Source organism: Tachysurus vachellii, chromosome 10, assembly GCF_030014155.1.
Source record: "Tachysurus vachellii isolate PV-2020 chromosome 10, HZAU_Pvac_v1, whole genome shotgun sequence".
Taxonomy (NCBI): domain Eukaryota; kingdom Metazoa; phylum Chordata; class Actinopteri; order Siluriformes; family Bagridae; genus Tachysurus; species Tachysurus vachellii.
The window spans coordinates 13,704,237-13,847,571 of NC_083469.1; the positions used below are offsets into that span (position 1 = coordinate 13,704,237).

The following is a 143,335-nucleotide window of genomic DNA, read 5'->3' on the forward strand; positions in this document are numbered from 1 at the left end:
GTTCAAGTGTGAAATTCTTCACATTATTTCTTGACTACCATTACCAAACATTTGTCTGCTTCAATGTTTCTGCCAGTTGGATATCCATAATTGCCAGTGGTATTTTGATTGAGTTTTAATTTCTTCATTTGTTTATTCTATTTTTGATTGCGTCTCTGGATTGGACCTTCAGCAATAATCGTCATGGTTCAGCTAGAATTCCCACATATGTTGCATATTTTTGTAAATAAGCATAATGAAAGAAATTGAATGTGTTTATTTTCATAATATTTTACTATTTCTTGTTTTTACGAGACAAGGTTGTTAAAAATCAAGTTTCTTTAGCTACATTAATAAATTATAATAATGTGGCCTTAATAATGTGGTAAAGCAGCTTAGGAAGCAGGTCTGATAATTAAGAGGACCCAGCATTAGAACAATATTAAACAATATAACAGAGTGAGGGACACAAGCAGTAGTGTTTTATGCATTATTGACTCTGAGGTTTAGCATATAGAAAAGGTTTCATAGTTTGTAGCACAGTAAATGTGTCACTTTCTCTACATACACTAAAGACAGATATATGGGTTACAAAACTAGATCACAAACAAAAAGTCACTCTCATTTAAAAGGCTTTATTAATTGAACCATTGCAGCTAATCTTGTAATAATTTTGTAAATAATCTTGTACATTTCAATAAATATTTCACATTTGAATGGGAAGGAATGCACCCTACTGAAAATATTTGTCTAGAGTAAGTTTTTCACAGTTAATTATTATAGAATTATGATCAAATGTACATAATTATAGTTAATGACACATTAGTAACTGCATTCTTAGCTGATTCTGACCTTTGGTGGTGTGGATATTACTTTCTCACTCACTCACTCATTTTCTACCGCTTATCCGAACTACCTCGGGTCACGGGGAGCCTGTGCCTATCTCAGGCGTCATCGGGCATCAAGGGCAGGATACACCCTGGACGGAGTGCCAACCCATCACAGGGCACACACACACTCTCATTCACTCACACACTACAGACAATTTTCCAGAGATGCCAATCAACCTACCATGCATGTCTTTGGACCGGGGGAGGAAACCGGAGTACCCAGAGGAAACCCCCGAGGCACGGGGAGAACATGCAAACTCCACACACACAAGGCGGAGGCGGGAATCGAACCCCCAACCATGGAGGTGTGAGACGAACGTGCTAAACACTAAGCCACCGTGCCCCGATATTACTTTCTGTTCCTTTAAATGCTTAAGGGAAGGAAAGCAATTCCTGATTAAACTCTTTTCTTTGCCTAGAGACAGCTCTGTGCCTGATTTGCAGGATTCATTGTGACAGGCAGTCCCAGCACAATTCTGTGCCACACAAACTGTGTGTGTGTTTGCGTGTGTCTGTGCATGCATGTGTGTGTGTTCATGATGGTGTTTTATCTTTTTGGATACAGTGTCCACTTACTTAAATTAATTCTCTCTCCCGAAGCACTGATGTTTGTCCAAAAGATTTACTCTTTCGCCTCATCTAAGCAATCAGAGACAGAGATTGAAACATGGATAAACAGCTCTGGCAGCATAAGTCAGTTCATACTTAGCACTTACTCTAATGCATTTATTTTTGCCTGTTTTTTCATTGCTGTGTTAGTCAAAATTTAGTTTGATAAATCTTGATTTTTAACATTTTTTTTACTGATATGAATTTAAACCACATTTGAACCAATCTATGGAACATTTGGGCCAGATAACATTTGGACCGGCACAAGTGAAAGATGAAACAATATTTTTTTGTTAATCTAGGCCAGATGAGTTCTGTTTTGGAGAGCAGTTAAATGGATTTGTTCTGGTATTATGCACAAAGACACTGAGTCTACTCTGATATATGGATCTGGAGAGGATGTAGCACTACATGTGGCCTAATTCTGGTACAATGAACATCTGTTGTAACAACCAGTCAGATTATGTGTACCTCTAATTATACAATACAGGTCAATCTCAGACACCTAAAACATCTCTGTGCACCAACAGATATTCACTACTACCTGAAGATGAGAAAACAATGAGGATGAAATTAAACGACCCACTACTACATCTCCAGAACATCACATTCTCATTTTACACTTCTGTCCTCTGAAGTCAGCAACAAGACCATTTTTAGAAACAAGAAAAAAACACTATTATAATATTTACACCTGCATTCAGTGTAGTGAAATTATTTTCTTAGCACACCCCAGCTTGTTTAGAAGCTGAAGTGAGAGTGAAGTGTTTTTGTGGTATGCCTCTGAAACAGGGATATACTAGGGCCTTGCTCAAAAGCCTTACAATGTCCAACTAGCAATTATAGGATTTGAAATCAAAACCTTACCTAATTACAAAGTCAAAACCTTAACCACTGAGCCTCTATTGGCGACTATTGTCATTATACATGCACACAACACAACTTGGTGACTCTCTCTTAAGCAGTAACATATCAAAATAAAAAAAATTACATTATGTACACAGGTTTGAGCAGTAATAACTAACAATAAATATGTAAGCATGTCATAGTCTGTTAAGTAGGGGGATTTGGCCAGGTCTACATGTGTGTGCCAGAAGGGGATTAATGGAGGCCACACCCTGTGTATCACTTGCCAGATGGTAGAGGATCAAATAGGCAGTATCCAGGGCGTATTATGTCTCTGGAGGTTCTTCTACCCTTCTTCTTCACTTGGCTAGGCATAGACACTTTCCAGGTTTATGAAGTCTGTTATGATGCTTGCTCACTGAATACAGTCATATGGTGAGAGAGGATACTTTCAATGGCTCATTGGTAAAAGCTCAGCAAAAGTTGTTCAGGAAGTTGGTTTCAGGTAAAAGGTATTAGGGGTCTATGACATCTCTTTTGTTATGTAGACTTCAAGGATTTTGGAGCACATAGGATGAGGACATGGAGGTTGCTGGTCTGTCTACTTAGTCCTTAGTCCCTCTCCTTCCTTATAGTGATCTCCTTTTGTTTTGGGGTGTCAAGGACTGGGTTGTTGTGTTTGTACCATTTGGCAAGGTGTTCCACTTCATCCCTGTAGTTTCATCACCATCTGAAATAAGTCTTACGATAATGGAGTTTCAGCTATTTTAATTATGGTATTGGAGGTGCGGATGAAGGTGAAATCATGAAAGAGTGAAGAGTACTGGGCTCAACACACAACCCTGAGGGGTTTCTGTCTCCAGGACTATAGTGGAGGCAGTTTGATTTTTCTTCGTGAGAAAGTCCATGATCCATGATTGCCCAGACCTAGATTGCCCAGTTTGTTTGTTTCAAAATCGGTCCAGGCACACCATCTTTCAGCATTGTGAATCTCACCTGGTGTCACTGTTGAACCAGTGTCTGCTACATAGTGGTGCACACTGAGCATTAAATCAGGCAAAAAAGTAGTTCAGGGCCTTGGGAAGCTTGGTGTCATTACTGGGCTGCATCATGTAGGTCTTGTAGTTTGTTGGTGTTTTAAATCTATTCTACATGTAGAGTATATTTTAGAGAACAAAAGACATATGTTTGTGTTTGTGCAAAGGGAACTATGCTGGGTTCACTTCATAGGAAACATGTTCTGACAGTCCCATGTTTGAAAATGGTGTGGCATTAAATGCCTCTGACATATTTGAGGAGATTTTGTCCAGAAAAATACTCTCTCTCATTGGTAAGATCACATTTTAATTAAATTTAGGCTTAAACAATTTAAGGTCTGTGTCTTTGAAGTCCCCAACCAGAATAACAAATCTGTCCAAGTTTGCTGCCGGCTGTTTGCTAATGAAATACACATAGCTTGTTTAGCATCAATCTAGCATAAGCTTGCTGAAGTACATTATTAGTGTTGCGTATTCCCTCAGAAGAAAGTACAGCCTGAACCTTAGTACTAAAAACTGGGGAATCCAGGGAGCAATATTTGAGCAACACACAACCCTCCTCTTTTGCTCTTCAGAGAATCCTATGCACTATCCACTTTGTAAATAGAATAACTAGCTAACTCAATAGCAATATTAAAGCCATATAAGCTGCACCTTACCTGAAAAAGCTTAATGAAGATAAAGTTCCACATATGACAATTTAAATCAGCAATTTAAGACAGTGAAAACATGGATCATTGTCAAGGAGATTGAAACATATTTAGCAGCGTGTGTGTACATTTTCTTATTTCTGTGTGTCTCTGCTAAGGAATGCTGCCAAAAAGATTCTTGAATCTGACAGGAATGTTTTACAGCTAATTTCTTAACTTTCTGGTGGTTAGTATTGCTGTGGCGTTGCTATAGCAGAGAAGTTAAACGATTGCTGCTGCATGTGAAAAAAGAACTGCGGCTCTGACATTGTCAGTGTATTGTCCATCATGGTTACATTATTAATGCTCTTTGATGCAGAAGCAATAGGCTTTGCTTTTTATGACAATGTCTGTTACACAAAATAGAACAAAGGGTGTTCCTTGTATTTTCAAGCCGGAAATTTCTCCTAAATGCTCTGCATACTGATGGGGGAATTTGTGATCTAACCCTTTAAATGACTTCTATGCTTCTTTTTAGTACAGTAGGAATTCTTTTGAATTATCTATTGTGCACATTACTAAATGCAACACACTGTTTTTAAGACATTTGTTTATTTATAATCTAGCTTTTTTTATCTTTATCCATATTATAACCAAAACAGATTGCCTTATGAAGAGACTCATTATGCCGATACAATGTAGTTGGCATTATATCAAACAGTTTCAAGTATTCTCGTTTAGCTGGAAATGAGGATCAGAAGCTCTCAAGGCATGACAGAAGAAAAGAACCAGAAATATGTGGTTGCCATAGAAACCATAACTGCACCTAATCACCACTGCAGCTTATTGAATATAAATATAGATAAATATGAGTGAAAATCAATCTTAATGACCATAAGTGACAGTATAATAACAAACATTTTTAAATCCTGCACTGTAATGCTGCCAATTATTAAACACAGATTGTATTTGTGAACACCATGTGAACATTATGTGCATCATCTGTATTCAGCCGCATAGAGTGTCGTTTATTGGCGACTCTTTATTCACTGTAAGGATGGAATGCAGAAACCTAATTTATAGGTACATTTTACCTGCAAGCAATTAACTGACTGAAGTGTATCTGCTGAATGTGGAAATGGCTCAACCTGGAATTACAGATGACCAGATATTATTTGGGTGGTGGATCGTTCCCAGTTACATAGCAACAGATGGGCTGTAATTGTATCTGTAATTGTATAACTACAAAGTGACCTCTGTGACTAGTGCTGATAAAATGGACACAGAGTTAAAATTAGAGCTTATATACCACCCTAACAGATACAATATGTTTTTCTTATATGCAAGGAAAAAGTGTCTTATGACTAAAAGCTCTTAAGTAATCCTCTTAATAAATAATAGTAAGACAGCTTTTTGTCTTTTGCACGTCTTTCTATAGTGTAAATTCCATTCAGTTGCTACTTACATTTACTTACTTTCAACAGTAGTTAAATCAGCGGAATATGTAGGAAAGTGCATTTTCACTAAGTGCATCTGGTGAAGGTAGCATCTGGAGATGTAATGTCATGACAGCTTTCTGCACTGTTCCTGCAGGTTGAAATTATGTGGTACATCCTGCCTCTTCAGAACATGACTCTCATCTTAGTAATTAGGTTTGCTTTTCAGAGCTGTAAGAGCCATACTTTAGTTGGGTGCTGTTCATTATTTCTATGACGCTGGACTGAATACTCAACATAGTGCATCTTAAAATATGTGTGTGTGTGTGTGTGTGTGTGTGTGTGTGTTGGTGTGTTTTGTCTCCATCAGCACTCAAATCTTTACCTGATGTTGCTGTCGCCACAGCAACATACTGCTGGTTTCACTGATTTATTCATTCCTGATGTTCTGCCTATGGCAAAGAAAAAACAAAGATGAGTACCAAAAATAGAAATAGGAAAAAGATGTTCAGATGTTCAGGCTATAGTTCTGAAGCTTTTAATAAACCACAAAGATATCACAATGACCCTGGGAACAAAGGCCAAAATTCTTTTGGCAAAACAAGATAATAGCTGCCATTTGCTGTCTCTCTTACACAATCTTTTATTATCTCTCTTACATTAAACATGCTACTGATATACAAATAGCTCAATCCTGTACTAAAGTTATACAGAGATTCTAAAACATATTATTGATGTCAGATATTTACTTTGTAATCTGTTTCTAGAAACATCTTGACATGTTTTCCAAATTCTTTACACCATTTTATAACAGCTTGATATCATGCTAAGTACCATTACCATTTATTACCATTACCATTTAGTACCATTATTACCATATCATTTAGTACAAGAAAAAAATCCTTTTTAAACACTAACCATGTAACATTGTTGTTCCATCTGCTCTGTTTCTTCTTCTTGCCTGTTGATCTGATGTTCCTGTTAGATTTTGAGTAGCCTGGGTAGACACAAGCTGTCAAGGCTTCTCTGAGATGTTTTTTCATCTTTCCAGGCTCAGTGACGGACGACACCTTATTAGCCTTATGGTGCAGCGTTCATAATGTTTTAGTTTTCTTGGTTTCTAGTGGGTATTTATTTAAGTAGAGTATTAGAACAGAAGATACTATCTCTTAATTGGAATAAGCAATCCTTAAATGAGACTAATACAGTTACAATAATAAGCTACAGTGTTTTATAATATAGCAACCAAATACAACGCAATATAGCAACACCAATGAAGCAGCTTCCTCTAACAATCTAGACTGGAGAGATATTCTAATAAATATTTTCTTAACTTGGATCAGAATTGGATCTTTCAGATAAATGAACCTGCCTTGAAGTTTAATCTTCACCACTGCTTAGGGAAAGCAAGCTAAGCCTGGGGGAACTTTGGGTATGAGATAGATCCAAAAGGTTAGACAGTGGTGGACAGTGATTTATACGTTTGAACAAACTATCAAGAATCAGAGAACAAAGTAAAAAGTTAGCTTTCAATATAGTTTTGAGTATTCTATCTCATATAACACTAGGAGAAATTAAGCTGACTGCAAAACAATTGTTTAAAACATACAGCTGGTTTTAGACCAAAATGATATATTAGTATATAGGGCCTTTGTTTCCTTTCCAGTACAGCATCAGTTCATCTTGGGAATGACAGATACGAGTCCTGCACAGTGGCTAGATGGATTTTGAGGCATTCTTCTTACAGAAGAGTGGCCAGGTCACTATGTGATACTGGTAGAGGAAAAGGTTTCCTGACTTGCTCCTTCAAAGCACCCCAAAGTGGCTCAATAATCTTCAGATCTTGTGACTGTGCAGGCCTTGGGAAATGTTCAATTTTATGTTCTTGAAACCACTCTGACACGGTGGCTTAGTGGTTAGCACGTTCGCCTCACACCTCCAGGGTCAGGGTTCAATTCCCGCCTCCGCCTTGTGTGTGTGGAGTTTGCATGTTCTCCCCGTGCCTCGGGGGTTTCCTCCAGGTACTCTGGTTTCCTCCCCTGGTCCAAAGACATGCATGGTAGGTTGATTGGCATCTCTGGAAAATTGTCCGTAGTGTGTGAGTGCGTGAGTGAATGAGTGTGTGGGTTGGCACTCCGTCCGGGGTGTATCCTGCTTTGATGCCCGATGACAGGCTCGAGGTATCCGAGGTAGTTCGGATAAGCGGTAGAAAATGAGTGAGTGAGTGAGAGAAACCACTTAATCATACCTGATTAAGTAATCAGGTATGATTATGGATGACCATAATCATCCTGATACATGGCACCACCTTCAGGGTACAAAAACTGAATACTCAACATAGTGCATCTTAAAATATGTGTGTGTGTGTAACCTCTGGATATACACAGTGAAATTAGACAAAGTTTCTCCAGGACCATGGTGATACATAAACCAAAGACAGAGCAAAGGACTTAAGTAAGTTAGTCCTAGCCACATAAAGTGCATCTGTGGAATCTGATGTAAACAGTGCAAGACAAAAGACAAAAAGACAAGCAGTGCAGGACAAGAATGGTTCATTAGTCTTGGAGTGACACGCCCATCTAGCACAAGTTGTGGTACTATGGAATGATATTGCAGCCTAAAACAACACTGATCCATCCCCGTGCTTCACTCAGGGCATGCAATAGCCCAGGTGGTAAGATTCTTTGGGGCTTTTCCACACCATGACTCCATGAGGGAAAGACAGTGATAAGACAGTGGGAAAGACAGTGAATGGGATTTGACTTTTTAATCATTTATACTTTACACCTTCAGATACTGTATAAATCATCTACTGTTTTATAAATGATCTAACCCAACAGTGGAAGCAAACCACTCTCAATGATCTCTCAGTGATATTGTTATAAATCTAATAATTCCTAGACTACTTGACAGAAGTACCACTCCACCTCATTAAAAACAGATTTTGTCCCAATGAGTGTGATAACTGAGAAGCCTGTTCACTGATTCTGGTTCACTGGTAATGTTGTTGTAACTGAACAAGGCCTGAATTATGTTTTAGGAATAAAAATATTCTCTGCCAACTGGAAAAAGGCCAGCTTTGTTCAAAAGCACTTACATGATTATAGCTTTTCTTTAATTAATACATCACTATACTTATAACCAAACTAAACATTTGTCCATCCACTATCATATGCAGTCATTGGCTTCATGAAATTCAGCATGTACCTGGTGATCCTCAAGATCTTCTCTAGGTGTACAGTGGAGAGCAGCCTAACCTGCTGCATTGCATGTGGTTTGGTAACTGAACTACCGAGGACAGGAAATCTTTAGCGCGAGTGATCATGACAGCCAAGAGAATCATAGTGACGGATCTCCTGTCACTACAGGACATCTACACCAGGTGAAACTGCAGATGGGGCTAAAAGTGTAATCAGGGACCCCACTCACCCTACCCACTCACTGTTCACACTTTTGATGTCTGGTAAATGGTACAGCTGCATTACAGCCAGAACATCGAGAATCAGGGACAGTCTGTATTCCCAGGCTTTCAGCCTCATTAACAACAGCCACCCACTACCATTTCCACCCACATATTTCCCTCACATGGCATTTATTGCACAATATCTCATGCAAATACCTTTATTCAGAACATTACACCTCTGGTACAAACACATAGATTACAAACACTGTTTTGTATACCACTGTTTTTTCATTCACATTTCTTCTTCCACACGGTCATCCTGCACTATATCTAAACAGTCGTTTAGCACTTCTTATACTTTTATACAGATCTTTTTTTATGGTACTGTTTATTTTCTACAGCACATGTGAAGAGCCTGCAAACTAACAATCTCATTGTGCAAAGAACCTAGCACATAAGACAAAGTCCTTGAACCTTGAATATGACCCACTGTACTACTAATCATACAGAACATTTGGACAAATCTGTTTCACAGAAGATAATAGAAAAATAGTCATTGTTGTAAGTTATTTATATCATTATAAAACATTTTTACTTTCTTATGAAATACACAGATTTAAATTGTCACCTTTTTTCTAAACATTCTTTTGGTGAATGAAAAAAGCCACAATGTTCTAAACCTAGATTGATGCCTAAATTAATTGCACAACACTATATGCTTAGCTATTCAACAGCTTTTTCTTAAACCAAAGTATATATCTTGAGAATCAATGATGTAATGGTGTGTTTAAAAAATATCCAACATGTAGACTCAAGTAGGGTGAGAATCCTGAAATGTTTACAATAAAATAAATGACTGCATTGAAATAACTTACAGAAAATACATTAAATACCAGCTCTGATAAACCCAGGAAAGAAGGAAAATTCAATCTTTTTGGTACAAATATACATGTGAGGATATGACCCTAGGCTCAAAACTAATAGCTATTATACAGTTGAGTATGTGTATAGGGGTACGTGTGTGTGTTTGTGGGGAAAGCAAAGAAGCAAGATTGTTTTGTTCCTGCTGTTTCCACATATAGTTTTTTTTATTAATTTAGACTAAAGAGCAAGTGTGACAGGACAGTTTTATTAGAAATCCAGTAAATAATTGTAGGATATTATGAATAACAAGCATAAATAGCAGAACATCACAAAAAGGCTGTCTCCATACACCACAAGCCAGAGATTTAACAGCCAAAACTTTTAATTTCTGCACTACATGAAATTGAAGACTTGACACAACACACTCTTGTAGAATAAGCTACAGTGACTCTGATTCTCTGTACCTTGGTAGATTTTTGATAAAGAAATGCATCTGCTATAATAATTCCACTGCAGGGGAGTTTATCATTCATAACTGGACAAAGGCCCTGTTATAATTGAGCAGGGTTTCTTTACACCAAGCCTGGAAAGCCGCTTCAATTTACTTTATAGTCTGAACCATTCACGAATCCAAACACAGTGGATTCAACTGATGTGTTAATTACTAAACCAGTTATTTGTTAAATTAGAAGTGTAAGGAGAATTTAATTTGTGCACTGTTTGTGTTTACAACATAAAACACATTAAAAGTCAGATTAAGAAAACTCCCACAGATGTTACTTGGCTGACATAGAAGTGATCGTTGGTGCATGTGTGTGAGAAAGCTCTTAGGCAGCACTGGATACTGCCAGCTTCTTCAGGTGATCCATAAACACCTGCAAGCTCACGTCATCTGTTAGAATGGGCGCACCAGACTCCTGCAAACAGAAAAGTAAGTATTTATTTATGAAGAAGCAAAAAAGGCACTCAAGTAATGAGCAATTAATTAAAACACACAAATTTTTTTTGCATGGTTCAAATATAAAAAGTGCATACACGTGTGTATTAATTACGTAACATTGCCAGTTTAACCTTTATGTAAGCTTTAAATACAGATTAAGAACAATTATTTAATTATTACACTAAAGGCAAAAATGTAAAGAAAAAAAGCAAGCAATGTCACTAAATATTTAAGTTACATGTGTATTCTTATGCACTAGGAACAATATTAAACTTACTACAAATATATTCACCCTACAAGTTGTATGATAGTATACATAACCCTACTTTGGAAAAACTCACATTGTGACTTACCTGGCCCCAGGCATACATGTTGTTATGGGTCTGAGAGGGATTGACTTTAGACAGTAAGAACCGTGCCTGATGGGGGGAAAAAAACTATTATAAAGCAAACAAACAAAAAAGCATTGTGCTGCAGGTTTTGATTCCATGGTCCATGATTTCAATTTGAGCCCTGGAGTACAATAAACAAGGGCAGTACTATAGAACAGTGTAGGACAGTGACTGATCTGTTACATTCTCGACTGATTAAAAGGAACCATTAAGATGATCTTTACAATTACAAACTCACTATAAACTCCTACAGAACTAGTTCTATAGAGCCATCATCAATATTCAGGTCATGCTTGAGCTTTATCGGCATAAGAAAATTGCCTTTTAATTCGTATACGGTTGCATGTATGTTCCTAGTAGTGGGAACCACTTAATTTACAAAAGAGAAGATGACTACACTTCTTTACCTGGCTGCCTCCATGTTCAGTGTCAATGTAACGAGGCATGGGGAAGCGTGTGTGCAAGATCTCCTGAGCATCGTCTACTGGAGCTTGTAAGAGGTGCCGGAAGTTCTCGTACTCGGGCATGTCCTGGTAACCAGCTTTCCTCCACTGAGCCACTGTCTGCATGGAAAAAGAAAACACTGTTATATGTAGTACTTTTAAGTAACACACAATGTAGCTTTGATTATGATCAGAATTTCTTAAGATTTTAGGTTTCTTTAGTAGTTAAAGTAGAAACAGTTAGATTAGCAAATAAATACACTATATTGCCAAAAATCTGTACGGTTCAATATGGACTTGGCCCACCCTTTGCAGCTATAACAGCTTCAACTCTTCCGGTATGGCTTTCCCAAGGTAACTGCAAAACCCAGACTCGTCCATCGGATTACAGACAGAGAAGCATGATTCCTCACTCCAGAGACTAGAGTTCAGTGGCAGTGTGCTGTACACCACTGCATTTGACACTTTGCATTTCACTTGGTAATGCAAGGCTTGGATCCAGCTGCTCAGTCATGGAAACCCATTAAAGAATGAAGCTCTATTTGCACTGTTATGAAGCTATTATCTATTATGAAGCTCTATTTGCACTGTTCTTGAGCTAATCTGAGGTCCACACAAAGTTTAGAGGTCTGTAGCTACCGACTCTGTAGAAAGCTGGCAACTTCTGCACTGACCCCACTGATTTTACGTGGCCTACCACTTTGTGGCTGAGTTTTACACACAAGTAACATGCTTGAATTCACTGAGCTCCTGAGAGCGACCCATTATTTTACAAATGTTTGTAAAAACAGTTTGTTAGGTGCTTAATTTTATACGTGGCCATGGAAGTGATTGGAAAGCCTGAATTTAATGATTTGAAGGGGTGTCCCAAAACTTTTGGCAATATACTGAATCTTGTGTGAATTATCACACATGCTGTAATATATAATACACCATTTACTCAGAATTAAAGATTGTGCTTACCTCTCCATGGTATATGAGGATCTGGAAGAATGTGTCCATCAGGAGGATTCGGTCTGGCAGAATGCTGCTGCTGTCCAACAGCACCGGCTACGAAAGATTTTACCAAAGTATAAATGGTTTTATTTTTATTTCGTATAGTCATGGTACAGATGTAGGCTGCTTTGTGCATGTTCTTTTAATATATGCCAAGTAAGACAATAAAATTTCATTTTTATTTATCTTGACAGCATTATTTTTCAAAACAGTGTTGCCCCATATTGCATCTCCTAACTTCTAGCTATGCACACCACAGCTGGACAGATGCCAAACACACAACGCACCTCAGTATTACTGGCAATGTTTTAAAACCTTGTGCAACACTGTGGATCCCTCAACCTGCCGTGAAAATTATACACTTTGGCAGGAAGAGGAACCAGAGATAGCAATTATTTTCTCTCTCCCTCCCTGTCCCTATCCCGATCTCTCTCTCTCGCTCTTGCGCTCTCTCTCTCTCTCTCTCTCTCTCTCTCTCACACACACACGAACAAAATCTCCAACTAAATTTTTAAAATAGATATAATCACCTATACACAGATACACCAAATGAGTGATAAGAAAATTCACAGAAGATAATACATATTTGGCAATGGAAAACATCCTGCTTGCTAGGATGTGATAAACACTAGGCAATAATCTGTTGGGTCATGGGAATTAAGGTTTATGATCACTATGACAGTGCATATCTGAGGCACTACCTCGTATTAGAATATGTAATGGATTATAGTGGCTACAAAAGAGAAGAGCAAGAAAAGACTAAATCACCAATTTACTCCATCCCTTATTTAGCTACTACATTATGTGTATATTACATTATGTATGAGGCACAATATGTATAAGGCACACAAGAATAAATAACTACATGAATACCTCTGGGGGGCCATTGAAGGAGTAGGCATACAGAATTGGCTGAATCATGATGAGCGACTGAGTGAGATCCTGTCTCATGAAATGATGTCTGTAGTAGGAGCTCTCATCAGGACTGTTGTTGAATACTTGTAGGAATGGAGACCTCCTCAGATGGAACATAAACTGTTAATACAAAAAAGAAATGTCAGAATGAAACGTCAGCAGACCACAAGCCAGACCTGGGCTAGAAATCACAAAGGGAGAGTCAGAGGTTTCATTCTTACCTGAGGATACAAAGAGAAGGTCTCAGAGAAACGAAATGAGGTCGGATCATCTTTGTGGTAATCCCCAAATTTCTGACACTGAAACAAAACAGTAACAGAGGATTTCAAAATAGCTGGGGAAAAATATGGATAAGAGTAAAATCTATTTCTAATTCTTTTGAAGTTTTCTGATTCATGGGCTGTCTAATTTGACTCTTCTCACCAGACGGATAAGTTGCCGATCCAGCCAGCGCAGGACATCTGGTCCCTCTTCTGATTCAGCTCTACAGACAGCCAGGCGGGCCATAAGGATGGCAGAAGCCTCCTGATCAAATGACGCAGAAATGTTCTGAATCTGCGTCTGAGCATCCGCCCAGCTGAGAAAGACAAGGAGAAATCACATCATTGACCTTTGTACACTTATCAATATAAGCCACACTGAGTTACATACAAGGGTCTAAACATTTAATAAGTAAATAAATGTGGATGCTGAGACAGGAAGATCAATGATCACAAGCCCTTTGTCCCAAGATACCTTTCAGAGCTGCAATACCCTACTGCTAAAAGTAAAACTAACAAACTAAGCAACAGTGGCAAAGAATAACCTCGGTTTACTATATCTGTAGCTTAACTGCCTGAAATTAACAAATACTAAGAATGGGGTTGCAAAATTCTGGGAATTTTCAAGGCTGGAAACTTTCCATGGGAATTAACAGAAATGTATGGAAATAAACCGGGAATTTTTTTTTAAAAAAATGCAGAGTTGCCTATAACAATGAACTTAAATGTAGTGGAAAAAAATCTTGCAGCATAATTTTGTTTAAAACAGCAAGATTTAATGCCATTTAAGTTGAATTTGTACCCTGCATTCCTCGGTCACTGCACACTGCTTACTGGAGGGCCATTGAGGCCACACGTACTGCATGTACTTGCATTCTTCCATAACATGCACAGTAACACTTTATTTTAGGGTCATTTAACTAGTTGCTTATTAGCATGAATATTAATAGAATATTGGCTATTTATTCATACTTATTAAGCACATATTAATGACTTATTCTGCATTACCTTATACTACATTCTTAATTGTACCCAATACCTAAACTTAATAACTACCTTAATAACTCTTAATAAGCAGTAAATTAGTAGTGTTACCACATGCACAGATAATTTGATGACCCTCCCTCACAAAGACTCCCCCGTGAATTTAAAAAGAAATCCTTCATATAACACTTAAGGGGTGGAGGGGTGGGGGTTCTAATAAGCTTGAGAAAAAATGTTTTGATTGGGACTTTTTTAGAAGGGCAAGGGATGCTTTCATTTTACAGCAATCATAGGGAAATATGTTTATTACAATTATTAAGTTTATGATGTTTATTACAAGCATAATGTTTATTATGCTTTTGTGTTACTCAATGAAAGAATCAATTAAAGTTCTACTTACAATTAAATCAGTCAAGACCTCATTTTTTAAATTTGTATTACCTTGCATGCATGTCTGCTTATGACCAAAAAAAATGTTTATTTATGTTTGTATATGATATAGTTTATATGCATTTCAATATATTTCCAAATAATTCCTGTAAATTTCCATAAATTCTGTTAAAGTTTCCAATTTGGAATATTTCCAAAATTCCCCAGATTAAGTTCTTGTGGAAAGTTTCCGGAAATTTACCGGAAACTTTCCGCCCCTTTGCAACCACAACTAAGAAAAAGGAACTAACTTCCTGGCGACAGTGGTGACTCTGATGCGTCTCTGCCCACTGGAGTGCTGGTATTGCGTCATGTACTGTATGGCACCTCGACCTCCCTGGGGGATTGGAGCATTGTGCTGCAAAACAAGATAAAAACACTTTTTCAAACAACCCATTCAACAACATGACCTTGTTACCAGGTGTGATCTACAGTATAGCCTATTCATACATACAAAACAATCAGGTCATGTTATACTGCAAATTGACTACATTACATTAGTAGTCAATACGCTAAATATCATATAACTGGTTTAAATAAATCACTCCATGGTGACCCCACAACAAAGGACGGATGTAAATATAAAAAGGCACATGGCAACTTCTTTTTGATCACTGACTCACTTATCCCTTCACTGCTATTAGCATGACACTCAACATAGAAAAACAAATCAGTGGCAGTAATCTGGAGGCCTACTCTCAGCAATGCTAGAAGCAAAGTTTAGATTAAATACATGGCAAACTCCCAATGTCTCGATTACTCCACTGTACTGGTACCGCAACACTGCCAATGTTTTAGTGTGCTGTTGATGATTAGCCAACAAACAGAAATTACATCTTAAACCGCTTTAGAGTCATGATTATTGCCAATTACCTTAACAACACTTGTGTGCAGGAAGGCTCATAAACTTGCCAGTCAGTAGATACAGCAGAAAGAGGATATTAAATCTGGAGCTTCTTGTTTACAGAACAACCTAACTCCAATCACTTGTAACAGCCTGTGTCCACTGAAGCAGTCTTCTTTAAATGTTGAAAACTTGGTGTTGTTCACATAATTTTGCCAGGTAAAGTGGGTTTGTTTGCAGTGATCGAGACAACAGGTAGAGAAGGAAGGCTAAGCTGACACTCCCCAGAGATTAGCATGCTGAGAACATTAATGACTGCATTGGATCATCCAATCATGAGGCACAGCATGAAGTCCACACCTGCATAAAAGCCAGAATCACTCTCTGGAGCTTTGACGCTGTATGGGATAATTTGATTGTTTGGAGATGTTGAAGACAATGGCTGGGATTCACTGCTGTGCATCTGAGCTTTTCAGACATCTATGTGAATTCAACAAGAGGGAGTCACTTCTATTTTAGCAGAATGCAGTGGATAGAGGTGGCATATGCAGGACTGATGATTTGTTCCAGTTTGTGCTCAGTGTGTGGGAACACCGTACTACTGCTCCTGCTGCTGTCTGACAGGAACCTGCAGACTGAGACATGGACCCTGACGCTCAGTTTCAGCCTGAGTGATCTGGCACTTGGCCTCTCCACCATCCCGTTCGGAGCCCATAACAGCCTGTTCCAGCCACAGGGATATGCCAGCTCAAGTGCTCTGTGCCAAGGCAGTGCTTTTCTTTTCCTGCTGCTCCAGTTGGCATCAGTCCACTCACTTACCTGGGCTACCATTGACAAGTTCACAGAGATCTGCTTTCCTCTTAAATATCCACGAATCTTCAATGCCCGGAGAACCAGAGTGATCCTCACCATCATTTGGATTTATTCACTCTTGAACGCCTCTCTGCCATTGCTGGGCTTTGGAAATTACAGCTACAGCAGCAGCAGGTTTCTCTGTGCTCCCAGCTTTGAGCCTGCCAACACTGGCTTTAATATGTTCTTCATAGTAGTGGGAATCATCCTGCCCATTCTAGCAATGTGCTGCATGTACGGCTACATTGTGTACATAGCCAGGAATCAAGTACGACGAGGGACATTTGTTTGCAACGAACACCATTGTTTTTATGTTCCTGCCAATAATTATTTCAAGAGCTCCATTGTCATGGTGACAACCACAGGTAAGTTGCACAAGAGCCAAGACACGATTAAGGGAAAATGATTACTTATTGGTGGAGATTGATCATTGCCTCAATGGTAATAAACAACCTTAATGATTAACTGAGTCACATGATCTGTGTATATCAATAGTGTGTCTGCTCATTTGCTGGCTGCCGTACATCACCATCTGCTTCCATGAGACTCTGACAGGAAGCGAGAGCCCTCAACCCGCCTCTGCTATAGCCACCTGGCTCATGCTCTTCACCTCCACGCTCAACCCGTGGACCAGCTCTATGTCCCAGACGTAAGCAATAGAATCACTTAAACCTGATCTGGTAACAGATCATTTAATTTTGTCTGTAATATAACAGTGTGGGTGGGTTAATGAAGACTTCAGTGGGGTGAAGGCCATGTTTTTGCTTTTCAGTGGCTTTTCTAGAATGTCTCATTTATGCTAGGTTCATATGTGATAATGTAGGTTATCACTTTGCTTGACAAGTTCAATCATGTCTGGTCGTGCTACTGCCTTGCTATGAACTGTGTGAAATTAGCTAGAAAATAAACTTAACCAGGGGTCACTGAACCATTACTGTGCACAGGCTTAGTCAATTATAGCCAAATATAAAAAAAGTTACACAAAGACGCTGCTTAACATTCTTTAATGACAGACGTCTGAATAAATATGTGGGTGGTTAATCGTGACTTTGTTCCTTTTAGGAGGTACAAAGTCGCTCTGCGCAGGAGTGTAAACAGAATACGCCGGCGTGGACAGAAGAACTCCATCTCCAGAAGTACAGAAATGTACAGAGAGAGCAGAGAGAGTCACAACTGTCCCTCCTCAGTGTCCAGTGCACCTCAAGTACTACAAAAAGCACACACTGACCATGCAAATGAGCCCAAAGGGAGCTGAGCATGCTTTTCTTACCTCTGGCTGCTGTATGAATGCAAGACCATACAAACAATGTGCTGCAGAAAATAAATAAATTAACACCTTTTCATGGGAAGCACAGAAACTAACTGGGCTTTTGAGATGTCAAGCACAAACATGCAGATTTAATTGCCTGAGCTATAATATGAACAGTAACTTCTGAAAATTGTACCAAGAGAAATGTGCTTCTCCAAAACAAACATGAAGCTTTTGATTTGACTATATTTATTATAATTTATTTAAAATTGTATTTTAATTTAAGGTGTTGTGTGTTCAAATGAATTGAAAGAGCTTTTGATTTGACTGTTCAAAATGACTTTTTTAATTTGTATATAAAATCTACAGATAGATAGATAGATAGATAGATAGATAGATAGAGAGAGAGAGAGAGAGAGAGAGAGAGAGAGAGAGAGAGAGAGAGAGAGAGAGAGAGAGAGAGAGGGGTGGGGGGCTGTATATATAAAAGTATAAATATATTTTGAGCAAGAATTAATGCTAACTGGAAGCTCGAAAGATAGAAAGATGTACCACCTGAATGAAATGATGTAATGACTGTATGTGGATTGGCACATTATCATCAAACCTAAACAGTTTTATACGATTTTCAAAGAATTACTATGGTGCCACACTGTACTGAAATACAAAAGGAAGACTTTTTTGGTTTTGTGGTCATAAAAAGTAGACTCTGGGATGCATGATTTTGTAGACTTACTATATTGCAAAACAATAAATATGAATATCAAATGAGTCAATTTCAAAGTGAATCTCGAGCAAATATTGTTCCTTGATCAGATCTGCCCTCTTGTGGACGAACCCAACACATGTAATGACAAATTACCACGCTGTCTTCAAATTTCTCATAGCATCTCATTTTACACATGTACTCGGAGGCATCTAATTACAGATGTAGTTCTGACTCCAACTTATCATGAGTACGCTGTCATTTCTTAATGTCAACTTGAAGGAAAATAAGAATGTTACCTGATTGACAACTTCAAAGTAAACTGCCAGCGTTGTGTTGGGGTCCAAACCACAGATCTTCCACTGACAGGTACCACCTGTTCCTATTTCCTGAAATAAGTGACCAGAGGTCAGAAATGATTTCACACACACACAAAAAATATCATTATTTATATATATTGTGTGTATACATAATAAACACACACACACACACACACACACACACACACACACACACGAGACTAAATTCCAACTCACATTTTCTGACACACAAGGTCCCTTGGCGTTCAGAGAGACACATGGTCCAATTGCTCCGGATATCTTAATTTCTCTTGATGTCTGGAATACGAATGTTTGTTAGGCACGCTGATGATGTCTATAAGATATGGAAAAAATTTTTAAATGATTAACTACCTTAATTTCTAGAGATCCTGCAAAGGCCATTTTAAAAGATCCTTGCACATCCTTATTGAAAACCCTCTGGAAGGTTTGCTTGAACAGTGAGGTGTTGAAGGAGTCTGCCATCACCATATAACCCCTGCATCAAAAGAATGATTCATACATTTTCATAAAACACACATAACACCATGAAGCACTTCATGACCAAGTAGATTTTAGGGATTAAATTCACATCATGACCATTTGTAATATAGGTAACTGTGACAAATTTCATTTGGAAAATTTAAAACCTCTGTAAAATTTCACCAAATTACTGCACGTTATAACAGACATTCAGTCCAATCATAAAAGTTATATGCTGTACTCTCACCCTGTGTAGTTAGTGCAACATTTCATCTCTGCCAATCCTGTCTGGTCCAGGGCACAGGCATAAATGTCAATGATGTGACCATTGGCTGATGCTCGGTTTGCCAAGGCTTCATAGTGCTACATGGATATAACGGCATGTTAAGCTCTCATTTCCGTGTCATCCACAGGAGAGTCAGAATTTTGTCTACACCAACAAGGCTAATATCTTTCAAATGACAACAAAGCTACAGCTCTTTGTCGTTCCCAAATGCTGATAAAGGTAACTCACTTTTGTGGCTTTTTTCATGAATTTTGCATTGTCCTTCTCTATGTCATGCCAGGAGCGAATTGGTGTCTTCAGCTCATCTCCAACCACCATGCCTGGGCCCTGGGTGGCTGGGCCACCAATAAAGGTCATTATTCGAGCCCCTGTATTGGGGAAGGTGCACTATAACAAGATAAAAGTTAACAAAAAAAAAAGTAGTCATACATACAGATGTCAAAAACAGTTAATTATAATGAATAATTTGACATTTAAATATTTAACATTAATCATGGTCAATTTCAAACACATGCCTCTAAACTCCAAGGATTGTTCAAGATTCTGGTGTTTGAAAATATTTCAAGGTGTTGTCTCATGGCTGACCCTGCACTCTGACCCCAGTTAAAAAAATATTACCACTATACTACAATGTATGTGTGACAAATTAAAGCTTATCTATAATCGAATGTAAGCTTTTCAACACATCAGCTGGTTCTGTCAGTTTATATACATACTGTACACACACACACGATAATGTATATTGTGACAATATATTACAATACAGCCATCACCCTATTATTATACCCTAGATGATGTGAATAGCACAAACAGCCACAATTACATGCTACAGAATGACACTTACCTCTAACAGTCCAACAGCAATAGATAGCGCTACTCCTAATGATCTGAGGGGCCGTTTACCCTGGGTGACAGGCCAGGGGTCTTTCTGCAGCTCTCCCAGAAGATCAGTCAAGTTCATGTCAATATTCTGCACTGGCTGTAAGAATCTGAGCAAAACAGCTATATGTAATTTTACACCATACATCTACACAACCCCAAAATGATTCCTTGATTTATGTGACACTTAGATAAAATAATGAATATTTTCCACCCCATCACAAATTTGATACCTGTTAGAAGTTGGAGCCTGAGGTTGTTGAGGTCCACGGCCAGCTTGAGATGCAGTTTGTTTGCTCAGACCAAGCATCTCCTGCACACAATATGATTCAGAAAACCATTCCACCAGAGATCTCTAAACCCTAAATCTAAAACTGATGACCTGTATTGTTGATTAAATAATATTCCAGAGTTTCTATTCTCCAGTCCAGGTATTCTGAAACTGGTATTCAGTGATAGAGTTAGTGGTTTAGATGAATTAAGATACAATAAATACTCTATAAGTAAGAATAAATTGAGATACATTTCTAAAACTAATATTAAAAAAACTAATATAAAAATAGTAGAAGCATTTACCTGTAGCTGTTTGGCACTGAGGTCTTTGGTTCCTCTGAAAACATAGCTTTTGGAGATGCCCTCACAGCCCAGCTCATGCACCTGCACCATCCGTCCGAATGTGATGAGACCCACTAAGGCTGTGGGGGGCAGCAGACTCAGAGACATCTGTAGAGATTCCTTCAGAGCCTGCAAGTCCTCATCTTCCATACACGTGTCAACCACATACAGAAAGTTCAGGGGCATCTGAGGACCTCTCTATGAATACAAGATTGGGAAATGTGGCTAAATTCTATTTAAAGGCTTTCAGAATTTATGCCTTACATCTTTTCTTGTACACCTAAATCATATTCTGTGTGAAATGGCTGTTAAACCCAAAGTTAAGGATCTAATTCATTGATATGAAACAGTATGAAAATATTTTCACAAACAATTTCCTATTTTGAGGGTTGGCATCATGCGATGTCAGGGACGTCAACCTATTCAGGGAGCTAAGCTTATTTAACTCACATGCTGTCAAAACAACATTGTGTTTGTCTAAAATACAAGAGACAATCATACAGTAGTAAAAGAATGTTAGTAGTGAAAGTCTAAAATGTATGCCAATAAAAGGGCTGTCAGCTCTGCCATGTGGTAAGGTGTGGCTCGCCAGTGACGCAAATAACGTTTGTACAAAGTAGCATGACAATAGGAGTAAAGCCTCCTAATGTTGCTATTTAAAAAGCAAATGACCCCAGTAGACACGTCAGTCTGAAAATAATTTAGAAAAGGCAGCGCACAGGAGTCGTCACCACTAGCCTTGTGATATGCATGGTATGTTAGAAATTTATTGACATCCAAAATATAAACAAAGTTGCCAGGCACTGTTTACTTAAGAGACATTTTTTCGTACGCAATTCATCCACAATGAAATTAACTGTCCATGATTACAAAATCATGATCATGAATAGTTAAATCTAGCAAAAGATAGTAGTTCTATCAGACACCCCAACCTGGTTAAACACATGCCTGCTTTTAAATGAATAAATGCATTAGTTATGTGTCAAGAAGACAAATTTACCTGGACTACATATTCAATGGTGGAGAACTGCGGAAGCAATTCAGCTGGTTGGTTCACCTCTGATATTCCAGCATAGGTTGGCGGAAACTAGAAAGCATTTACATTAAAAATGTCAAGTTGATCAACAGCTGCCTCCCAAATTTAAACCAACTATTCAATAACTGCTCATTATCAAAGCCCTTACCTGGTTTCTTTGATAACAGAAATTGCAGGCCCACAGTTTTGCTCTGTAATCCACTTGGCTAAGTGAGAGAGAAGACATTTTTAAAAAAATGAATTATTGTATTTGAATAATACAATATTATATATTGTTTACAATATACATTGTTATAATATACATTGTTATATATATATATATATATATATATATAAATATAAAAAATAAAGCAATAACAATGTATATTAGAAATGTATTCCTCTTGCTAAACTTTTTTTTTAGGGTTGAACATTAGCATCTTGCCTTCCAATGAACTATATTATATGATCAATGCTGATATTCATTGTTTTTTGGTTAGAAAAAGCAAAACTGCAGCTTTTATTATTACTATTTGTCTTACAATGTATTATGTACCACAAGACTGCCTGTATAATTATAGCATTTTTAACACAGACAATGCAGTGTCATATGAGAGTTTATGTTACTCTGTGTCTCTGGTATGTGATGATACATGATACATGGTACAGGGTGAATCCGTGGCACTTTTATTTGTCCATATCAGGAAACCTTATGAATGTTTAAAGGCAACCAGTATCTGGTGAACAGGTTTCAACGTGACATAGTAGTTCATTAAGTAGTTATTGAGGACAACTTCTAACTCACCATAGCGGATTGAGTACAGCTCGGCAGGTGGCACGGCTACATAACACCGGCTCATATTGTATAGGTGGGAGATCCGGACGCTCTTTCAGTGGGGTAAAGAGAGAGGCCACAGGTACTACCATGCGCGTGGCCTCTAGTCTACTGGAGGGCCAAACGTTCCAGCTGAAACGTACACCATCTCGGTCTTCGTTCTGCTGAATGAACTCAGGAAAAGTTGTCATTGCACCCTATGGGATCTGTGTGCTGTGAAGAAAGTGTACATAAAAATAAATAGAGCTGTAAACAGTACTGATAACACTAAAGCTAGAAATATATACACACACACACACACACACACACACATATACGTATATATAAACACATAGATGACAGCATAACAGCAGCTATTCACATATGTGAAGCCTAATCTAATGTGTGATGAAGGTGTGCTGAAAAACAGAGCGCTTATCTACACTGCCACATAACATGAACTGGACTTCCGGTTACTTTCAGAACTTTCAACTCTGAGGCAACATCATGTTAGATATTTAAACCTCCAAAAGATGATTTTCACAGTTATAATCACGTTATAATCCACAAAACCAACAGACTTTCAGAAATCAGTCAGTACTATCAGACAAATCGATCGTTGTAAATATTAACAGACTGAATCTGAGGATCCTAGTTGTAGTTTAAATCCGGGTCATTCATTAGAAACCCCAACGCTGCTAACTTGCTGCTAACTTGCTACGTTATCGACGTTAACATCGATACACAGCTAAACACAATATAAAACATCTCATTTAGAAAGCAGCCCGACATCAAGTTGATATTTAATAATAAAGGAAAAAGAATATAGATGTACTGAGTAACAAAAACGCCGTCAAATATGTTGCCACATCAGTAGGAGCTTCGGCTAACGAGACAGAACCGGATTATGTGAAACAGAACCGATAAATAACTACAGAGTACTTTTACTAATAACAACATGTATCATTAGGGACTAAATTAGACTTAGTCAACGTCCATGGACTACACTGAAGCGATGTTTATTATATTAAGTAGTGAACTTACCTAGAAGCGGTTTGTCTGAGGCGCTCGGCTCGGCCGGACTGTACTAACGCGCTGACGTATCAAACATGGCTGAAGGGGCGCTGCCACGTCATTAGAGAACTGCAGAGGAGGAGCTACAGCTGCCTGCCTCACGAGCATCACGTGTTAACCCCTTCATTCCCCAGCGCCATTACAACGCTTATCAGAATCAGAATCAAAATCAGATTTATTGGCCAAGTGTGTTCACACACACAAGGAATTTAGTTCCAGCAGTTTGTGACTCTCAAAGGTACAGACATAAATAACACAATACTATACAAGAAAACAATGCAGACGATGAGATACAATATAGACAGAATGAGTATAAAATATGGATATAGAATGAATAAAATATATAAAATATGGATATGGAATATGATCAGTAAGGTACATAAAGTGTGGGAGGGCAAATAACAATATTGTGCAATATGATTTTTGTGCAATATATAGCAGCAGTAGTGTGTGTAATATATACAGATGATTTAATGTAGTACTTATGATATGAAGCAGTGAATATAATTATGGTGAGTTGTTGATCAGGATGATTATCTAATAGACTCTAGACTCTGCTATGCTAAAGAGGAGATGCCAACTCCATGTGGTCTTTGGGGACAACAGTCTCCTCATTAATACATTTGTCAGACTGTATATTTATAATCACATCCTGATGAGGATGAGGTGGATGAGGATGAGGAGGATGAGGATGTCACCCAAAAAAAAGGAGGTTCCCCTTTGAGTCTGGTTCCTCTCAAGGTTTCTTCCTTTACCATTTAAGGGAGTTTTTTTTTCTCCCCACAGTCACCCGAGTCACCTCAGACTTGCTCATTGGGGATAAACACAAACACATTTAAATATATCTAATATTGATCTTGAATTTTGTATTATATTAATCTTTGTATTAATCTTTATAGGGGGGCACGGTGGCTTAGTGGTTACCACGTTTGCCTCACACCTCCAGGGTTGGGGGTTCAATTCCCTTCTCCGCCTTGTGTGTGTGGAGTTTGCATGTTCTCCCCGTGCCTCGGGGGTTTCCTCCGGGTACTCCGGTTTCCTCCCCCGGTCCAAAGACATTCATGGTAGGTTGATTGGCATCTCTGGAAAATTGTCCGTAGTGTGTGATTGCGTGAGTGAATGAGAGTGTGTGTGTTTGTGCCCCCAGCGATGGGTTGGCACTCCGTCCATGGTGTATCCTGCCTTGATGCCCAATGATGCCTGAGATAGGCACAGGCTCCCCGTGACCCGAGAATACTTCGGATAAGCGGTAGAAAATGAACGAATGAATTATTCTTTAATAACCTTTTGTTCTATGTTTATGTTCTGTAAAGCTGCTTTGAGACATTGTCAATCGTAAAAAGTGCTATACAAATAAACACCCAGAACTGGACACCAATCTTAAGAGGTGCACCATGTACACATATACTTTGAATAACTTTGTCTGGATGCAATGGCATGCCAAGGGGTGGGATATATTAGGCAGCAAGCGAACAGTCAGTTCTTGAAGAAAAGCTACTATAGCACAAATCTGGCTGTGATAGAAAGGCATCATGGAAGCATTATTTCTAATAAGAAAGGATAAGGGTGTGTATAAAAGATACTAACTTACAGTAACGTCTTTCTAGAGAATTTTTCTAAATGTCCATTACATTGTCCAGACAGCAAGTCTTTATATCAACTCTCTACAATGACTGCACTTCAAGTGACCAAACTGTTAAACTCCTGAAATTTGCAGAAGATACTACACTCATCGGTCTCATCCAAGATGGCGAGGAGTCTGTATACCGGCAGGAGGTGGAGCGGCTGGTGTTATGGTGCAGTCAGAGCAGTCTAGAGATAAACACCCTCAATACTGTGGAGTTGATAGTGGACTTTAGGAAAGACCCCTCAACACTACTCCCCCTCACAATATCCAACAGCCCGGTGTCATCTGTGGAGGCCTTCAAGTTTCTGGGCACTACCATTTTCCAAGACCTGAAATGGGAGTGCAACATAAACTCCATCATCAAAAAGGCCCAGCAGAGGATGTTCTTTCTACGTCAATTAAGGAAGTATGGTCTGCCACAGGAGCTGTTGATGCTGTTCTACACTGCAGTCATTGAATCTGTCCTGTGCATATCCATCACCATCTGGTTTGGTGCAGCAATAAAACAGGACAGAAACAGACTGCAAAGCACAGTAAAAACAACAGAAAAAATAATTGGTTCCCCTCTGCCCACTCCCCAGGACTTGTACGACACAAGAACCAGAAACCGGACAGGAAAAATCACCACTGACCCTTCACACCCTGGACACCACCTCTTTCAGCTCCTCCCTTCTGGTAGGCGCTACAGAACTTTGCTTACTAAAACTGCCAGACACAGGAACATTTTCTTTCCCCAGGCAGTCACCCTGATCAACAACTCACCATAATTATATTCACTGCTTCATATCTAGAAGTACTGCAACATCAGGACTGTCAGTCATCAAATCATGTGTGTGTGTGTGTATATGTACATATAATTTTTTATATATATATATATATATATATATATATATATATATATATATATATATATATAAATAAAAAACACACACTACTGCTGCTATATATTGTACAAAAAGCATAATATTGCACAATATTGTTATTTGCACTCCCACATTTTATGTACATAACTGATCAGTCATGTTCTATATTCATATTTAATACTCATTTTGTCTATATTGTATCTCATCGTCTGCATTGTCTTGTATAGTTTGTATAGTATAGTGTTATGTCTGTACTTTTGAGAGTCACAAACAAAAGCTGGAACCAAATTCCTTGTGTGTATCAATCAGCACACTTGGCCAATAAACCTGATTCTGATCAAATTGAGATGCATAAAAAGGACAAAAAAATTATAATCTATTAAAATGTTGCTATATAAATTTATTGTATTAAGACAAAATATTGTCACAGACATGTCTGACACTACAGTTCTTTTGTCTCATATACAAAGCCAAAGTTCTTCTAGGGCAATTCCAGGAAAAGGGGACAATAAACCATGATCTCTTACTCCCCCACACTGTAAACATCTTAATCACAAAAGGAGGAACAAAATCACAAAATCTATTTTCCATGAGTTTCAATGAGATTTATACATAACAACAGCAGCAATTACTAGCATGTTTTAAAAAGGATGAATGTGTATAGTGTGGTACTCAAGTAGCCAGATCCAACTCTTTAAATATTTCACCTTTCTGTTCAGTCTAAAAAAGAGACAACTATATAATGTTATTTAAAACTGAAATACCACAATTATTTAACTCAGCAAAACAAAAATTATATACTTATTACAGGATTTTGGCTTTAAATGTAGTCAAACTTTTTAAAACTACTTAGATTTCACTTATCAAACTTTAAAGTGAAACAGTTTGATTAGTGAATGCTTTCTTCAGAAAATCTCAGCTTTATAAATACTCAAGTCTCTGAATATTTTACATGGTTTAATAAATGACTTATCACAGGCAAAAAAGAATACCTTCCTCTACTTAGGGGTTACGTCTTTAAAATCCATCAGAATGTTTTCCATATTTTATTTAAGTCTGAAACATTCACATATTGTTGAATCCCATCATTCCTTTCATGTTGCCAGCAGCCCCTTGCTGAAACTGCCTCATCATTGACTGAAGACCAGCCATGCCACCTATAAAAAACATCAACACAAAAACATTTATCACCCAAAGGCAAGTACAACACATAACTAAAAAAAAAAAAAAAAACCAAATTATATATATATAAATATAAAATATATATTTATATGTACTGAAATGTTAATGATCTTTCAGAGACAAATGCCCTTAATCATACCCATATGGTGCAGCACTCTGGGATCCATCATCTTTGCCATCTGTTGGTTCAGTTTGGCCATCTGAGATGGGTTAACATTCTTGGACATGTCTCCTCCTGTAAACCAAACAACACATTTGCAAAACATCCATAACTTGTGAGCAGGTTGCTAACAAAATCACTTGTGTGAATGTAAGAAATAATGTACCTTTAAATAAGCCTTTTATTCCACCCATTTTCTTGACCATTTGGGCAAACTTTGTATACTGGGTTAGCAGCTCCTGCACATCTCTGGTGGCTACACCTGCACCCCGTGCCACCCTCTGAACACGATTCGGCTGCTTACTAAACAATTTCGCACCATCTTTGTTGTCCAGTTCTGCAACAAATGACCAATTATTTAATTTTTAATTAATTTTTTAACACTGCACTGTTTATGTCTCAAATCAGATTCATCAGAAGGTTGATCAACTTTGTAAAACAGCAAGCTCCGAGTAGGAAATCAGGAGGGGGGAAGAAGAAGAAAAAAAAAAAAAAAAAAACAACATACCTTGGTCATTCATACTGTCCATTATGGTCATGAGTTTCTTTAACCTGGCCATAGACTCCTGTTCATTGCCTTTACTCATGAAGTCTGTTCCAAAACCTGGGATCATACCCTAAGTGTAACAGGAAAACAATGATGTGTTAAGCTTCAGAGAAATTAAGCAAATATTGTCAAATTTATTTTGTGATCATATGTAGTTTGTATTCACTTTACCATGATTTGTCCAAAAGGTCCCATCTTCATGATGTTCTGGAACTGCTCATACATGTCCCTGAGCGTAAACTGACCTATGAGTAGAGTGAACAGTAATCAAAAAAATTAGCCTTGCAGCAAACAATACAATTAACTTATTCACAGTGACTTATTCTAAACTGTGAATCCTAGTGTCATTATATATTACAAAATTTAAATCTTACCATGTTTAAGTTTGTCAATTAGCTCCTCATTATCATCAAGTTTGAGCTCATTGACTTTATCTATCAGTCCCTCAATGTCTCCCATCCCTGTAAAGCCAAGAACAAAGCAATGTGAAATAAAAGAACAAAAACGTCAACTGAAATAAAACAGGGGGAAGAGGGACTACAAAAACATACCAAGCAGTTTGCTTATGAAAGGTTGAGTTTTGAAGGGCTCAAAATCATCAATGTGCTCTCCTGTGCCGATGAATATGATAGGACTCTTTGTGGCAGCAACTCTAGACATATACAATTTAGTGCAAAAATTAGGTTTTGAGTTATAAAGTCATGATGATCTTTGTGTTGCTTAAACCAATTGTAAACCAACTGTAGCTATGTACTTACGCACTGAGAGCTCCACCACCTTTAGCATGGCCATCCAGCTTTGTAACAATGACAGATGCTACATCTACCTTGTCTTTGAAGGCCTTAGCCTGAGCCTCACAAGCCTGACCAATGGACGCATCCATTACGTACACAATGTTGTCGGGTTGCTGTAGAAATCACAACAGCAGGAAACAATGCTTTAATTGTTAATACCAACAAACTTTGATTTGTTCAACACAAACAGATTGCATCAAATACTTACCACAGCATTTGAAACCTGCAACATTTCTTCAAACAGTGAATCTTCTTGCTTATGTCGACCGCTGGTGTCAACAATGATGATTTCAAAGTTTTCTGACTTGAATTTTTCGACTCCCTCAGAAGCTATTATGACTGGATCCATTTCCGTGTAACTGTTAATTCACAGAAGTCTATCTAGTAAAACATTCATGTTTGTTGTTCTGAATCATGCATGTTATAAAAAACATAGTCAAAAAGCACTACCTTCCATAAAAGGGAATTCTAGCTTTTGTTGCATTTTGCTTAAGCTGATCAAAGGCACCTAATGAGGGGGGAAAAAACACATTTTACATTCATTTACATTAATTTCACTCTGCTCTACAATTAAAGTGAAAAACAGCAAACCTCACCTGCTCTAAAAGTGTCCGCACAGATCAAGCATGTTTTCCATCCTTTTCTTTGGTAGTAATATGCCAACTAAGTAGTTATAATATTTAAAAAAAAAATCACAATTACAAACAAGCCAGTTGCTATTCAAATTCAACTTAAGGTTTAATGGTATAAATCTGTCATAAGTACAGCCATACATTTAAGAAACTATTGGACTGGTATTTAAAAAGCATACATTAGCAAAAGTTTACCTAATCACATGCATTTAAGGGCATTACAGCACTAACTTACCTTAGTACATGTTGTGGTTTTTCCACTCCCCTGAAGGCCAACGAACATGATGATGTTGTTCTTTCCTTTTGTAGGTGTCCATGATTTTACACCAGGGTCCACCAGCTATAGAAAAGAAAAGGTTAGTTTTCTGTCTAAAAAAAAGTTGTAGTTTAAATACAAATCAGACTGTAATTAAAACTAGTGGAGTAGTGCAAAATGTTGATGCAATTAATAAATAATTTTATTACAAGATAACATCATTGTTATTCTCAAACATGCTTGGTCAGAAGGTGGTGATAAGTGAATTAAAAAAAAGTTATTATTTAACAAACTAAAATATCATAAAAAAGACAATTATTTAACATTTATGAAATGAGTCTCCTGTGTCAGCTTGTTGCAAAGCTCTGACAACTATTACAGCTTTGTGTTTTTGTGTCTGACTAACTTCAAAAGACAGAGAAGAGAAGCTGGTGAGGTGACAACTATATATAACCGAATAACTTATGATAATTGTTGCCAAAATGCTGTGGTATAAGCGGGGTACATAATAATCAGCTATGTGGTGTTAATGGTCCTTCACATCACACTACCCCAATGTTGATAATTTTCCTGTAACAGCACATCCTATAGTGTTTTTTTAATGAGTTACATTATTATACCACTGTGCAATAAGAGCACACAAACCTTGACAAGCTCCTTGAAAACAGCATGCTGTATCATTCGCCGCTTATTCAGCCCAGAGGCCATTTCCTCAAGGTCAATGGCGGCCCTAAAAAGAGTTTAAAATCATTCACTGAAGAAAGCAGACACTTCATAATTTAAAAAATATTTTCGGTGCCGGCACAAGTGGCAGCCTGTCCAGTAACTCTGTCAGTGTCTTGAATTTCCTCCAGCATCAATAATGCATCTCTATCTATCTATATCGATATAAAGTAGAAACTATAGGTATAAAGTGTATCTATGAATTTATCTATACTTACTTGACATTTTCTCTGAGCTGTTTCACCAGTTTGATGTTCACATCGGCTTCTAGCAGGGCAGCACAGACCTCTTTTAGCATAGCATTTAAAACCTGTGGAAAATAAAAATACTCTAAGCAAGACACAAACAGCCTCTCAGTAGAGCCGTTTAATAAGTCTGTTGTCGTCACATACACAAATACAGGAAAGTGTAGTTCTTTTCTTCACATATTTTTAAGAAGCTCGTAGAAACGCTGTGTGTGCACAGAACATGGCTGTGGTGTGCGGTACCTCTTCGTTGATGATGGTGGCATTGCTGAGGGAGCGCAGTGCCGCTGTTATCTTCCTCCCCAAGTCAGCTAACACCATGTTTGCAGTTTAAATAGGGAAGCGGTCTACAACAGGACAAAGTGTGTTAATTGCATGCACGTCTTTAGCGTTTGTAGCTATATTGTCGTAGTAATGCCATTTCCCCCCATACCCGTTAGGAGAACGGGAGCTCTTCAGGAAGGTGGGGGATTTTCCCCACAGGACTTAAACCGCTCACTGAATATTCTCTTTCAGGCGACACAGGAACCAAGGACCCGGTCAAGAAGACGAAGCAGTGGTAGTAAGTTCCAATCTGTAATCAAACAAACCCAAACATGATAAACATAATCATGATATTAGCGGATATAATTATGATCATTGCTTGAAACCGAGATCAGTATGTGGCTCCATTCAGGCTTTTTGGAAACAGTAAAAAATTATTTGTGTTCTTTCCTGTTGTTTGTGTTCTTTCCTTTCCTGTAAACCAGCATTTTAACCACAAAAACAGCCAAATCACAAAACACTCATGTGAGAAACTACTTATTAACACCTTTCTTTTTTAGATGATCTGCTAGAAACTGTACTGAAAGCAGCACATTCAGTAAATCCGAGGTTTTGTGTAAATACACAATCACAAGCCACAAACCAACACCAACTAGTTAGATGTGTGTTTTACAGCTTTAGCTCGACGCGATCACCGAAAACACAAACTAACCCAATCTCTTATGAACAGACTATCATCAGTACAACTACAGGTGTGTTACTAAACCATATAAACCGCGTTCCTGTGAAATATTTCACTCTGAATCTTCTTACCTTCGACACAGCTGTTCAAAGGAAAGCAGATAAACGTCATCTCACCCAAAAACTCCCATAAAACCTTTCTTCTTCCGGGTTACACACCGGATGTCGTCATATTTGTGTTGTTGAGGTCTGGAACAAGAATTGGTGGCGTTATAACTGATCCAGAATCAGCATAAAGTAATAATAATATATATAATATATATAATAGTAAATATAGTAAATATGTATAATATGGTGTAATATATATATATATAGTGTAGTATTATATATAATACACTCATACTTCATATGTAGCATTTATGCACTGTATTCTAATTATATATATATATATATATATATATATATATATATATATATATATATATATATATATATATATATGTGTGTGTGTGTTTATTTATTTGTTTGTTTGTTTTTGTTTCCAAGATGTCTTACAATCCAAGATGTTAACAAGGCTAAATTACAGGGCAGGAAGCACCTTATAAATAAGACGAACTGAGGTTAATACCTACATTTTGGATTGGATTTCAACCACAGAATCAAAACTTCAGAATCAAAAAGTGATTTAAAATGAATTTCAGCGACGCTAAAAATAATATACTACAAATCCTGAGCAGAACAAACTCTCAGGATCTAAATAAACTCATCAGATGGATGAAGCATTCAGGTGATTCATTTATCTTCTATCTAACAATGTTACAATAAACGTGTTATTTACATTGCATGGAAAGTGTGTTGAGTTTTAAATACATGGATTTAGACTTTTGTTGACATTTATTATTTATATTAGATTAGGTATAATCTTTGGATTTCTTTTTATTTACTTATTTTTTTAGCTTCTCATAACTTTTATACATTTGCATGTATTTGGGATGTTTTTTTAGCCAGTTATTTATTTCTTTATAATCTTTATGTAATCTTTTAGATGATCTTGATAATTACTTGGTTGACAATCAAAGAGCTATACTCCAAAGTATTGCAGATGATCTGAGGTGTTCTCTTCCCTTGGAGGCAATGTTTCCTTCAGAGTCCATGGCCATTCAGAAGGTTTGCAGTTTCTTTCTTTTGGTTTTGTGTTATTATTATTTTAACCTCATTCCTGGCACCTTCGTAAACTCCACTTTGTCCTGCAGACTCAACAGAACCCCAAACCTACTATGCACGTGGATGCATTTTTGTACGATGAGGAAACTGTAGATGGTCTCTGTGAAGATGGCAAAATGAGTCGCAACTTCTGTCTCGATTGTGGATCACGTAATACAGCTTCTATGGGTAATTTTAGCCATTCCTACATTTGCATGTATTCATTTAGAATACACTTTTAGCCAAGGCAACATAGAAATGAAGAAATACAAGCACTTTAAAGCTGGATGCGATCTTTTTTATGCAAGTTACAACATGTTGTAATTTCCCATGTCATGCAGAGTTTATCTCACATTCGTTCTCAATCTCGGAGCTCCAGTTCTTGTTTCTTCATGTTCTCCCAGACCTTTCAGGAAAGTTGGTAGTGGATGTGGGTTCCAGGCTTGGAGCAGTGCTCTATGGGGTAAGGTCATTTTCAGATGAATGGTTCTGAGGCAATAGGCAGGAGTTATTCAAGGTTATCAATCAATATGGTTTTAGTCACAGAACTGTGAGAGAGACCGTGGTGTCTTTAAGTAAATAGGCTCTCAACTGTTTAGTTGTTTGTTTGTAGTGTATCAATTTTCATTATAATTCTAAGTCAGTTTTTGTCTGCCAAGTGAATAAAGGTAAATAAGTAAATCATGTATACAAGCAGATTAATTACATGATATAATTATTGGTTAATTCATTAAGACTATCCCCTTAAAATCTTTTTGTCACACATTCACTACAGCACAAATTTTTGCATCCCAACTCTTTAGGAAGTTGGTGTCAGATCACAGGATATAAAGAATTGAGCGCAGATTTGAAAAGGCTGTTAAGATTTGACCAAAATGGCATTTATTACCATGTCACAGTGTATAATGTTCATGAGTGTTCAGTGCCTGACAACTGAGCATGTGTCACTGTAAGAATCTGATAGACCAGAAACTATTGCTAGAGTCTTTACTGTATGTGGCAACTGGATCTTTTTCCTGGGGGTTGGTACTTAATAATAGAGGCACTATGCACCCTGTACTAGTTATATTTTATGTAATTTGCTTAGTATAATTATGCCATTTCTACTTGCTTTTCTGAGTTCTAAACCTGTTTCCTCATAGGGCTACCTCTACAGTGCAGCATCGCATCTCTTTGGTGTAGAAATATGTGAAGAGTTTGTCAAGCTTCAGACAATGACCATTGAGAAATATGGTTTCAGTGACAGAGTTCAGGTACAGAATTGTAGTGTTTCAAACTGTAGCGTTAGTGATACAGATGATATGTACTGATTATAAATTCTGTGTTATCCACAGGTGATTCACGCAGATATATGCTCTCAGGCAGTTTTGTTGAAAAATGCAGATGTGCTAATAATGAACAATGTGTTTGAGTACTTTATGGAGCCCAAAGACCAAGTAAGGCAAGTCAGATTGGTATTAAAGCTCTGGATGGGCCTATTTATGATCCAGTAACAAACTGTATGTACAGAAAATAAATAAGAACAGTTTTGCATGATGTATATTTGTAAATGTCAGTGGTATTCTTGCATTATATTGAAAATGACAAAATTTCTTGTTTTTCTCTTCTGCAGAGCATGGCAGTTCATTAGCCAAAATTTCTTAAAAAAAGGTGCATTGTTGGTTACAGTTCCAAGCATCGAAGAAGCTCTAATGTCACTGCAAGAAACAAACGTAAGCACTGAGGCAAATTGCCGTATTTATTCTCCTCATTCACCATACACACTACCAGAAATTTGTACTTTTCTCTTAAATGAACTACGGCCTAAAAAATCTAAACCAAAATATATTTGTTATTGAAGTGAGACCTTACAGACCTCTGTAACTGGTTACTTTTTACAGCAGCTTTTATGTACAGTGAATTAAAATGCACTAATATTATCAAAACACAATACAAGTAAAAATTCACACTTTTTATAAATGAATCCTATTACAATGAAGGTTTAAAACATATTTTCCTTTTCTGTTTCAGGGAGCACCAGCAATTGGCCATTGGTTGCAAGAAGTACCTCTTGATTATAGTGTTTATCCACAAAATGACATAGACCCAGATTCTCTCAAGCAAATACACCTTTACACAGTAATTTGACATGGGTCCACAGAATGACAGAATTTTACAAATGATCATTCAAAATAGATGTACAAGTATAAAAATCAGTTTTAACAAGATTAGTGCAGTATAGCTCATGAGCTTTGCACAGATAAAGCTGGCAAAGCAGTGAAGGGGTTCGTTTCGATACCACACACCTCCATGAACTCAGGTTGGCTAGAGTTATAGTCTGTGTGGGGTTTCTGTGTATGTTCTCTTCATGTCCAAGTTTCTTTTAAGTTCTCTGGTTTCCTCCCACATCCTAAAAATGCTAGTAGATTGACTGCCTATCTAAATTATCTAAAGTTAGGAGGAATAAATTAAGTAGTGAATAAATGAACAGATAATGGAGAAACGTAATCTTTTCTAAAGGAGATTTGATAGGAAATTTTCTTTTACTGTATTGTCACATTCATTCATTTGTCTGTAGTAACCACTTTACGGTCAAGGTCATGGTTGATCTGGTCATGGTGTCCATCAGGACTACTCACTGTATTCATTTTGTACCAAAAGTTTGTACCATACACATTATGGATTTACACACCAAAGTACTTTCACTGTTTGATCAAAAGTTCTTATACAGCCACAAGAACATTCCTCATGTCACGCACAAATGTTGAAGATAAGACCTGGGGCAGTGGGTTCAGTGGTTTTGACGATAGGGCTCTGTGCTGGTCGCACACGTTCTCCCGCTCCAACCTTGGCAAACCATGTCTTTATGAGCATCTCTTTTGTGACGACGAGGAGTGTCATGTTGGAACAGGTTTGGGCCTCTTATTTACAGTGAAGGGATCTTGTAAAGCTACAACATACAAAATTATTCTATACAATTGAGTGCTTCCATCTTTGTGGCTACATTTTGGGGGACGAACCATACAGGGTGACGAACGGGTGTCCGCGTACCTGAGGCCATACAATGTTTTTTTTATACAGTATGCATTTTTCTGACTATTTGTTTTTTCTTTCTAATGATTCCTTTCTTGCTTACTTGCCAATAAAAAGCTCTTTCTGATTCTGATTCTGATTCTGATGATCTAGGAAAGTTTTGATGGCTCACATTGGTTTAATGTTTATTTAAGACATTTTATGAAGCTATTAATTAATTAATTAATTAACATCAAAAACAGTAACATCTAAATATATTAACATATATTTTCTTAAAAACAAATAAATCTGTCCAAATACACAAAGGACATAAAAGATTAATCGTGACGTAAAACGTTGGCGGCGGACGGAGGAGTGGCAGCACGTCGAACCAATAGAATATCAGAACTTGTAAAGCCCCGCCCACAGCGTTTCCTTGTCGACAACCAAAGTAGAAGGGATCAAAACTTGTCAGCACGCGCATCCCGCTCGGAGAATTGGGGCAAGCCCCGAGTTCTGCCTTTATTTCTTGGAGAGGATTAATTCTGTCCTGTTCTCTATAACCGGTAAATGTATTTCTGAGTATTTTCGTTGTTTGTAGTTTTCTATAATTTACTTTCTGCTGGTAAATAAGAGTTAAAACAGCCGCTCATTGAGAGAGAGCCTGCGCGTGCGGGCTGACTGTAACGTCACCGGGAAGCGTGTCTGATTAACAAAGGCTGCGTTTCCTCTTGAAATCTAGCGCCTTTTTAAGCTGTTGGAGGTTTAAAGATCGTTTAAGGATATTAAAGAGTTTTATTTGTCGCCTCCGAACTTGAAATGACATCTTTTTCACTTTCTTTTTTTCTCCTTTTTAAAATAAATTAATAAAAAAGTCTAGGACACCCGTCAGCGGCATCAACGGAAAAGACGCCGAGATAAAGAAAGATGCCTCTTCTTCATAAGAAGCCGTTCGTCAGACAGAAACCTCCAGCTGATCTCAAGCCGGACGAAGAAGTGTTTCTTTGTAAAGTCACTCAGGAAATATTCAGGACGTACGAGTGAGTGATATCCGTTGTATTGTCAACCCATTTTTGAAGTTGTTGTGATGGTAACCGAGTTAGCACACCGTGCTAGCTAACTACATCAAACTGTTTACGAAGTCGCGCTACACAGTGACGTCCTCGAAAGTTTTGCTCTCGACTAAAGTACCACCGTTTGTTATTTCTCCTTCAACGTATACTTTTGTTTCATTGATCGTTTGTCTCGTTTCCTGATATAAACCCTGTTTTTAATCAGGAATCCGTCTCTGATTAGAGGTGTTGTGTACTGAAGTGGCAGGTGTAAGTCGTCTGAATACATTTACTAGCCTTAGCTAATAGCTAGGTTAGTCATCCGCACCTCGCCTAGGCCGATGTGAACTAGCTAACTTAGTGTTTAAAACAGCTTCGAGAAAGTTATTTCTACGTCTAGAGTTCGGTTTAATTCATGTTTTTGTGTTGGTTTGCCAATGTAGTTAAAGAAGAGCGTCCTTTTGTTGATATTCAGGTGTTGTTAACTTCTGACTGCTCACGGGATGTTTAGCTAGAAACGTGGTAGCAGCTATTGTTGGAAAACATGCCTGTGTGTGACTTTCCCTCTTCTCAGCCTCCTACCGTTTATAGTTACTATTAATAGTTAATAACCGTGTTTAGTGTAAATAAATAACTAAGAATTGCTGTTATTAAAGAGTTAGTCTAATTGCTTTGTTAGCTAGTGGTGTATGTTTCATTACTAATACACTGCTTTATTTAATGGTTTAGCAGAAACGCATACACTCCTTGGTTGTTTTATCATGTACCTCTACCATATAGATATACTTTGCAGATAGTCGTTTGTTGCACACCATGTCTCACCACCTTCATCCTGTTCATCAATAGAAAGTGGACCATCACAAGACCACAGCCTCCATCTCCTGAGTTAATATGGTCTGTGGTTACAAGACAAGTTCCCAACCCTGAACCTGGTGTAGTGGTTTACTCTAAACCCAATATACCTGGTTCAGAGTCTGTGGTCTTGGTCAAAATTGTAAAATAATGTGAAAGCACCACTGTGAAACAAAACACAACCAAGTCGGTCTGTTTATAGCCAGGATCGGATAAATAATGACATTAAAATGTAGCTGTTGTCACCGTTAGTTTCTTAGCCAGACTGTTGTAAGCAGGACATTTAAAACAGTTTGAACTTTAATTTTTTGTTAAATACCCCTGACTGATATGGGTTTCACCATTGAAGTTAATATATTTTATATAGTTATATACTGTTGTATGAATTCCTGACCTTCTATTTTATTAACCTGCTGGTTTTGATGGTAGTTGCTGACAACATATTTTGGTGAAATGCTCTTTCCACAGTGAATTTTTTGAAAGAACCATACTATGTAACAGTCTGGTGTGGAGTTGTGCATTGACTGGCAAACCTGGTCTAACCTACCAGGAGGCCTTGGAAAGTGAGAAGAAGGCCAAGCTTAATCTGAAGAGCTTTCCCAAAGCTTTACTCTTGCCTCTCTTGCACCTTACTGCTCTCACCCAACGCACACGGCTTCGTGAGATATGCGACGACGTCTGTGCTTTCATCAAAGAGCGTTTCTTTCCAGGGGAGATAGTTGACATAAGTCGCTCTGGTGGAAGGTAATGTACTGAATACTTATTTATAATTTCAGTATAAGATGTATTACTGAGACCTTGGATCTTATGCCACAAGATTCAGCCCACAAGTGTTTTTTTTTTTTTTTTGTTTGTTTGTTTGTTTTTTCCAGTGTGAATGTAGTGTTTGTAATCAGCAAGTTTTACATAGATGGCCTCCACATCTTATCACATTAGTTATCATATATTTTCCTTGCATATTTGAGAATAAACAAGGAATAAGTGCTGTAATGACCATGGTATTATGGCTGTGTTTGAAGTCAGTGATGTTTGTGCAATTTGTAGAATAAAAAGCATTTTAAATTAGCAAGTGATTAACATTTCTCAAACGTTTTCAAGGAAAAGAAATGAAAGATGGTGTTAAGCAGTAAAGAGTGACCGAGCATTAAGCCTAGCCTTTTCTTTTATAATTAGTGAGGATCAGAAAGCTTTGTGCTGTTCTGTGAGAAGATCTGAGACAGCCATCGCAAGACGAACTTGTCAGTTAGGTATAGCAGTAGTGTGTGGGTGGAGCCAAGAGTGGCATTCTTAGCTCCACCCACACACAAATCCGCCCAGTGCAAGAAGGTGTCCCAAATGTCACACATTAGGCCTGCACCATGAGCTACATGTGCATCTTTTCCTGTGTAGTGTTGACTGGTTCTAGACAAGGGGAGAAACCATTCTGACAGAATTTCCACAGTGATAACGTTTAAGCCTGGAACATTTTTAAACAGTGCTCAGTATGTTTTTTGACATGTTTAGCTAATCATGCATGAATGTGACAAAATGATGTGGGTAGTGTAGTGAAAATAACACTTGGGTCGAAAAAGTCAAAAGTCGATAAAATAAGAGTAATTAAAAACATATATATTTGTAACAAGACTTGTAACAATGTCTTGTAGAACTGATATGTAATTCTTGTGTACATAGTTTGGTTTTACTGTGCATGATGTTCATTTAATGGGTGAATGCTTGGGGTCTAAATTCTTATAGATCACTAATACAAATGATTGATCTTTAAGCTGTCAGTATTGATTGAATGATTTAGCTATATTGAATATTAGCTGGTTTCTCTGTTCCCTTGAATTGAATAGGTTTAATGCGAACAACAACTCAGAAAACAGGCAAATAATGTCAGCATGGACCTAATGAATCGTCACTGGCAAGTTCAGGAATAGAAAGTTCAGTGGTTGTATGTATGTGTGTGTTGAGGCATGTGATTGCAAATGTGCTCACGTCATTGTTGATTGCATTATTCTCTATTCTTGCCGCTTCATTATACTTATTCATGTTCCACAGACAACCTTGCCAGATCTTGGAGGTCATTCCACCTCATTCCAACGGGACAGTTAATGGTCATGCCAAGCATTGTACAGAGGATGACTCCATTATCATCAGTGACAGTGATGATGAAATTATTTTCACGTCACCCATGTCCCCCAAAACAACACCCAGCAGGTAAGTTCCTGCTAGTGCCTATGTTATACAACCGTACCATTTTTTTTATTTTTTATTTTTTTTTTATTTTGCTGGATTGTAAATCTCATCCTGTTTTCTAAAGCAGGAAGTGGAAGGCCATCAACCCATCCATGTTTATGTATAAGGTTCAACCTCTCAGTCCAGAGTCTAGTGAATCCATTATTGTGAAATCGTCACAGATTGTGTAAGTTTACTCATTTATCTAATGTACTGTCATTATGGGGTTAAGTTGTTAAATGCTATGTTCTAGATACAGGTTTCTAATGTAAAATCTCAAATTTATTTTTGAGACTTTAGTTTCAACATTTTATATATATATATATATATATATATATATATATATATATATATATATATATATATATATATATATATATATAAACACACACGCAGTGCCCTCCACAATTATTGGCACCCCTGATGTTAATACTTTGTACAACCCCCTTTTGCCAACAAGACAGCACTTAATATCCTCCTATAGCATTTCACAAGATTAGAGAACACAGAGAGAGGGCTCTTTGACCATTCTTCTTTGCACAATCTTTCTAGATCATCCAGTGTCCTGGGTCCTCTCTTATGCACTCTCCTCTTTAGCTTGCCCCACAGGTTTTCAATTTTGTTGAGGTCTGGGGACTAAGATGGCCATGGGAGGACCTTGAGTTTGTGACTGCTGAACCATTTTTGTGTATATTTTTCCACATGTTTTGCATCATTATATTACTGAAAGACCCAATGACAACCCATCTTCAGCTTTCTGGCAGAGGCCATCAGGTTTTTATTTAAAATGTCCTTGTAGTTCAAAGTGTTCATAATGCCATGCACCCTAACAAGGTTCCCAGGGCCTTTAGAAGACAAACAGGCCCACAGCATCACAGATCCTCCACCATACTTCACGGTGGGCATGAGGTGCTTTTTGGCATACTCATCTTTTGTTTTACGCCAGACCCACTTAGTGTTTGTTGCCAAAAAGAGAGCGTCAGACTAGAATATAATCAGTCTAGATTTAACAGAAGTTTAAATTAAACTCTGATGTATATTTGATTATGAACAAACCCAAATGTTTTATAGTACAACTTCTCAAGTTTTTTACAAGCACATGAAATAACCATGAAACTATTCACTAGGGATTTAAATTAATCTTACATTGTTGAGCACATTTGTGTTGTCCTTTGCTTTTATGTATGACGTTTTAATTAAAACTAGTTTTGCTAATGATTTGTATTTTAGTTAAATTTTACTAAAATTTAATTTTTTTATTGGCTTGCTGCTGTAGTCGAAAGAAGAATGTGTTCACACGAGACAGACTGAAACTCCTCCTTAAACAACACTGTGAACCAGTAAATGGGGCCATCAGACTCAAAGTAAGCAAATTATTCATGATTTTAAAGCTTTTCTGATTTAATTTAACCTCATCCTCTGTGTTCTGAACAAATAAATGTGCCATATAAATTAGATTGTTTCTTTTTTATTGTAGCCATCAACCATTGCAACATATAAACTGTCAGAACAAAGTTTCTCCCACTTCTTCCCCGATGAAGCCCCGGTTTTTGACTTTAGTCCTCCTGGAAGGACCAAAGGTCGACCCAACAGTAATGCATCTCCTGTGCAGGTGTGTGCAGCTATGGCTCGGTTCTGCAGATCGTTCACCCCACTCCGAGCTTGATCTGTTGTGCTGTTATTCTTTACACATTACATTGAACAAGAGGAGCTCTTAAGGCTTTGTTAGCCTGGAAATTCCAGATGTTTTTGCTGAAGTTGCCTTTATCTTTCAGGGTACAAATGCAATGCGAGCTGCAGAAGAAAAACTGAAACTCCTGCAACACAAAGAAGAGATGATGACAACATGTAAGACATAATATTAAATAGATTGAACTTATTTTTTAAAAATGTCATTAAATGTGTCCTCCATATTTGCACGTTTTCAATTATTAAGCACATGAAAAGACAAAAATGAAGAGAGAGAGAGAAGATTTGTTGGAAGCTAAGAGGAAGGAGAAGGAGGACAAAGAAAGAAGGAAAGAGGAAATTAAGAAAATGCTTGAGGAAGAAAAACAGAAAAGGAAAGAGGAGAAAGAACGAATGAAGATTGAGAGAGAACGGGTGAGTTGAAAACCAAACCACTTCTGAATTGACATCTTTGTCCTTCATGTAATATTGAAAGGTGTAAAGGAAGGTTTTGTGCTGTAATGGCAGTTCTGTATTTCATTCACCTTTCTCAGGAGCGAGAAAAGTTAAAGGAGGAGAAGAAGAAATATGCTGAGCGACTGAAGTTGTGGAGTAAGCCCCGAGAAGACATGGAGTGTGATGACCTCAAGGTAAGAGTGCCTTTGTGCTCAAGTATTTGCATGTCATCACGAGTTTGTGGGAAAGCCACCAATACATTTATTTATTTATTTGTTTAAACCTGTGTGTGTAGGAGCTTCCAACGCCAGTGCCAGTGAAGACGCGTTTGCCTCCAGAGCTTTTTGGAGATGCACTGATGGTGCTGGAATTTCTGAAGGCATTTGGAGAGCTCTTTGACCTGAATGATGAATTTCCTGAAGGCATCACGTTAGGTGTGAAGAATAGTGATGCATATATATAGGCAGCATGTAGCAATCATAATAAATAACAGTTTCAACATCTGTGCTATAAGCTCATCATTGGAAATGTTTCTTTTTTGTTGTTTTCTGACAGAGATTCTAGAGGAGGCTCTTATAAGCTGTGATCCTGAGGGGCCACTCTGCGAGCTGCTGTTCTTTTTCTTGTCTGCCATTTTCCAGGCCCAGGATGAAGAGCAAGAGGAGGTAGCTAAAGAGCAAGTGGCCGAGGCTGATGCAAAAGGTTAGAACTTTTTTTTAAACTGCCATGGAACTAAATAACAATCTTTTTTTTAGATATCTAAATACTTGGGGCAAATCCTTTGTGAATGGAGGTAACTGTTTATATTATGAATGAGACGATGGATAAGAAGGATTAAAAATTCTCAAGAGGGTAAACTAGGAGTTGTGGGATCAAGTGAATTCATTTCAGTGGTGTGCCAGATAAAACTATATTATTATTATTTATAATATCATAATATAGACATAAAGGGTTTCTCAGTAATAAACATAGTTACTGGCTATTGAACAGGTTTAATATGTTCGTGTTTTTATTTATTTTGTAAGATCTGAGTGAGGCGCTGGATGATGATGCTGACCCCACACAGTCTGCTATTAGTGCTGTGGCCTCACTGGCTGCTGCTTGGCCTCAGCTCCATCAAGGTGAGAAGCAGAACTATTTGCATTCAGTGCTGTGCTGAATTTCCATGTTGAAATACTGTGCTTTTTGCATTTCTGGCAGTACAGTTAACATTTATCTATGCTGTGATACAGCAACTTGTCTAGCAGGTTTTTAATCATATCTATATTTGTATTACTTTCTTAACCACATACTTCTGCATATATGATGAAGCATATCACTTGAAGCCTTTTCTAATTTGCTAGAATGGAATTTTCAAGCATACAAGTTCATCCGAACTTTTCTGATAGTAATTTTTGGGAGCTCTTGCAGAACACCAACTTGCTAAATAAAATGCCACCATTGCAAGATTATTGTTTGAACTGAAATGCAAGCACTTGACAAAGTGCTGGTGCATTGAGCCAATTAGTGTGGGATTGTAGCTCTCTCGAGTACTTGAAAACTGTTTTCACATAAGCAGCATTATTTCATAATGGGTCCAAGAACAGTAAAATGGGTCTGTGATCATCTGAGCATGACGCTTTGACCCTAGCTGCAGAAAGGGCAACAAACAGCAGTTTTATATTTCCCCCCCTCCTTTCTTCGTCTACGCTGTGCACTACAATGTGAAACCAACAGCAAATTGTTAGCAGTTACACATGCCCTTGGAGTGCATAAAGTTGCACTCTAAGGCATGAATGTTGTCTATGTAAAAGGTTCTTAAAGCCCATATCATTATATGACTACAAAATAAATTATGGTTAAGTAAAATAGTTGTTGTGCAGCTGATTTATTGGTCATCGTACATATTGTTTTAATGTTATTTTATATGTTGATTTCCCACACACAAAAGGTACCAAATTTGATTTAAAATTCTTACTCATGGTCACAGTTTAATGACTATATATTGACTTTATACCTCCCCAAAATCACACTCTACACAGGCTGCAGTCTAAAACAACTGGATCTGGACAGCTGTACTCTCTCTGAGATTCTGAGGCTGCACATCTTGGCCTCAGGGGCAGAGTGTAATTACACCAACGCAAAATTCCGCTACCAGAAACAAGGGGGCTTTGGCTCGACTGATGATCCTTGTGTGGAGCTGCGCCTCTCTGCCCCCAGCCTGCTCAAGAAGCTGTCCTGCACTGCTGTTTATGATTTGCTGCCGGGTATGTGTAAAAAAAATCTCAAAATATAATGGGACAAACCATACAGTTTTACTCAAAATAGAAATAAATAAATTTACATTTGTGGCATTTGTTAGATAGGCTTATCATGTGCAAGGTATAATTTTGAGTTTTCATATTCTGGAGTTGCTACATCTAATTAAATGAGGCACTCCTATTAAAAACGTTAACTATACAGGTACTGCTATTTTAGTGGACATTACACAGGTTCAAGTGTATAGCAGAATTAAAAGGTTACTGCTGAGGTAATAATAGGTTCTGACTACATGACAATTTTGGCCATTGAACATTTTAAGCCTTAATATTATTAACCTCTATAACTATTAGTTGTGTTTAATAAAGTGTAAGTAAGTGTCAGCAAGTGTAGACAGTGTTACACTATGGTATTCCTGCACCACACACTGGCATGTCTGTCATTGCTCTGCTGAGGATGGCTGTGTGTTACTAGCAGAGACGTAGATATAGGTTGAGAACTGGAAGATGCACTTCTTGAAGTGTTTTTTAGCCATGGTTTAAGTTATGCATCAATGCTTGTAGCTGTTATAGTTGCAATTATAAGAAATTAAACTGAGCTGAGCTACTGAATACTCTCCCTTTTCAGATTATAGTTGTTATAGATCAGTATAAATAAGTATTTTTGCATTAAGTTTGAGTGGGCTGCATTTGATGTCTGCTAATTTATCACAATATTGAACAGGTGAGAAGTTGAAGCTTCTGCATGCTCTGTGTGGGAAGCTGCTGACTCTGATCTCCACTCGAGACTTTATTGAGGATTGTGCTGATGAGCAACGAGCTGCCAAGATGGAGCTCCGTGAACTCAAAGCTGAACAGCACCGCAGAGAGAGGGAGGAAGCTGCTAACAGGTACTGCCAATTACAGCATTTCACAACAAATGCATCAAACATGCATTAGGCAGAAACCTTTATGAAACTTGCTTTTCTTGTACCGACAGAGTTCGTAAAAGAAAGGAGGAAAAGCTAAGAGAGCAGGAACAGAAACTTAAAGAGAAACACGAAAAACTCAAAGAAGAGGAAGTGAGAAATGGCACTCATGCAGCAGGGTAAGAAGCATAATCAAGTCACCAACCAGGACCACGATTTGAATCAACATGAAAAGAGCAGCTGATTTAATTCCTTACTTGTTCCTTACAGAGATGAGATGGACACTAGTACAGAGAGTCAGGAAGGTCATGCAGACCAGACAGAGGATGAAGGGGAGCTTATACAGCATGGCAAATCTAACAAAGGTTTATACACTTTTTTTTATTATTATTACATAGGATGTGAGCCACTTTTTTTTTTTTTAAATTACATTGTATATTCACTCAAAAGAAAGCCTTGCGCCATAGCCCACGTGGACGAATCCTGTTTATCAGGTATTGCACATCTTGTGTCTCTTCTGTCACCAGAGAAGGCATAAGACATGCAATCCACCATTTACTAATTCCATCAAGGCCACTGAATTGACTGACCTCTAAAACATTACTCAGTTTTCCATTTTTATTGTTTAAGTAAGTGAGTCTATTGTCTATTATATTTGGTTAGAATAGGTAGATAACTTTGTATTAATAGTATTTGGATGCTTAAGCATTAAAAAAAAAACTTTTGTTGGAATTTAAAGCTTACATTGTTAAACATTGTTACATTTAAATATTTCACACCCAGCTAATGGCAGCACTCCAAAAGGGAAGCAAGCAAGTGAGGAAGAGTTGAAAATTGGCCCCAGCCCAGAGGAGCTACAACAACAGCAACTGAAGGAGAAGGAGTTATTAGAGCGCATTCACAAAGCTGCAATGTGTACATATATTCTGCCACTGGGCCGTGACCGCTTTTATCGCCGTTACTGGCTTTTCCCCTCAGCTGGAGCACTTTTTGTGGAGGATGATTTTTTTGGCCTGACTGAGGACATGCTGGTGCCTCGACCTATCCTGGAGACTAAAACAGAAGATCTCTCTACCCAAAGTCCTGTGAAGACTGAAGAGCACAGGTCATACCAGAGCACTTTGATCCCAGTGAACCGGCCCAATCAGTGGGCCTTTTACTGCACAACTGCTGAGCTGCAGCAACTGATTGAGGCACTGAATTCTCGTGGACATAGGGAGAGCGCACTTAAAGAGACTCTGGTGCAGGAGAAAGAGCGCATCAATCAGCTGCTCAGCAGTACTGCTGTAGAGCGATACCACCACTCAGGTACTTTAAAATTAAAAACTTGAGTGTTGATAGAAATACTGTGATGTCAACATTTAACAACAAGATGACTTGGTAAAAAGTTATTATAATAATTCCAAATGAACAAAAACATAACTAGTACTACTAGTGGTCTTGTACAATGGAGTAGGCAATATAGGAATGGAAAGGAATGTTTTCCTGGATGAACTGAATTCTGGTATGATGACAAGCAAATGAAAATAATTAATAGTGGCTTTTATTGCATTTTTTTGTGGGATTGTAACAAACAGTAAATGGTTAATAATAGTTTGTCTTTCTGTGTGATGCAGCTTTACCGGTCTCAAGTATAAAATGACAACTGAATTGCTGCTTACATGGATTTGATAGATTTGTGGTGTAATTCTGCAGATAAATCACCATCAGAGACCAAAGGGAGCACTGTGAAGTTGAAAAACGGCTCATCTCCACTCGAAAGCACTGTACCCGCTGAGCGCCGCATGGAGAATCGTCTCAGGGATCTGCTGCTGGACATTGAGGACCGTATCTATCAGGGAACTCTGGGATCAATAAAGGTATGGTGGCCTGCAGTGTCTCTGTTTAGATTTAATGTTATTTTCTGCCCTAATTTAAAAAGAAAAAATCTGTCTGGATTGGTTTACACTGAAACATGGATATGTATGCATTGCACACTATCTAATTGCTGATGTATGAATACAGTTTTTGTGTTTAATTATCATTGTATGTGAACAATGTTTTCAGTTCTGCTCTTTTGCTGTGAATTATCAGGTGATTGAAAGAGGTGCATTGAGAGCAGCACTGGAAAGCGGAAACTATGGTCTGCTGGTTTCTGAGGGCAAGGATACTTGTCTAGTCAATGGTGAGGAGGAGGCCATGGAGATGGAGGAGAATCATGTCCGAGTCAAAGACAGGTAACTGTGACTGGAATATATCAGAGTACATACAACTTCCTGTTCACTGTGAAATAAAATAACCCAAAACTTGACATCCTTTGATCTTGCTGCTCAGGTTGCAGGAATTGAAGAGTGAGAGCCAGAGTGCATCATCCACCAATGCTAGCACACCTCAGCCTGTAAACAACAATGTGCATTACCTTGCATGGGCCCTTGCTCAGATAGAGCAGGGTATTGAGCGAAAATTTCTTAAAGCTCCACTGGGTCAGTCTCTTCCAGCTAGCTAGTGGTACTTTGAATGCCGTGAGTGTGCGTGTGTGTGTGTGTGAGAGAGAGAAGGGTGTGTGTGTGTGTGTGTGTGTGTGTGTGTTTTTTTAAATAATAATAATTTATTTTCCCTCTGTCTTTCTGATTTTCTTTGTACTGCTTTGGTATGCTGAAGGAATAAATTTTCTTTTTAAATCAGGTGATGAGGAAAGTAAAAAAGACCAGAAAACAAAGAAAAAAGAGAAGAAGAAAGATGATGAACAGTCCAGTGAAAAGGATGGTGGGTTAATATTTTCATTCTTCTTATCTGAAAACTTCTGCCATCTTACCTTTTGGAGATTCATGTTTGTCCATATTATGAATTAAAGTGTGATCTTGAAAGTGTTCTTGAACTGCAGATGGTAGTGAATGTGGGCGACAGGTGAAGACCGTGCTGGAGCGCTGGCGAGAATCTCTTCTGACCTGCTCTAGCCTTTCGCAGCTTTTCCTGCATCTGTCAACACTGGAGCGCAGTGTGCTCTGGGCAAAGTCCATCTTGAACGCCCGCTGTAAGGTATGCCGCAGGAAGGGAGATAGTGAGAACATGCTGCTTTGTGACGGGTGTGACCGAGGCCATCACATCTACTGTGTGCGCCCGAAGCTAAAGGTAAACTTTGTTTCCAAATGGTCCCAATGTTTTTGTAATGTCAAGTGAATAACATGTATGTATTACTTCCTAGGCTGTTCCCAGTGAAGACTGGTTCTGCCCAGAGTGTCGTCCCAAACAACGCTCGCACCGCATAAACTCTCGCCAGCGCTCCTCCATTGATTCTGAGGAGGAACTGGAAGAAGAGGAATCTGAAGAAGAGGTAGAAGAGTCGGAGGAGGAGGAGGAGGAAGAGGAGGAGGAAGAGTTTGAAGATGAGGAGTCAGAAGAGGAAGAGAAGGAAAGGTTGGTTGATTTGGTTGAGTAGAGTGACAACTTTATATAACACAATATTGATATCTTTATTATTAAAATGAATTGATCAATTCATCATATATATATATATATATATATATATATATATATATATATATATATATATATATATATATATATATAATAATATAATATAATATAATATAAAAAAAACGAATGGAAAAATTAACATTCTCACTTTATCTGAAGTGGCTCCAAGAAGGCTGCAGTGAAGCTTCCTCTACAGCCTTCTAAAGGTGTCCGATCGAGCAGTAGATCCAGACAAGCTGAATCAAATCATTCCGCACCACAGAGCCAACAAAACACACCCAAACAGACCAACCCTCCCATTAAAGGAGGCTCTAAAAGCACAGGGAAGAAAGCCACTCCAGTGTCCAACAGCAGGCCCCCTCCTCGAGCTGGAAACCGCTCCAGTGCCCGTCTCAGCTTAGAGGTGCTAAACACCAATGGCACCACAAGCAAAAGCAGCTCTCACCCGAGTCCTGCAGCTCACACTGAGTCTAGGAAAAGACCCAGCACAGGTTAGCTATATATTTTTTATTTTTTTTTAAATTTAATAAAAGTAATCCAATGTTTAATGTTCATCAGCTTGCCATGGTTAATTTTATTGTTTATGCATCAATATGTTACATAAATGCAACTTAAATACTTTTATGGAAAATGTACATTTTATTCCCCTGATAACTGTGTTTAAAAGCAGATGTATAATATATATAATCCACATTCTGTACTACACATTTCTTCAGTGCTTCTGCAATTTGTTTGTTTCTCCAGCAGAGGTCTCACCTAAAAATAAGATTTCCTTGGCGCCCAGCAACTCTTCCTCTAGTCGCCGCTGCTCAGGGAGAAATCTTGGTGTTCATGAGCTGTCAGTGTGTGAACAGCTCACTGTAGATCTTGTTAGACATGAGGATAGCTGGCCCTTCATGAAACTGGTGTCTAGAACTCAGGTACATATGTAGATATGTAAATATTAACCTTTTTTGATATAAACCTCAGATATATAACCTCGGATATAAATATTAACCTTTTTGGATAATTTGCAGACTTCCCAGTAAATCAGTAATCATTCATGGTAAATAAAACTTTTGTCTATGGTAGTATATCCAGCCTCATAACTTGGGACCAAAACTTTTCCTATCATTAACACAGCTGACAAATCTGATCAGCTAATAGAATTTGTGAAATGGATCAGGTGTGTTCCGTGTTCCAAATGGATCAAGTTAGTGAGTCCCAGGGATAAGAGTCCCAGGGATAATTTTCTCCTCAGGAGTAACAGTTTCTAAAACTGTGGAGTAAAAACTTTAGTTGTCGTACCACTGTGTGCTGTTCTTCCAGTTTCTCTCTTGTCTGAGGTCTCCAAGATAACATACTGGGCTTTTTCGGCAGGTACCCGATTACTATGATATCATCAAAAAACCTATTGCTTTGAGTATCATACGAGAAAAAGTGAACAACTGCGAATACAAAACTGCATGTAAGTTGCCTGCTTGTTTAATCTGGAATGATATATGATGCATTATTGATATGTCATCACAGATGCATACACTGCAGTACCTTTAGTCATTTCTCAGGTCTTCTTTTTTCACGTTTTTACAGCGGAGTATATTAATGATGTGGAACTGATGTTTTCCAACTGCCTTGAGTACAATCCTCGTAACACTGGTGAGGCCAAGGCTGGCACCAGGCTTCAGGCTTTCTTCCACTCTGAGATACAGAGACTCGGCCTGGCTGAGCGAACGAGCCCTCCACAGAAACGATCCCGAATGTAAACCAGATTTCTTTCACTGGAATGTCATGCACACAACAGACAAACAAGAGACTCCATTTATGATTTGGAAGAACATATGGGATGATGCAAGAAGGCATTGTGGCTTTGCCTAATGTGTTGCAGGACAAGCCTGCACTGTGAAAAATATTTGCACTGTTTTTTGAAATTTCCCTTTGTTCACTGACTTTCTAAATGGTGCATTTGTATTTTATATCTTGACTGAGTTTCTAGACTACTGTGTATAGATTTCATAACATAATTCATATGTATTGATAAACGAAGTGTTGCAACTTAAGGAACAAATAGCATTTTTTTTTTTTTTGTAGTTGTGAATAGTAAAATAAATAACTATTTGTTTCAGTAAGTTCCCTGTAGCTTGGTTAAACACTACATAGGGACTAAGACCTGCTTCTTTTTTCCTGTTATACTATCCACAATATTTATTTTAGTTTGGGGTATACTTTGGAATTTGCTTAATTTATTATATGGTTTGTTTTTGTTTTTTCTTAGTTTATGGTTGTGTACTCTTACTTCCAGCAAACAGTACTGCAAACAATAGCCTCAGTGAAAGGCTGTTTTCCTCTCAGATAGTTATTTTCCTAGCTGTTCTGTATATTTTCTAAAATATAAATAAATTTCCTTTGTAAAAATCTGTCTGCTAAATTTGTGTACATAATCTGCTATGGAGTCTTAGTCGAGCTTTAATTTGAGGGGTGGAAATTGTCATTTGACTATCCAGGGTCAGCCTTTCAGGTAGAAAGGTGATTTTTCAAAAGCCTTGACAATTTTCAAGGTCCCCAAAACTGTATGGGTTTAAAACTATAGTAGTAAATGGCTTACATTATAGTGTACTTCTTGGTGCCTGAGATTGCACTTGTCCATAACTTCTACTACGGATTCATTTACCAGGGAAGTCGTGGCCTAATGGTTAGAGTCTGACTCCTAACCCAAAGGTTGAGGGTTTGAGTCTCGGGCCAGCCACGACTGAGGTGCCCCTGATTTGAGTATGGGTCACCATACATGTCACATCATTTTGTCCAGAGCATCATTAGCATCGTTGCAGCTCTGGCCGTGTGCTTGTTTGCACTGTATTTAGTCGTTTGTCGTAGGTACAATGCCAACCACTAAGGCTGTGCATATATACTTGTGTACAGAGGTTGTCCTGCTCGTTTGGTCATTTGTGCCACAAAGCCTGTTGCTGTACACTGCAGTAAACACATGCCTGTCCAGATGTATGACGATTGGTCATTGTCCCAAATGGGTGCCTTTTTAACCCAGTTAGCATTTTTTAAATGCATTTTTATTTTAGGTTAACTTATGGAAATGCCTATTAGCACTTTTCATGGACTTATATGCTCTCTTACATTAGAAGCTGAAATCACAATTAATTAGAAAATATATTTTCACTTTTTAACACATCATTAATATTACAAGTGGTATTAGTTATTATTGTTTTGTTTTTTTTACAAACATTTAAAACAATGTCCCATATGTTGCAGTCATTTTTTGCAATTATCCAATTGTAAACTTGACCTACATGCTTTTTCAAAGTTATTTCAATGTTCAATTATTATTTCATGGTTGAGAAGTATTTCCATTCTATTTGTTTCCATTATCATAATTGTTTCAATATAAGTGGTACATTTATTTTATGCCTAAAATTTAATTACTTAATTCCTAACAGATTTCAAAGATTATAGACCCAGTCATTTTGCTGTACCATTACGGTCAGTTGCAGAGCCTAGCACTGTACTGTGTTGTGCTGACAAACTGATTGCATTGCAAGGCCCTGTTTGCATCTGATTGTACAGGGATAGCAGTTGTAGTCTTGTGCTCACTGTAGAACCTGTTATTCTACTGTGCAATGACTGTAATTCATTATTTTGCTCTGCAGCACATGATATTGTTTACTTTCACTGCAATCCCCATTAATGTACTGTGCAGTGGCTGTCACTTGTCTGACTGCATTGTAGAACCTGTTGTGTTATGTATTGACCACGAATTTGTTTGCAATCCAGACCCCTTTTACTACATTATGCTTATTATCTGCGTACCATGCAGTCTTACACTTGTTTGCATTGCAGACCTGTCATCACACACTTTTCTGTGCAACTTAAATTTGCAGTGGTGGTCATGCGCCTGTTTACCTTTCAGAGCTCTACTGTGCAGTGGTGATCATGCAAGTGTTTACCTTTTAGAGCTCTACTGTGCAGTGGTGGTCATGCACCTGTTTACCTTTCAGAGCTCTACTGTGCAGTGGTGGTCATGCACCTGTTTACCTTTCAGAGCTCTACTGTGCAGTGGTGGTCATGCACCTGTTTACCTTTCAGAGCTCTACTGTGCAGTGGTGGTCATGCACCTGTTTACCTTTCAGAGCTCTACTGTGCAGTGGTGGTCATGCACCTGTTTACCTTTCAGAGCTCTACTGTGCAGTGGTGGTCATGCACCTGTTTACCTTTCAGAGCTCTACTGTGCAGTGGTGGTCATGCAAGTGTTTACCTTTCAGAGCTCTACTGTGCAGTGGTGGTCATGCACTGGTCTGTGCAACAGAACTGCAGTGTGCAGTGGTGGTCACGAGCCTCATTGCACTATAGAAATATAGCATGCAGTACCAGTCACTTGCCTTTCTGCACCTCACACCTGTACCGTGCAGTGCCTGTCACTGCATAACATTGCACTGTGTTGGGGTTGTGACGTGCCCGTTTGCGCTGCAGAAATTTACCAGTGATGGTCACGCGTTGGGTTGTGCCGCAGAACTTTCCTGTGCGGTGGTCACGCGGTCGTTCGCACTGCCACTGCAGAGTTTGTCCGTCACTGCGACTGTGCAGCGGTGAACACGCGCGCGCCTCTCTGCCCCCTCCCTCACCTCCCTCCCTACCTCCCTCACCTCCCTCCCTACCTCCCTCACCTCCCTCCCTACCTCCCTCCCTCGTGGTATCGCGCTCACACGCTTGCGCGCTCACATTCCCTCATAGAAGTTACCAAGAAAATTCGCACATTTATCGGCAAACTAGAGAACCATCAGAGAACATGGTGAGTAATCAATCTCTTTATTACGCTCCGGAAATCTGATTGAGCGCCAAAAATAATGAGTAATACACAAAATATTATTTCAATAACTCTTACGTGTTATTTAACTTTTTTCGCTCGCGCACAGCCGGTCATTCTGTTTGACTGGAAAAAAAGACACCCGGTGCAGTAAAAACGGACAGTTTCGCTTCTCGCGGCTGCCGGTGTTTATAACTGCGGTCCACGTTTACGTCCGTTTAGCAACCGCTAAATAAATCAGTTCCAGTTTGGGACATCTTCGGTCTGGGCCTTGAGCCTCAGGCGGCCATTTTAACTTAATTTTAGCCCCTACTTTATAAAGATAATCACTTCTAATCTAGCCAGTAAACCGTTTATTCACTAAACTACCTGGAATATTTATACACTTAGCCAAACTAACACCATCACTGACCGAATGAGATGATTTTTTTTGTCCTGTGTGAATGAAACTTAAAGTTAAGGTTACAGTGTCGGTTCAGTCACAGATAACGCACTGATACTGAATAAGATCATCACAAACAAACGCAGACGCCAGATTTATCCGATTATAATAAAAAAAACTACAGCTACAGTATAGCAGAGTCCCAGGTTCGATGCTAACATGAGCTGAAGTGAGTGAAAGGACACAGAAGAGCACAAACTACAGGCTACAAAACACGAATGAACCACAATGAGCAGTAGTTATCTCCTTATGTTGTCATTAAACATTATGATAACTATGTCAGGTTGTTACCTGCAGGTATTAATCCTTTAATTATGCCTGAAGCCTATCTATGTTTACGTTGTGATGATGATCTGGCTCAGGTATCATTAACTGGAACCTCAGGAACCACCTGTTAGTCGTGTGTGTGTGTTTTTTTTCTTCATACTTTGTGAATGTTTTTGAGCCATGTACATGAAAATTTCACTGTCTGTAACACCTTTCAAATCAGGCTTCTGGAGTCACCGTTAATGATGATGTTATTAAGGTCTTCAATGACATGAAAGTGCGAAAGTCTTCAACCTCGGATGAGGTAAAAAAACGCAAAAAGGCAGTGCTGTTCTGCCTCAGTCAAGACAAGAAGAAGATTATTGTGGAGGAGGACAAGCAAATCCTTGTTGGCGATATCGGAGAGACTGTCGATGATCCATATGCCTGTTTTGTAAAGCTCCTACCTCTAAATGACTGCAGATATGGCTTGTATGATGCCACTTATGAAACAAAAGAGTCCAAGAAAGAAGACTTGGTATTTATATTTTGGTATGTAACCCCTTCTATTTTGAAAAAAATGTGTACTATATTAATAATTCATTTTATCCACAGCTTCTTAACAAAACCTGTTACACAAAAAGTCACTGTATGTGATCTGTGTGTATCCAGGGCTCCTGAAGGTGCACCATTAAAAAGCAAGATGATATACGCTAGTTCAAAAGATGCCATTAAAAAGAAGTTTACAGGCAAGTTCTTCTCTATATCTCTATATATTAATGACAACTAGTATGCATACTTGATATAATGCTTATTTGTGTTTCACATGGTTTTATAATGGTGAGTAATTCAAAAACATTCACTGTATATGTGGCACTGTTTGCAGGTATCAAACATGAATGGCAAGTCAATGGCTTGGATGACATTCAGGACCGCTCAACCCTGGCAGAAAAATTAGGAGGCAATGTGGTTGTATCATTGGAAGGGCGACCACTGTAAACTGAATAGACACCGGCCATCTGTATTCCACTCGCTTTCTATCTTAGCTGTATTTTGATCTTGAAGGAATAGTTTTAAGTTTTCTCTTTTTTTATTTTTTTTTTTTCCATATGAAAAAGATCTCACTAACATTTTAAAATCTATCGTTTTATTGCCAGCTGATGTCAAACTCTGTTTTTGTATGTCCCCAAAAAAGTTTATCTTGTAGCATGTTTTAACTAACAACAATGCCATGAATCAGTATTGTAAGTTCAGTCCTCTCTGCACAGCCATGCAATGTCCAGTGTTTATCTTTTTGTATCACTGAGATATTATGTACTACTGTATCCAACATGAGAAAGCTTTCTGTTAATGCTACACAGGGATTGCATTAACCATTTGCGAGCACTTTGCACTCTACGTGTTGACGTATTTATTTAAACTTTTCTACCTAATTGGCCTAATTTGACATGGCTAATATGTTGAGTACTATGCAGCTGTGAAAGCACTTGTTTCTACACTACACGTTGAGACACAACTGGGCATGGGTCTATGGAATTGCTGTGTTTGTCATCATATTGAAGTCACCACCATTTTCATTCCTGCAGTGCATATGGACAGCCTTATTTTTATTTGAATGTACAGTGCGCCACCAAATAAGGAGGAGGTGCTGCTTGGTTGTTGTTTTTTTTTTAAACACTAAAAGAGAATGCATAATATCTGTAAAGATGGCAATATCTGCGTTTGCAGCCTTAAATTAATAAAAAAAGAAATTTTTGAGATCTATAAATTTGCCACTTTGAAATAAAACCTTGTGGCATACAAATCATCCTGTCTCGGTCTGACTGGTTCACCCTTTTCCACATTTACATATTTAGTGAAGCAAATGTCTTTTCTTTTTTGTTTTTATTTATTCAAGCTCTAGTCAAAAATAAAAATGCAAGATGTGTGTTAAATCTTAGTATTGTGTAATATTCACAAACCTAAATAATATATATGTAAAAAAAAATTCACCTTTGCCTTGTATAATTTACTTAATCTACTGCAATAATTTAGCAACAAGCAAACAGCATTTATTTTTAACAGCAATATAATTTGTCTATGCTATATACAACTTGTCATATAGGCTTGTAATTTAATACTCTTTCATAGTGTATAGTCAACAGAACAGCACTCATTTTTGTTGTCAGGGTTGTCTGTCCTACTTGATTTTATTTGTGACCTTGTCTGATATATTTCTTGATGTTTTGAAAGTTTTAATGGACCACACGTCAGTGCTTCAGGAGTTTCTGTTAAAATGCTGTGTCTTCCGAGAGAACTAGGCTTGAGGCCAGGGACTGCTTCTCCCTTTGGAGAATTTGATCTGTCAGTAGCGAGCAATCCTCTGCTGCTTGGTGCTATTTATGGCCAACATGCTTTTGTGTCTTGTCATCGTTGTCCACAAATGGCAAAACTGAGCATGCCTCCATAGTGCTGCGAAAGGGAAGCCTGCTTTGGCAGCCTGGGCACAGTTTCAAAGACTTTTTCACACTTGTGAATGGTGGCAATAAACTAAGTGTTTCAATCTCCGTTTCATAATTAAAAATCAGGGTCATTGTTTATAATTCCTACCTGTCAGCAGGAGAAATTGTCTACAATTAAAAACCTTGTTTGTAATATATGTTGTTTTGGTAGAGAGGCCTGTGACTGTCACTATTGGTGTCTCAGATGATCAAGAACTTTCTAGTAGTGATTATGCAACTGTAGCCAAGCTGTAGCCTAGACACATGGAACACGGCTTCGTCTGACCTAATAGCTTAATGTATAAGAAGTGTTATAAAACCTACCTTAAGCTCTTTTGTCACCAGCTTTGAACTACTTTAGTGCTTAGGTATTTTGTAGGAAGACAGGTTTCTGCATGGTTTTTTCTTCTGAGAGAAGAGAAACAACACAAACATACAATCATTTTAGACCAGTCATTATATATTACCAGTGAAAATTATAATGCTATATGAATACATTTAATCATCAGTTAGGTCTGTAATGTGATTGAAACAAAGGGCCGTTGATGTTAGTCCTGCATCTGTTTGGACAAGTGAGCTGAAAATAAACAAGTGACCTCTCCTTGCTCTCTCCTTGCTCTGAACAAGACTGTGCCCTCTGAAAGGCCGTATGGTGTGAGCACAAGTTGGTATAGCCATTGCATTGTGTACAAGAATATTGGTCATGTGAGGATTTGAGTTCAAATGCTGTCAAAAAATCCTTAAAATTCCATCTAATGTAAATAGAGCAGATGTGTAACAGTAGCAGTAAGAACGCTGTGGATGGAGACCAAGGATAATGAACCTGACCTAATATGGTGAAATAATCACTTACCTAAAACCTGTTTTTATAATAACTCTTCCAGTGTTGTTTTTGCTGGGTTTTTTGACTCCTAGTAGCTTTGGACATGGTATGCCTACAGCGAAATGTTGCTGTTTCAATCCTTCATTCTGTGTAACATTCTTTATTCTAAGTAACATGTTATGAGAATGTTTATTTGCAGAGAAACATAACCCATGAAGGGAAAATGGACACTCCAGAGTCACAAGATTAAACCCCTGTACAAAGTTACTCAGTGCGTTACTACAGAGGATGACAGTATGACTGGGGTGATGGTTAAATGATCTTAATGTTGTTATGCTACACTTAATGTTTTTTGAGTCAAAAGTCAGTCCATTATAAAATGAACAGTTGAATGTTGGCTTTATTAGTCTTCTCAGAATGTCGAAACTTGTAGTATGTACATTGAAAGTATGTTTAACATAAAAAAATCATTAAAATTACAAAAGTAATATGCAAAACATTGAACTAAGGTGTAAATAATGGACTTTTCAAAAAGTAAATCAGTTTTTGTTAATTCAATTTTCATATGCAGTATTTTAGCAGTTATTGAACTCTTCATAGTTTCATTTTCAAGTAATTTTAGACATAAAATCGATGTATCCTGGCATGTTATTGCACACTAGATCGTGATTAAACCACAGGACACTATTGAGCAAGAATCACACCACATCTCATGATTACATGGGCAGTGGTGGCTCAACAGTTAAGACTCTGGGTTCTCAGAAGATCAGGTGTTTAAACTCTGTGGATGCTGTATCATGGTTGACCCAAGTTCTGATATATGAAGACAAGGATTTACAAATAGACAAGAAAATGTGTGTGTGTGTGTGTGTGTGTGTGTGTGTGTGTGTGTGTGTGTGTGTGTGTGTGTGTGTGTGTGTGTGTGAAGTTTGAATGATCTGATCTTGCCAGGCTTCTGGGTTTTCCCAGTCCAAAAACATGCACTGTATGTGTGCACTGTGATGGTTCCCTGAGTTCCAAAGGATAGGATCCAGGGTTATTGTGTTAGATAAGAATAATTTAAAGTATTAGTGCATGGCCTAAGCAATGTACATAATGTTTGAGATGCCACCTAGTGGTTGTACTTCACACACTTTTTTTGTATGTTATGTACACATGCCTGCATTAGACAAAACAGGTATGTAGAGGACAGGTGAAAATACGTTCTATAATCAGAGATCCTTGCAGATCCGTGCTTCTTGAAACAAGGTAAATATTTTATCACAATGTCTTTAAATGCAGTAAAAGATCAGGGGTAGCTCAGCGGTAAAGGTTCTTAGCTAGGGATCATAGTGTTCACCTGTATCACTGGCACTGTTAGAGAAGCCACTTTGCAAATGTAACTGGTAAACCTACCAGCACCTCAGATACAGCTCATTACTCAGGGTTTAGACATATTGATTTAAAATAGCTAAACTAATAGCCAAATTATCCTTTGGACAAAGTCAAAGCTACTTGGTTAAACAGAGAAAACCTGTGACAGCTATTACATTATGAAGCCATAAAGCTATGATTATTATCTTCTAAAACAATGTTTCCATATTTTATGCTTCAGAGCATCATGCGAACATGGTGTATACATACAGTACATAATACGTCATAATCTGAACAGTGCAACAGGAAAAGTGCTTTCATTTGCATGCAATATTTCCTCCTTACAAATACAGACTGTGAGCATTGTAGAGTCTTCATACTTATATTTATTGCTTGAGTGTATTTTTTGTGTATTTAAATTGTATTGCTTTGTTTTGTGCTTTGTGTTGTTTTTTGATGTTTAATGTCAGTATGGATGTTGCACCGTTTGACCTGTGAGACACGACATCTCGTTCCACTGCATGTCTCAACATGTAGTGAAATGACAAATAAAGAAACTTGAACTTGATTTCTGCTATTAAATGATTATGACTTTTCCTTCCTTGTAGCAGGAAACATTGCTGCATCACAGCTCCAGGGTTCCTGGTTTGATCCTGAGTGCAGTGTACTGCCTGTAGAAAGTGTCTATGCACATTCCCCCTATATCTATGTGGGTTTTCTCTGGGTTCCCTAGTTTTCTCCTGGAACATGCCAGTAGGTAGAATGTGACACATGGTGCCCTATGCAACCGGCTGTGTGTTAATCAGAATCAGAATCAGAATCAGGTTTATTGGCCAAGTATGTTGACACACACAAGAAATTTGGTTCCAGCTGTTTGTGACTCTCAAATGTGACACACTGTGGTCCAGACCAAGTTAAAGAAGTTCCTCTAGATTTCAAGTTAAATGTGCCTCAGAAAACTTTAGATGGCCTTGTCTATATAAATATAAATTGTTGCCAACATATTCCAAAATATCAACAGAATCGAATGCTGCAATACAGTATATGTTCAATCTAGTGTGTACACTTGTATTAAATAGGCGTCTCCACCAATACACCATCCCCACCTTATCTCTCCAGGTTCACAGAGCTCTATCTCAGCATGGCATAGTGGCAGTCGTTAAAGTAGCTATCTGAGTGACGCTACTGAAGCCCCGCCCACCGTGCTCGTGACGTCACACCCCATCACCGGATCCGTACTCCACCCGCAGGAGCAGCCATGATGGTAGGTTTTTCTTTCCGATTCTGCTAACAACCCTCTCAGTGTTTTTTAGCTTGCATGTGTTTGCTCTAGGTTTCCTCAGAGGTGAACATTCGAGACAATGTGTAAGCGACGCATTTTGTGGTCTCTGTGCCTTCTTTTTGACAGCAAGAAGGGCTGGACGACGGTCCCGATTTCCTCTCTGACGAGGACAGAGGAGTAAGTTTTTTTTTGTTGTTTTTTTTTTCTCTTCCTTGCCAATTCCGTCGACTCTGCTAAAGCGTTTCGGGATATTTCTTCTACTCAATGTTTACTGTATACTGTTGGGTTTAGACGTGTCAATCACGTCACGTCATGATCAATGTCGGTTAGTGCTACATGCTATTAGCCCAGGTAGTGAGAGTCAGTTGACTTCCTGCTAGCAGTTAGCTAACTGCTATCACGATTGGTCAAGAAACACAACCGTACGGAACCGTTAAACCACTCATTTAACCCTATGACAGCAGTCTGGGCAATTTTCCTATTATCTGATGTGTCTGTATTCGCTTGACTTGTGTCTTATGCTAGCAAACAACAGCTGGAGAAACGTTATACTGTCAGTCCCAGAGAGAGGGCTGATTGTTACTGGAGCTACACACACTGATTTTCTGTGCTTCCTGTGTCATTCTTCCAGACCATCCAATCCTCCAAACTAATTTTAATTTCATTTTTATTCATTTATTCATGGTGTGTACAAAGCATACTCCAGGAACTGTGCATGAGAGAGTACACCTGGGATGAGACTTTAATCCATAACACGTAGTCACACATAGGGACAATTTAGTGCAGTACACTAGGGTTACGCTGGTAAACTTGGCATGTTTATGGGAGGTAGGAGGAAGCTGGAACAATCCCACTGGGGCACGGGGAGAACATACGCAGACAGTAACCCGAGCGCAGAATCGAATTCAGGCCCATGGAGCACTGAAAATGCAACACTACCTTTTTTTTTCTGATATACTGTTCATATTTACAGATTCCATCTCTCAGTCCAAAGCCAGTGATTGAACCGATGTGTCAGAACCGATACTTCAGGATAATTGCTATAATTTTAGATTGAGTTTTGCATCTGTTGTGCACAATGTTTTGAATTTCTATATACTTCATGATCCACTGTCACAAATGTGTGTGCAATGAATAAATGATTATTCAAATGATTTACAGCCAAGGGCCGTTAACGTGGACCTTCAGACCGACGCTACTTTACAAGTGGACATTTCAGATGCTCTGAGTGAAAGAGACAAAGTGAAATTCACCGTCCATACAAAGGTATGCAAAAATAACTCTAGGGACAAAATAATTTTACTGTGATGTAATTTTTCGTGCTAAGTTTTGATTTGATTATTAACTCGCATCTACAAACAAAAATACATAGGTCAATCATCTTAATAGTACTGTTATAGCAAATTATAACATTGTTGTGCCTTTTAGAGCACTCTCCCCAACTTTAAGCAGAACGAGTTCTCTGTGGTGAGACAACATGAAGAGTTTATCTGGCTTCATGACTCTTTTGTGGAGAACGAGGAATATGCTGGATTTATTGTAAGTATAGCACAAATGTAGAACAGTCATTTTTGTGAGCCATAGAAGCTCTTAACCTGCACAATTTCCAGAACTGATCCTGATCCAATTCACTAGCTAGGTGTTTAGTTGAAACATATACCACCAGTACAGGGCAGTGGACCTCAGGACTCTCATACAAAAATGTTTAGCGAGTCACATAATAAGACCAAGAAACAGTACAGTGATTGAAGCTCTGTACATTATAGGTCAGGGAAATGCATAAAGTTTGATGGTGCACTGTCCTAGGAGTGACTTTGTATACTGTTGAATTCCAGTGCATCACAGGATATAATAAAAATGACATTGGCCCGGTTTTCCAAAGGCATCAGAGTGACCACTGTAAAGAAGCAGAAGAAGAACCATTATATGTTCATAGATTTTTTTTCTTCTTTGCAATTTTTTTTTTGCAAAGTAAATTGATATCTTTTTTATAATCTTTTTTATATTTTACACAGTGTTTACTGTTTGACATTGTAGGTAAGCTCTTAACTACACTGCAGATTGATATGCATAATTCAGTTGTGCTTATGGCTCACTTCTGAAGGAGAATGTGTTATGTGTGACAAGGAATTAGCTGCTCAGTTGTACCACTCTGTATTGGTTAGTATTCTGGATCACTCTATTGTGGACTGATTTATCTCATTTGGAATTTGCTTTGGACCCAGGTGCTTTTGCGCAGAAAACTTTATATTCCCACTTGAATGAATTATTTGTAGCACTTAACATTAGATGCTGTGTTTGCTATATGCATGTAATGACTGACAGTGTGACTGCTGATATCATTAGTGTGAGTGCTCCATTAGCATTACTCTCTGATTGCCAAAAGGCAAAACAGTATTGGAAGCAAGGAAGAACGTTTAAAATGATTATGAAAATGTTGCCAGATCCCACCCGCTCCTCCAAGACCAGACTTTGATGCCTCGCGAGAGAAGCTGCAGAAGTTGGGTGAGGGTGAAGGCTCCATGACCAAGGAGGAGTTTACTAAAATGAAACAGGAACTCGAGGCGTGAGTCGCTTTAACTTACACGTCTGTCAAATACAAAATAGTTAACTCAGTTTTATTGTCACATTGTTTTTTGAGTCGGAATCTACAGCACCAACTCATATTGTTTCAGCGAATACCTGGCCATCTTCAAGAAGACCGTGGCGATGCATGAGGTTTTCCTCTGCCGTGTTGCTGCACATCCTGTCCTGAGGAAGGACTTAAACTTCCATGTTTTCTTGGAGTACAACCAAGATGTAAGTGTGTGTTTTTGAAGTATGTACCATATTTCCTGCTCTGTTGTAACCATAGATGTGTGAACCACCTGTTCAGCTGATTATCAACTATTTCAAGCAGAAATTCTCCTTTATTTTATGAAAATAATGAGCTTGGTAGTAGTGCAACATGTTATTTTCATTTCACTTCCATCTTTTTACCTGTTTCTGGCAATGGCAGCTAAGTGTACGAGGCAAAAACAAGAAAGAAAAACTGGAGGACTTTTTCAAGAATGTTGTGAAGTCTGCAGATGGAGTACTAGTGGCAGGAGTGAAGGTGAGTCATGTGAATATGATGTGACGGTCATGTGGTCTGACTGAAACAGTTGTAGGAAATGATTTACCAGTGGTCGCCTTGGAGTTCATTTATGGTTCCTCTTTATATGAAGAACAATTTATAAATGAATTACTTTTCACCTGGCCTACACTTCTTTACTTTTTATAATAGATCCTGAATTATTTATGAAAAAATGTCTAATGACATGTCATGACATGAACATGACATGACATGAAAAAATGTCTAATGTACTCTGTTTGGATACAGGATGTAGATGACTTCTTTGAACATGAGAAGACATTTCTCTTAGAATACCATAACCGTGTCAAGGATTCCTCTCTCAAGTCTGACCGAATGATCAGGTCTCACAAAAGTAAGTTTCATGTTCCGATTTTTTTAAAGTTATCTTTTAACTATTAATGTGTTCATTTACATGAAGAAAATGCAAATTGACTTTGCCCTTCATGCTTTAGATTAACTCTGGAAAGCATTTAACATTACTCGATGGTTTTGCGAGACATTTTCATTGTATGACGTAGCTCTCCACAAGGATTAGGTAATAAACTGTTTAGCAGATTAAAATTTATTACATGTTATTTCACTTTTATTCATTTCCACTGAAATAAATTTAATGGTTTAAATAGGGGCAAAATATCACTAGAGACAACGTATCATTACACGTTATTACATTTCATAATAGTCATATGCTTAGTGATCGTACACATACCAAAGTGACTTCTTTACGACCCTTGACAGCATGTTACATTTCATTTGTGCATTGGTTTTCTGAGAGAAAACAGTGGCCTGAGAAGGAAAAACAGACTGAATCATCTCTCTGTTGACCTGCTGTTCATTATGTCACTGACAAATCTGAGTGAGCTGCTTATTCTTTTTCCATGTCCATATAAAATGACCCACAGATGCGGAGAATAAGCAGAGTGGAATATTATTATTATTATTTTTTTTTTTTGCATTAATGGATGATTGACTCAGTGTGTGAATGAGTGATGGCAGTGAGTTTTCCAGAACAAAGCCTGGTACAGGAATAGCTGTGTTTTGTGTGTGAGCTGTTTAACAGAAGCTGTTTTCCAGGTGCTGCAGAAGACATCAACAGAATTGCCTCCACGCTGTATACTTTAGGGACCCAGGACTCAACAGACATGTGCAAGTATGTGACTGATCCTGTCATATTATTAGTATGAGTAACAGAACATTCCATGTTTGATCTGCATGCCGTGTGTTAGTGTTAAGGTCAACAATGCTTTCATTTCTGAATCTTTTCTCTCCTCAAGTCATTCATTGTACTAATGATTTAAAAGAGGCACATGTAAATGTTTCAGTGTGTCATAGCACAAATAGTCACTGAGTAGCCTCCTCCTTTTCCCAGTTATATATTGCATTCTGTTTAAACAGACTTTCCCAGGAAATGTACTATGTCTCATCCTGCTCGATTACTGTGCGAGTCTTCCCATCATTTGAAGTCTAAACTTAACAATTCTTATGTGAAAGGGCTTTTTATTTGTTCAATCCATTTAGTACCATGCGTGCAGCTATACAAGTACACATTAATAATGTTAACAACATATTTTCATGTGTTTAAAATGACTAATTTGGGTTTTTTCTTCTTATTTGTAGATTTTTCTTGAAAGTGTCTGAGCTTTTTGAGAAAACACGGGTATGTGAGTTACTAAATGATTTTTTTTTTGCCGCAGCCTTTTTAACGATCACGACCTTCACAATAGCTTCTAGATGCTTCTTTAAAATAGCTTCTTGAGCAGCTTCTCAAGTCTTGTGATGATAGAAGAGTGGCTTAACTGGTTTAACTCCTTAAAATATTTTTCTCTTGAGAGGAAATAGCATACTCTAATGCTCAGGCAACCTCAGCAGTTTTATACCAGCACAAGACTGTAGGAGTCAAACAAATTGTCATGGTTCATAAGGCCACCTGCCTGTTTCCTGGTAGTCTATTTTATGGCATACATCTGTTTCCTGTGTAGAAAATTGAAGCACGAGTTGCTGCTGATGAGGACCTAAAACTTGCTGACTTGCTGAAGTATTACCTACGGGAGTCACAAGCCGCCAAGGTGTGTGACCCTTTCAGCAAATCCTAACATAAACACAGTCAGATCCAGGATTATTGGCACCCTTGGTAATGATGGATAACAAAGGCTCTGAGAAAATATCTTTGTTGTTAATGAGTGTAATCTCCCACTGAAAATATAAAATAATATACATAAAAAAACGAAATATTTTATTTATATTATATTATATTATTTATTTATTTTTTTGGTCACAATTATCGGCACCCATGCATGAAATACTTTTAGCAGCCCCTTATAGCATCATTCATCATTCCTGTTGCGATTACAGAGCAGAAATCTGTGATCACTTTTCAGTACAGAGTCTGTGCAGTTCCTCGGTGGACTGAGATCCTCTCTTCTACACCTTCAGAATAGATGTTAGGTCAGGAGACTGGTATGGCCATATCAAAAGCTTAAATGTGCGAACATTAAAACATTTTTCTGTGGATTTTGGATGTTTTGTGTCATTTGTCATGCTTGAATATCCAACCAAAAACCAGTTGTATCTTCTTGGCAGAGACAGCTAGACTTTTATTTCAAAATCCACTGGATCTTCAAGATCCTCAGATACTCAATGACTGAAGGAAAAACAGCCCTCCATCTTAGGTTTTTTCTGTACAACCCTCCCTTTTCTACCACAACCACTTCCACCAAAAAGTTTTATTTATGTCTCATTTTTACCACAGAGCCCGGTTCCAGTCATAGTTCTCTGTGAACTGTTTGTGGTTTGATTAAAGAAAAGGCTCTATTCTAAGCTATTTGGCAAACCAAATAGTTTGTCGGCATGGAGGTGGCATGTAATTGTATATTTGTAGACTTTGTGATCCAGAAATGTCCTCAAATGTCCAGCTTTAACAATCCTCTTTACTGTGTCTGGGAGCAAAATACACTTTGCATCCTTATCCAGGCAGATTCATCACAGCCCTGTTTGTTTTAAACAACATATTTATTGCTTTAACAATGAACTTTTTCACATGTGCTGTTGTAAAGCTCAAAACATTTATTTATTTAACTTTATTATTAAGCATTAATTTGGCTTCTCTGTCACGTCATATATGAAACAGGAAGTCTGCTTAAGATAAAAAGTGAATTAAAAAAAAGAAAGTAAAAGAATATGCTGCGTAATAAAATGGAACAGGCTTCACTTACATTCTGAATTTCTAAAGGTGCAAATAATAGTGAGATGTGAGTTTGTTAAAAATAGTTTGATGAGGCCTTTAATTGACCTAAGTTTACCTCTTATATATTGTCAGTGTGAAATGACATTAAAATCACAAATATATTTTTGTTTTTAATACCAAGGGTGCCAATAACTCTGGAGCTGACCATTCAAGTGTGCTTTGTATTCTCACAGTAATACTACTCCTGTATTGCAGCATGGAAATTATGAGGATTAGTGTTACAAGTGTAGTCATGAGTGCTGGGTTTGTGTTTGTGCTTTCTTCTGAGAAATGCTATCTCTGTCCTTCAGGACCTGCTTTACAGACGAGGAAGGGCATTAGTTGATTATGAGAATGCAAACAAAGCTCTGGACAAAGCCAGGGCTAAAAACAAAGATGTCCTTCAGGCAGAAACCACCCAGCAAGTTTGCTGTCAGAAGTTTGAGAAAATCTCAGAATCGGCTAAACAAGGTATTTGTTGTTGTTTCTACTTTTTCTCTCCTTCTGAACAGCCTCATTGCAGTTAACATGTCTACATGTTTACATGTAAATGGCATTGTGTTATATATATCCGAGATTATACTGGTATTGTTCAAACTTCCTGTTTTCATTTCCCAACAGAACTGGTAGATTTCAAAACAAGAAGAGTAGCAGCGTTCAGAAAGAACTTGGTGGAACTAGCTGAGCTTGAACTCAAACATGCTAAGGTACCTATAAATCCTATGAATAGTTCAAGTTTATTTAAATAAGACTAATGAATGCAAAAGTAATTTAGCAGCAAAAATTTAGTTGCCATGGTATTCACTGTTCACTTGCCTCTGTTTAAGGGTAATCTTCAATTGTTGCAAAGCTGCCTGGCTGTTCTAAAAGGGGACACTTAAGACCCTAAACTGAGGTTCATTAGGGCTTTCCCTGTTTGGTCCCGTCTTACTGGGAGGATGGAGGGGAGAGGGAGCTCATACCTGGGTCTGTTTGTCAAGAAACAGTATGTATCACTGTTTATATCACTACCTGAGGCATCATACTCCCTCCACTACCCCCTTAAACAGACGCGGCCCACTGTGGAAGATTTCCCAAGTCCACACAGCACAAGAACCTACAACTTCATCTAATCACGTCTTGTAACTTCTGATTGTTAATTGACGTTTTCATGGGAGTCGCTACATCAAGATATATGCATTGATGTCTAATTGTTTTTCTATCTCTTGTTAATTTTTGGCTTATTGTAATCTTTAGTTTTGGGTAATCCTTTTTGTATGGATGATGCTCAGCTGACTTGTTCACTTTGAGCTTATCATATGATTAAACTGTATGTTCACTCAAAGCCTTGTACATGTTGTATTAGTTTCCATTGTACTGCTATTGATCAGCTTATTCTGACTAATAGTTTTTTTATTACCATATAGCAAATTCAAATCATGAATTCTTTTTTTCATTCCTGATCATAATGTTTGCCTTAATATATACACTAATCTCATATTGTAAAAAATAAACTGAAAACATTCTTCTCTCTCTCTCTCCCCCCCCCCTCCCCCAGGCTTTTTAAGAGCACTGTATATGAATGTGTATTTTTCACAGTATGTGACCAAAGCTTCCATTTATTCAGATGGAGGAATGATGACAGTAATACTGATGCTACAAAGGGGATCGACATGGCATAAAAAATAAATAAATAATACTGTTTACCTTATGTGATACAGTTGATTCCATGTGAGTGAAAGATGTCAGTTTTCCTTGGATTTTTTAAAATGTACTCAAACCGGTTACAATAAAAAAATAGCTGATAGAAGAGCATAGCTTGAAACACTGATGGTGTGATTCATTTTCTTCATGGAAGAAACATTTACAATGTTTATTTATTCATCTTCAGTAAATGCTTTATGCTGCTCAGGGTAGCAGTATTTTAAAGTTCTTACTTTAGGCCACTACAACCAAAGTGTGTGTGTGTGTGTGTGTGTGTGTGTGTGTGTGTGTATTTATTGAGACTTGGAATTGGTCTGAATTTCTTTAGAGGTTGGTGAGATCACTCAAACTTCAGACAGGAGATTCTTCAGTGAATAAGTTATGGGTAAATGGGAGGAATTGGTCAAAATTCATTTGTTACCAGGTGAAATTGACAAGAAATTGTATTATATTCCTGCTCAGCTCTAACACACACCATGTATACAAGACTCTCCTGATGAACTACTGGACTACACAGTGGACAGTTTTCCTTCCTACAAAAATGTAATAGGATAATTCATGATCCAGTTCTCTCCGATGTGTAGAAAGTAAAACTTCAAACTGATTTATTCTTTCTTTCATTGGAAGCTGTTTATTTTTTACTGACACATCAAGCAACCTTTATTTTGATGCACCACGTAAAGGGGGTGGGACGACTTGACCCGGAAACACTTAGCGGGCATCCTGCGTGCTTCCGGGGTTTATAGTACAGCAAAGTTTGTAGTGTTTATTTAGTTTTGTTCTGGATTAAAAAGAAAGCAATGAACCGAAAAGAAGAATATGATTCTTACGAGATTGAGGAACCGAGTGATGAAGAGAGAGCATGTAGCAGGTAACTGCAAAATCTTTAACTAAGCCAAATGGCTGTTTAGTCATGTTTAGCTTCCTGCAGATTAGCAGCAGTTTAAAGTTTACTCTGTATTTAACTTCTTATACTTTTGTACATATAACTCGTAGCTCATGGGGATGATTTATCTGGAATTCCAATTCGATTCAATGCATATTTATTTTTATGGCGCTTTTTACGACTGACATTGTCTCAAAGCAACTTTACAGAACATAAACATAGAACAAAAGCTTATTATAAAGAATAATATAATACAGAATCCCAGATTAATATTAGCTCTATTTAATTGTGTTAGTATTTATGCCCAATGAGCTGAACAGCAAGTCTTTTCCTCTCTCTCTCCTTAAACAGCCTCCTCCTGAATGCTACTTTGGTATGAAGTGTAAGAACTCTGTGTTTTCCTGCAAATAAACTCATTGTGTTGGCTTGTGTTGATTCCCTTAGTTCTGAGGATGAACTCGACGTCCTTCTTAACGGAACCCCGGATCAGAAGAGGAAGCTCATCCGAGAGTATCTGACCGGGGAAAGTGAGTCGTCCAGTGGGGATGAGTTTGAGAAAGAAATGGAGGCAGAACTTAGCAGCACTATTAAATCTATGGAGTGCAACTGGACGACTCCTCTCACTCAAGGTAACGCTTACAACAAACGTCTTATATATCCAGCTGATTTCTGTTTAGAGTAACAGTAATATATTATGTTTATAGTACATATCCTTCTGTAAATTGCTGTTTATAGTAATAGTCATCTGTATATTATGTTCATAGTACACACATCTGTAAGTTGCTCCTATATTACCATTTTATTTAATTTATTTAACTCATGTAAACACTGTATATCCTGCACTTGCTGCTATTGCACTCTGGTAAGACCTAAACTGCATTTCTTTGCCTTGTACTTGTACATGTGTAATGACAATAAAGTTGAATCTAATCTAATCTTATGTTTGCTGTATTGATCTCTGTGTATTTGCTGCCCAACATCACGTTATATTTTTTAATTGTAGGTGAAACCTCTCAGGTTAGCGCCAATACACAAAGCAATGACCGGAAGCAACAGCCTCAACAATACGATGACGTATACTTTGACACGGATTCTGATGAAGACAGCCAAGCTGGTAAGAATGCCATGCCATGAAGATAATCCACGACAGTTACATGATGCTGTTTATACACATGCATTAATATTTATATTTGTTTTTTGTTGATTTCTTTTTCGTGTTAAGGTTTCTCCCAGATCCAGCGACAAAAGCAGCGAAATATACTTACAAATGACGAGTTATTATATGACCCAGATGAAGATGATCGGGATCAGGCTTGGGTAGATGCCAAGAGAAAAGAGTGAGTACTGAAGAGCATACCACAGTGGTTTTGATTTCTCAGATCTGATTGCACTAAATGTCTTAATTCATATATTCTACATCAGCATGGCCCCTACTTCAAGAGGGAGAAAATTAGATCATAAGTTCCTGGTGAGAGAATGTCAGTTAATAGCTGTTAAAACATGCAAGACTTGTCTTTTGTCTATTAAAAGGACAATTTTAAAAGTAAAAGGACATTGTGTCTTCATTAAGCAATTAAAATGTATATAATTGGCAAATGGCTGTGATATAAGAGAAATAAAACACTTTGGAATGTGTTGTTGTACAAAAGTAATTAACTTAACGCATCGCTTCACTGTGGCTTATTTTCTTAGAAGAGCTCAATTCTGTCATGTTATATTTCTCACATATGTGTGTATATTTCGGTTGATAAGGTACAGGAGCCGGAGACGACCAGCGTCATCTGCAAACAGAAGAAACCAAACTCCACGTCTTCCAAGCAGCGATGCCATCCTCAACTGTCCTGCATGTATGACCACACTATGTCTGGACTGTCAGAGGTGAGGTGGCAATCAGTCTCACAGTCTCAGTGATAACTGCATTTCTTTTTATATCCAAATCCATTTGTATATTTGCCTTAATAAGATTTTTTTACACACAGACATGAGAAATACAGGACACAGTACAGAGCCATGTTTGTGATGAACTGTACAGTGAAAAAGGATGAAGTGCTGAGGTATAAAGCAGCAAAACAGAAGAAACAGCGCAGGAAGAGGAGTCATCAGGACCAGGCAACCACATCAGCAGAGGCTAAGCCTGAGGCAGAAGCAGGTCTGACTGACTCCAGATTAGGTGGGATGGATGAAGAAGAAGTCTATCACCCAGTCAAGTGTACAGAGTGTTCAACTGAAGTGGCTGTCTATGATAAGGATGAGGTCTATCACTTCTTCAACATTCTTGCAAGCCATTGCTGATGATGCAAAGGGTATTCTGAAAGTTCTAAGAATAAGGGTGTTCTGAAATGGATTTACTTGGGTGCTCATGCACAATGATGTAAAATATATCTGTAAAATATATATATATTTCCCAGTGTTTTAAAAATGTGTAATGCTTTTTTTTAAACTGGTGAGATGCAGGACAGACATTTAATTTTTCCTGAACTTCAGTGTAACGTGTTATTAGTAGCTTTACAGATGGTTCAAGCATGTTTATTTCTTGTGTATCTGAATAAAATTTTCAACATTGTTGTTTTAATTAATCTCTTATGACTATGTTCTGGAAACCTTAGATTTCTAGAATACAAATGTAATGCTTGGCTAGCTACAGCACACATTTGATTTGCAAATTCTATTTCTCTTATATCACTTTGCCCTTTTGGAGACACGGTAGCTTAGTGGTTAGCATATTTGATTCACACCTCCAGGGTTGGTGATCTATTCGTGGGTTGGGTGCAGATTTTTTTTCATTTTCTCTGTGTACATTAGGGGTGTACTTTAGATACTGTGGTTTCCACCATAAGGGCAAAGACGTGTGGGCTGAATGGCATCTCAAAATTGTCCATAGTGTATAAACAGGTGAATTGGTGTGTTTGCAATTTTGCCATCCCATGCTTTGTGCCCTGAGTCCCCTGGGATAGGCTCCAGGCTCTCTGAGAAAATGAATGCTGGCCATTTGTGTCTTACTCAAGTCCTATTTAACACAATAATATTATACGTGCTATATATTAGTAGTAAGAATATTGACTATTGCCTAAATGCCTATATACACAAATTACTGTTGTCACATCATGCTCAAAATAGAAGGCAGAATACCAAACGAGGTGTATTAACCCAAACGTAGGTGATGATCACTGTCCAGTTGGACTAACATTCTAGAGTCAGAACATTTTATTAGGAACACAAGACTGGTCCTGGGCAGAGAACCTTAGGATTTTTTTTTATTTATCTAGTTATTTATTTATTTATTCATTTTTTACATCGAGTGGTCTGTGGTCTGCAAAAAGCACCTTGTGATATAATGATGATCAATTCTCAGTTTTTCATGTTCGTTTTACACAGAAAATTCCAAATCTCAGATTTTTTTTTTTTATTGAATTAACCACACATCAATTAACAAACTTGACAATAACCATACAGATATAAAGTATGCTAGGGGGATTTTACAATAAAATATTAAATATAGTACAGATTTTCAGTTTTCAGTGCCTTTTGCTTTAAAGATAGTCATAGAATAAATATAAAGTTCCATTTCTTTTTTAAATGTTATAAAACGGTTTTCTTCCAGACAATTTACATTTGTGAATGTGAAATTTTGTTAACAAAAGGATCAGATTTATTATGTAAATACTATTGGTAGTATGGTAGTCTCTTTGATTCTTCAAAACACCAAAAAGCACATTAAATTAACATCAATATTCTTAACAATAGAATTTTCCCAAAAGGGTTTTACAATTGGGCAGTACCAATATAAGTGAACCACAGTTTCTAAGTTGTTATTACAAAATGTACAATGTGTCTATATCACTTTTAAATTTCACAAGAAAATATTTTGTTGGGTAGATCCTTTGAATAAGTTTAAATGAGACTTCCTTTATTTTATTTGTTATTAAATACTAATTTGGAAGTAGCCAAACCTTTTTCCAAACAATATCATCTGTAAACCGGTTCCAGAAAGAAGGCAAAGATATAATATTTCTTTGAAATAAAGTTCTTATACATCATCTATTGTGGGAGTTAAAGGACAAACATATCCTACCTTCATAGGTATTAACAATATTAGGTAGGGACCAAAGTTGAGTATTTATTCTTGTCGAATATTTAAATAAAGTATAAATTTTTAGGAGATATGGCATCAAAAAACTTTAGCATAATCCTTTGGTGTTACAGGGATTTTGTAAAAAAGCCAAAAACTCACCAAAAGTGAAAAGAAAACCATTTGAATTAAACAACTGATCTACCAGAATTATGCCATTCTTAAACCAATACTCAAGAAACAGAGATTTACGCTTATACACAATGTCCTTATTATTCCAGATATAATACCTATGTGGTGAGAAATTGTGCTTGTAGATCAATGACCATGAGCCTGGCGATGACACTCAGCTAGTTTTACTGGTATTTTGTTAATATCGTAATTGCAACTAAAGAAAAACTGAATGCCACCCAAGTTGGAAAAAATATGTAAAGGAATAAAATTCCAAATGGAGTTGGGATTTCTGATTATCTGTCTAAGCCAATTAACTTTAAATGTATTATTTAATGTTGCAAAATCCAAATAATTTAGGCCACCCTTTTAATAAGCATTCATAATAACCGTTTTCTTTATATAATGCGTTTTGTTTTTCCAAACAAAGTTATACAACATTTTGTCAATCTCTTTGCATTCTTTTTTTATCAAGATGTAAAGCCAACGCTGTATAAGTTAATAGAGAAATAGCCTCTGCCTTGGTAATCAGACTTCGACCCCTTAACGAATTTCCAAATCTCAGATTGCAAGTAAGGCTATACATTTATTACACGCGCCCACGTGACGTTACCCCGAGCCCATATGATTCATGACAGCCGCTCGGCTCATCGCTACGTCAATAACGAGTTCCACCAATCAGCTCCTTTAACAGAAACCGGAAGGGAGTGGAGGGCTCGAGACGAACAAGACAAGCTAACAACATGGCGTTAGGAGATGCGTGGAAACAAATATCTTGGTTTTACTATCAGTATCTTCTTGTAACGGCGTTGTACATGTTGGAGCCTTGGGAGAGGACCATTTTCAGTATCCTTTCCAAAACAAAAAAGATGGATTTCATTTAGATTTTGTGACAAAACTGTACGGCTGAAGTTACCGGTGTTAACCCTGTTAGCATGTAGGCTAATTAGCTAGTGCAACAAGTCTATTAGTGTCCTTACTAAATGCTAACCGCACAACATTAGTGTGTATATGACAGTGTTTCATATCTTTTGCTTATGATTTATACGGAATTACAATACATAAGACTGTAAATGTGTTATGACTCGCACAAGCCGGTTAATCATGGCTCCAGACCTATAGTATTAAGACAGGCATCAACTTGTTGCACCTATTACAGCACCTTGCTTCCAAAAGTGTAAATTGATGGGCATTTGCGTCCCGTTCGTCTAAAAACTTGTACTATGCTGAAGTTTTATTACAGACCTTGATACAGTAATGATGGTTAAGTGAAGCTTCAGAGATCATGTGTTACTCGAAGCCTTTCAATACATTACACGTTAGTGACAGCTGGTGGCCAAAAGCCTGAAGTGCAGCTGCTCCGGTGAACAAATCTGCCCGTACAGGTGTTTCCTACACTGCTCTTCCTCCCTGGATGATGCGTATATAAAATGAGTGTTTGTTTGTCTGTTAGCTATGACAAAGTAAGGTTTCATGTGTTTTTTCATTAGTAGTAAAGAATGTTCAAACGTAGGGTGTAAATTATGTATTAGTTATGTACAGTGTTAGTACAGTTTCCATCTGGACATTAGGTCAAAGAAGAAACCCAATACATCCCTCTCTCCTATACATAGCACATAACTTCAGCTCTGCCTTTTTGTTTATTTTATTAATATCTAAAGTATTTTCTTATACATATTTAATAATAAAAATAAAAAAGCAATATCAACAAATAAATGTTACTACTGTATAATAATAATAATAATAATAATAATAATAATAATAATAATAATAATAATTCTATTTAACTGTCCTGTATTAAAATCCTGTTAATAAAATGTATTAAGTCCTGTCTTTATGGATGTGGAAAAGCTCTAGAGTTTTGATGCACTAATTTTAATGTTTAAGTTATTCCTTTTCTCTAAAATGCTGAGTTCTTTAACCCAATATCAGATTCTCTCCTGATCTCAGTAGCAGCCATGGCTGTATACACTGGTTTCGTGTTTATGCCTCAGCACATCATGGCCATTTTAAACTACTTTGAAGTGATTCAATGACCTGCACTCCAACCCTTCAGGATGCCTCAAGGTTTCCCCCTGGTGGTTTGAAACAGGAGTTCTCCAGCCTGATTTATTTCTCGTTTAAATTGTTGAACTGAAACAGGGGAAACCCAATGCTGAGCAGGCAGAGGAGTCTTATAAACCAGTCCATTGTATCATCTCTGGCTATGGACCCTGTATGAGTGCACAACCTCCGAGACTCTAAGTACATACTGACCTGTTAGTAAATGGGGCCCTGATAGTCAGCGATCATTGTGTATAAAATGCTGCAGTTTTTATAATACTTTTTTCTTTGTGGCAGTGGTTTATTGAGAATGCTAAATATTTCTGATGATAAATGTGTATATTTCAGTGTATACATATTTGTAAATGGTTTATAAAAATTTATTTTGACTGGTGATTAAATGATTGTTTGCCACAGTGGAGCATTGTATACATTGTATAGAACTTGTATTTTTTGATGGCCTTCTGTGTGGGTCAGTGCAGAGTTGTGCCTGTACAGTAAATTGATTCAGGCTGCTATTTTAAAACTAAACTGGGTGATAACACAAATGGCTCTTTCTCCATGCATATTAATAAAATTAAAAACACACATTTCAGCTTAAACCTGTTTTACTTTGTTTAACCTAGATTTTCTTTTAGATACCTTTACAGAAGTTTTAAGTTATTTATTTATCTTCATGGAGTGTTTTTTGTGTACTTTTTACCATGTTACTGTCATTTTGGCTGAAAGGCAAATCTCTTTGGAAATGTTTAGCCTCCCAATTCTCAAGGTTAATGATCTGACACGCACTAAAAGAGGAATTTGTTTTTGATGTGGTTATCAGTCAGGAAACTATAGTTTAGTCTGCGAGGACTAAAATTCCTACACTATGCTTCAATAAACATACTTTATTAAATCTTTGTGTTGATAAAATGCTATGCTTTACTTTTCTGTTTTGTTAATAACTTGCATTAATTAAATCCTTTGGGAAAGAACCATTAAAAGTTACATGTGATAATTTATGTATATGTATATATAAAAGCTGTAGCTCCCATGTTTGTCATATTTCAATATTCATTTGGATCCTTGGTAATTTAAAAACAACTAATGAAGCTGAAGAGACCAACAGTCTGCTCTTAAAGTTGTTTGAAATGTAATGTGCCAGAATACATAAAAGGCAGTACGTGCACAGACTTAACACCTGCAAGACCTTCTGTGGGAGGGTTATTACAGACCAACCAATGACATTCAGCCTAGTTCTCAGATTCATCTGGCATGGAGTCAGAAAGAAAATAGCAGCTGGTTACTGTTTAAACTGCAGGATGAGGATGTTCTCACGTACATGCTCCAGGGTTGCCTGGACCTCAGATAGAGTGCAAATAGAATGGTCTGCCAACGTTGCAACTTGTTATGGGCCTCTTTCTGCAGACCACCAATATGAACTATACATACCCGTCTGTGCTGAGTTCAAACATTTGATCTTTTTACCTTCAAGCTGGTGCTAATAATTAAGGCATTAGCATTGAGATTTTGCCAATTTACAGTCCCATCCGGAAGCATTAGAACAGCAGGAACATTTCCTTTGTTTTTGCTGTACACTGAAGTCACTTAGGTTTGATGAAGGTCAAACAAAGAATATGACAATAGATCAGAATTTCAGTTTTCATATATTTACATCTAGATGATTAGAACTGACTACATCTAGACAACTTAAAATGGCACATTTAGCAGACCACCCGAATTATTTCTTTGTAATCAAGTATTGGAATATTGTCTTAAAGTAAATAACACTTAATATTTGGTTTCATATCCATTACAATAAACTTGCACAGACACTAAACAGTTGCATGTTTCATTTGTGGAAATTTTTCAGGCATTCCTTGCTATGAGAGGTTTGCCATAAATGTAATGTAATGACTTCTCCATTCATTCTCCTGTTCAGGTGGTGAAATGCTGCTCAATTGTGTTAAGGTCTGGTGTCTGACCTAGCTAGTCTAAAACCTTCCATGTATTCCTCTGATGAAGCTCTTTGTTGTATTTGCAGTGTGGTTTGCCATTGACTTGCTGCATGATGTTCCTCTCAATTAGATTGGATGCATTTCTTTGTAAACTGACATCATCACTAAAGATTAGTGAGCCTGCTCCAGAAGCAGCCATGCAAGCACAAACCATGACACTCCTATCTCTATGCTTCACCAGTGAACTTATATGTTTTGGATCATGAGCAGATCCTTTCTTTGTCCACACTTTGGATTTTCTGCCTGGGGGCACGGTGGCTTAATGGTTAGCACGTTCGTCTCACACCTCCAGGGTTGGGGGTTCGATTCCCGCCTCCACCTTGTGTGTGTGGAGTTTGCATGTTCTCCCTGTGCCTTGGGGTTTCCTCCGGGTACTTCGGTTTCCTCCCCCGGTCCAAAAACATGCATGGTAGGTTGATTGGCATCTCTGGAAAATTGTGTGTGATTGTGTGAGTGAATGAGAGTGTGTGTGTGTGTGTGTGCCCTGTGATGGGTTGGCACTCCGTCCAGGGTGTATCCTGCCTTGATGCCCGATGACGCCTGAGATAGGCACAGGCTCCCCGTGACCCGAGGTAGTTCGGATAAGTGGTAGAAAATGAATGAATGGATTTTCTGCCACTATGTGAGAGGTTCATCTTAGTTCCAGAACTTTTGAGGCTAGTTTATGTATTTCATTGTGAAGTCCAATCTGGCCTTCTGATTCTTACTGCTGATGAGTGCTTTGCATCTTGTATGGCTTTGATAATTACTCTACTGCCATTTGGAGGTTGTTAGTGATGCCACTGTTGTTTTTCTTAACATCTCTGACAATGTCATCAACTAATGTTTTTCTTGGTTAACTTATCAATGTCTGTTGCTCAGTACACCAGTGACAACTTTCTTTTTCAGGATATTCAAAATTGTTTTATTAGCTGTGCCCAATGCTTGTGCAATGACCGATTTCTCAGTATCAAAATGGCTTGTTTTTCTCCCATAGACAGCTCTCCAGTCTTCATGATGGTTTATTTTTTTTAAACAATAAATACAGTGTTCACTGGTGAAAACCAAGAAATAAGAAAGAAATACAGTGTTCACTGGTGGAAACCAAGAAATAAACCAATAGCAGACATTCAGAGGTATCAATTATTTAAATAGTTAATCTAACAGTGCACATCTGGGCATCAAGAACACCTGTCAGTCACATGTCCCATGATTTTTGCTCACTTGAAAAGTAGGTTGGTTGAAACAGAACGTCCCATGTTCTAAGTTTCTAGCTGAAAATATCAAGAAATGAAATCTGAAATTTTTATCTATTGTCTCAAATTCATTTTGTCTTCAGTGCACAGCAAAAAAACCAAAACAAGTGACCTTGCTGTTCCAGTACTTTCAGAGAAGACTGTAATGTTGCGGCAGTATTCATTATAATTAACCACAGGTTCCCAACGCTGGTCTTGAAGCACCATCTACACTTCACATTTTAATGTTTTGCTGTAATACATCCACTTAGCTAGAAGATTAGTAGAGTCAGGTGTGTTGGGAGCAGGAAAACACTGAGACGTGCAGGACAGGGTATAAGCTCAGGCTGGGAATCTGTTTTCTTGCCAAAATAGTACATTGGTACATTTTACATGTTATTAGCAGGTATTTCCTGATGATGCCTCTATAGAAACCTACAGTACAAAGTAAACATTGTAAGCTTGACCTGTCTAACACTATATAACAATTACAATTTCATAGCACTTTTACATGGAAGTGAAAACTGTTACTAAAAGTACAGCACTCAGAGTTCTAACATTGGTATGAGTGTAATTCTATAAACTAAAAAGACATAAGCTTAAACAATAAAAGTATTACATCAGGATTTAAGTATACGAAAGAATTATAACGTGTTCATATTCACTACTATTAAAGTGGCCCTAAATATGGAAACCGTTCCCAGTGACGCAAACATACATGGTGCAAGGTTTAGGCTAATAAACAAGTTTCTTTTTAATATACATTTAAGTTTCAACTCTGTTTTAATGAACTGATGCTTGGTGACGTTTATGCCAACGTTTTAAAACAGAAAAGCAGCTTAAAGGCCACGTATGAAAGTAAACGTGCCACACTTCAAGCTCTTTAAACTGTCGTATTACAATCGTTTAACTGAAAATCTGTGATTTCTACAGTATTTAAATGCATACGGTGAATTTCCATGTATGCATTTTGTATGTTTTGAATCAACTAGATTTAGAAACTACTAAAAGGTACCAACTACCTTCAAGAGAGCAAGGGTTATTCCCATCCTGAAGAAACCTGCTCTGGATCCATCAGACATCAGTAACTACAGACCGGTATCACTTCTCTCGTTTCTTTCAAAAATTCTTGAACGCATTGTCTTTAATCAACTGTCTGTCTATCTCTCACAGAACAACCTCCAAGACCCCAACCAGTCTGGCTTTAAAGCAGCTCATTCCACAGAGACAGCCCTTTTAGATGTCTCTGAGAAACTACATGCTGCTAGATCAGCCAATCTCTCATCTGTCCTTATCCTCCTTGACCTTTCAGCAGCGTTTGATACGGTCAACCATAAGACTCTCTTAGCCACCCTCAGGAGTCTTGGGATTTGCGGATCAGCTTGGGAATGGTTCACTTCCTACCTGGAAGGACGCTCATATCAGGTAACATGGAGGGGAGTGACATCTGCTCCACGCAGACTCTCCACTGGCGTCCCACAAGGCTCAGTACTTGGTCCTCTTCTTTTCTCCCTGTATACTCACTCTCTTGGTGAAGTTATTTCCTCACATGGGTTCTCTTACCACTGCTATGCTGATGATACACATCTTATCTTCTCTTTCCCACCCGCAGATGCCACAGCTTCTGACCGGATCTCTGCATGTCTGGCAGAAATTTCATCATGGATGACTGCTCATCAGTTAAAGCTTAATCCTAGCAAAACTGAACTGCTCTTCATCCCAGGTGATTCATCCCCAGGTCATGATCTTGCTATATCCTTGCACAACAATCTGATCTCCCCTTCAGCCACAGCTCACAACCTTGGGGTAACCATGGACAATCAACTGTCCTTTTCCTCCCATGTTGCTAATGTGACTAGCTCATGTCGGTTTCTTCTCTACAACATTAGAAGGATTCGACCATTTCTGTCCACACAGGCTGCTCAGGTACTTGTTCAGTCTCTTGTCATTTCTAGACTGGATTACTGCAATGCACTGCTGGCAGGTCTACCTATGAACGCAATCCGTCCTCTGCAAATGATCCAAAATGCAGCTGCCCGGCTTGTTTTCAACCTGCCAAAGTTCTCACATACCACCCCGCTGCTGCGATCTCTCCACTGGCTTCCGGTAGCTGCACGCATCAGATTCAAAACACTGATGCTGGCCTACAAAGCCAAAAATGGACCAGCTCCCTCTTACCTCAAAGCCCTCATCACTCCTCGCACTGCACCCCGCACCCTCCGATCTACCAGCACTGCTCGACTGGTTCCACCATCCCTCAGGGTAAGAGGCAAGTATACTACAAGACTCTTCTCTGTACTGGCACCAAGGTGGTGGAACGAACTTCCCCTAGAGGTCCGGACAGCTGAGTCACTGGCTATTTTCAAGCGGCGGTTGAAGACCTACTTATTCAGGAAACACTTCAACTAGCACTTCTTCATTATCTTTTGCATTTAAAAAAAACAAAAAAACAAAAAAAACAAACAAACAAAAAGTAAAAAACACCTTTGACACTTTCATTGTAACTTTGAACAAATGTTTTAAACTCATGGTATCTTAAGTATGTAACTTAGTGAGCCAGCATTAATGTATTCAATGTTAGAGATTTAAGCACTTATGTACGTCGCTCTGGATAAGGGCGTCTGCCAAATGCTGTAAATGTAAATGTAAACGTAAATGGAGTTCAAATGGAGAGCCGCGATAAATTTGGTGCTGCTCACGTAGCGCAGAAGGCGCGCCCATCAACTGGGGATGATAACGAGCGCACGGGGGATTAAATCTACCGGCAAATGGCAGCACACAGCGCAGATCATATCCCCGAAAAAGAGCCATGCTCCACTCAAAAAGGTACCGATGGGATGGAGAAGGATCCTGGAGAGAGAAGGGCTGAGCACAGATCCCCGAGCCGCCCGGGCGCAGAGAGCGCAGAATCAGCATGCGCTGGGGACAGCGGGCTGCCGCGCGAGCTCCGACAACCGCACAGCAACCATCCCAAATCAAAAGAGCACAAACGACTCAACACTCACAGACTTGTATTACAGTACATCGCACCTTGTATGAACTCATACGGCTTGTGCATCGTAGACAACTTTCTGGGAGAAAAGCTTGGGGACCGAATTCTGCAGGAGGTCAGACGCGTGCATGAAGATGGGAACATGCAGGACGGACAGCTCGCGTGTCAAACACTGGGCCAAACTAAAGCTATTCGCGGGGATAAAATCGCCTGGGTCGAAGGCACTGAAACGGGCTGCTACAACATAGGCGTTCTGCTGTCAAGAATAGATAAACTAATCACGTTCGCTGATGGCAAACTTGGGAACTACAAAATTAGAGGGAGACACAAGGTGAGTGCTGTATTTTAATCAAAAGATATGATTCTTCATGCATACGCATTTTGTAGGATGGTATTTATTTCTAGGACTTAACAATATCTTTAAGCCACGCAATGTTTCTGCACCCAGTGCATATCAGCTGTAAGAATATGGACACAATGGGATGATACAGTTTACACTGTGGATAGCATATAATCTGACATCTGCAACACGGAAGATTGTGTAACACGATGCAGTTATATTAGTTCCCATGCGTACAAGCTGCGCACTTGGAGGCTTTGTGGAGACGTTTTGCACGCGAACAGGCGCAGGGCTGCTGCCTACATGCGCGCGCCACAATCCTCAATGGCGGCTGTGTGCGTTTAATACGTGCATTAACGAACATGGTTCTGTACTATAGTCTTACTGTGAACTTCAGATGCTGATCTAAACCGAAAAAAAAGATACTAAAGACATAGCTGTCTGGTTTACTCGAATAAAGAAAACATAACATTAATATCGCATGTGTGTGTTTTTCTTTTTTCCTTCTTTGATACAGTATATACACACTAAAGGCTACTATACGATTCAGTTGCGTGTCACTTCGCAATATACAGCCACGTGTTCCGGAAGCATAATAAAGTAATCGGTTTATAGTGGGCACGTGTGTCGGGCCGCGGTCCAAACAATGGCCAAACAAACAGAATGGGCGGGGTTTATTAGGCCACGCCCACAGAGAGCTACTCCACGATCCGCACGTTCCACATTCCCAGGCAGGTGTGTGCGTGTGCGCGTGCGTGTGTGTATGTGTGTGTGTGTGTGTGTGAGAAAGTTACTTAGTTCAGCGAGGAAACTGAAACCGTAAACGAGGCCGTGAGGGTTTTATTTTCTTCGGAACCGAATGGCTGAAAACATCACAGACTGAAACAGAAGGCTTCACGTTTGACAGCAGCAGCAGGAACAGGATGCCGTTTCTTCAGCATCTAACAGACTCTCAGCTGGAGCAGTTGGCTCTGGAGCGCATCATACCGGCTCTGCAGGACCGCGGCTTCTTTTACCTCGACCGTTTCCTCGGTGAAGCAGTTGGCCGTATGGTCTTGAGCCAAGTGAAACAAATTCATCGTTCTGGCGCTTTGAGTGACGGGCAGCTCGCTGGTCGAGGCTCCGGAGTTTGTAAAAGTCATATAAGGGGAGATAAAATAGCGTGGCGAAGCGGCACTGAGAGAGGATCTGAGGCTGTAGGCTTCTTACTGAAACAAACGGACAAACTCATATCTCTGTGCACTGGGAGACTGCGCAAAAACACGGTTCGGGAGCGCTCAAAGGTAAGAAAACACATCTCCATCAATCTGCTTTATAAGTGACAATACAGTGTAAGTACAGAGCTGACAAACCCACAGTTAATCACCACCACATCTGCGTTTACAGTCCACACCTTTTATTTTTGTGGAAATTCTGTAAAACGACAAAAAAACTTATCAACTATATATTTGGGTTCTAACAGTGTTTACGCAGTCTGTAGTTCCTAGTGTCATAATGTTTACACAGACTTCGGATTTGTCATGTTGTTTACACTGATGTGGTGTTCCTATGTTCACACACTGTTTACATCAACTGTACGTCTTACGCTTTCAGAACTTTTACACTGATTTTGGGTCATAGGTTCTTGTCACATATATGCTGACAAGATCTGGGTTCTCATTATGTTTACACTGACTGTAGTCCCAAGGTTCTCATGTTTACATTGAGTTTAGTCCCTAAGTTTATATGTTTACATTGAGTTTAGTCCCAAAGTCTATATGTTTACATTGAGTTTAGTCCCTAAGTTTATATGTTTACATTGAGTTTAGTCCCTAAGTTTCTATGTTTACATTGAGTTTAGTCCCTAAGTTTTTATGTTTACATTGAGTTTAGTCCCTAAGTTTATATGTTTACATTGAGTTTAGTCTCAGGTTTTCATCTTTGTTTTTATTTTTTAAGTTCCTAGTTCTGGGGGGCACGGTGGCTTAGTGGTTAGCACTTTCGCCTCACACCTCCAGGATCGGGGTTTGATTCCCGCCTCCACCTTGTGTGTGTGGAGTTTGCATGTTCTCCCCGTGTCTCGGGGGTTTCCTCCGGGTACTCCGGTTTCCTCCCCCGGTCCAAATACATGCATGGTAGGTTGATTGGCATCTCTGGAAAATTGTCCCTAGTGTGTGAGTGCGTGAGTGAATGAGTGTGTGTGTGCCCTGCAATGGGTTGGCACTCCGTCCAGGGTGTATCCTGCCTTGATGCCCGATGACGCCTGAGATAGGCACAGGCTCCCCGTGACCCAAGGTAGTTCGGATAAGCGGTAGAAGATGAATGAATGAAATGAGTTCCTAGTTCTCATAAAGTTTACACCAACTATCCACCAAAGATCCATTTCATCCTTCTCACAGTCATTACATACTAGCTTCTCTAAATTATTTTAAAAGTTTTATATTGTAGATCTGTATAATATCTATATTAAAATAATTCTTTTCCATCGATTGGTTCCTGATAAAATTAAGTTTTAGTCACACGACAAATACACACTTACTGGACAGTAAACTCCAGTTTTATTCTCAAGAAATTACACATTTCCTAGTACGTTTCCTTATGGTGGTCCTATAAATAGGGTGGGTTTGGGAAATCTCTTTTTTAATAATAGCCTAAAAAATCATTAGACAGAGATAACGAGTCATGTTTTAGCAAGTTTATACAGTGTGTTTGTCCACATAAATGAAATACCATATGTATGTGCGCTTGGATGCTTTTCAGACTTCATTTATCTTTTATAAAGTTTTAAATGCTTTGTATTTGTTGTATCTATGTGTATGTTAATTAAAGTGATCAAAACTACTTAATCAAGAATGAATCTAGAGAACTTTTTTCTCATAGTGTCTGTTAGTATTCCTAATAATATGTCTAAATAATTCAATGTAAAATTGGAGGAAACTTTGGAATTGTCTATAGTGTCACAAAGGTAGTTAATACGATGCTGATTATTATTTTAGCTGAGTGGATTCTTTAAAACTGTAGCCTCACCAAAATCTACAGTATAAACTGTTAAATTTGTAGTTTCACTACAGCCCATAGGTCACAATGATTGAGAGAACCATAATGTGTATAGAGAATATTAGATGTTAATTATTGTAAATACCTTTTCTATTATTGTTCTGTGTTTATACTGTATTTAAGCTGTAATTGTGCACTTCAGTAATATCATCAGTGTTGTACAAGTTTACTTTAAATGTTTTTTCCAAATTAAAAAGTAATATTGTGATTTTGGTAAATGTGGTTGCTTACTTTTAGTTTAGTGTTACATGGTACATGTTGGTAGATCATCATTTTAATAATTTAATCAGTTACATGTTAAACAAAAAGGTTTTTTTAAGCCAGTGAGCTACAGATCTCAGCTTGATATTTGTTAGAGATAATAATAATAATAATAATAATAATACCATAATTACTGTTTTAGCATTTACTAGCAAACCATAGCTAGCTATTCAGAAAGATATAGTGGTAGACTACAAAACAAGATTTACCCTACTAAGTTTTGAGTAACTGGCAGTGGTGTAATATATAATTACACCAAGGGCTCACAACTTTTATTAAATAAAAAAATCATCAATGGATGAATTGACTGTTTCAAAAAAAATATAGTTAGCTGCTTTGCTTTTTTTTATTGTGACAAATAAAAATCTTGAATCTTGAATTTTCTAACTAGCTGCTTTTACCTTTTAACAAGCTTTGCATTTCAGCAAATGATCTAAATTATTAATATTAAATTATTAATTATCTAAACTATTTTCAGTATTTTAGCTGAATGTATTTCCCCACAATTAGTAATGGTGGGTTTCTTTTTTTTTCTTATTTTTTTGCTGCACTGGGGCAACAGGCAAACAATTGAAGCATGTTTTTTGTGTGTATATTTCATGCAAAATAAATCTTTTTAAAAAATAAAGCAAGCTGTAACACCAATTTGAATCAAATGTATAATACTGAAATTTTGGATTTCTGTTTTGTGAAATTCACATAATGAAAAACACTTTACAGTTTTGTATTCTATGATGATCCTGCAGGTTTACAGGCAGTTAACCAGTTAGTTAACAAGTTAGTTTGTTGAACAACAGTTTGTTCTTGTGAGTTTGTTGTACAGTGGAGATGTACATACGAAACAGTGATTATTTAAATCCAACAGTAATCCATAACTAAAAATTTTAATTCTAGCATTTATTTTTTATTTAACACAGACAATATCCTAGTTGTGTCATAGGTTCACAACATAACAAAATGAAAAGATTAACAGAATGGATGTGGCATGCTCTGCATAGTTCTTCTGTTTAGTGAGGAGTATGACAAAGCAATTAAAGTGAGTGCTGAGGTATGCTAATGCAGTTCCTGTTTCCTGATCCTTTAAATAGATCAAGAAATAAGACTTACAGTAAATACAAATCTGAGGACTGGATTAGATTTTCATTTATTAGACCCGTTCATGAAGGTATTAGAAGAGTGACAGACTGACAGCATATTGTGTTTAGCTGATTCCATAAGTGTTTGAACAGTGATACCAATTATTTTGTCATTTTGCCTCTGTACATATTGCATTAACCACTCAATTGGTCATACTAGCATAATTGTAAATATATGGATATAAGCCTGGAAGCTGTGGACATAAATTCATACTTTCATTATTTGAGACGTTTTGCTAGGGCTTTTTTTCCTTCAGTTGCTGATTGTTTGTGAGTCTTTCTGCCTACAGTTTAGTCTTCAGTAAGTGAAGATGAGGTCCGTTGACTAACGTTAAAAAACATATTGAACGTTCCCAGACCTTTTATCTCCTTAATGTGTCGCAAAATAGCATGGAAAAGTTGATTCAAGTTGAACACTTGAATCACATTGCTTCATTTTACATCCATTGTTGTGATATACTTAGGCAATATTATGAAATTTGTGTCACTTTTTAAATACTTGAACCTTACTGTATATAGGAAAAAGTGAAGGGAGTGTTATGCTGAGTGAAAATGCTGAATTGACGTAAGTGGAAATATGTGGGCTATTAAACTTGGCAAGTTGGGTCACAGGTCACATGACATATCTTCATTCACAACATGTACAATGACTGTACGAACTTGAAAACAAAGCAGAGTTATTCTAGAATTACTAGAATATTCTATAAACAGAATATCTTAGAAATGTGAAATGTTCTCTTATAATAATAAACTTTGTTTTGAAAACCATGTATGTATGTATGTATGTATGTATGTATGTATGTATGTATGTATGTATGTACGTATGTATGAATGCATGTACGTATGTATGTACGTATGTTCGTAAGTATGTATGTACGTATGTACGTACATATGTATGTATGTACGTCTGTACGTATGTATGTACGTATGTATGTAGGTATGTATGTATGTATGTATGTACGTATGTATGAATGCATGTACGTATGTATGTACGTATGTTCGTAAGTATGTATGTACGTATGTACGTACATATGTATGTATGTACGTCTGTACGTATGTATGTATGTACGTATGTATGTATGTATGTATGTACGTATGTATGTACGTATGTATGTACATCTGTACGTATGTATGTACATATGTATGTTTGTACGTATGTATGTACGTAGGTATGTTTGTACGTATGTATGTATGTACGTATGTATGTATGTATGTATGTATGTACGTATGTATGTACGTATGTATGTACGTACGTATGTATGTATGTACGTATGTATGTATGTATGTATGTATGTACGTATGTATGTATGTATGTATGTATGTACGTATGTATGTATGTATGTATGTATGTATGTATGTATGTATGTATGTATGTACGTATGTATGTACGTATGTATGGACGTACAGTATGTACGTATGTATGTACGTATGTATGTATGTATGTATGTATGTATGTACGTATGTATGTATGTATGTATGTATGTATGTACGTATGTATGGACGTACAGTATGTATGTATGTATGTACGTATGTATGTATGTATGTATGTATGTACGTATGTATGTATGTATGTATGTATGTATGTATGTATGTACGTATGTATGAATGCATGTACGTATGTATGTACGTATGTTCGTAAGTATGTATGTACGTATGTACGTACATATGTATGTATGTACGTCTGTACGTATGTATGTATGTACGTATGTATGTATGTATGTATGGACGTATGTATGTACGTATGTATGTACATCTGTACGTATGTATGTACATATGTATGTTTGTACGTATGTATGTACGTAGGTATGTTTGTACGTATGTATGTATGTACGTATGTATGTATGTATGTATGTATGTACGTATGTATGTACGTATGTATGTACGTACGTATGTATGTATGTACGTATGTATGTATGTATGTATGTATGTATGTACGTATGTATGTATGTATGTATGTATGTACGTATGTATGTACGTATGTATGTATGTATGTATGTACGTACGTATGTATGTATGTATGTATGTATGTATGTATGTATGTATGTACGTATGTATGTACGTATGTATGGACGTACAGTATGTACGTATGTATGTACGTATGTATGTATGTATGTATGTATGTATGTACGTATGTATGTATGTATGTATGTATGTATGTATGTATGTATGTACGTATGTATGGACGTACAGTATGTACGTATGTATGTACGTATGTATGTATGTATGTATGTATGTATGTATGTACGTATGTACGTATGTACGTATGTACGTATGTATGTATGTACGTATGTACGTATGTACGTATGTATGTATGTATGTACGTATGTATGTATGTATGTATGTACGTATGTATGTACGTATGTACGTATGTATGTATGTATGTATGTATGTATGTACGTATGTATGTATGTATGTATGTATGTACGTATGTACGTATGTACGTATGTACGTACGTACGTACGTATGTACGTATGTATGTACGTATGTACGTATGTATGTATGTATGTATGTATGTATGTACGTATGTACGTATGTATGTATGTATGTATGTACGTATGTATATGCACATTTAATCAAGCAGTTCCTGCGGATTACTGGCCACTTTGTAGACATGGGTATGAGCTATCTATGCTTGAAAAAAATAATAAAGCCAAGATCTTTAAAACCTTCAAATCTTTAGAGAGATAAATTCTTACTTTACTCCACCACCAATAAAAAAATAATTAGACATTTTGCCAGCTATTTAAACATTATTAACCGGTATTACAGGTTGAGGCTTATTTGTGTAGCATTTGCAATGCAGTTTTCAGGAAGGAAATGGATGGCTGAGAAATAAGGGTGGGAAGTCATATGGATGTTTTTTGTAAAATAGAATGAGGCCTTGGTAAAAGGTTTAAAGCCGGTATAGTCCTGTCTAAATCAATGAATGTACCCATAGTTCCCCAACTATTCACCAACACTAAGGGAGTTTCTCCTTAGAGTTTAACAGCAAGACACAACATTAGTCTGTCCTCTTCATCACCTTGATTCCAGGCCAGCAGCTAGCTGAAAACTGAGATTTTTTTTCTTTAACCACAGAAATACCATAGAAACTAGAGGAACAGTTCAAGCTTGGGCTAGTATCATGGCCATGCTGGTTAAAACGTTGCTGATAAAGATACTAATGAATAATAAATAAATATTGTAGGGGCAGAGGAATAAAGTTATTGTTGCATTAAAAAATCAGCATGCATAAAAAGTCCAGGAAATATTGAAACTGTGGTTTAAACACTTAAAGAGTTGAAATAATTAATAAACTGATGGGAAAATTCATTAGTAAGTTTTATTTTTAATTTTGTTAAAAAATAAAGAAAAAATAAAGAGAAATAATTTTATTTTAATGATTTTGGATGCTGTCTCAGTTTTTGAGGAATAAAAAGGCCGTTTGCAGCTAACGTTGGTCTCTGCAATACATTCTTTTATTCAACAAGCTGTGTCATCGTCTTCTTTATTTTGAATGCACACTACAATTACAGTAGCTGTTTGTTGTGATGCAGTGTGGTTGGTGATGAATGCCACAGATAGGCTGTCAGAGCTAGCCATGCGAGAGCTGATCATGAGTAGTACGTGACTCTTCCCACAGCTTCTCCTTCACAGGAAACACAGACTAAGGCAACGGGAAGTAAGTGAGGTTTTTTTTTACTTCACAGCCTGTGCCATTTTCCGTTAACCTCCATCTGGCCATGGAAAATTGTCTAGCTTAGATTAAAACTCTGAATAAAGATCCAAAGCTTGTTGTCCAAGAGTAGCCTTAAGTTTAGTAGGAGTGGTGTGGAAATGAGCTGGATCTGCTTGCTATCTGACCCCAGGGGGAGGGTTCTTTTAAGGCAGAGCTGAATACTGTGTATGTGTGTGTGTGTGTGTGTGTGAAGCAGCTCACTCACGCTCAACACGTAGCACTGTCATTAAACCTTCACAGTCCTGGCAGTCAGCCAGGCATGCTCTCTCTCTCCCCCTCTCTCTGTTTTTCATCTCCCCCTGTCCTTCCAGATCTCTCCGTAGGTGTTTGCATTGGGATATGACGGCAAACCTACGTGTGTGCCCTTATTGTGGGAAGGAGACCATGATAAATATGCGTTTACAGAAATGTAAACATGCACACCAGTGAATAGCAACTGCTGCACTTGAGCTGTGTGGTCTGTGGAGATAGCAATTATAGGAAAATGGGGTTATGTTTCGGAACAGGCTCATCATGCTTGTGATGTTTAATGAGAAAATTTATGGGACAGCAAAAAAATAAACTCATACAGAAATGTTTATGGTTATTATTGTTGTCAGGGTTGATTACCCTTTTGAAAGTGCAATCAGAGGCTGTGATAGAAATTGTGTTACAATTATTTTCTTGAGTTAAAGCATGGTTAGTGAGTTTAGTGGTGGCAAATCCAAAGGCAAAGAAAATGACAATTGAGCTCAGCGAATGGACACAATTAGTGTAATTAGTAAACAAAATATATTAGATTATTTTGCCTATAATAAATACCAAATTTATTAAACCGGAAAAGTATATTGTGTAGATTTCTACTGCACAGTTTTACTTTTACTGTAACTTTCAAAATCTGAAATCTTTCTATCGCTGCCTAAAAGGACTTTTTTAAACTAGTCTAATTACTTGTAGGACAGGAATCCCCTAATTATTCAAAAGTATCATTTTCAAAATTATTTCCTATAGTTGCCCCAAACCCCCACCCTCTGCCTGCCCTCTTGAATGCCAACTAATTGGACAAAAGTAGCTGGAAAATGAATAATGGTAAAAGTATTCGCTATAACTATGAGAGTTTGATTTCCGAGCCATTTAACAAGGGAATACGTGCGTGTTCTGTGGTATTGCAGGGTATATTGCGTGCTAAATTATGTGCAAGAGCAGAAGGTCATGTGGGGCTGATGTGATATGGAGGGGGTTTTGCTTCCCGTTTCATTGTGAGAGTGAGGCGTGTTGCTATTGTACTGTGCAGCCTCACGCAATCCAGGACCTGGTGAGCTCCAGCTGCCAAACCTTCACGACTTTCTGCCGAGACTGCTTTTGATAGACGGGAAGAGTCTCCAAAGAGCCAGATAAGCAAAGGAAGCCTACTAACATGGAGTACTTGGAACCATTATCATAATAGTTCTATTTGTTTAAAGTGTTTAATGAAAATAACATGCTGTTTTAGGAAAGTTAGCAATTACCAGGACCATCACTAGCCAAAGTGTTTTATTTCTCTTTACATCACAGGAATTTTGACACCTATAACAATTTTTAATTTTAACCATTTCTATCATATTTATTGCGGGATGTCAGCGAATGAATTTAGTACCTGTTGTCACTAATATTATAGCACAATGAACTTGATCTCAACCTAAAGCTAATTAAACAAACATTGATGTTATTCAGGAAGGTTTTTAAAGGCTGCTTTGATAAGTTATCAGAAGGTTTTTACTGGTTTTATATTTTACTGTTTAAAAAGTATCCTATTTAATGATATATAACTCTGACAACTGATACCTTTAATAAATGTTATACAAACATCTTACAGAAATGCACACCAGGTCAACTATTAGATATTTTTTTCCATTAATTATCATCAAGCATATCATTGAGTACTTGCCTCACATTGTCTTTTTATTGTGTTTGTCTGTTTCAGGCAATGGTAGCATGCTATCCAGGAAATGGTGCAGGTTACGTGAAACATGTGGATAATCCTAACGCAGATGGCCGCTGTGTCACCTGCATCTATTACCTGAACAAAAACTGGAATGCCAAGGTAGCCTGGATGTTAATAGCTTGTGCCTCATGAATGGCACTGAGGGTGCTGCAGGTATGCACTTATCATGCTTTTTTTCTTCTTCACAGGAGCATGGAGGAGTTCTGCGCATTTTTCCTGAAGGAAAATCGTATGTCGCCGACATTGAACCTCTGTTTGATCGACTCCTGCTCTTCTGGTCAGACCGTAGGAACCCTCATGAAGTACAACCATCATTTGCTACCAGGTGAGTGTGTGTATGTGTATATATGCATGAATAAATGAAAAAGAAACAAATATGCATTCTTGCTACAAGGAGAGTTAAATTCTATGCACTGCATTTCTCTTGTAGGTATGCAATCACTGTGTGGTACTTTGATTCAGAGGAAAGGGCTGAAGCAAAAAGAAGATTCAGGGATTCAACAGGTTTGTTTTGCTAATCCTCAGTGTTACGACTCTTTTCTTTATTCATATCAAGTCACTGAAGTAACTCTACCTTCTTTACATTTTAGCCTCTTCACAAAGCAGCACCACATCTTAGCAGAAGAGATTGAGACAAATCTTTCTCCACTGAGAAGTGTGTGTGTGTGTTTGTGTGTGTGTGTTTGTGTGTGTGTTTGTGTGTGTGTTTGTGTGTGTTTTAGCCCTTTTGCACTTAAGGTACCGGCGCTTCCTCCTCAACCATGCCTTTGCCGTTGCAGTTTTTGTAAACTCAGACTCCATGTAACTGTCTTGCAACACTGCATTCTGTAACATGATGCTTCTGTGGAAAAAACATAAGCAGTGATTATTATGTTTATATAAAAGGAATGACAGAATTATTCAATACTTTCTCGTGGGTATGGATGATGGATGAAGTAAAAATATTTTCATTAATCTTTTGATAAATGTTTGTCTGTATTTGAAATATTTCCAGTTTTTAGTGCTTCTCTGTTTTCCTATATAAGGGGAGCTATTTTGATTTAAAATTTTGACCTCAACCTTAAAGCAAATGGTTTAAAAAAAGTGGAACTGTCACCAGATGATTTACGTGGCCGATGTGGCCCTAAATACTTAAACAGATTTCATTATTTTTCACAGTAAATACTAATAGTTTTCCACAGAAATGTTTGTAATAGTATATAATTCTGATATGCTTTAATATGTGATGTAAAAATACTCAATACTTTAATATGTGATGCAAAATAATAGTATTTCTTTCTGGTAGTTTAAATGTTTTAAACTGCCTGAATTTTCAGAAGATAAACACTTCATCAGATCCCATTATTTTATAAATTAATTATACTTTTACAGAATGAATATTATGAATATTAATTGTAATGGTAAATGTCATTTTAAAAAATTATGTGGTGTTCCTGACACTAACAAGTCACAGTGGTTTATAGGACAGCACTAGTATTCACTGTCAACTGGAAATTTTCAAAAGTCTTTCATTGTTTAGAAGCAGCTGTGCTGTGTTTAAACTACACGGGTGTCTGACTGTAATGTCTTGAATGCATATAATGTAAAATGAAAATGATAGTTGGCTGTAACATTGCTAAGACTGGCCACCTAGATTTTCTTTCTCTATGCCTCATCTGTAAATAAACAAGTGAATCATTTATTTGTGTTCATGAATTCATTGTCTTCTGAATGTTGTCCTTGTTGTAAAACTTCTTGTTCTATATAAAACTTAAATACATTAGTGGCCTTAGCATTAACAAGAGTTGTAAAATACTGGACATGTATAAAAGTCTACGCGTGTGTGTGTGTGTGTGTGTGTGTGTGTGTGTGTGTGTGTGTGTGTGTGTGTGTGTGTGTGTGTGTATATATATATATATATATATATATATATATATATATATATATATATATATATATATATATATATATATATATATATATATATAGAAGTTATGTGTATTTTTTACATAAGGAAAAATAAAATGTATATTTTATATTTTGTATATAAAAAATATGTGTGTGTGTGTGTGTGTGTATATATATATATATATATATATATATATATATATATATATATATATATATATATATACATATATATATAATACATAAGTTTGCGCATCCCTAAACTAATACTCTGTTGAAGCATAGTTTATTTAAATACATGACTCAGTCTTTTTGGGTACGAGTCTATCAGTGTGCCACAACTTTTCCAACTCTTTCTTGCAAAAACATTCTGGCTCCAGCAAACTGTAAGGGATTTTGCTGTGCACAGCCTGCTTCAGGTTAACGAACAGATTTTTAGTTGGATTCAGGTCTAAGCTCTGGCTAGGTCATTCACAAACACTGATCTTTTTGGTTAAACCTTTGCTTTGTTTTGTATGTATGCATGGGGTCATTGTTTTTCATAATTCCTTCGGCTTACAAGCATACATTTGAATATTTTGAACTACATTCACTGGTATTTGCAGCTATTCATGATTCCCTCATTCTTGAGAAAAGCTCCAGTTCTGGCTAAAAAGCAGCCCTAAACCCTTGTTTTTTAAACCCAGCCATAACTTTTTGTATTATAGGCCTACTATTCCTTTTGGAATTAGTCTTATCACAACATGATACATTTTACCACAAAGCATAAATATTTTTTGTGAGAATATGAGATTGTTTACATATCTAGAGAATAATCAGTACTTGTCAGAGATTCCTGCAGCCTCCCTGGTAAGTTTTTGACTTGTCCTTTTAAAGATTTTGGAGGCACATCCTGTTCTTGGTAAAGTCGCATTGCTCCATTTCGTCTATTTGTTGATGATGGGCTTTACGTTGTTCTATGGTATATCTGGTGTTTTGGAAATTGTTTTATACCCTATGCTGATCAATAGCCTTTAATGTGATATGTGCTGTGCATGCTTAATATGCTCTTTGTGGACCATGGCTTTAGCAGTCAGATCAAACCAAGAAAAGGTGAAGAAAATCTTCCAGACAACAGCTGACCTTTATTTAGGGTTAATTAGAATAATTTCATTCAAACAACTGAGATTAGTTAATTCTGACCACAGCCATATTCCAAATTATGAAGTGTGAGAACACTTCCAGAACCATGTTATTGTAACCCCCATTGCCCCTTTTCCCTAAAATGTTTCTGATTGTTTTTCACTTTAAAAAACATGCTATTTTTAACAGGAGTGTGTAGCCTGTTTGGAATCACTGTATTCATTCATTTGTTCATCCTTTATTGAGCAATTTGTAGAAAACCTGTTGATTCATCTTGGATCAAAACTATAGGATTGTCATCTGAACTAGTTCTTCAGTGGAAGAGATGTGAGGATAAGGAGAAATCACACACACACCACACATATATCACACACATCACATATTAAAGCATATCAGAATTATATACTATTACAAACATTTCTGTGGAAAACTATTAGTATTTACTGTGAAAAATAATGAAATCTGTTTCTCCTTATCAGAATGTAAGTGTATATTGGTTTGCTACATTAAAGTATAACAGAACAGTATTACACACATTTGCTTAAATTTAAACTGACTAGCAAAAATTTAATGTTGAATATTTAAGACCATTTTCTTTGTTTTAATTATTTTTTTTAGAATTTAGAATATAGAAGTTATAAATAAAAAACAACACTGTACATTCTCTATGGTAGACATGTATGCTAGACAGAACCAGAAGTTTGGTGAGTAAGAGAATTACATCACCAGTCACGTTAGAATATTTCAGAGATTTTCACCTCAGGTCCTGGTGACCTTCTGCCCTGCTTAAATCTATAGTTATATTGACTTTCTCTATCAGATAACAAACACCAACTGAATGGAACATAGTTTAATATGACCACGTTTCTTCCACGGGGAAAATGGTGAGTTTGAGTCAACAAGGTCATGTTAAAAACAGCAATGTGATAAGTTCATACTCAGGCCAATGACAAAACTTTGTTCTTCCACTTTGCTCACGTACACTGTTCCATACACTGAGCATTATTGTGAAATTCACTGTCCCATGGTGCATTGCTGTTGTCACAACATGTCTTATTCTTTCAGGCTTAGTTACAACACATCCAAAGGACGCAATGATATTTGCAGAGTCATTCAGTAATTGCAGGAAACTTGTCCAAATTGAATCATTTTTCCTCATTTAAGCTTTGCTCAAATGTTCTAATTTAGTGTTCCAAGACTAAAGGAATATGTAACACTTTCCACACTTACTGCTTGTGCTATAAAGTGAAACCGTGACTTCATGCTGGCCTTCATGCTTATAAAATCCAGAATTAAATTATTTATATTAAATTGATTCAAAAAAGTTGTCAATGGAATATTTTATTTAATAATTTTATTACAAAATCTAAAATAAATATATGCAAAAATCTAAATGCAATCTTTTATGACCATTTGTGACACATTTTTACAAGCAAGAATGTTTGGACATTCTTTTTTTTAGTATAAAAATGTATATCCTGGCCTGATAAGTAATATTTTCTAACTCGTAATGTCAGTATTGTAAGTTGGCCATTCTTCTAATTTTCCCATTTTAGTTTTTTTTTTAATTAAAAATGGTATCTGGAATCATTCACTAGATGTAGTAAACAAGATATCCATTGCTTGCTGGCGCAGTAACACTGACATCATTGTGGATATTTTACTCCTTGCACTGGGTCAACATTGTTATACATCAGTGTAGTCAACCTGGCACCACATGGTTGTTCCAGTTTGGTCAAGGTAGATATTTAGTCAATGTTTGTTTAATCCTGGCTTTTCCTTCTTCCTCAAAAGTCAAGCACAAGACCATCCCATACTTGGAATCCATGCACAAATAATTTTGCATATATTTTGAAGAATAACATTTGCTGCCCTCTATTGGTTTTGACCTGTTCGTTTTAAATGTTCCCAAAGTGCCCAAAAATGCTATATACTTTTGCACCATCAGTAAAATTAGATCCCAAAGAAGTGACAGCAGGATAGCAGTGTTGCCATGGCAACGGACAGACTGACTGACAGCTCATAGTACGTGTAGGATTTAATGTATCATTGCTCTTGCTAGAAGTGGAATTTTATGAAAGAAACAAGCAGAGTAACTCAGTCCCATCTAAGGCCTGGTCAGGAAAAAAAACATGTTGGAATTTGTAAACAAAGTAGTAGTTACTAACCCCCCCCCCCCCCCCCACACACACACACACACACACACACAACAACAACAATAACAACTAATGGCAATAACCAAATAAGAGATTATTACTGGTATACAAACCAAACAGACAAACAGACAAACATTTATACCAGAAAACTCTAGACACATTAGGACACAACTCTGTAGTTACTTCATGTTAGCTAGCTAGCATTTGTTATCCTTGGCTTTCAAATCATATATTATAATACAGCTGACTAAAACCAATATAGGTTAATATCACTTTACAAATTAATTCTATTAAATATGAAGAGTATATTGCAGCAGCAAAATGCATGAGTAGATTTGCATGTGTATTGCATTATAATTTGGCTATCAAGCAATTGAATAGCCTATTGGATAAACCTATAGGTCAGGCTAAACTGCTAACACCATCAAACAGCCTGCACATAGACAGGTGTTTGATGCAGATGGCATTATTAGAGGCTAATCTACACCGGGTAAGTGAAATATAATATGAATTTGATACATGTCACTTTCCCCCTTGAAGGCCATAGTGCCCTTTTTTGGCATTTTTTGTGTGTAAAGGCCTGTAATCCATCAGCAGAAGGGTGAAGTTGCTGGGAGCAATGTTACTGATTGATTGATTGATTTCTGGTACATTATCTGCAATTTCTTCATGACTGCCAATATAAATTAAAATCTGAACTGTTTTAATATCTAAAATGACACGACAGGTGAGCTATTTTCATACTTCCTGCAATAAGGATGTCTATAGGATTTCCCCAGCCCTCCTTAGCTCTATAGAATTATTATAACACCTAATGGTAAAAATGGAATCTACAATTCCTTCCCTAATCACTCCTGCAATAACTATAAAAATGAAGGTGTAAAAGAAGGAAACCCTGCATAATTAATTTTTATAGTGTAAATTTGGATATCTTGTAGTTATAAGCATAATCACTAGATGGCAGTAGTGAATAAGAAACAATTGGACCGGTTAGGAAAAAATAGAATGACAAAAAATATAACTAAATTTCTTTAAATGTAAGTAGACTTAATTACAGTTTATTAAATGTAGCACATCTGAGGTAATTAAACCAAAACAACGAAGGATTTACATCACTTGTTTTAATAATGTTATTCATTTATAGAACCTAAGTCTTTTTTTATCTGTAATTATAATTGATAAATCACAAACTAATATAGTCATTAACCACAAATAGCTCAGATTTCTATGATTAAAATTCACAAAGCTTCTTTTGAAATTGCCACTTATTTATTTATTTATTTATTTATTTACAGAGAGCAAATTGGTTATAATATGAAGCATAAAATAACACTGAGGATTTCTGAGTATAAACTTTTTATTGCCTACATAAACTGTGTCAGCATTTAAAACCGAAGCCAGCAAATCAGCTACATCATCATCATACCAAGAATGCCAAGGAAACTTTAACCTGCTGCTGGAATCCAGCTTTGCCTCAACTCTACTACCAGCTCAGCAAAGTGAGAGAGAGGACTAGAAGCATGCGTGACACCACTACATTTTTTCTTGACCCAAAACTAATAAGAAATATTATGAATATTCTAGGGTATGTTTTGGATCATGAGCAGATCCTTTCTTTGTCCACACTTTGGATTTTCTGCTGGGGGGCACGGTGGCTTAATGGTTAGCACGTTCATCTCACACCTCCAGGGTTGGGGGTTCGATTCCCGCCTCCACCTTGTGTGTGTGGAGTTTGCATGTTCTCCCCGTGCCTCAGGGGTTTCCTCCGGGTACTCTGGTTTCCTCCCCCGGTCCAAAGACATGCATGGTAGGTTGATTGGCATCTCTGGAAAATTGTCCGTAGTGTGTGATTGTGTGAGTGAATGAGAGTGTGTGTGTGCCCTGCGATGGGTTGGCACTCCGTCCAGGGTGTATCCTGCCTTGATGCCCGATGACGCCTGAGATAGGCACAGGCTCCCCGTGACCCGAGGTAGTTCGGATAAGCGGTAGAAAATGAATGAATGAATGAATATAGCATGAACGTTATGTATTCAAAATATACAGTGTAACTGATTATGAAAAGAACAAGCTTTAGAAATATTAGATTTATTATTATAATTTTTAAATGATTAGAATGCATCTTAAGATGGTGAGGAAGAAATGGTGAGAAGAGTACAGAAACAGTGATGAATTGGGGTTTAAGATGCTTGTTTGCAATGTACATTACTCAGAATTTTAATAGATAGATTCATGGGAGAAGTATCAGTTATTCCAATCCAATCCAGTCCAATCATCAGTTATTGTGCAGGAGTAGCCACATGGACAGTATAGAGGTATGGAGTCTGAGAATACAAACACAAAGAGATGTCAATTCACTTTCTGCTGTAATATAAGCAGCAAGGTTTAATAGCATGAAAGAACAGTGCTTTATTCTTAACGTAAATCCTTTAAAGTTACATGACTGTGTAACTCAAATAAAAAGAAGTTTTGTTTTCAGAGAATTTATGAAGTGAATGGTTTATAAATGACTATAAAAGCAATGAACTGTAACTGCATGATCATCATCTGCCTATAAAGCTGCATTAGTTATTTTGGTTACACTGTTGTACAGTTAGATAAGGAAATCAGCTAGCAGTTTGTTCTGCACAGTTGTATAAAGAATCTGCCACACATCTACAGCAAACTTTGGCTCTTACTTGCTTCTGTAGGTCCAGGCAGCATTTAAACCTGAATATGTCATATGAAAGGTCATATGCACTGATTTTTTTTGCATCGATTTTCTAACATTTATGCACAACGATGCATTGGACACTAATAAAATGTTTCAGAAAAACAGCTAATACTATTTTTGTATTTAAATGGCTGTCGTAAGCTCATGGCATATTATTGTAGATGAGCTGTCCTGTGGCCATGTACACTTACTGAGCACTTTACTAGGAACACTGTACTTACACTGGGTAAGGCCTGACTTTTCCCTCAGAACACCTTCAATTCTTTGTGGCAGAGATTGAATAAGAGGTTGGAAACATTCCTTTGAGATTCTGGTCTATGTTGACATGATTGCTTCACACTAATAATGCAGATTTTTCAGGCACACTTTCATGCTGCGAATCTGCCATTTTATCACATTCAAAAGATGTTCCACAGGAGATCCGGTGACTGGAAATAACATTGAACACATTGTTGTGTTCAGAAAAAACAGTTTAAGATGATCTCCGCTTTATGACATGGTGCGTTATTAAGCTGGAAATAGCCATTAGAAGATGGTAAACTGTGGACATGAAAGGATGCACGTGATCAGCAGCAATACTCAGTCAGGCTGTGGTATTCAGGTGATGATTGCACCACCTACACCAGCCTGGACTGTAGATATAAGGCAGATTGCGTTAATGAATTCATGCTGCTAAGAGTCAAATTAGAGAGATCAGCAGTTTTAGCAAAACCAGCTTGTCTGGCACCAACAATGACGCCACAGTAAAAATCATAAAGATCACATTTTCCCCCCACATTCTGATGGTTGATGTGTACATTCCCCAGAGCATCTGTCCTGTATCTGAATGAGGTTATACAAACGCAAGCTGCCCCACGATTGGCTAATACAGGTGATCCTAATAAAGTGTTAGGTGAGTATATGTATGTAGAGACTGCTGCGGACTGAACAGTCCTGAACTGCACACTTGATGTCACTCTTGCCACACAGTAAATTTGCTTCTTAGTCACCTGTCTTTTTCCACCATGATTTATAATGTCTAACCCTAAAATACCCCATCATAAACTTAAAAATCATTATCTGTTATTGATATAATAAACAAATTTGTGTCAGTGATTATGCCCTCTTTTAAAATGAATTTTTTTGATGAATCTAAAATTTTGATGTATTTAAATTGCAGAAAGTTTATTGCATCAACAGAACAGATACTAGAGTAGGTAGTAAAATATTAAAATATTATGACATAACAGGAAAAAATATATATTTCTCATTTCTCCTATCATTAAAGCATATCTAAAATGCAGAATATATATTATAAAGCAGCATACGGCTAGTGCTGCTTAATTAAATAGCCAAATAATTAGCTATTTGTGCTAATTTCATACAAATGTAGATTTTTATATTATGATAGACAAATAATTTATTTATTATTATATGATTTTGAATTTGGTACTTTGCGTCAAATACAAATACATTTTCCTGATTTATTTATACATAGCATTGGGAAAGTAACAGGTTGTGTGAATAACTGCTTAGAAAATTGCCTTATTTTCATAAACTATTGTTATTATAAAAAAGTATATATTGAAGAGGAATTTGTGTATATCATTAAAGAAAGTTTCATAATGGCCACTTTTTAGATCACAAAACTGGAGTAAGGATAACTAGGTGAGAGAGAGAGAGAGAGAGAGAGAGAGAGAGAGAGAGAGAGAGAGAGAGAGAGAGAGAGAGTGCTGTGGTGGATTACTAAAGATATTTAAAACAACTTACCAGCTGGTTTTCTTATAAATTCATAGAGCAGTGTGCGTAGGAGAACTATAATGCGTACAGTTTTAAAGGTGAAAGGTGATCGTAGTAAACCTTAATGTATTACTGTTTACTGCTCTGTACAGTGTATTGCTGCTTTAGATGATATTACATGTGCATAAGAATGTGGAAAGGTGTGTTTACTTTAGGATCAGAGCTGCTTCTGTCACAGCTCTCTAGATACTGTTGAGGTTACATGAATATGAGCAGAGTTCCATCAAGCTGATTCCCAATAAGGACAGACTGGGGAGATGGACAGCTTGTGGTCATTAGAGAGGCTTCAGGTCTAAGCTTATTTTTTCCCTGCCTCTCTTTCCTGTGATCTATCATTCATAACCTTCATTTAAAATTGCGTGAAATATTTAAAGTTGGCTGGAGATTTTCGCTGGGCTTTGCCTGTGACCTCTCCTCAGAGCCTCGAGTCAGGAGGCAGAGGGGGGAAGGAGTTCAGGGAAACTGGAATGGAGGTAGGAAGAAATGATAGAGAGTCTGAGGTATAGAGTCACAAAAAGAGGAACAGGAAGAAAAGTGACTGTGCTTTGCAGCTTTGAAAGTTGTAATACTTCACTTTGTTTTCACACAAAGCAACAGCTATTGATTAAATAATAATAATAAAAAATCCTAAATAAATTCTAAAATAAAACACTATTAAAATGAGCTTTTCCCGATTTATTCAGCTTTTTGCTGTTGGAGTTACAGTGAGATCAGTATGGCAGAACGGACAGCACAGCCTAGATTAAAACCTACTAATTAAAAACCCAAACTGAGTGATATTGTGAGATATCATGAGCAGCACATAGACCCATGAGCGCTTACTGAACAACTAGGTATTTGAGTGCACTGCATTGCCGCTGCCCTGGAGAGTAAATCGGTGCGGATTATGAACGTGTCAGGATGAGAACGAGAGCTGTGGTCCATCACATCCCGTGAGTTGTGAATCCAAGTATGACATGAACGAATGAAGAATCGGCCATATATCTGGAAACGTCAAAAAAAAAAAAAAAAAAAAAAATTGGAAAAATAAACAAAGAAGGAAGTCAGTGATGTGTGATATTCACTTAGGATGAACTGAATGGGAAAGAAATGATGCCAGATAGTAACAAATCTGAGAGAAGTTTATTATGAATATGGCACCTGTAAGATGGTAAAAAAAAAAATTACAGAAAGACAACCATGTATGACATGTTTGCTTAAACTGATGAGAACCTACAAAAGTATAAAAGAATTCTGTTGTAAAATGAAGTATGTACATTTCTGAATTGCAGCATTATTTATGGTAAATGAAAAGATGTTTTTCCACAAAAAAAAACAAGCCAGGCACTCAGTTAGCTTCAGTTAGTTGTTTCTTTTTTGAAAAACAAACAAACAAAAAAAACAAAAATAAAAAAGTACCATAGTTTTCTCTTTTTAATATTTTAATTTGTTTGTATTTAGAATTTATAACACTGTTAACATTGATACTAAGAGAATCCCTTTCTCCCGTATTCATCTACTTGGCACCAAGTTCCTCATAAAAGAATCTGTATAATTGTACAAGAAATAGTTAAAAACACAGACACAGTTTTCACAGGTAATGAAGTGATTTATCATATTGTAATTTTTAAACACTATTTATCTGACAGCAGCTGAGATTAGTTTAAGATTAAATCACCAGCAATCATTTTGACACAACACAGAAACACTGAGACAGCTCAGCCGGCTGTTCTGTTTGTAACATATGGGTGTATTTCCTGGTCCACAGTGTTTTTTTTTTTTTGAACCACCCCCCTGTACAGCACAACTTTTTGTAATGTAAAAAAAGCTAAGACTCTAGGATCTAAGACGCTAAGCTCCAGTGGTGACGCCAAGTTCTCCTGCAACTGCCCCAACAGCAGCTATCGGTTTTAAAAACATTAATATCATGACCTGGGTTTGAGTAACAACACATTTTCACAGAAACCACAGAGACGAGTTTCCTGATGTAGGGGAGTAGCCTGATTCAGTAAAAAGACAAAAAGGCTCCCCCTTTGCCTTGTTGGACAGACTAAAAAACACTAAACGCTGGCAAAGCTGCTGGACCAAACGAAATCAGGTAAACCAAACAATCAACTTGGTAAACATGCATTTTCAAAACACCTATAAAAATAGATTTTATAGAGTGATTTTTTTTTCTTTTCTCATTAGAAATCCTTAAAATTGTTTATTGTCCTGAAATACTGAGATTTTTTTTGTAATTTTTCTTTTTTTTTTTTTACTTCCTGTGAGTTGCAGGGTCCTTGAAGTCAACTGGTTGGTGGAAACCAATGAAATACACCCAATGCACATGAGAAGCACAAGGGACTCTGGGAATGTTTCACAACTTAGGCCTTTGAGGTTCCAGACGTTACATCTAAATGCTACTTCGGTTTTATCCTTGTCAGTATTGAGGTGGAGACCGCAATCCCAGAATTCCCCAGTGGCAAAAAAATGGCTCCTTAAACCTTTGAGCTAGTTAAGAGTCTTTTATCTCTGAGAGGAAGAGAGAGGTCTGTAGACTACACGACAGCAAAGCAATAGCAGGAACAGAAAATAATACAGACAGAAAAGAAGCAGCAAAAAGGTGACACTACATTGGAAGGCCACCACACAAATTCCACTAACCTCCACTGGTTCACTAAGACTGTAGAGGGGAAGGAGAGGGAGAACGAGTGTTTCCCTCGTCCATGCCCACACTAGCACAGAGAGGACAAAGGACGAAACAGCTACATCAGCTCGGTATATACTGCATATAGTAACACACACTGAAATCGCTATGAGGACTGACAGCCAATGACACTTACACATTGTACACGTTTACGCTTATCACGCTTGGTAATAGATGACGTGATGGATGGCTGCCAAAAGATGAAGCGACAGTTTTCTTCCTTTTTATTACTTTCTTTTTTTCCCAAACAAATTCACAGTGTCTTGACACCAAACTGTGACGGTAATTTTTTTTGGCAACAGTGGAAAAAAATTAGGAATGTGATTTCTCAAAACACATTTTTTTTGATTGAAAATGCATGTCCTTATTACAATCTTGTTGATATGTGGTTTTTAGAGTTCATGTAGGAGTAGGGGGATTTTGGGAGACTGATGGGAAAAGCTACTAGGCTTCAAATATGCGAAGGGAGAGTAAAAAAAACTGAGAGAAGCCTGTTAGAGTTTCACATTCATCTTCAAGTTTATGATGTAAAAATTAGCCTCAGTTACACTGAGGGGTAAGAAATGATTCACAGCCTGGTCCAAATCCCTTTTCTGACTCAATCAGATTGAGCCACAGCCAAACCCTTCTCCACACTCCGCAGGGGATAAACACAAGAAAAATGAACTTGTCTGTTAGAGGTTTGAGTTTTCAGTAGAAAATCTCTCAAGCCATCATTTGTTGCGCTCTGGAACAATACCTACGTCAGCCAGCTGAGTGAGGGTTAGTTGATGATAGCACCATGGATCTGCAAAAGGAAGATGGAACTGGAGGAATCTCACACTGACCTGTTCCAAAGTCCTGGGAGTTTGTAGTAACATTCGGATCAGGTCAATACCCGGCTAAAATTGCTTTTAAAATGCATGATTTGTAAGTTAAATCTGAGCTATAAAAAAAAAAACCAAGAAAAGCATTATTTCTAAAATACTATTCCCTCGTTAAGAAAGAACCCTATAACCCTTTCAACTATGTCAAACAGGGTAACATCCTTTTGTCAGTGTCAGCCTTGATCACATCAAGTTATTGATAAAAAAAAACACAGTTTCTTTTTATCTCCTTTGTGAATTGCCTTTAAATACATAAGACATCCTAATAAGGATGCACTGTAATGAAGTCAAAAAAAGCACATTTTATTTCACCATGGAGAAACCACACACCTGAGTGGTGAATTCTCTCTGGCTCAAAGGAACTCTGAAATAGAGATGAGCCTGTTTAGTTTGTTTAAACAAAATGTCATTGGCTCTAGAGGAGGAAGGGAAGAAGAGGGGAAAGAGAAAAAGAAATAGAGAAAGACACAGGAAGAGAAACCATTTGTTTCAATTACACAAGCTTAACTGCTTGAAATTCAAAGTGCTAGAACAATTAATTCCCACCCCCAACTTGAAACACAGTCATAGGCCTCGAAAGAGTCTCTTGATTTAAATTGAACACAGTAATATGGTCTCAGTGTTTTGCTTCAATCCTCTTTGCGCTCAAGAGTCTGTGTTGTGTGGATGCCATTGCTGTAGACGGGGAAGGGAAGTGTAGAGAATAGTCCCTCCGCTGTGGTAAAGACGTTGGCAGTGGGCATCTGTGCGAGACTGGCACCGGTGCCTGCGCCACCAAACGGACCCGACATGTTGAGCCGGTGCACATGGTGGTAGAGCATTTCCATAGGTGTCTTGGCATCAATACCAAACCCAGGCCCGTTCACGTCCACAAAGTTGACTGCGGCATGGCCGCTGGGTAGCAGGTTGCCCTGCACAGCCAGTGTGACATCAGCAGGTGCGTAGCGAATGGTGCCTGCCGTGTAGACACGTGGAGCTGCTGCTGTGCTGGTGGCAGCCAGTGTGCCTGCAACACGCTGCACCAGAGGAAGCACCATGTTGCCTGTCTGTAACCGCTGAAGGGCCTCTAGGTCGCCACTGTACAGCAGAGAATTCTGGGAGGTGGGTGTGCCCTGCTGCTTATCACGTGGCGAGGCTGAAAGTGGAGGTGATAGGGGGTCAGAAGTTGAGGAGTTAGACAGTGAGGGTGCCAGGCCGGCTGAGGTGGGAGCACTGTTACTGCTACTACCGCTGCTGCTGTTGGTGAAGTTGGGCTTCCTGATGCCTGCTCCTCCTTCAGTGCCTGGTGGAGTGAGGACTGAGTCAGGGATGGCAGCGGGGAAGGCTTCATGGCCACTAGGAGGCTTGGTCATGCTGAAAGGTGACTCATTGCGTGAGATCTCCCGGTTGGGCGGGAAGTTCCAGATGCTGCTGTCGTTGTCAAAGTTGATAGGCTCTGCCATCTCTGTTTTGATCTTGAGCACTGAGGCAGTCGTGGGTGATGGAGGTGGCAGTAGCGGCGGCTGCTCTCCCAGTGTTGGATCCAGACTTCCTGGACTCGCTGTGACATCCTCTGGTGGTGAAAGTCGCAGACGTTGACGGCTGCCCTCCCATTTCTGCTTTTTCCTCCTTTTCTTTCTCTTCTGCCTTTTACTTGTCAGTGGACCACTCAGTTCTTCTTCGCTGTGGTAGTCCTTCATAATCTCATCATTGTCTTCCTCTTCCTCCTCCTCGTCCTCTTCCTCAGAGGAGGATGAAAGAGAATTGTGAAGCTCTGCTCCTTCACCATCACCATAATGCTCCACTTTAATGGGCAGACCACTGAGACGAGCCAATCGGCTCTCCTTGTTCTCGGCTTCACAATCTGAGGGTTCCAAGCTGTCCTCACTCTCCTGGCTCTCTGCATTACTGGAACTATCCTCCTCCTGATGCCTCATCTCTTGCTCAGAGTGTCTGGTTGGCTTCTTACTGTCTGACTCTGGCTCTTCACTGTTCTCAGAAGACTGATTTCCTTTCCCATCTGACTTGGAGTTATCATTGTTTTCTAAAAGAAAAAGAAGACAGTACTGTTTAGGCAACATATAAGATCATAGAATTTATCATGAGCACTGCTATTTCTCCCATCATGAATAACATTTACCAATCCAGTGCATTTCCTCTAAAACAGGTTAAACTAAAAATGTATTTTAACTGATCAGGCAATAGCACAGGGCAGCCGCATATACTCGGTAAGCTTTAACTCCCATGTATTGTATATTTAAATTACTAAAGCCATTTATTTGTAAATGATGTGTGATGCATTTGCAGATTTTTAATAGACCTTCATCACTGATTTGAGATTCAACAACTATATAATATTTTGGAAAGCAAAAGCTTTTAAACCAAACAGCATTATAGCAGAATTAATCATCACTCAGTGACTCATATGTCACTTCTTTAGTCATGGGTGTCCTTTAAATGCTCCAGTTTCTTCCACTTTAGGTCAAGTTCCCTGATTACTTTTATAATGGAAAGAACAGTGTGGCTTATTAATCATTGTTGTTCCCCATCACTGCCATATTGAAGTGACATCTCAAATGCACTCTTTCTGTGGTTTGGTGCTACAAGAAGTGAGCCAAGTACCTTGTGAGATTGAGTGAACAAGGAAGAGTAAGACAAAATGAGGAAAAAGGAGTCAGGGCATGATCTAGTCCAGCTGCAACTGGCACAGACAGTAACCTTTATGATGAAGGCTGGCAGAGGGCTGGCCATGCTGAGGTGCCAAGAGGCAATATGCTGGCACCCTCCCCAACCTGTCAGTCTACCTCATCCTCTCAGTGCCCCCAAACCCATCTATGGAATCACACTCAATCTTCTGCTGGAATGCATAATTAATATCTCCAGCTGACTGCCCAGGCTTAATCAACCTTTTAACCAGGTTTACTAGGAGTGTTGAAGCCTCATGCCTCTTTACCTTGCAGGGCATAATTGGCCATTTCATGAAAGGTGAACACTTGAAATGGTATGGTCTCTGTACTACATGAAAGCAGCTAAAATGTTAAACCTTATTTGTGCAGCCTTTATTCTACTGTAATAACCGTAATTTATTAGTTCATAGAATGTGTACGATCTAGATTTGAAGAAATAGTTTACTGTACCAGAATTATCCTTTGAGTCAGACTCTGAGTCAGATGTTTCCGAGGACTCTGAGGCTTTCTCTGGCAAATTTGGAAGCTGTGTGATATCGATGGGAGTGTCTTTGTATTCCAGATTACTGTCCAAAAAAAAAAGTGGGAGAGAGAGAAGAGCATTATTCACAGAGCTGAACTGCTTCCAGTACATGGTGGAATGAAGGTGAAATAACCTAGAGTACACTTGCTGCTCCTGAACATTTTAAACATCCTGATTGATCCAGTGTTCACGAGCACACATCTCTCTAATGATCACAGACTAAGGTGCTGCTCGCACACACAAAGGGAGAGGAGATTAAATAGAGGCTTACAGAGATCTATTTATTTGCCTCGCAATTGCAAATGGAAATCCTCTAGCTTTCTGATGGGAATTGACAAATAAGCGTCACAGTAATTTGGGATAACACTTAACTGAAGGAGCACTGTTTACCTAAGCACATAGTTGACCCAGATGATGTTCTTCTCATTGGCATTCTTGGCATTAATAGCAATAGTGGCACTGGACTGGATCCATATATAGCCTCCATTCTTCTGGATCCAGCGATAGTATTTTGTCACACACTGACCTTTATTCATTACTAGAAAGAGAGAAACAAAGAGGGGAGAAAATTGTTAGTAACTGTGTTATATATTGTAAGCTTTGTTACATTATAAGTTTTTACTGCAGATCATTTCTTAAATAAAAGTAAGTAATTATTTTATTCAGTTGCGAAAGACTGAACTTGGCAGTGCTAAAGGACTGTACTGCATCTGGCATTTCCTCATAAGAGTACAGTACCCACACTGGCTCAGCAGAGTGCGCTGTGTCTGCTTGCACTGTCTCCTAAGCCATGTCCTTGTCTGAGACTACTCCTATACTGTGTCCTTGTCTGGCTGCAATAAATTTGGCTAAATTAAGTGCTAAATGTTATCTCAACCAATATGTATTTGCATGAATCATTTTTCTGTAAAGCTAAAATGGTCCGAATCAGAACTAAGTCACGAATTTATGTTCCTTTAAATACAGCCACATTTATAAAAAATAAAAAAAAGGACTGATTTTGGGTGAATTAGATATACAAAAAAAACCCCACTACACACAAATAAGATTGTTTAATAAACCATCCAAAGCTATGCTAATTGATTTAACTTATTGTCTGCTTTCATTGGCAAATGAAGGGGACAAATGAAAACCAGATAAACAAACATCTGAAAGGAATTTGTTGTTTTTCTGAGTTGTTCACTGTGGTTATTGTTCATACCCTTGTTATAACCTTCACCATTTCCTCACTGTACACACTATGTTCCAGAATACTGAAAGCCTGGGAATCTAAACTTAGTGTTTCATTTCAGGAAACAAAATGATTTCCACAGTAACAAATAGAAATGAGTTTAAATTCATCCAAGAGATTTATGTATTTTCTCAAAAGCAGCGATATTAAGTAAAAAAGGAAATCCAGCTATTCATTTTAAAACTGAGTCTGTACGTAGTCCAGGCTTGTTCTTTGCTTGGTTCTGTCTTAATGAGTTGGGCTCATCTGCATTGCCATCAATACACTGCAGCCCTGCCTCAGCCTGGTGCTGCTGCTGTGCAGGTGAGCCTTATTTTTTAACCCCTTTCACTTACACTGCCATTAAATCAATCAGGACCTGTTTGCGCTATTGATTTAGTGGTAATGAAGCCGCCCCCTCATTCTCTCTCTCTCTCTCTCTCTCTCTCTCTCAGAATCATCTCTGCAGCCTTTGGAGGCATTAAAAGGAATACGGCATCTTTAATCTAGCTGTTCTCTCCTGAAGCCTCAGGCTAGCCTGGAGGATGGGCACTCTCTCTCTCTCTCTCTCTCTCTCTCTCTCTCTCTCTCTCTGTCTATGCAGGTTCTCTGTCCTTCACTTCCGTTTAATCACTTGGATACATTCCATAATAGCAGCTACCTTTCAGATACCCTTTACCCAACATGGCCCCCATTCACAGCGGGAGAGGCATGGGGAGTCATTGTCACATAAAAGCAAGTCATTTACACCCGTGAAATTGCTTTATGGAAAAGTCCTTGCAGTCCATTGGGGTATTAACGTAAAGACAAGCCTTTTATGAATGAGTGGGACAGACTTTGGTAAAAGTCTCCTGGCTAGAGGCAGAGCTCTTCTTAACAGGCTGGGTGGTGTTTTGTGATTTGTAGTAGTTGTGTATTTGTGTAGTAGTCCGGCTCACCCTCACCCTGAGCTACAGAAACGACTACAGGAATGTTCTCTTAAGGATGAACAAATGATAATGTGAACACCTACAAACTTTGAAATGTATTATGCTGAGAAAGACACAGTCGTATCCTAAAACAAATGAATGAACTAATTTCCTGAATGTTCTCAGTAAAATAAAGTAATAGACAAAAACATATCTAAACAGATGTCCTGATTTTTTACAGCATTTTAACACTTACAGATTGATTTGTAATTAATCTGTTAATAAAGGAAATTACTATATACTTAGCTGTGTGTATCAGGTGTATTTTTCTGTGTTGCTGCAGACGGTGGAGTCTGTCTTTAAGCTCAATAAGTAGTGAGGGGAGTCTTTCATTAAAGTCAGTTTGAACTAGTCTACAGAGAGCAGCTCTATGAGTCTGCCTTCAGGCACACAGCCTCCCTCTCCTGGGGTTTCTGCACACTTTTCTCAGCTATCTCTTCCCAGCCCCCACCCACTGTCTAGGCTGGTAAAAACACACACACTCACACACACCCACACACAGAGCATTTACACAGAGCGTAAGATGCTTAGCTGTGTAGCGGAAAGCCTTTTGTTAATTTATGGTGTGTTGCTCCTGATCCGTGGCTGACACAGGTGAGGTCAGCTCTGTCACATTACATTTCTGCAGATAGGAAACATCTGCTTACATCAAATACCTTTGAAAAGAGCTGATGTTTGCACACCAGACTAAGCACATCCAGCCATGTTCGTTTTGTTACAGAAAATTGAATAGAACAAATACAACAAATGCAATGTTGCACACTGATGGCGGGGAGGGAAAGAAATACATACAAAACCTGTAATAATATACAGGACTGGCGATGACTATTGGAGTACATTGTTAATATATGTAGACTGCTTTTGTCTTCCGTGCACCTCCAAGACTGTTATGTATGTTTAAAGGTTCAAGAGAAAAATTGGACATGAACAGGAAAGGAACAGCCACCCTGTCAAGTTGAATAATTGGGTGAAGACAGTTTAAGTTCTTTGACTTCTTTGAAAAAACATTGATTTCTGTGCAGCAAAAGGAGGAATAGATGGCTCAGTAACATTCATTCAGCACAGAATTCAGTGGTGTATTGATGGCAACCCTACTACAAATAACAAGGCTCTAATGACTGAGGGCTCCAAAGACTATAAAATAATAAAGTACAATTACTATATTTAAATATTTATTCATCCCCTGCAAAAAATCTGACCACTTTTTTTGTATCTCCTGATATGTATTTATGAAAGGCATCACAATATTACCAGCAATGAAAGCACTGTTTGTAGTGTAACACCAGTTACTGTGCTGGTGTGTGTGTGTGTTAGAGCTGGCTGCCCTATTGAGCAGAGAGGTTAGTGCAGCAAGCCACGGTCTCTCTCATTTCCCTTACTCCAGCTGATCTGATGGCCTCGCATGACCTGATGTCATTCTCTGATTGGCAATCAGCAGAGCAGCGGCTGCACTGGGAATGGTCGCTGCTTCTTCAACACACACTCCTGGCTCCGCTTGATGAGCCCTTCATCTGAACAGCGATGACGGTGTCAAACTAAGCTGGAATGGTCAGTCAGGTTATACATGCAGAGTGTTCTCTGAGCAAGCCAAAGATTTCTTGGAATTTAATTTCATTATTGTATTTTGATCAAAATGTGCAAAATGTGCGTCTGGATTTAAAACATCAGTAATTTTATTATTTTGTCAACTTTAAGCCGATTTATGACAACCGAATTTCTTCAATCTTTGAGATTAAACTTAATTATGAATTTAAGTGACCTATTCATCTAGAAGTTTCTCTATACGACACTGTATCATATAAATTCTTATGAATTCAGTCTTGTATAAATGCTATAATATTTCTACTGACTGAATTTGAGTAAATCTGCAGTTAAACTGATTTCTCTTTGAGCAGTTACTGTTTTTGCTTTCACATGATAAAATGTTAAGCGAAATACTGTACGACTTTATCACACATCAATTTTGCAGCTGGCCCTTGCCATTGCTTCCACTTTTATGTTAATTGCCTGCATTGTAATATGTAATAGATGGTAAGACAGACAGGGACAGCTGGAGATTTGTGGTTCTGGGCCGCCCTCAGCCTTCTAACTCCCTCATCAATGCACTCCTCTCTGTTTTCTCTCTGCTGGGTTTCAAATCAAGGCCTAATGGACCCAATCTGGTGGCTTTTTAAGGCAAAGGGACACTGCAGTGCAGCGGTAATTGCACTCTAATTCAGTTGAACTTGCAATATCTAATCAGACAGCTTCAAATTCACCCAACAGCCCCAAGGACACTCGTCCTCCTCCACAAACACCTAATAAAGTGTGGGTTTTACCCCCCCCCCCCCCCCCCGCGCCCCACCTGTGTGCCTCATCCCTCACTACTTAAATAATGGCAACTTGCCTGCTGCCGAGGCAAGCGTGCATTTACTGTATGAAACGCTACGCTGCTCTCAATGACGTTTTGAATTTCTGCCATGACGTGCAGGCGAGTGGAGAGTACAGGAAAAAAAGTGTCCTGCCAAAACACACTTAACAGATGATTTAGGATATTCAAAAGCACAGTCGCACCTCCAGGCAGTCAGTGCCCCTCCTGCCGAGAACGATGATAGTAAAACATGCCAAAGGTTGTGGAGAATTTAAAGAGTATTCCTGTGGGGTATTTGCCAAGATAAACACTTCATGGTGTAAAGGTGTTATCAAAATGCACTGGCTGTATATGGAGAAGGGCAGCTTAAACCTGAGAGGAGCACTGAGACACACACAGGAATCTGCTCCAGTTCCTGTTCTCAGTGGCGTCATCATGGTTTTTGAGCGACAGAAGCAAGAGGTGAAATGACAGATAAGCCATAAATTGTGATTATTCTTATTTGATCACTACAGACGATGTTGAAAAGTAAATCATTTGTGCTCATAGGATATAAAACAAAGAAGTGTCCCATTAAAGTAGAATAATGGATTGAAAAATCAATGATGTTCAATATCAGGCTAGATATATTCCAGCTAATTAGTTTAGTCTGTTTTTTTAGACTGCTTAAAATTAGTGGTACAACAATACGTCGGCTGTTGAAATTTAAATCATATTTAAATTGACATCAACCAACACAGTCTAAGAACACGTTTATACCCTTTATATCAAATTAGCCTTTTAGTATACATACTGGGTTTTAGTCTATAATTTATCTTAGAAAATAGAAATAAATATTTCAAAAATAGTGTACAATCGAACATGTGTTTAAAAGTTGGTTACATTATGGCTCTTTAGCTAAATTCACTAAAATTTGGTAAATGCCAAATCTGTCCATCATTATAGTTTTTTTTAGTTTGCTTATGGGTGTCAAAACTTCTAATACTTTTAAGTACTAAATGACACGGTAGACTTCAGTAGCACTGGTAATGTAATGGTAAAGGAAGGATCATTTATAGCTTAGAAAAATAAATGCAGTAAACTATTGCTTCCTTAACTTCAAGCTAAGTCTGAAACCATTCTTCAACATGGAAATGTGACTTAAGTGCAGCGCACAATTTTTAGTGTTTACTTGATATTCATTTTTGTATTATTATTGTATATTTGCATAAAATGCTGAGCTGGTGCAGTGTTTATGTTTGCTAGGTCTAAAAAAAAATCTGGATTTATATTCAAATGTTAAATTCTTATCCACTATTGGCATTGTATCAGTCATCGACCTTGTGGCTTTTTAGCTAAAATAACCACAGAAGATCATTTTTACACGCAGTCTCAAATGCAGTCTTAAACACACAGCTGCATCATTTACAACAGCTTTACAAAGCTGATACTGATAGTATGCTTCATCTTTAAGAACACTGTAAAAAGACAGACACACATCTTAATGCTCTAAATGGTAATGATTCCCATTTTTCATTTCTATAATTTCTGATTAATTGATATGTTTTGACTTTATTTTTTTCAGCTGTTCAACATGACATTTCTTTTTGTTCTTCATTGTTTTTGAAGAACAATCTAATCCCAGAGGAAGCTTTTCTAAACAGCACTACATGACAGCATTCCTTAGAGAAATTGAGCATTTCAGCTACTGTACTTATTACTGCTTGTAAACTGACACAAGTTGACTGTATTAAAACAACCATGGAAAATATTGCTTATGTTTTTACTCGACTCTCAGCTGATGGTGACTTTGAGCAGATGCTGTTGTGCTTGAGCAGAGCATATAAATAGTGCAGGCATCCATACAAATTCTGTTCAAATAAAATCAGCAGAAAATATTTATGAATGATGGTACTGTTACCATTCACAAGGCCTGGAGTTACTTACAGTCTAAATGGCTGTGCCGAATGCCCTCCACGTCCTCGGCATGAATAAATTGATAACATCTTTTCCCTATGATGTCCACAGGTGTCAGGTCCATGTAGTCACTAATTCTGGAGGGGAAGGAAAACATAGAATTCACTATCTTTTTGTTACGGTGATGCACCAAGGCTAGAGAATCAGTCAAAAGATCTTTACTGAAACAAGTGCATGCAGTAAAGCATCAGTGGTTTCCAAATTCTTCAGTAAATGAATCATTCTCTTAATTCTTTCATAATGATTGTATGTTAAACTCTATAACTAATACAAATCTAATTCAGTTAAAACAGAACTAACAGGTTTTAAATCTTTTTTTTTTTGGCCGGACTCTTACAGGATAAGACTAAGATTGAACGGCATGTTAAAAAAAAGCTTTCCAATGATGATAACTATGCAATAGACTTGGCCAGATGCCATTCCCTCATAAATATGTTAAGTGAAGGGAGCAGTAAAAAATTCAGCAGCCATTGGGGTGACTTTAATCCTTGAGACATAAATAAAACTAATAAAACTAATAAGACGCTTCCTTTCAAGCCAGACCAAATTAGGATGTTCTCATTTTGCAGAACAGAAATGCCTTTGATAGTAACAGAGGTTTTGAAAGTAAAAATGAAGTCTTTCTGGGCTGAGTTTCAAAAGAACGATAGATGTGGCAGGAGCCTCAGCACATATGGTTAATTAAAGAAATTAAGCAACTGATGAGGATGAATAATATTTAGAATTTAAGTGATAAATGACCAAATCAACACCTCATCAGATTTAATGACATTGATCTTGCACTTCAGAAGGAACAAGGCTGTTACCTATTTTCACAGTAGACAATGTTGAGATCCATGTTGACCCGTGTGACGAACATTTGGCAGTCGATGCGAACTTCGTTAATAGTGGGGGGAGGGAGGGCATGAGCCACCACCACCATGCCCATTATCTGATTGGGCACAGTGCGATTGTGCGTTAGCGCCATTCTTATCCTCAGCCTGCCCGTGATGTGAATCACCTTAGAGAAAACAGAAAGATGGAACCAGTTCAGAGAGAAGTCCACAGTTCATAAAATGAAATACACGTGCTTTATCTTTGGGCAACTACATTCAAATATTGGGAAGGGAGCTTGCACTGTGAGTAATAATCTCAATATAATCCCAATACACTGTATTTTTAACCTGGACAAGACCATAGCAAGCTGTCAGCTGTTATGAAGAATTTTCTTGCTCTTGACAGACAGGAAAAATACACTGATAATGAAATATTAAAATGTAATAAAATAATCAAAACATAAAACAAAGAACAGATGCTAATTAGGTTTGTCTAGCTTTAAAGTTTTACAAAGCTTTAAACTCTTCACCTCATTTTGCCTTGAGAGAACGACTAGTTCGGCAACCCTGCGTTTTTTATTTATTTATTTTCTTAGCCTATCCATTTTAATCAGCCAGATAAACCAGAGGGGAATTGTTTTGTAATTTTTTAAACTTCTGACACTGGGTTTTCACTGCTTCACCTCTGAGCTGTTATTCTTCTTATTCATACAGACAGATTTGGCCCCTGTAGTCACTTCTCTCGCAGGCCGTGAGCGTGCTTTGATGCTTTGGGCTGCTCCACTGGGGGAAAAGACCAAAACCAAGGACTGTGCGACTACCACTTTAAAGAAAACGAGGCCTCCTCTGAGCCTGGATTTGGAGCTGGAATGTACTGCTTTAACACTCGAGACATCAAAAGCTTTAACAAATTAGAGAGCGATTAAGTGAGTTTCTAACTTTCCAGGATATGTTACAATCAATTTGATTCCCGTTCGAACTCCATGATTTTTCTGCTTCTTTATTGTTATTTCTTTCATTAATTGAATATGTATGTACATTTTATAATCAGTACTTTTTATAAATATATTTTATGAATAGTTTTATTGAGGATATAGTTTAAAGCATAAATTAACCCGATCTAACCTCCATAGGTATTGCATCCATAGGTAGAGCATCTGGCTAGGCAGATGTGCTACCTTGTCTGCTCTCTATATAAACAGTTGCCTATTTGTTTCCCTGCAGATAACAGCATTACTTTGTGTCTGGGTTATTGACTGTGGGGGACTGATGTTATTTATCTTTTTTCAATATGTCATGGCTGGATCTTCAAAGCCATGCTATATTGGAAATATACAACACATATTGCTGAAATGCAAACAGAAAGATGGAACCAGAAACCTCTGGTGTTGTAATATAGTTTAGAGACCATCATATAGAAAAACGGATTGTGAAATGCTTAATCTATGTCAGTCATTCTACTGTGTTACGAAACATGATTGGAATTTGTTTTATGAAATGCTCACATACAGTCTGGATTTGAAATATTATAAAGGTGTCTCTGTGACTGCTGAATATTATAATACGTAAAAAAAATAAAAAATCCAGGGATTCGAGGGAAGCCTGGGTCCGAATGGATGTTGTGCTTGAGGAGGAATTGGCACAAGATTGCAATGTGTAGCTGGCATTCGGCTGGTCTGTATTTGTCTGCAGTCTGCAGTGTGGATGAGACTGAGGGATTGGCATGTAGAGATACTTAACACAGCTATTGCCAGCCTTCAAAAAAAAGACATCACAGCACAGTGTCAGAGACAGAAAATGTCTAATTACCAGCTGATATCAAACCCACTTGCGTCGCCTCATAAACTGTGCAGCACTCCAGAGAGGAGGTCTCTGTGAGATACATGTTACCACAAAACACAGTTTCACACAAAGACCATGGTCCTTTCAGTAAATAAACATTTAAATGTATTAAACATATACAAAATGGAAATGATCCTTTTAGAAGCCCAAAGCTAGAGGCATCAAAAAGTTAGTTTGAAAATACAACTTTTGAAGTAAATGCCACAAAGAGAGTGTCGGCAGTGAATTGCTGCAGGAGTGCTCTTGGCAAGAACATCATAAGCTCTGGCAAAAACATTAAATATGCTCAGGCTGCTAAATGCAAACTGACACGGCAAGGGCTTGCCACGGCTGCGGTGAGAGGCAGGCGCATAGCATATCTCAATTTAATACAAGCCAACATAACAAAGGGATCAATTTTTATAATTCATGGTTTAGCACACAATGCACTCTCCCTCTCCCCCTCTCTCTCTCGCCCTTTCAGCCCCTCACCCCCTGTTTGGTGAATGTAGTGGAGGTATACATAAGAAATAAGATTCATCTGTTCCTAGGCATTCTCTAGAGTGCTTTTGAAATGTGATACAGCACAAATAATGACGTGGAGCTTTTACATGAGTGCATTAAATGAGATGAATCCTGAGATATGCTGAAAAAGGAGAGGGGCTTAAGCTGGAGAGGAATTCACTTTGATTTGACCTCCAGAGTGAAGAGGGGATATAAGCAGCCACCACGTGCCGTGCACCTCGCCTCTCCGAATCCTGTCTATCGCCTAATGCTGGTATGCCAAATGCAAAATTCAGACCTTTGTATTATGTAACAATGTGAGGGTTAACTTAATTCAGAATAAATGTAATAAGAAATGTTCTTGTGTGACTCATAAGGCGCATTTACAAATGCGAATATTTATGCAGTGGGGTAGCTTCTTGCTTATTTGCATCAAATCCATGTCCAGACAGACGCTGCCAAGAAGCCAAAGTGAAGGGGGATGAGAAACCCATGAGGGAGATGGCTGTCTCTCTGTCTATCATTCCCATGTATATCCTACTTATCCTACATAGAGACATTAATCCAACATTCCCAAAAAGAAGAATAAAAGCGTTAAGGCATGAGATGTTAAAACACACCCGCTACTTAGAATATGTTCAATCCAGAGTATCAAATGAGTGTTTAAAAATTTCTTATGCACAATGTCTCTGTTCATTTGGATTAAAGCCTCAAGAACAAGCCTCTATAAAACATTCTGTGCTTAAATTTGTAGAAAGGACTTAATATGAACAAATCAATTAGCACATGTACTGATAAAAATGAAAGTCACAACTCAGAGCTCCTTCTAGTCTGCAGGCCAAAATGTGAGACTTGCTTGTGTAAAATCCATCAGCATATCCCAAAACAGCTCTAATCAAATAAGCCACAGAAGCTGTCAGCACAGCGAACGTAATATATTCAGCCCAACGTCCGCTACACACTGTATTACCACACACAGGGGAGCTGTGATTGAGTGCAAGGAGATTTAGCTGCTCGACTGAAGAGCCAGAAGGCCCCGGGACATGGCGTTACCTTGTAGCCGGAGGACTTGATGTGGACGCCTCTCTTTGTCAACGTGGACTTCATTCGTATGAAGAAGGAACGCTCCAACGTGTTATCTGGAGAGAGGTGACTCGGACTGCTGGACTCCACTGCAGGAGCAAACACAACAGAAAAAAAAATCCAATTACTTTACATTACTTTTCCAATATGGTAGTGCGCAGTTAAGCCCTGGAGAGGAGATGATATTAAACAGCTCGGCTGGATGAGATGGCTTGTAAGAAGCCTTCATTGAGTTTCTATCATCTAGAGCTGGATGTTTAATGGAAGAGCACAACCTAATGAGGAAAAACCAAATGTCAATAGAACTTTGACAATGTTTGAATTATGCCCTCAAAAAGCAACAATTCCCTGTTCTAGTGCGATAACTGCTCTATAGGCTTTATGATATTGTACAAACACATTCTGTAAAGCTAGCATGACATAATATTTTATTTTATTAGACATCTGAGGATTATAAAACGTGCAGATTTGGAGAAGTCCATAAGATTACATTTAATGTCAAAACACAAACACAAAATGCTAAGCTGTAAATATTTTGTTCATGCTGACTGACGGCTAATATTCAGAGCACAAAGAACGTTCTGGTTGATTTTAAAAGTGCGTTCAGCTGACAAGGTGCAACTTTCTTAAATAGCATTCATCTTAGAATTTAGCCGAGACATTAACCATGGCATGTTTGGTGTCTGCCATTTGCTTTTTTTGTTTTTTTTTTATATTAGAGATAAAAGGCTAACAATAGCTAAGAAGCAAAGGAAGTCTGTATTATAATCATAAACTATTATCATGTAATATAATCATAAACTATTAACTTCTTAGATAATGCCAGTATTGTTTAGGACACAGTCTGAATTACTGTCATCTCTAAAAGCTAACCATGATGAAGCATTACTGTATCTTGAAAAAGATTTTGGAGAAAAACTTACCAAAAATGGTAATAATGTGCATTATAATACAGTTCCATATTGAATTAAATGTGAATAATTTCAAGACAAATTATTAAAGATGTTTTATGAATCGAGTAGAAGCAAGCATCTTCACAGATATGGAGAAATATTGGGAATGAGACAGACTTAATACTAAATATGCGTATACAGCAGGTTCTCTTTAAATCTAATTAAATCTAATTGTTTCAAATCTAATTAACAACATCACCACTAGGACTGAAAGTTTCTGTCTCCTCAGTTGAAGGTTTGCAGTGCTAACAAGGAGCTGAACAGTATTCAGTTGGAAATACTCTGCATATCAGACCGAGAGCTCAGGAGACAGAACACGAGCGCTTGGACAGAACTGGGAGACTTGAGTGGAATAAGATTACTCAGAAGACACAAGGAGAAACTCCACTGCACTCTATATGACAAAAGTGTAGTGGCATTGCTTTAGAAATAGAGACACTCACAGAGAGAGAGAACACAGTTTCTGTTACATGGCAATTGTCCTTTTTCCTATTCTCTCTTTCCCTTTCTCTCGATTAAAATGCTCAAGCTCTTTCTTTCTCTCTTTCCTTCTGAAAGGGGAGAATACTGTCTATCTTGTAAATCTGTTTTCTCTCTCTCTCTCTCTCTCTCTCTCTCTCTCTCTCTCTCGTTCTCATGAATCTGTGATTCTCTCCCCTTCTGAAGACGTGAATTAAATGACATTTAAAATCTAACTAGTCCTTTATCACTCTGGGGAAAAGGCAGAGCCATGTTATATTTAGTCATTTCATTTCTTCTGATTAAATATGAATTACTATGAAATTTTTCTCATCATCTAACACAGCAGAATACGCCAACTGCTTTTTAATACACTACATAAGCACAAACTTCAGCTCTAAGAGTTTAATTCGCCTCTCTAATCCAATCACATCAACCTTATTTCTCTTATCACAGATTCCCATTTTGAATTAAATGAGCTCATTAGTTTTAATCAAAGGCAGAGAGATCAAAACTTACACTTAAATGCTTTAGATCAGAGCTGTCAGTCAAGCGTAGAGTTCTATTTTACTAAAACACAAGATCAGAAGCCCTTAGAACTCTGCATTTTCATTAGGCATGTGGCAGGCTTAAAGAAATACAGCATTCTTTCTTTGACACTACGTGAAGCAGAGAGGTCATTTACAGCATGCCCTTTACCAGTGCTCACTGCAGGTATTGGCTGGAATATGAATTGTATGAATTATCATTTTTTTTTGTAGTAAAGAACCTGAAGATGCAGCAGTTACGAGAGGATCTTAAAATTATTGGGAAAAGATCACCAGCTTGAAATGTGTGCGTCTATCCACATATTCTTATTCTTATTCTTATTTTTATTCTTATTCTTATTATTATCATCATCATCATCATCATCATCATCATCATCATCATTATTACTGTGACACTTTTCTTTTTTTTCAACATAAGTCTGTGTACCTCTCAGTTACTTGTGCTACTATTATTATCAGTGTGTCACAATACCATTTGAGGCATTTGGTATAGTTTACAGCTGCTGCAGCTCTCTGAACCTCAACCGTCACAGTTTTCCACTCATCCAGAAATCTAGTCAATCAGTATGTCACCAAGACGTGTTTACTCGCTCACATGCTTCCTTTGTTTTTTACTGACGTGATTTCTAATTTACTAGTCCAGCTAACTAGTGATGAAGGTCTCTATGTCCTAAAATCTTTTCTGCAAATACCTTCCTCAAACATACAGTAGCTTACCGTAATGCAATGAACTGATCAAACCCTCCTCATGTAGCAGAACACTGTAATGTTATGAGAAATCACCTCGAAGCAGTTTGGGCTGATGCTTTTCAGAAGCAGACTCTTTAAAATCGAACTGCAAATTAAATTTATTTAAACTTGAGATTTAATTCATCTGAACTGGAAATTTAATTTATTTGAACTGAAATGAACTGAAATGCTTACGTGAAGATGATGTCATCCTGCTCGAAACTCAGAATACAGACTCTCTTTTATTTTACAGACTTGTTTATTTAAAAGTGACTTAATTATATATCTTAATAATGTCATTTTTGGCTGTTAGATAATTTCTATTACTCATATCAGTTTCAGAGCTCCAGTGCAAAACTAAAGAAGCATAAATTCCTGACCATTTATATTTGGTGTAATTGAAAAAAAAATGTATTTCCTTTTTTACCCAAGCATGCTAGATACTGCTCACGCTGTTCTCTGCGCAGCTATCTTCTACGTGCATGTCTCAGTCAGAAAGCCTAGTATTGCTGCTGACACCAGTGACAGGTAGACTATAAATCTGCTGCATATAAACGCTTCAAGATTGAAGTGTCTGCTATGTGATTCCATATAAATGTACAGTATAATCTAGGCTAACAGGATCATTCTAATTATTGTATACCACCAGATACTATGTAACCAAATGACTATTACTCTAAGATCATTCAAAATGAAATAATAATCCTGATTGAGCCAGAATAAATATATATTTGTAGACAGCATAGAGTGGAAAGGATACGATCCTGCATGTACAGGATGTGATGGAGATTCCCAGCATCATCATTAAAGATAAAATGACTGAGATTATGGGAGTGTGCAGGCAGAACAAGGCCTGTGTGTGTGTGTGTGTGTGTGTGTGTGTGTCCTACAGATCAGACTCCAGTCCACAGGCCACAGCGCTCCAGGTTTTATCTTCTGCCTTATTAGCAATCTGCATGCCTTATTATATGCACTGAGTGAAAGGACAATCATATATATTTGATTCCATCATTACAGACTGACATCCTGCTATACGGTATGTTTTTTGTGAAATGCCATTTAAATTCTGTGCTGTTTCATTGTTTTAAAAATTTTGTTGCGATTTTCTTCTTCCCACCTCTGAAGGATTTACGCTGTGCTGCAAATATGACATAAAGCTCTTAAATCCATGAATATATCGCAGAATTCTTCGGTCAGCTTTTAACACAGCAGACTATTTTTGCAAGTTTAAAATACAATCTCCTCTAATACACCACTCTCCTACTGCGAATCTGCTGCTCATATAAAACTGACAATATCTGAGATGATATTAAAGGGAGGATATCATTTGTGTGAAAGCGCAGTAATTTATAGTTCGGAAGGCTCCGGGATTAATTTTCTTGATGAAACCCTGGGGAATAGTTGTCTCTAGGAGTAAGTGATGAGATTTTGAAAGTATTACTCTGCGTGCTGTGAGTGTTGACCATCAATAACAATCTGGCAGGTCCTGGTGTCCACTCTGTCCCTTTCTCTCAGTTTTTGTTTACAGTGTGAGACTCTCACACACACGACATGCCACTATAGGTCACAGCCTGAGAAAGCTCGCTTACTCAAGGTACAGTAGATGTCAGTTGAAATGGTGGTGCTTGGAGGCCCAGATGAAGTTATTTGTGCTAATTTTTGAGGGACTGCTAGCTGGATTCAGATACAAAATATGAATTACAGGAATTAAAGCTTTGCCAGAAAAATATATTTAAAGTTAGTTTTAAACCCATAATACAGTAAATGCAAAAATCTTATAAATTTTAAATTATAGATGCTCACATAAACAATCTCCTTAGCAGATTCCCATGAGGCCTCTCCTTTAGAGGTGTGTGTGTGTTTGTGTGTGTGTGTGTTTGTATGTGTGTACATACATGTCCCTGTTTCCATAGCGATCCACTACAATGTGGCGGACATGCACTCACAAACAGTCACGATGTAGCTGTGAACATAGCGAGAGCATAAACACTCGAGCAGAACTCTAGAGCCCTACAGAATGCTTCGGACAGATGAGGCGCGACTGTATGAGCACATCTGTGTGATATCTATAAATATGAACCAGAAACACTGCAGTGTTTAGCATATATATTTAAACACTATTTTCTTGACATTCAGATGTACGTAAACAAACAGATTTGTGTGTCCCCTGATCTTTCAATAAATTAATAAAATGTATATGCAAATGAAGTATGCAGAGTAGTAATTAGACTGGGTGCCATTAACATGTGTGCTCAAAAGCCAACTTTACTAAAAGAAGCTTTTTTTTAGTGGCACAGAAACAGACAGTGCTCTGAATCAGCATGCCAAGGTGTAATTGCAGTCCCGGATAAAGCCATGCATTCACAGCAAAACACTGCCGAGCATCGTAAACATGAGATATCAATTAGCTGCTGTTAACACTGTTTTTAATTAGTCCCTCATCTGCAAAAGTAAAGCAATAATCAAATGTGGGGTTGTAAATAAATTTTAAAGTGCTCTAATTGAAGCCGTTTTTTCCTTCTCAAATCGTAGCATACACATTTAGATTTATCGCTTGCTTGTTTTACATCAGTTCACACAAATCAATCAAAAATGGTTTCAGGGTCATGTTTACTTAGGTTAATGGCACCCATGAATTTTTTTGACTACATTTTTGGAGAGATCAGCCTGCAACACAGAGTTGCTCCAAACATTCTCTAACATTAACAGTGAATTACAGGCTGTCGAACACGACAGCGGATATCCATTACTCTAAAGCAGGGAGAAAGTGCACGCGCAGCAATCTGCCGAGAGATCAGTCACATTACTGTTTGATGTTATTATGACAGCTAGAGGCAAAGCAAACTTGTGCTCTGACAACGTTATTGACACAGACAAAATGAACGCTCACTCTCTCTGACTTGTCATCCACCATAAAGCCTTGATGGGGCAGTGAGAAAAAAAAAGTGAATATCAATCAAATATCAGTGGTGTCCCTCTGCTCAGATCATCTTGGAGGGATAATCGGTGTGTCTAAATCTACATGACAGAGTTGTTGTCTTGTTAAAAACGGACGTACTGAATATTTCTGAGTGGGCCACTGGGTCAGAGATGAGGTTCACGCTCTCTCCCAGGACACTGCGCTGAATTAGGCAATTTCTATAAAAGGGCTGTCACTTGTGTTAGATTTAGAATAGGACCAGATTCTCAGAGCAGCAGCTGTGGTCAGATAACCCTTCATCCCGTCCACCTCTGTAGGACAAGCAGGTTTGTTAGCCTCATCCATTATTAATATGATAAAAAAGAGTAAGTCAGTGACAAGGTAGGCGGTTTTTATCAGCCTATCCGGGGTCACGGTTGCCCCGTGCACTCAAGATTTGTTAGGCAACAGCCATTTCATGAAATCACAGAATCGTAATGTGATAAAGCTACATATGACATCCTGAAGACGGGGGATGAAGATATGTATGCGTGTTTGAATGAGTAGTAAGCGAGAGTGCACACGTGCAGGTGTGCTGGGTGTCCCTACAGCATGTCTCTGAAGAAGTGAAAGGCAAGCAGGTTGAACAGGTGGAGCGGATGTGGAGGTGATAGCGCTTGTCATGGTGATGTCTCCAGATAAAACTAATGAGTGTTCAGCCCACGGGAGCTGCTGCCATGCCACACTACCCTGCTCACTAACATGCTGCAGATCATTACTGCACATGCTCTGTTTACTCATTCAGTTTTAAAATAACTATCAAGTTTTTAATAATAATAAATAATAATAATAATAATAATAATAATGTTTATATTTTGTTATAATTATTATTATTTTTCAGTGTTTACTTAAATTATACATCAATTCAATTTAGATTTTATCATTTTATTTGGTGGACTGCACATTATACAAAAAAAAATTGCCTCCAGTATATTCATAAATTATGATTCGGAAGCAAACACTATATTCCCAGGATCCAGACGGAATCTAACACTTCACAAACCACCTAACAAAAATAACTAGTGATACCACATGACACTAATTGATTGCTCTTATTTCAATAAAAGAAATCAGGACAATCTATCACAACTGCATCATTACCATCACACCAAAGTATTATTTTCATCCAAGAAATATTAACATGCTTTTCACCTGCTGATGAGGAGAGAGGATCAGGTCCATGATCACAAGTCATACAGTTAGAAAAATAGGGGAAAATAGCCTGATGTGGAAACTTATAAATCAAGTGGTAATAGCGTCCTAATTTAGAAAAGAGCACTCAGTACAAGTTGACAGAATTTGGCATGTCATTGTAGTCTTTCCCTCTTACAGTCTTTCAACACGTCCTTAATCAAGCTGGGGGAAAGGGTGAGTGAGGGAGCGGAAGTAGGAAGGAGAAAGAGATGAGAGAAACAAAAGAGAGAGAGAGAAGCAGTGGGGTGAATGTGTGTGAGAGTGAACTGAGAGAGAGAGAGAGAGAGAGAGAGAGAGAGTTGTACTTGGCTGCTTTACTCCAGAATGTTCAAGCATGACTGACCCATTTCATCAGGTCTGTCAAAGCCGTGCACTGATACATGTTGACAACATTTAATCTTAAAAATTGAAAGAAATGAATTAATATGCAAATTCCATCAGCTTTGTAATAAAAATGTCCTTGACAAAACAGAGAACAGCACCCCAGAGGAGCAGTGTGAATTATCCCAGCTCTGCTGTTCCTGAAGTCAGTCTGAGGTACACAAGTCCACCAGGAAATCAGCGCACATCTGACTCGGAAATAATTATGATGGAGGAACAAAACACTAGCAGGGTTGAATAAATGGAATGACATGGGAAAAAGCCTGGTCTGCTTTGTTATTCACTTTGAATTAATAGGATTAGTCAGAGATCCATATACACCTAAAATCAACACCACCCTATCAATGCACACTGAGAGCGACAAGCCTTGGGGGAAGGATGGGGTGCGTGTGTGTGTGTGTGTGTGTGTGTGTCTCGGTATGTGGGTGTGTTGCATGCATACTATTACAAATGCAAGTATAGTGGGATTCTTCAGGGAGAATCATAGAGGTTTTCTTATTCTTCACAAGACCAAGCAATTCTCCAGGGACAGAATCTTACAAGACAAAGATTACCCATACAAAAAGAGCAGGTGGCTACAAGCAGGTCTCTCATGGAATTAGCTGAACTATGGGGCCTAATTATCTGTGGAAAGAGTGCAGTGAGGAGAGAAACTTCCCTGTTTGAAGGACAAATGATTAATTAAAGAGAACAGTGCACCTCAGTTTTGATCTCTGGACAAATAGGGCACATGAAAATCCCAGTAGAATTCTACCATAACTCAACACACTAATAACCATCTCACAGCATCAATGACCAGTAGCCAGTGACTGAGCCAGATAAAGCATCATCCATATAGTATCTGCTACATTATCCACACATACAGTATACTGTATATACCTACGTATAAACAATTGCAAATGTTTATGTGCCTTTAATACAAAATATTCATATATATAAATAAATAGAATCATAATGTGTGTGTTTTATTTTAGTAGTTATTTAAAGTCTTAGTGATTTGTAATTATTTACAGTCAGACATTAATGTAATCATCAGATTGATCATTTTTGCCTTGTATAACAAATGTAACCAGAAACCTATCAAATATGTTCTTCTTGAATTACAATCATTTTAAATGTGTAACATTTTAATATTTTTATTGTTAAAGATTTCTCTTGATGCTAAGAGTTGATGAAAAAGATGATTCTGTAATGAGAACTGTGAAGAGGTTAAGGTAGGATCACACATTTTAGTAGCTGATATAATCTCTCTCTAAAGTAGATTAGGGTCTTAGTTTATTTACACATTATTTTTGTTTTATTCAGTATCTGAAATCCTTCACCCTTCCTGCTCTCTCTCTCCCTCCTTCCCTCTCACTTCCATCTCTCTCTCTCTCTCTCTCTCTCTCTCTCTCTCTCTCTCTCTCTCGCTCTCACATTCACTTCCGTCTCTCTCTCGCTCGCTCTCTCTTTCACTTCTCTCTCTCTCTCTTTCACTTCTCTCTCTCTCTCTCTCTCTCTCTCTCTCTCTCTCTCTCTCTCTTTCTCATTCACTTCCATCTCTCTCTCTCTCTCTCTCTCTCTCTCTCTCTCTCTCTCTCTCTCTCTCTTCTGCTCCTTGCAGCCATCCCTGAAAGATCACAGCAGACTGTAAAATAATGAAAAATGTGCAATCCTTGTGGGGCACTGCTTGTGCACATCCACCTCCGCCCAGGCATTCATCACTCGGCAGGTATTGTCAGTGAAAGTTTAATTGCATAAACACTCAGTAACTGTCCTGTCATATTTCTTGTCAGCTAGGATTCTCTCTCCGGGCTCACTATCGCACAAAACTATAATTGAATTGCTACCGAATCGCACTGGAGCCAAGAAGAGGAGAGCTTTATGAATAGAATTTGTTTCCTATCAGCAGGTCTGACAAATTGTGTCACGAGGAAAAGCAGGCCAGATAATTTCCCTGTTTATTGGGCGAAGACCTGTTCACTGTTACTTCTTATCTCTGCTGTGTTATAAGACCCAGTTAAACAAAAGTGTGTATATATGAAATTTGGCAACAAAAGCAATTGGCTTCGTCGAGGTGGGCTGTCTAAATAGCGCACAAAGCTGCAAATAAGTCCGCTATCTCCTGCGTGCGCTGATCTGAGAGATGAGTGCAGAGGGCTGTAGGAGGGGGCCGGCATATTGCACAAGCGCTCCATGAATAAGTGCTACAGAGATGTGGTGACCCAAGCTGCTAGACGAGTGCCGATGAGCCATTATTCGACTTATTGAAGGCCGGGACAGTACTAAAAACAGCCAAGCAACATCTGCATCAGTGAGGCTACACCCTCACTGATGCAGGCCTAAACAGTGAGGCTAGTATTTTTCTAATAAAAATCATCTTATCACAACAAAAGTGCTGATTTCTCTGTGTTTTCTACATTGCACGTAAGCACTCAGCTGGTTTCCTGTGTGAACGAGCCGTTCAGCTTTACCCAAACACTTTCCCACCGCTCGACTTGGTGGTTTCTTGCTGCCTGGGAACTCAGGTCTAATGCACCACGTCTACTCAACTTCTCTCGATAAAAAGCCCTTTCTGACAAGCTGATCAGCTAAATAAGCTTAAATAAAACTGGCTTCTAATAGTCTGGAGACTGCTTGATCCCACCTTTGTCTTGTGAAGCTCTGAAGCCTTCTTCCTCGAGTGATCTTGTACTTTCCCTGTGACAGATTTTTCTATCTTTTTAGCCAGGCTAAGCTGTCGTAAGTTTCTCTGTTCCTCACGGACAATTGCGTAGCGTGCGTTTCTCTAAGGTTTGATACCGAGCACAGGACTGACAGGTGAAACATTGAGATGTTCGGAAGCTTGCTAATGCAGCTGAATGAGGAATATGAGGTCGGCCAACACGATTTCCATAAGAAAAACTGGCTCGCTTGTGTAGAAGGTTCGACATGTCAACCACATGCTGTAGCTATAAACATATTCTGCACGGCAAAGGACAAATAAAGCATCAGAACGCTCCATCACAGCCTAACCTCTGTGTCTCTGTATGAAAGACAGGGAGGATTGATGTGCATTTCTTGAAATCAAGTTATGCTTTCACAAGAGCTTTAATTTAAGGCTAAACTTAGGGCTTGGGATAAATGAACACATCAGATGATTAAAACCATTTGTCTTAGCGAACAGGCTTGGCCTTTATTTATGGTGGCTGGTTGATCAACACGCCCAACACCGGCAAAGGATCTGTCTGATGAAGTGATAGGTACTTTCATAATTACTGAGTAACTTATGACCATGCACAGAAAATTAACAAGCATTATGACTTTTACTTAAGCTGGAGCGTTATGAGACTGAATTATTAAAGAGGTTGAGAGACTCACAATGCATTAATCATACAGCAAACACCACATTCAGCAGGAGTTATAGCTTTCATGCTGAGGTAAAGCATAAAACAAAACCTTTCAGTGTTAGTTTTTAAATCAAAATGATGAGAATTATTTATTTGGTTTATCATATATTAGGGATGTACACTGTCTTATTGCTTGGCCACATGCCAATGCCTACAACTACATTAACCGTATCATTTTATTGAATAAAATGCAGCAAAAAGGTTTTCATACCTTTAGGACAAACTAAACCCTACAAAAAAAATACATTTATATTAACAGGACACTTAAGCCATGATTTACTAAGATCCCAATTATTTGTGCACAGATTTGTGTATAAGATTGGATGTGGACACAAAATATGGGGATAATTGGGGTTCTTATGTCACATAAAAGGTTGGGGAGAGATCATTTTGAGATGGTATAATCCTGATGAACCTTTTCATCAGTATGACTTAATAAACAATACTATATAGAAGGAACTATATTTGTCATTAGTTGGCTTACACAAATCACTTGCACATGAAACAGACCAAATTACATATTGATTAATATACATCGAAAGCTTTAGTAAATGAAGTCCTCAGGGTATCATGATTCACACACGTTCCTACAAAAATGTAGTTTAAAATATTATTTTAAAAGATATTTTATTGAATGACATCAGCTCTAAAAGTGCTCTAAATATTGTCTGATAACAGATGCCCATGACTTTGCATTTATGTCTTCTACTCTTTGAAAAGCTCTGAACAGCTTTCAAATCTGTTAATTTTGCCATGTTTTGAATTGTAAATAATTTCAGGATGCACTGACATTTTATTTTAAACTACTGTTATTTTTGTAGATCATTTCCCACTTTAACCATGGAGGGATGCAAACGTTTACAGCTGCATGACATGCTGCAGCAAAACAGATCAAATGTCTGACGTGTATTCTAGTTTTTAGCAACTAGTCTGGACTGGAGGACAGCCATGTTCCTGCCTCATCTTCAGGGATTCTTTGGAGCAATAAAGAAGGCTGAGGCAGGCTCAGTGCGGTGCTCCAACTGCTGCTCGCTCGCAGCTCATCTCCACTATGAGAATAACAGAAATCCCTTCTGCCATCTGTGAACGGAAAATGCCAGTGGAAAAGAATTCAGCCTCAAATCCCCCAATCCTTGCAGCAGTCATGTCTCTTGTAATAAATGATATCAGAAAACAAATGTATACGTTTTGCTGTGGAGCATGGCCTGCGTTTGCAGGGTGTCATTAGCATTTCCATTTGGAAGCTGGGTGGAGATGGATGCTCGGCTGATTTCAGCAGGTGGGGGCGAGAGATGAGAAGAGCGGCCATTCCAGCACATACTGATGTTTATTTAATTGAACACACTTCTTGTTTGACAAAAAGGCAGATGGACAAAAGGATCAGATTTGCATTCTTAATCAAAAGGAGACGTGAGAGAGAATAAATGGAAGCAGATGATCTTTCACGTAAACAAATCGCACAAACAATAAATTTGCATTGCCTGTGTTACTCTTACAAACTGTTCTCTTTCAAGCTTCTCCTTGGCAATGACACACACATCCCTGCTCACACACACTCTCACACACTCTCACCCCGCTCGGAGTGGGCCGAAGCACTGGGGTCTGCTTGAGTGTGTGATGGATTGAAGAAATGTCAGATGAGTTGGAACGTGACCCCATTGGCTGGGTCAGTCTGAGTAAAATCAATATGTTTGAGCTGCAGACCTTCCGTGGCTCCAGATTTCAATTAAAGCTCCAGCTCAGATCATGTGACCATCTCTTACTACACTATCCTTACCATACAATTGAGTTCTTTGTGTACACTAAGTTTGTGTGTGTGGCTCTGTGTGGCTCTGTGTAAAACAAAAGAGATTTCTCATTACGAATACAAACTTGGAACAGGGGAAGCCTCTCTACTACAGCGACATCTTAAAATATGTGTATGCCCATGATAAGCAGTCTCACTGACAGGTGGATCAGACTAATGTCTGCTCTCGATGGGCACTAATCCCATTATCTGTATTCTGTTCGAGTACAAATGGATCCTTTGACCCCCGACTCCACTTCTCAAGGACACTCCAGCATACGAGGTTAACACCTTCACTGTGGAGTGTGTGAAGGGGAATCACCAGGGAGAACTGTTGCATACAGCGCACTCGTCCTGCCTCGGCCAGCTCTGAGACCCCGCACCGAGGGCACTGACCTTTGCTGCTGCTGTCTGACGGGGCCACATGTGGAGTGGTCAAACTCACTCAACTCTCTGTCTTCTTGTGTTTTCTTTCTTCAAACGCCGGCACTCGGTTGTCTCAGGTTATCCGTTTCAGAGAGAAATTGAAGAAGTTTGTGAAAGAAGAGTTCAAGAAGGCACTGAGAATTTCAGCCTTGTTTAATAGAAACCGTCAGCTTTTATTTTGAGCTTTGTTTCTTTTTCTTAATAGGATTGATTTCACTACTCAGAAAATCTAAATTGAGTCTGTCACACTGTAAAATCTCTAAATCCTCCACGTACATTAAGAAATGCTGCAATAGTCTAGGAGACATCTGTAAACTTGTAATTTTTAAGTAAATAAATAGTTCAGGATATAAATTTAACTTAGTGGGTGACTACATTTCTGAGACACAGAACCAAATCCAAACATTCTTATACATGTTTGTGATGTGTTTAGTGAGACTGGTGCTAAACTGTTGGTTGGTGATGAAACCTTTTATTCCTGTGAGAAGATGGCAGTTTACATCAAGTGTGGGCACTTCATATATTTTTCATATATTTAGCCCCAAAATAAAAAAGAATAGAGCAAAAGCTTCTTTAGTCATTTTTAATAGTGCACAATGTCATTTTAATGAGACCTCTACTGTAGAAATAGAGGAAAGAACAGCAGTTATACTCAAAGGTCCACGGTACAGTGTAGTTATTCAATTTCAATTCAATTCAATTTATTTGATAGCACTTTTAACAGTTCACATTGTCTCAAATGAGCTTTACATAAGTATGGAAACAGAATAAAAAAATTAAAAGTTTAAAATGAAGTTCTCTAACAAACTTCTCTAATGAGCAAGACGAAGGTGACGAAGGTGGCAAAGAAAAATGTTATATGATGAGGTTATACTGTATAACGCAGTAGCACTGGTTGGGCTGAGATTATTCAGCAAGCTACAGGATGACATGCACAGTGATGGTGACTTTGGGGACATTGGAGAACTGGACAAACTAAAGGACTAAAGTGTTGCTGCTTTGCTCTTTTTAGGGAGAGATGAAGCAAGCGCTCCACTATCTACTAGCACCACTGTCGACTGGCAGCTAAATGGTAAGTAGGAAATAGTTCTCTAATGAAAATAGACCAACATGCTAAGGAAAGAATTTTCAACTCAAAAAGCCCACCTATAAGTTTGTTAAAAAAATCCAATAAATCGAATGTCGCATATTAATTATAAGCAGTGATGTAAAAGTGCTCATTCTATCATTTAACAAGGTTATGATGCTACAAAGCTTTCGGGAAAGCAGTTAATGTAAAGGGACTGTATGAACTGTATGAAGTTCTACACAACATGAACCTTACAATCCTGTCCTGACTCACTAGCTGTTACACAATCAAACATACACACACATTTTGTGTGCATGTGTATAACAAAGATGCATGTGTGTGTGTGTGTGTGTGCGCGTGTGTGCGTGTGTGTGTGTGCGTGACTGCATATGTTGGAAATGTGGATATTACTCTAGTTTGACAGGCCCAGGTTTGGGGGCCTGGTGGAAAAGAGCTCTATTTGCATTTCAAATGTCACACTCAAAAGCAGACACCTGTTTGAAGCTAGAGGAGGATGCACACAAATCAAAGGTCTGAGCCTGAGGGAGAGGCAGCATCACCCTGACCAAAGGCTAGCCCTGCTCTGGAGCCTCAGGATCCTGCTGCAGCGCTGCATCTCAACACTGCTGCCCTCTAGACACACACAGCATTTCCACACACCATTTCATAACCACATCAATGACTGGGAAAACCGTGACTAGTGTGTGTTTTGTAGCTGTAAGTTAAAGATTTGTTAGTTGCACACATTGCAGTTGGAAGTCAAAACTACTGGCCTGTTGCAGTTTGACGACGAACGGTGGGAGAAAGCCGTAGATAGGATAAGGTCTACCACTTCCTGTGCCCGCCTCAGTCTCATTCAGTTTAAGGTTTTGTACAGAATTCATCTTTCCAAATCTAAACAGGCTTGTCAATGTCATGCTTCCCCCTGTTATTTAAGTCATATGTTTTTTCTGTGCCCAAAATTACATGCATTCTGGACAGGTTTTTTCGGCATTATGTCCTCCATATTTGAAGTGCAATTGACGCCATGCCCACTGATCGCTATATTTGGTATTACCAATGAGTCAGTATCACTGAGTTCTGTACACAAAGATGTTTTAGCCTTCTCATCTTTGTTGGCCAGATGTTGTATACTTCTACACTGGAAAGCAATAAGATGTCCCTCCATCTTGTGGTTTAAGGATTTGATGTTTTTTCTTAAGTTGGAGAAGATAAAATATACACTGAGGGGTTCTACTGACACATTTTTTGCAAGTGGCAACCTGTTATTTCTTATTTTAGGAGACTACGGGTGTTACCTGATTAAAGTTCTAATTCGGTCAAAAATTGGACTGTATGCATAACCTTTCTTCCGTTTCTTCAGTTGTTTTAACAGGGGGATGTGGGGTGTTTGTGCGTATGCATGTGTGTGTATGTGTGTCTTTGTCTGGGGGTTTGTTTTTGTTTTGGGTGGCGGGGTGGGGGTGCTTGCTTTTTGTTGTTTGAAAAAGTAAAATGGAGAAATTCTGTATACATTCTTGTAAAAAAAATTAAAAAAATTAAAAAAAATTCTAATTGGATCACTTGTAAAAAAAAAAGAAAAAAAGAAAAAGATACTGGCCTGTTGTTCATTCAACAATCTTTGAATTTCAAAAGTTTGAAAGATTTTGCTTTTCTGTATTTCAGGGCTGTAAATGACTAAATTGGCAAATTAATGTACGCCATAATTTCTAAAATGTCTGGTCAACTTTGCGTTGCTTTAGGTTAGCATAAACAAACATTCTTTATTTTGTTTGAAATTGTAGTATTACTATGTCAGAAATACAAACTACATTGATTAAGTGACAAACAAAGAAAGACAGTTTGCTCTGTATGGTATTTTTGTCTGTAAGATTTAACGAAAAGGAAACTTTAGTCCCTGATTTATTTATCTTGTAAGAGTTGTCATTTTTAAAGCATTACAGTATGTGCTATTCTGTACAATGGAACTAAAAGAAAACAAATACCTCCATCATTTAAAAGTCGGTCTGCGTACAAGGAGTACACAGACAATTAGACTACAGATCATGTCAATATGTTGCTCCTTGGTGACCCATCAGTCTGTCAGTGGTAAAATATTGGAAGATGTTTCCTCATTTGTTATAATATATTTTAATGCAGACATCTAATTCTCTCTGGATTTAAATGGATTAATATTTTATTTGACATAAAATGTACAAAATGAAACTAGATTTCAGCGATGTCGTTCTGCTGAATTAATTTGGACATGATGTCACCGGATCTGGCTGGCATCCCCGAAATCATCTTATTGTAAATAATGCTGGCAGCGTTCTCTTTTATGAATGTATTTACACACACAAACAGCGCTGCCTTTCATCCTCATCAAAGGACTCTTGTTGACAAACATCGTGGATTAGCATCTTTGAAAAAAAAAAAATAGAAAAAGTAAAAAAAAATAGAGCCATATTTAATATTTACCACTTTATTACACACGTGACATGCCCTTGAGAGAGACGATGGAACCAGTGGGTGGGGCTGAGGAGGAGGTACTATGAGGTCTCTGCAGTACCAGACATTTAAACATGACTATTGATAAGACAATTTATCTCGCAGGTAAAAGGCAACACAAGGAAAGGTGACATTGCAAACTGAAGTGTGACATCATGAGCACATTGAAAGGGAGGAGGAGACAAAAGCATGACCATATTTGCAAAGCTTATGTCTGCATTACATACTTCTTAAACTGGGAATCATTCTGAGAGGCAGCCAGAGACGGAGGGACTGTGAAGCATGGGAGTGTTGGATAAGTGTCTGTGTACACAAATAAATCATGATGTCATAACCCCCTGCATTAAAGACCTTCTCTCTCATTGCTGCCAAAAAATGAGGGCTGTGAAGCCTTTCTATACAGAACCACACACACACACACACACACAAAACCAGTGTGTAATATCTGATGGCAAAAAAGCAGAGAAAAGGACAAAGCCACAAATGTGGAACTTCAATTAATTTAAAGCCCCAATCAGCAAAGAATAAATCCTTGGCATATCTAATTACTGAGGCTCTCGGAAGACCCGGGCCGAACAGCCAATCTCCCTCCTGTTTGAACAGCTTGATGAACTAAGGGACTGATGGATATCAAGTCATTTTGTTTAATTTATAAATGGATTTTCCCCTAATACTTAAATTATCATCAGTACAACACAATGAAAATGGGAACATTTGGAAGGCAAAGTCTATAACCACCCTGAAAAGAATTCTAATGAGGAATGTCACCTCTTTTCATTTCTTCTATACAAGTCGTCTAATTAAATTCTGGAGCGGTGGAAGAAGCGCATTTTACAGTGCAGTCGCGATTGCCACAGCTTTCCCACCTCGACACTTAGGAAATGCTCATCAAGCATATCATATCTCTCTTTCTCTCTCTGTCACACACACACATTGACACATTCTGGTCAAACTATTGGACTAAATAAGGTTTTCTGAAAACGTGGTTCTTGATGCCGGATGTGCTGGTTTGAGTCTTTTGGAAATTGCTGAGCTCCTGGGAATTTCATACAGAACAGTCTCTAGAGTTTACACAGATTGGTGCTAAAAAAAAAAATAAAATAAATAAAATAAAAAAAACACTGCAGACTGCTCTGAGCTGACAGGAAGTCTACAGTAACTCAAATAATCCCTTTTTACAATTGTGCTGAGCAGAAAGTATATTTAAGTAAACAGTATATTTAATATTGTCAAAAGCTAATATGGCCTTTTTGCCTGCCAGATTCATAAACAAGATCAAACTTAATGTTGCAGTGGATTATGGGATCTCTTGATTTTGTGTTCTTCAGTAGATTTCAGGATAACCATGACAGAAACTCATTAAGTGAAGAATCTAATCAGTTCAACAACTGTTACCACCAGACCTTGAAACCGGAACACATTCACTGATAGGTTCTCAAGTTTTAGCTCCTTAAGTCAAATGTGCCTGACAGAAATGATGTTTGAGTCACTGAGGAAGTCACTGAGGAGTCACTTCCAAAAGAGGAAGACGTAGGCCAGCCTAGCTAGCTAACATGAGCTAATCTGACAGGATGTCTAAGGAATCATACTACTAAATGTTTATAATCATCACTGATAATGCTGCTAACTAGATACCATGAGCCTGACAGGATTTCTAAAAGGATTTCTTTGTCATATCATAAGCATATTTATTTGCTTGGTTGCTTTAACCTTTAGCTGATTTTATTCCACTAGCAAGCTTTACCCTATCATGCAACAGTTACTAATAGTGTAATGTTTAATGTGGGCTTCCTTCAAGACACGTGAAGGACAAACAATTTACTGTTGAGCCCATAATATTTACTGCTAATGCTATCCATGTGCTTAAAATAAGCTAATCTTGTGAAAAAAAAAACCAAGAACATTTAAAAGTCCTTAACATAGTCCTTAAACCCAAATGCTATCATTTTCATCAGCCAGCTAAATGTTATATTCATACATTTGTATACTTTCTGCTGCTAATATGAACTAACTAATGACTAACTGAGCAGGATGTTTCAGGAAGCACTTTCGTCATACCTGGTTCAGGCGTCTCAGAGTGTGAGGATGAGGATGCTGAGCTCGCTCCGTCCTCAGCCCCGGCTCCCTGAGACAGCAGACTTCGGCCTGGAGGAATTTTCATCCCCAACTGCTCGGCCATCTCCACCTGATCACCCGGGTGCACGTAGTCGAACACACTGCTCCCTGTCAACTCCACCTGCACACATACACACACACACACACACAGATTTAAAGCATTAATTATTAAAAAATGTTCATTTGTTGCAACCAAATTAGCGAAAACAAGCTAACTGAAATTTGTAATGACTCTTTATTCCTCATATTTTCAAGACAGACTTTCCCCTACTGTCTCTCTAGAAGCACTAAGTTACTGTGGTCCCTAAACACTACACAAGTTTACAGATAATAGGAAGGAGGGAGTTTACTTTAGGGAGGACGAGGAAAACAACAAACAAAAAACCCCAGCAAGAACACAGATGTAGCACTGCCATGCATGGCTCATGTGGGTCCTTAATGTCCCTGGTGTTGCATTGTTGCATGTAACTGTGTCAGCCTGCGGGGACGTCAGGATTACATGCAAATAATCCTTTTAATGTGCAGTTCCTCAGAGCAGATTTTAGAAATCTACAGTTGCAAGCTGAAACAATTCCTACACAGAAGACATGATGACAGAATGAGTTGCAACCTGGATCCTGGATGTGTAATAGGTAATAATACAGAATAGAGAGGAACATATGGGAAAAACAAATACAACACTACAGTGTACAACACATTAATATAGTGCAGAAATATATACAAGCCACACTGTTTCGCTGACACAGTAAAAACCATACAGAGAGGATGTGTGCCACATTAAACATTTAGGAACAGAAAGGTGGAGGACTTTTAACTCAACACACACACACACACACACACACACACACACACACACACACACACACACACACACACACAAATGCGTCTGTGACATTTCAGGACACAGGATTACACACTGTATCTAACATATACTATGTATTGTGTATATGTTACCAGCTATATGCAATAAGAATTGCTTATGTGTAATAAATAATCTAACTCTAATCTTGACCTCAGATTTCACAAAATAAATACTTTTTTAGCTCCAGTGTTGAGAATTAAAGCACATAGCTTTTATAAAATAACAAAAAAAAAAACACTTTACATTGTCAGGACCATCTTGCTGACCCTAATGTAGTAGGTGAGCTTGAAATGTTTGGGTAAGCGCACACACACATACACACCCACACACCCACCCACCCACACACACACACAGACATGAAACATTTTCTTTCTAAATATTAGTGCTTAGAATTCAGCTGTACAACCCACCCCAACACACACACCCCAACACACACACACACACACACACACACACACACAGACTAAACCCTCCTTAATGTGAGTGCTTGAAATTTAGCTGCACAAGCCACCCACCCAACACACGCACACACACACACTGTCAACACTCCTGATTGAACAAATTTTGCCATATTATACTTTCATTTCCAAATCCCACAGTTGTGTGTGATTCAACAACCCAACCCAACCCCCCCCCCCACCCCCCCACCGTATAAGTGCAGATTGGCTCTTTTTACTTTTATAGACAGGAGACTGAACACATCTCAAACTAACCTACATGCCTTCTATTCCCTGATACAGTGTCTTAAAGGTGCAACACTACTGAAAAATTCACAGACACAGTCTCTCCGCCGCAGCCTCGATCTCTTTCTGCTCCTCACAATTTAATAAGTGCTTTCTTGAGCACAAAGCAGTAGGTGCATTTGCTGCAAAAATCTTTGGACATTCTGTGAACGACAGGCTGAAGGCACCACAGATGTGACGTGGTGACAAAAGGAGTCCCATTTGTCTTCTACATGCTTGGAGTTCGTTTTGAACAAAACGCCCTTTCAAAAAAAGGAGAGAGGTATTTTACAACTGTATTTAACCTCAAGAGACAAACAGCACCATGGATTATGAAGATGGGAGGAATGATAGCGATTCAAATGAGCAATTGGATTAAGCTTGAATAATAAGAGAGATGACAGTATGTCGGTACGCCAGCAACAGTGCACTGAATACATTACGCTGAGTGCTTTAAAAAATCTATTTCCGAATGGAGATGAAATGCCAAAGCTATCTCTCTCTCCCAGGTCTCCCGCAGACAAACCTTTTGTGTCTATTATAATTCATGAACACGGCCCTGTCGACTGTTCTAACTGTATTACAATGAGCCTACTTTTCAACACAAGTGTTTCCACAAAGCACTTGTGCAGTGTTATTCTCAGCGATGAGGAGATGGGGAGGGCTAACAATAATACCGGCTCTAATATGCATTGTGCACCGGGCGGATGTGGTAAAGTACTGGTGTTATTCGTTACAAGAGAGCAGCAGATTATACTCTGTGATTGCGGAAAGGACACTTGGATTACTGCGTGAGCTTCTGCATAGTAGATGAGGCTGCGCTCGGCAGAGAGGGTGCATGGGCAGTGCCCTCAGCAACACATTTATTCTGTAGAAGGACACTCGATATAAACCACAACCTCATCTCTCTTCCTCTGGCTTATTAAGACTGACTGGCACAGATTAATGAAAACACACGATTTTCTAAACATGCAGCGAGAGATTGAGAGAGAGAGAGAACGAGGAATGGACTTTATGTGCTGCTTAAAAAAAAAGAAAAAGCTTTAATTAGCAGGGTTTCAAAAAATGTCAGCTATTAACTGTTCTGCTCCATCAAAGCTATAAGCCTCACTGTCAACTTTCATCACATGATCGACTGTCTTTTTTCTCAACAGTTCTACATTCTTCCTCTCTCCATATTTCTTTGCTTAATGAGTATAATAAGCCAACACACACACACACACACACACACACACACACACACACACACACACAGACTTGCTGTATAAAACACTAGTGGCATCGTTTCTGTGTCACCGGCCGCTCTCTCTCCTGCCCTCTGAGCCTCAGGCTGCTTTGTTAAGTGTCACTGAACCCTGCTGAAGAGCCATGGGAGCGTGCCAGCCCTCATCCTCCTCATTATGACACAATTACTCTCTGGCATCAACCTCACACATGCTCACCTCCTGCTCCCAGCCACTTAACCTGCCTGGAGTTCTTCAACATTTGGCCTGGGCCAAACGTGCAAACACACAATAAAGAGCCTCAGTGTGAGATGAGATGCCTGCAAATAAAGAAACAAAATGCACAGTAGCCGGAAACTCGAGTGTCGGCAGAATTTATTCTACGGATTGGTGCCGTATCCGCTTGTTTCACCAACAACTAGGAGTAAATCTATTTTTTTAGAAAGCCTTTTTAAAAAACAAAAGTCATGTTCATGCTGTTTAATCATGATGTATATTCCTCACGGCATTCAGCTCTGTGTGGGAGTTATCTTATGGATAATGGTACATCTTTCCAACATCGTTAATTATTCAGCCACTATATAATGATTTTAATTTTCTGATAATGATCATGATTACTCATTGTGTTTTGTATCAGTACTCCTATCACGTATTAGTTTTGGTGTCACTAGCATGTTCATGAGCTGTGCACGGAAATGAACCTCTTCCACAGAACAAGCTTTAGAGACTGATGATCCAGATTGGGCCTGTACATAGCTGATGTGATCTGTTGTTCTAATTGAAGCCTATATCACCTATAGAAACTACATCACGCATCACATCAGCTAGCAAAGACAAAGCTAATATAATAACTGAAAGCCACCAGCCATCCCTGTAGTAAACATGCAACACCTGTAACAGACTGTGTGGCAGTATGAACTGAGAAGAAATAAAAAGGCCATGGATTAGTTTCACACTTTAGAGGCACAATATGTTGGTTTTTTAATTTTGTGTTTGTTATTTTTTTTTTTTAGCAATACACTGTAAAACATGACAATAAAGGAAATCTTAAAGCTAGCCAAAATGATCTACCACATCTTATTTATAAGATGATAATAAACCAAATTATTAAAGCTTTTTATAGACACATTTGATTTCCTTAAACTTGTTCTATTGGTAGATTATTTTTATTTTAAACCTTAATTTCCTAGAAAGAAGCAAACAAGAATTTCCTATCTGTAAAACAAACAAGAAAACTTAAAGCTTAAAAAATAGACAAATATGTCTCGAAATAAGTTTAGAAACCTTTATTGTTTATTGTAATCTTATAATAAGAAATGGGAGATAAATTGGACAAGATCAAGATACAGTGATACCTCGAGATACGAGTTTAATTCGTTCCGTGACCTTGCTCGTATCTCAGATTGCTTGTATCTCAAAGCAATTTTCCACATTTAAATGAATTGAAATCCCATTAATCCGTTCCAGCTCGCAAAATTCCACTCCAGTACACAGTGCACAGTACAGTACCTGTATTTATAAATGACAAATATTGTATAAAAACGTACAGTAATAAAAGAGAATGTTAAAAAAATAAACTGGTTTTACTTTACGGAAGATGCGCACGGAGGTTGAGGGAGGAGTAAACAGGCGGAGGAGTTAGGAGGAATTACACTTTCACTTCTGTTCACTTACTCGCTACTGTACACTCTTAATGCTACTTTACACTTAAATGGAACTTAACTAAACTTCATTTAGAGCGGGGAGAGCAGCAACTAGAAAATAGAATAGACCCCCCGTATAACAGAACCATTAATCCTGCATAGAGTTAAAAATAGGAAAGGAAAATAATAAATGGATAAATAAATAATTAAATAATTAGTGAGAGAGAGGGAGAGAGAGAAAAATATGTGGAGATTTATGACGTAAACTGGTACAACGAACACAGGTTCCGGCATGGTGGAGTCGGGGTTGGAGGAGGGAGTTTAAATTGCAGCAGCAGCGAAGCGCTAGAGCGGCTCTATGAATGAGAATTTAAATGGTCGGGTAATATGGATGTCGTAACCGGATTGGTGCGCGTCGTGGACAGCTGATTAACAGCTGATGCACGCTTGACAACGTGGCCTGCCAGAACTAATGCGATGCTTGATTTCCCTTAACTGAACTTAATTGCTACAATTTCTGTTTTCTTTACATTAATTTTGCTTAATTTTCTTCATCGCTTTTCACTTGTTTTTGCCTTTTTTGTCACTCTTTCCTCACTAACGTCTGCCGGTCGTTTTAATAAAAACCTGTTGGGTCGGCATATCAGATGCGGTGTAGTCGCACAAGTTAGCTTAAAACGGATCCGAAAATTACAGATCCGCAGATGGTCGGCACCTCACGCAGCCCCTTTGCGACACTTCATAGGAAATGAATGACTTCCATTTTATCGGCCGTCATTTGTCGTGTGCAGTGGAAAGGCGGCTTTAACCGAGTGAGACGCTGGAAGCTGAGGCGGGGGAAACAGAGCACACGTGGTTGTTGGGGATC

The 143,335-nt window shown here is 38.1% G+C and overlaps 11 protein-coding genes across 17 annotated transcripts in view; 8 read left to right on the plus strand and 3 right to left on the minus strand.

The window, feature by feature from the left end:
- Positions 1–9,939: 9,939 nt before the first annotated feature.
- Positions 9,940–24,274, minus strand: sec23a (Sec23 homolog A, coat complex II component). 2 transcript variants are annotated; one of them, XM_060879659.1, is made up of 20 exons: positions 24,157–24,274; positions 23,104–23,346; positions 22,468–22,525; positions 22,284–22,370; positions 21,245–21,481; positions 20,902–20,981; positions 20,634–20,778; positions 20,018–20,176; positions 19,751–19,866; positions 19,396–19,519; positions 19,240–19,320; positions 19,003–19,092; positions 15,304–15,410; positions 13,803–13,956; positions 13,601–13,678; positions 13,338–13,499; positions 12,432–12,518; positions 11,433–11,588; positions 10,987–11,052; positions 9,940–10,610 (listed from the first exon to the last, which is right to left on the minus strand). In XM_060879659.1, the coding sequence occupies exons 2-20, from the start codon at positions 23,322–23,324 to the stop codon at positions 10,521–10,523; spliced, it is 2,298 nt and encodes a 765-aa protein (XP_060735642.1). In that variant the 5' UTR covers positions 23,325–23,346; positions 24,157–24,274; the 3' UTR covers positions 9,940–10,520. The 2 variants fall into 2 exon arrangements, with proteins under 2 accessions (XP_060735642.1, XP_060735640.1); XM_060879657.1 differs by having other exon boundaries at positions 10,975–11,052.
- On the plus strand, positions 16,349–18,723 carry LOC132852438 (adenosine receptor A3). The gene is made up of 3 exons (XM_060879660.1): positions 16,349–17,113; positions 17,244–17,397; positions 17,811–18,723. The coding sequence occupies exons 1-3, from the start codon at positions 16,420–16,422 to the stop codon at positions 18,001–18,003; spliced, it is 1,041 nt and encodes a 346-aa protein (XP_060735643.1). The 5' UTR covers positions 16,349–16,419; the 3' UTR covers positions 18,004–18,723.
- Positions 24,275–27,055: 2,781 nt separating the features above from the next.
- Positions 27,056–32,399, minus strand: srp54 (signal recognition particle 54). Its single transcript, XM_060879661.1, has 17 exons — positions 32,293–32,399; positions 31,649–31,789; positions 31,459–31,562; positions 31,189–31,280; positions 30,893–30,977; positions 30,227–30,331; positions 29,956–30,022; positions 29,810–29,867; positions 29,568–29,718; positions 29,324–29,472; positions 29,117–29,217; positions 28,940–29,026; positions 28,737–28,810; positions 28,527–28,635; positions 28,185–28,355; positions 27,998–28,093; positions 27,056–27,833 (listed from the first exon to the last, which is right to left on the minus strand). The coding sequence occupies exons 3-17, from the start codon at positions 31,534–31,536 to the stop codon at positions 27,742–27,744; spliced, it is 1,515 nt and encodes a 504-aa protein (XP_060735644.1). The 5' UTR covers positions 31,537–31,562; positions 31,649–31,789; positions 32,293–32,399; the 3' UTR covers positions 27,056–27,741.
- zgc:109986 (uncharacterized protein LOC553566 homolog) lies at positions 32,332–36,502 on the plus strand. The gene is made up of 9 exons (XM_060879662.1): positions 32,332–32,457; positions 32,707–32,947; positions 33,206–33,327; positions 33,414–33,552; positions 33,705–33,826; positions 34,506–34,616; positions 34,698–34,804; positions 34,976–35,075; positions 35,374–36,502. Exons 2-9 carry the CDS (start codon positions 32,851–32,853, stop codon positions 35,488–35,490), a joined length of 915 nt encoding a protein of 304 aa, XP_060735645.1. The 5' UTR covers positions 32,332–32,457; positions 32,707–32,850; the 3' UTR covers positions 35,491–36,502.
- A 299-nt stretch (positions 36,503–36,801) lies between these two features.
- baz1a (bromodomain adjacent to zinc finger domain, 1A) lies at positions 36,802–51,595 on the plus strand. 5 transcript variants are annotated; one of them, XM_060879663.1, is made up of 28 exons: positions 36,802–36,920; positions 37,230–37,394; positions 38,727–39,002; positions 40,299–40,457; positions 40,561–40,662; positions 41,752–41,839; positions 41,953–42,087; positions 42,251–42,323; positions 42,412–42,578; positions 42,698–42,793; positions 42,895–43,033; positions 43,155–43,301; positions 43,625–43,720; positions 44,621–44,845; positions 45,561–45,726; positions 45,816–45,923; positions 46,015–46,109; positions 46,528–47,052; positions 47,419–47,603; positions 47,818–47,960; positions 48,058–48,206; positions 48,409–48,489; positions 48,608–48,855; positions 48,929–49,140; positions 49,360–49,691; positions 49,945–50,120; positions 50,560–50,647; positions 50,770–51,595. In XM_060879663.1, the coding sequence occupies exons 2-28, from the start codon at positions 37,282–37,284 to the stop codon at positions 50,940–50,942; spliced, it is 4,497 nt and encodes a 1,498-aa protein (XP_060735646.1). In that variant the 5' UTR covers positions 36,802–36,920; positions 37,230–37,281; the 3' UTR covers positions 50,943–51,595. The 5 variants fall into 5 exon arrangements, with proteins under 5 accessions (XP_060735646.1, XP_060735647.1, XP_060735650.1 ...); XM_060879664.1 differs by having other exon boundaries at positions 49,948–50,120; XM_060879667.1 differs by having other exon boundaries at positions 47,440–47,603.
- A 2,249-nt stretch (positions 51,596–53,844) lies between these two features.
- Positions 53,845–56,484, plus strand: cfl2 (cofilin 2 (muscle)). Its single transcript, XM_060879725.1, has 4 exons — positions 53,845–53,974; positions 54,922–55,229; positions 55,350–55,426; positions 55,564–56,484. The coding sequence occupies exons 1-4, from the start codon at positions 53,972–53,974 to the stop codon at positions 55,674–55,676; spliced, it is 501 nt and encodes a 166-aa protein (XP_060735708.1). The 5' UTR covers positions 53,845–53,971; the 3' UTR covers positions 55,677–56,484.
- A 4,009-nt stretch (positions 56,485–60,493) lies between these two features.
- On the plus strand, positions 60,494–68,754 carry snx6 (sorting nexin 6). Its single transcript, XM_060879670.1, has 14 exons — positions 60,494–60,597; positions 60,742–60,792; positions 61,777–61,881; positions 62,044–62,154; positions 63,060–63,181; positions 63,291–63,414; positions 63,614–63,709; positions 63,977–64,082; positions 64,802–64,877; positions 65,345–65,384; positions 65,707–65,793; positions 67,262–67,421; positions 67,572–67,657; positions 67,778–68,754. Exons 1-14 carry the CDS (start codon positions 60,592–60,594, stop codon positions 67,829–67,831), a joined length of 1,224 nt encoding a protein of 407 aa, XP_060735653.1. The 5' UTR covers positions 60,494–60,591; the 3' UTR covers positions 67,832–68,754.
- Positions 68,755–69,337: 583 nt separating this feature from the next.
- eapp (e2f-associated phosphoprotein) lies at positions 69,338–72,091 on the plus strand. The gene is made up of 6 exons (XM_060879044.1): positions 69,338–69,504; positions 69,964–70,148; positions 70,523–70,633; positions 70,742–70,856; positions 71,272–71,397; positions 71,499–72,091. Exons 1-6 carry the CDS (start codon positions 69,434–69,436, stop codon positions 71,809–71,811), a joined length of 921 nt encoding a protein of 306 aa, XP_060735027.1. The 5' UTR covers positions 69,338–69,433; the 3' UTR covers positions 71,812–72,091.
- Positions 72,092–74,446: 2,355 nt separating this feature from the next.
- On the plus strand, positions 74,447–76,701 carry sptssa (serine palmitoyltransferase, small subunit A). Its single transcript, XM_060880121.1, has 2 exons — positions 74,447–74,605; positions 75,692–76,701. Exons 1-2 carry the CDS (start codon positions 74,503–74,505, stop codon positions 75,793–75,795), a joined length of 207 nt encoding a protein of 68 aa, XP_060736104.1. The 5' UTR covers positions 74,447–74,502; the 3' UTR covers positions 75,796–76,701.
- Positions 76,702–81,724: 5,023 nt separating this feature from the next.
- Positions 81,725–94,138, plus strand: egln3 (egl-9 family hypoxia-inducible factor 3). Of its 2 annotated transcripts, none has more exons than XM_060879673.1 (5): positions 81,725–82,336; positions 92,439–92,558; positions 92,648–92,784; positions 92,890–92,963; positions 93,050–94,138. In XM_060879673.1, exons 1-5 carry the CDS (start codon positions 81,782–81,784, stop codon positions 93,076–93,078), a joined length of 915 nt encoding a protein of 304 aa, XP_060735656.1. In that variant the 5' UTR covers positions 81,725–81,781; the 3' UTR covers positions 93,079–94,138. The 2 variants fall into 2 exon arrangements, with proteins under 2 accessions (XP_060735656.1, XP_060735657.1); XM_060879674.1 differs by lacking the exon at positions 81,725–82,336 and adding an exon at positions 83,073–83,628.
- Positions 94,139–103,254: 9,116 nt separating this feature from the next.
- The window catches only part of LOC132852464 (neuronal PAS domain-containing protein 3), a 220,285-nt gene continuing 180,204 nt past the window's right edge, over positions 103,255–143,335 (minus strand). The window contains exons 6-12 of the mRNA XM_060879687.1: positions 137,961–138,138; positions 119,514–119,632; positions 116,127–116,320; positions 115,291–115,397; positions 109,227–109,374; positions 108,764–108,879; positions 103,255–107,670 (exon numbers count right to left, since the gene is read on the minus strand). Coding sequence (XP_060735670.1) covers positions 106,277–107,670; positions 108,764–108,879; positions 109,227–109,374; positions 115,291–115,397; positions 116,127–116,320; positions 119,514–119,632; positions 137,961–138,138 — 2,256 coding nt within the window. The 3' untranslated portion in view covers positions 103,255–106,276. The remainder of the gene's footprint in view (positions 107,671–108,763; positions 108,880–109,226; positions 109,375–115,290; positions 115,398–116,126; positions 116,321–119,513; positions 119,633–137,960; positions 138,139–143,335) is intronic.

Excerpts from the sequence above, each read along its gene's own strand:
- LOC132852438 (XM_060879660.1), top strand. The coding sequence starts at position 16,420 with ATGCAGTGGATAGAGGTGGCATATGCAGGACTGATGATTTGTTCCAGT. Across the intron at positions 17,114-17,243 it reads TGTCATGGTGACAACCACAG|TGTGTCTGCTCATTTGCTGG; the intron begins GTAAGTTGCACA and ends GTATATCAATAG. Across the intron at positions 17,398-17,810 it reads ACCAGCTCTATGTCCCAGAC|GAGGTACAAAGTCGCTCTGC; the intron begins GTAAGCAATAGA and ends TGTTCCTTTTAG.
- sec23a (XM_060879657.1), bottom strand. The coding sequence starts at position 23,324 with ATGACAACTTTTCCTGAGTTCATTCAGCAGAACGAAGACCGAGATGGT. Across the intron at positions 20,779-20,901 it reads CAGGCTCCAACTTCTAACAG|ATTCTTACAGCCAGTGCAGA; the intron begins GTATCAAATTTG and ends TGTTTTGCTCAG. Across the intron at positions 19,093-19,239 it reads GACCTTGTGTGTCAGAAAAT|GAAATAGGAACAGGTGGTAC; the intron begins GTGAGTTGGAAT and ends CACTTATTTCAG.
- srp54 (XM_060879661.1), bottom strand. The coding sequence starts at position 31,536 with ATGGTGTTAGCTGACTTGGGGAGGAAGATAACAGCGGCACTGCGCTCC. Across the intron at positions 29,719-29,809 it reads AGAATTCCCTTTTATGGAAG|TTACACGGAAATGGATCCAG; the intron begins GTAGTGCTTTTT and ends GTGAATTAACAG. Across the intron at positions 29,027-29,116 it reads TTTCATAAGCAAACTGCTTG|GGATGGGAGACATTGAGGGA; the intron begins GTATGTTTTTGT and ends TTGGCTTTACAG.
- zgc:109986 (XM_060879662.1), top strand. The coding sequence starts at position 32,851 with ATGAATTTCAGCGACGCTAAAAATAATATACTACAAATCCTGAGCAGA. Across the intron at positions 33,553-33,704 it reads ACGTAATACAGCTTCTATGG|AGTTTATCTCACATTCGTTC; the intron begins GTAATTTTAGCC and ends CATGTCATGCAG. Across the intron at positions 33,827-34,505 it reads TTGGAGCAGTGCTCTATGGG|GGCTACCTCTACAGTGCAGC; the intron begins GTAAGGTCATTT and ends GTTTCCTCATAG.
- baz1a (XM_060879663.1), top strand. The coding sequence starts at position 37,282 with ATGCCTCTTCTTCATAAGAAGCCGTTCGTCAGACAGAAACCTCCAGCT. Across the intron at positions 41,840-41,952 it reads ATGGGGCCATCAGACTCAAA|CCATCAACCATTGCAACATA; the intron begins GTAAGCAAATTA and ends TTTTTATTGTAG. Across the intron at positions 43,721-44,620 it reads TTGGCCTCAGCTCCATCAAG|GCTGCAGTCTAAAACAACTG; the intron begins GTGAGAAGCAGA and ends CACTCTACACAG.
- cfl2 (XM_060879725.1), top strand. Across the intron at positions 55,230-55,349 it reads GACTTGGTATTTATATTTTG|GGCTCCTGAAGGTGCACCAT; the intron begins GTATGTAACCCC and ends GTGTGTATCCAG. Across the intron at positions 55,427-55,563 it reads CATTAAAAAGAAGTTTACAG|GTATCAAACATGAATGGCAA; the intron begins GCAAGTTCTTCT and ends CACTGTTTGCAG.
- snx6 (XM_060879670.1), top strand. Across the intron at positions 63,415-63,613 it reads TCTTGGAGTACAACCAAGAT|CTAAGTGTACGAGGCAAAAA; the intron begins GTAAGTGTGTGT and ends TGGCAATGGCAG. Across the intron at positions 65,794-67,261 it reads GGGAGTCACAAGCCGCCAAG|GACCTGCTTTACAGACGAGG; the intron begins GTGTGTGACCCT and ends TCTGTCCTTCAG.
- eapp (XM_060879044.1), top strand. The coding sequence starts at position 69,434 with ATGAACCGAAAAGAAGAATATGATTCTTACGAGATTGAGGAACCGAGT. Across the intron at positions 70,857-71,271 it reads GTAGATGCCAAGAGAAAAGA|GTACAGGAGCCGGAGACGAC; the intron begins GTGAGTACTGAA and ends TCGGTTGATAAG. Across the intron at positions 71,398-71,498 it reads CTATGTCTGGACTGTCAGAG|ACATGAGAAATACAGGACAC; the intron begins GTGAGGTGGCAA and ends TTTTACACACAG.
- sptssa (XM_060880121.1), top strand. The coding sequence starts at position 74,503 with ATGGCGTTAGGAGATGCGTGGAAACAAATATCTTGGTTTTACTATCAG. Across the intron at positions 74,606-75,691 it reads TTGGGAGAGGACCATTTTCA|ATTCTCTCCTGATCTCAGTA; the intron begins GTATCCTTTCCA and ends ACCCAATATCAG.
- egln3 (XM_060879673.1), top strand. The coding sequence starts at position 81,782 with ATGGCAGCACACAGCGCAGATCATATCCCCGAAAAAGAGCCATGCTCC. Across the intron at positions 92,559-92,647 it reads ACAAAAACTGGAATGCCAAG|GAGCATGGAGGAGTTCTGCG; the intron begins GTAGCCTGGATG and ends TCTTCTTCACAG. Across the intron at positions 92,964-93,049 it reads AAGATTCAGGGATTCAACAG|CCTCTTCACAAAGCAGCACC; the intron begins GTTTGTTTTGCT and ends TTTACATTTTAG.